Source organism: Thamnophis elegans, chromosome 3 (genome assembly GCF_009769535.1).
Source record: "Thamnophis elegans isolate rThaEle1 chromosome 3, rThaEle1.pri, whole genome shotgun sequence".
In the NCBI taxonomy this organism is placed as follows: domain Eukaryota; kingdom Metazoa; phylum Chordata; class Lepidosauria; order Squamata; family Colubridae; genus Thamnophis; species Thamnophis elegans.
This window is the reverse complement of record NC_045543.1, coordinates 119,357,286-119,501,464: the sequence shown is the minus strand read 5'-3', so window position 1 is coordinate 119,501,464 and position 144,179 is coordinate 119,357,286. Positions and strand designations below refer to the sequence as shown.

Genomic DNA, 144,179 nt, shown 5'->3' with positions numbered 1-144,179 from the left:
TAATTTTAACTACTTAATTAATTTGTATAAAGTCAGCACTGTTAGGTCTGGAGCTGGGCCTGCCATTTATTATTTACGTAATTCAGTAGGGACCCCACCAGATTGTGGAGAAGAAGGCTTACAATTATATCTAGTTAAATTGTTATAAATCTGTTTGTATAAAAGGCCAAACAAGGGTGTAACATCAAAGGCCTGAAACTCTATCAGGTTACACCTGTTCACATCGCACCTTGCATCTGTCCCTCGGGTTTTTTATTCGTAGGATACATAGATATTTATGTGGTTAATAAGGTTAACCTTTTAAAACTGGCTCGCTCTGTGTGTGTGTGTGTGTGTGTGTGTGTGTGTGTGTGTGTGTGTGATGTATGTTATGTGTACAAATTACTCCAGGAAAGGTACCATTCTCTGGATTTCTCTTGGGATGAGACAAGGAATTTTTCACAAAGCAATTTGATGCAGCAATTAAAAACAAGGGAATGAATTACACTAACAACTGTCAAGAAGAGAAAATTAATTCCCTTCTAACTACACTGCTACCATACTTAGAGTACCCTGGGTGATTATGAGTTGATTGCAACTGGAGTATTGCCAAACAAATGTAGGGGCTGAAGGTGCTATCTTCAGCCAGTTTTAGAAAAATAAGTTTCGCACATGCTTTAAACCTACCAAGAGCTCACATGCATTTTAATTTTTTTTTCCTTTATGGTTTCCCAAGATGGTATATCTGCATTCCAATACTTACTATGTGATTCTATATTTTTCATGCATTTCTTTATGTTATTTATACTACATTTCTCTTTTACTGGTTCTTTTGAAATTCCCATGGATCGCAGTGGACGTGTTTATGTACAACTTGCCTAGTAAATTGTTTATGCATTTTCAGTTGATATTGGAATGAGCATTTTATCCTCCATCATAGTACTTTGTTTGCTGATGTAAGATAGCCTTCCTCAATTTGGCACGCTTCAGATATGTTGGTATTGCAACTCCAAGAATGTGCAGTCAGCATATATTTAAAAAATGAGTAATTCCACCTAGGAACCATTCTCATATCTTAAAATACTATTTGATAAAACAAACTTATGAAAGGCAGAAAATTCTCTTATATTTTTCCCTATCGGTTTTTATTTACTTTGAAGTTGTTTATAAATAGTTTCAAAGGAAAGGAGAATTTTGCAGAAACACGGATGAAATATGGCGTTCTTGTCTTTGTTAAGTTACAAATGATGAAGAACTAATTGGGAGCCACTTGTCTTTCACTTTTACTTCCATCTCACCTGCATTGAATAGCCCATTGGCTTCTCACACCTCCATTGATTCCCAAAGAAAATATGTTAAGGGAACTCCACCCATTGGGCATTTTCAGCAGTGTTGGTACTACCATTGTTAGGTGAATAGTCTGCCTTTAAGAAATTCTTTTCCTTAGGAAAATTCAAAGAAATCATCCACCAATTATTTTTGCTACAGAAGAGTTGAAGAAGGAAATTTCACCATTCAGCTTTATTGGATGAATACAGACTTAGCACAGTCTTCATCAACATGAGGGTCTTCAGATATCTACATTTCAGTTTCCAAAATTCTTGGCTGATATGATCGTTGTTGAGCTTTCTGAAAGGCAAATAATTGGGGAGGTGGATCACAGTGTTATGAAAGATGGAGAACCTTCTTCTATCAGACTGGTTTACATCATGCTAAATATTCTACAGTATTTCCTCTAGCACTGTGATGACAAACCTATGGCATGCATGCCACAGGTGGCACACAGAGGCCTCTCTGCCGGCATGTGAGCCGTCACCCTAGCTGACCTCCACCGTGCACGCACGTGCGCCTCCCACCAGCCAGCTGATTTTGGGATCTCTGCAGCACGTGCTTTTTAATCAAAATGCAGTTAAAACACTATATAAGCCATTGAGAATACAACTGTATACATCCAACAGGAACAGGAAGTGCCTCACAGGAGCAGATAGAGGTAAATCCTAGAGAGGTAGGAAATGCACCATTGATCAATGGAGATGAATGCTAGAGAGGAATAAAGCTGCACTTGTAACTCTAAATATTGTAGAATTCTCACCAAGGTTGCTTCATAACACTTAGACATAAAATACTGAGATTAGTTACATAACATGCTTGACCCCTTTATCAAATTATCCAATTTTGGGTGCATAATACATAGAACCATTAACTTACAAAACAGTCCAGTATTCACACAATGTGCTAAATCACTCACATGTTTATTACTGGCCTAGTTAAGTATGTTGGTGATAATTATAGGAGTTCAAGAATTTACTCTCAGTTTACATTATTTCTTCTTTTGTACAGACTTCATTCACTGTCTCTCTTTTAGCAATTAATTAATTTTGCACCATTTTCTGTCCTCATTACATTTTTACTATAAAGAATTAATATATTTTACCATTTACTATTCTGGTGAAATCAGGAGAGAAACCGTGAGAATGAATATATTTTGTTCCACTTGTCCTCATTATAATTTTAAGGTATTCTCAAGAATGGATTAACTCAATGCCACTTTTCCCTTTTTATCATAAAAATGAAAGCTAAAATAGTTATGAAACTCCGCCAGGCATTTGTATGAAACTATTCTCAGCTCAAGATGAAGCTGCATCAAAAAAGGGATGAGGAGGGGATGAATATTTAAAATGTTATATATGGCTGTATAAATTTATATTAAAAGATTGGATGCCTTTGCAACACAGCTAAAAAAGGAAGACAGTGAAACATATGACCCAACATTCATGACTATCTCAGGATCATAATTTAGCACTTAGGTTCAGCACACAATTATGATTTTTGTTAAATAATTTGTTCCCCAACAGACCGTAAACAATTCCTTGTTGATAAATGGCTGGATACACTGACATTGATATAATACAGTAGCATTCCATTTTACCAAAAATATTTTAGGATGTCAGGTGCTAGATTCATTTGCAGAAAAAATGTAGTTCATAGGTAGTATTTTAAGAAGCAGCAATGGAGTTACATTCAATGATAGTTTGAATGGTAGTTTGAATGCCTTGAACTAATTGCAGAAGAAGCAGAGGAAGTGCAAATGACATTACATGTATAAGACCACAAAGTAAACTACATTTTTAAAAATTTAATAGATAGCTAAAATATAACAATTAGCAAAGTTTTTGAATGGAAATTTAATGGAAAGTAGATACTTTGCATGCCAAGGATCTGCAATTCAACTGTTCAGCCATCAATGTCATGGATCTGACACTGTAGAGAGTAGCTGCCACTTGGTATCAGCAATACTAAACTTCATACTGAATGATCTGATTCAATAAGTCAAATACTTTAGGGCTTCTTAAAGGAACAGCTTCCTGTGATAATTCTGGTGTTTCCTACTTATACTTTTCCAATGTAGGAGAACGTTTCTCAACTGTTGAGACAAAAAACACATCTTTTTGTTTGTATGTTCTGCATAATATGTGGAGTGATATACAATAAAAATAGCCAGGAAATCTATTAACATTTTTAAAAATAAAAATAAGAAATTGAGCTGCTAAAACCATACAATAAAATGTGAGAATAGCGTTAAAATTAGAAAACAAACTGTACAATAATAAAAGCATGTTGATATATAGCAGAATTTATCACTTGTCAAAATGAAAAAAAATAGCTGCAGTGGCACAGTGGTTAGAGTGCAGTACTGCAGGCTACTTCTGCTGTTCACTGGCTGCCAGCAGTTTGGCAGATCAAATCTCACCAGGCTCAAGGCTGACTCAGCCTTCCATCCTTCCGAGGTCAGTGAAAAGAGGAACCAGATTGTTGGGGACAATATGCTGACTCTATAAACTGCTTAGAGAGGGCTGGAAAGCACTGAGAAGTGCTATATAAGTTTAAGTGCTAGTGCTAGCACATCATTCTCAAGAAGATAATGCATACTACCAAATGCAACCAATTTAAATTATTCAAATATGAATAATTGATTATTCAATTATTATTATTCACTGATTATTCAAATATTCTTACTGGTCAGATATATACCAATTAATTATTATGTAGGGGTTTTGAGTATCCTGATCCCAAGAATTGGCAAGGTGAAAACTGGCACCATGAATTGTTTCAGGAAGTGTCAACCTGGTTCCACTCTCCTTTTCCTTTGCGTTTTCCCATAAGTGCAGGGTCTGTTTTTGGGATCAATGAATGCCACTTTAGAGTCCTGCCACGACAATATATATGACTGTGGAGCCATTAATTGCGACAGGAATTGACCAGATTATTGCAGGAGCCTGAATTTGGTTTGTCCATGTTCAATTTAGCATCACATTTATGGGAGGGTAGTTTATATATATCAACTTTATTGTCATTGTACGCATATACACAGTATACAGATACAATGAAATTCACATAACACCTAGAGACCAGGCCCAACACACATGACAATCCCCAAACACACACACACACACACCAAAAAGCTCCCCGCCCCCAAACCACCCAAGCATCCACACAACAGACTAAGTAGTGCTTTCCAACAGCTCACTGATGGTGGTTTCCAGCAGCACCAATGGATTTCATCACCAAACTTGTCCTATGACTGAGGTATGATAATTTATGAAGCATATGCTTCACAAGAGTCTAGCTATTATATATTTCTCTACCTGGATTTCCTGAATACTTTTCAAGAATATGTTTCAATCATACATTGTATTTTATGTGCAACAACATAAAATACAATACAATAAATACACAAAATACAATGCCTAGAATGCTCTACCTGACTCCATTGTTACATCCTCACAGCTTCAACCTTAAACTGTCTACCGTGGACCACATCCCATTCCTAAGAGGTTCATAAAGGGGGTGTGCATAAGCGCACCAGTGTGCCTACCATCCCTGCCCTACAATCCCCATTTATTTGTGTTCATTTCCTTCTTTCATGTCCATGTTCATATTTATACCTGCTATCTTGTGCATGTTTGACAAACTAATAAATACAAATAAATATAAATATGTATATTCTGAAAAAGGTGGACAACTTAAACATACTGGAAGCAAGTGTAGAATGGCAAACTGTGTAGTTCTTTGTAAATGGATCCTAATTATTCATAATTACATGTCAGTCAGTCACATTAGCAAGTTCAAACTGTATGCATGCAAATATAAGCATCTGAGTGTAGACTCAGTTTCTAAAATCAGAGGGGTTTTAATGAAATCAATTGTTTCTGACTTCAGCAAGGCTCAAGTAATTTAATCCAGATCCAGCCCAGTGTTTTATTCAACCTACTAGGAAACAACATGTATTTCATTGGCCACCAAAGGCAACTCTTCCTAACTTTATCCTCAGTCTAAAGTAATTTTGCTTAGCATAAAAGCATGAAACTTTACTAACAGGAATAGGGTTAGTTGTGTCTCTTGGAGAAGATCCATAACTCAGTAGCTGAATATTGCTACTGCAAACAGTCAAGTTCAAATTTATGTTACTGTATTCTAGTATTTCATTTCTAAATTTGGGCAGTAAACAAACGTTAAATTACAAATTGTTCTTCAATATCTGGAATTTTTTCTTCTCTTGCAAAGAACACTTTGGTTTTTCTCTCTCATTCTTGTAGCCTTTTAAATATTAAGCTGTCTCTTTATTTTTTTCTAGGCAGCATTGTTTCTGCTATGTGGCAGATGGTTCTATCCTTACTGTTACTTTCTATTTTACATCTCTCTTCATAATTCTAAAGTAAGGAGCTGGTGAGCATATTTATAACAATCAGAAATAAAAGTCCAGTTTACCAGAATGCTGCCACATTGGAAGGAAATGATTTAAAATTTAGATGGCACAGCTATTTGTGCTACAGCAAAGATCATTGAGAATTTGAGAATAGATAGAAGGCTAACTAGTCTCCTAAATCCCTTTAGAGTTGTCACCCCAAGAAGCCTTGTTAAAGAAGGGAAATGATAAAAATGGTTAACTTATGCTGATTTACTGTATTTCTCCCAAGGAGAATTTAATGTAAAAACAAGAGAAATAATTAAAAGGATAAAAAGAATTATGAATTTGAAAAGGGTAAAACTGAATTTGATATAGAGATCTGTAGAAATGATGATCATATTATTGTTAAGTAATTGCTAAGATGTATAAACTTTTATTGAAAACAGAAACAGGATGAACAAGTTAAAGATTGCAGGATAAAATGGGGGGAAATGGATATAATATATAGTTGGACAGAGTATGTGGGAAAATATGTGAAAGAAATGGTTGAGACTTACACTGAATTATAATCAATTTTTTTTATATAAAATGAGGTACCATTGGTACATGAAACTAGATAAATTGTCAAAAATGTCTAAGGGAATATCTATCTATCTATCTATCTATCTATCTATCTATATCTATCTATCATTTGGCTGGCTGTCTATCCTTCATATCTATCTATCTATCTATCTATCTATCTATCTATCTATCTATCTATCTATCTATCTATCTATCTATCCATCCATCCATCCATCCATCCATCCATCCATCCATCCATCATATATGCTTGATGATTGCATTAACTTTACAACCAAAATCAAGCCTTCAGTTTCTTTTTTAATGTTCCCAGTTGTAAGTCACTGCCAGATTTTACTTTTATCTACTTTTCCTTCGACCTTTTGTAGAAACTGACCGTGTAAAGCTTTTCCCTGTCAGCATTCTGTTCATATTTTCATTACTTTAGTTTAATATTCATGTTTTGTTTCTTATACATCCAATAAGTTCCCATTTTAAGTGAAATCAATACTTATTCTTGGCTGTTGTTTACATTATCAGCCAACAATGCTTATCTTTTTCAACAGTTTGTTTGATTTGAAATAAACGGGTACCTTCATTTCTGCAGGGCAAGTAATCTATCAATAACACTATGGGGATATAATGCATAGTGAATAATCATCAGTTTTTTTATAGCTCCTGATGGTTTGGCAATATGGCATTTCAATTCCATTACTATGTGTGATTTTACTCCAATTTATTGCTATTGTAGCACATTTCTCTAGGCCAAATGCAACTGGGCTGAAAATTCTTTCAGTGATTGTCGAATACTGGTCCTACTTCCACAGCCTTCCTAAATGCCTATGTTATTCTGACTTTTTTTTAAAAAAAATGAGGATATCATTACATATAAATATTAGAGAATAAAATAGAAGCTGTTTCAGAGATGAGAACTAAAGTGTTCAATGAAGCTTTGAGGGTTTGAGGATGTAACAACCGAGTCAGGTAGTGCATTCCAGGCATTGGCCACGCTGTTGCTGAAGCTGTATTTTCTGCAATCGAATTTGGAACGGTTTACCTTGAGTTTGTATCTATTGTTTGCCCGTGTATTATTGCGGTTGAAGCTAAAAGAAGTCATTGATAGGTAGGACATTGCAGCAGACAATTTTGTGTACTATGCTTAGATCAGACCCCAGGCAGCACAGTTCCAGATTGTCCAAGCCCAAAATTTCAAGCCTGGCGGCATAAGGAATTGTATTGTGAGTAGAGGAGAATGTGGCAAAGAGAATTGAAATCCATGCTTCTGATGTGTGAGGCTGTTTCTCTGGGGGATTATTTCTTCCCATCTTGATGCTTTGCCATCCCTTATCATCTCTTTCAGTCACAGGCATGCAGTCGTAGGGCAGTCCGCGTGCCATAACTAAATCAACAAAATCTTCCCCTCCCTCAAAGGATGTGCATTGCCCTGTGAAGTTAAGGAAATGACGGTGTATTCTTAGGGGGTTTTCTGCATATTTCACTCCTCTCAAAGGACTCCATCGCCCTGGAAGAATGGCTGGGTGATGTCTCCTCCACTTGAATTTTGTTACAGGCTCTGTAATTAGCAACTAATAGAATCCCTTCCTCCTCCCTGTAGGCCAGCAGCAGGTGCTCCTATTTTCAGATATATATGAAATATCTGCCAAATCATTTGGCAGATTTCAGGGAGAAATGTGCCAAATTACCTGTCATAGCAAAAACTGCCTTTTTAAAGGAAAGATAAATGGCCTTAGCGCTCTGCTTTTACTGAACAACAGTGCCCCCCAGTGGCGTCTCATCCTGCTCATAAATCTCTGGATGCTCTCAATTCCTTGAGGGGATCCAGATCATGCAAGAAACATATACCATCATTTGAGATAGCGCATTTATAATATCTGGCTGGAGAAAACAGTGTTACAGACAACTTCCATGGAAAGTTATGATATGCTGGTGTTTTGTCGTTTTGAAGGATGAGAAAAATTCAGTTCAGCTTATTTATACAGTTTTTACCTCGTTACTTCTCATCAGGCTTTCTTCTTGGAAAAGTGGTTTGCTTCAAATACACTTGTTTTATGCTCTCTATGTCTGATAAGTGGATATCTGTTTATTGGACCCAGAGCTAGAACTACTAGCTGAGATAGTTGAATTCAAATGAAAGCTAATGTCAGCACCTCTTCATTGGATAATCAGGAAAGAAAACCACAAGACTCCATTGATAGAAATCAAGTGTACTTTTACTAATTATAAATGAACAGAAGCGTAGCAAAGCGAAGTCTGATTATTTAGGCGCGAAAGCAAATGATATATTGTATAACCCATTCCCCACCCCTTGGCATCCCATGCACAGTCCAATCATAATTCTCCCAAGTGTCAGGTGCGAGATAACTTCGAAAGGCATCACCAAGATGGAATGTCGGTGCCGTTGGCCTTGGCGGGAAACCTCCTCCACATGCGCAGTAAGATGGGGAGTAGAAACTCCAGAATCTTCCTCCAGCACAACAATCAGTCCCCTCCCAAATACCATGCCCTCCCTCCCTGTTTCAATGGCAGCCGAAGCAGCAGCAAAGCAGAGGCTGACAGCTAAGAGTGTTCAGAGTTTAAACCAATGAAATTTTCTGGGTTGATAAGCAAAAAAACACATGAGACTGACCCAAAGGAGCTTTTTCAGGAGGCAACTGGACTTTCTTGTTTTTTCTTTGAAGATGTTTCACTTCCCATCCAAGAAGCTTCTTCAGCTCTTATAGGATAGTGGGGAATGGAAGGAATTATATTCCTTGCAGACAGTTGGTCATCTGCATCCCTTTAAAGGGTCATTGAAGCACTTGGAGATTTATCCAGGAGTGGGCTTCAAATATTTTAGCAAGGGGTTTTCTGCCCGGTTGCTGGGTAGGCATGGCTGTTGTGGGCATCACCTAGGCATCCTGCGCCATGGACGGCAGTGTTTTTGTCCTCCCCGGGCTCTGGAGGCTTTTCTTGTGCCTCCGGAAGGGCGAAAACGGCCTCCCCAGGCTCCGGAGGCCCTTTGCTCCCAAACTCCTGCAAACGCCCAGCAGCCCACCCCTGGATTTATCTGTGTCTTCAGGGTCACCTAAGTAGTGCTGCATTCCCCACTATCCTGTCAGAGCTGAAGAAGCTTCTTGGATGAGAAGAAAAATGTCTTCAAATTCAAAACCAGAAAGTCCAGTGGCCTCCTGAAAAAGCTCCTTTGGGACAGACATGGCCTGGATGACTGAAAATCTTTACAGACATGAGACTGAAATTTAACATCCTTATTTGCAACGATAGATGATCACAAGATCTAACATTTGCCTGGAATATCTTAACCTAAAAGCAACATAGGCTTGCAATAGTCATGTCAATGGGACTGTTGCTTGTGGTATCCAAATTCTAAAAGTTGGGTCTTCCAGCTTAGGAATCCAAACCAATAGTGGAATTCCGGCCTGGGTCGCAGAACTGACAGTGACCCAGGCCTGCCACGCCCCCAAATCGGTTCCCTCGTTGCGCTGGGCTGCCATCATTTTAGTTTTTAGTGACTGCGCGTGCACAGTTCATTGTAAATTGTTCTGCGCATGCGTAAAGAACAATTTACATTTAACAGTGCACATGCATGTAGCTCACATGTGGCACGCACACTAGCAAAGCAAGCACATGACTTGCGAACCAGTAGTAAAACCAGCAGCTACTCACCCCTGATTTATTTGCATCTCTTTATCACATTACAGCTCTTAGAAAAGCTGGTCTCAATTTGCACCAGGAGTGGCACAAACATTTCTGGCAAACTTTCTGTTCTGCTGTGTTCCCATGACAATGTGTTCATCTTGTTCCCAGCCTGTAAGTGAGATAGGGCCTGAGTTATTCTTAACATTATTAGTGTTAGAGTAGTATTTTCTTCCTTATTCGAAGGCGATCAAGGGTAGCCTCAAAGGATATAATATGGTAGGCTTTGTCATCACAGCCTTCGAGGGAGGTCAGGCGCCTGCAGCACTTCGAAACAGAGGCAATAAAAGCAGGATAAGGATTCCCAGTAAAGAAAATGTCAAGCCGGTATTTGTCTTCTGCTGACTCGAAGACTTCAGTTCAATAGCTCCATCTTCTTTCGGCTGTATCCAGTGTCAGCAGCAAATGTGTGGCGTTTGTCACCTGGGAGGGCAGTCAGGTGACTATTAGTGTCCAAGAACAGAGGCAATAAAGACAATATATGGGGATATGCAGTGGGGACAATAATTTTATGCAGGTCATAGTTTTCTATAATTCAAGGGTGAGTAGTGTTGTAACATGATAACGGGTAATGATCCTGAGAATAAGGGCATTCTAGGGGATATCATTGGGCCTTGTAATTACAAGGACTAATTTTGCATGGCTTATGCTCTTCTTGCACCTGAGAAGATTTTTAAAGTAAGAATGAGTAACTTGACTGATACTTGATATGGGGCAGGGATTGGTAAGCAGATAGAGGGATGCTATTTTAGGGTTTATGCTAGCAAGAATCTGCAGATGGTCCAATATTCCCTTAAGGACTGAGATTGGCACTTCCTAGGAAGAGTCCTGATCAGATTCTATTCGCTCCCCTGGGCCAATGACAACTGTGGGACAATAGACAAGAGCGGGCTTTACGTGCATAGAATTCAGAGAAAACTCTCCATACAATTGTTAAGACTACAAGAATCCTGGTCTCAGCAAAATTGCATTTCTGAATGAAATTAGCTTTCTTTGTTTAGCAAGAAAGAGACACGATTGGGACAGAATGTAATTAATATGGGTTGAGAGATGAAATTCTCTTTTTACTGTTTGAGATGTCATTCTTAGATTTTTCCTGGTTTGATTCCCCTTTTATCACTACTTCACTTTTTTTTCATCGGAGAGTTTTAATTAACTTGAAAAGTGTTCTTTCAGTATGAATAAATGATTGTGTTATTTATAACTGCTGTATTTGCAAAAATCTAGTTGGAATTCTGTTAATTCCAAAATGTTAATGATCTGGTTCTCTGCTGAAGGCAGAAAGACATGAGCTTGCATTCTCTGATTACTTCCCAGATCTTACTTTCAGTCCCGTAAAAGTCAAATTACAAAAGTAATAAGAAAATTCAGTGTTGCCTTCCCCTTTATCTTTAGTGGGAGAAAAGATACAGAGGAAGTATTGCTTCATGGAGAATTCTCAACATTTTGCAGTGCCACCATCCCATCAAATAATAAGAGCGTCCCCACCAAGGAATAAAACAAATGATTTCATTTGATTATATTTAGGAAGAAGTAAATAGATCACTGCTTTTAAAACTTCATATTATAAAGGTTTCTCAAAGTTTGCAATGCCATGTGTGGGTATTGGGATGAATCAAGGACAGAGCCTTGAACACATTTTGACCATCTCCCCATTCGGACTGTGCAAGCTGGTCAAATGATCTCATGACCTTCTGGGATCCCAATCTATCATTTTAGAACTCTTAGAGGAAGGAAGGGCAGAAGGATGGAAGGACAGGAGGAAAGGCATACTTCAGTGAATCTGGGCACACTTCAAATTTTTCAGGAAACAGTACAGTGAAGTACTGTCCATCACTGATGGACTGCTTCCTCCATCTCAGCTTATGTTTATGTTTTCTAAGGTTTCTAGGAAAAGCAAATCATGTCTTCTCAAAGAAAGATAATAAAAGAAGAAACTGGGGGGAAATATTCTATTTATTGCTTTCCTTTCAAGCAAACAATATATTCCAAATGGTGATGGGAAGCAGAAGAGTTGATAGAGTCTGAGGAACAACCTTTTAAGGCTTTAGGTGAGTTCCTTGAATTAGCAAAGGTGTAGTGAAGAATGGGTTTCATATACCTTGGATGGAATGGAAGACTTAGAAATAGAAGTAGGTATCTGTATGCTTCAGATTGTTCCTTCAGTGTCCACTGTCACCCTGCTGAATAGGCATTTATTCAGTCCTTTAGATATCCTTTATAGATCAAAAGTATATTGAAGAAAAGTTCCAACACAGGGCTTTCTGTGGAAAAGTGTCCATCTGCCAAAAAGAAAAGAGGAAAACAGGCTAGGATGGTAAGTAGCATTCTGGAAAGCTAGAGGACATATCTGAAAGCCATTTCATTAGTTCATTTTTAATTAATAGACTTTGTGAGAATGCCAACAGTGTCCTCTAAACACCTGAGCAATACCAGTCATTAGATACACAGCTGGAATAGTGAACTGGACTCAAACAGAATTAAAAGCAATGGATAGGAAGACCAGAAAAATAATGACAATGAACCATGCCCTTCATCCTCACAGCAACATTGACATAGTCTACCTACCAAAGCAAATAGGTGGGCATGGGATGGTGCAAGTACATCAGATAGTTGAAGAAGAGAAAAAGCCTTTGGAAGAATATCTGAAGGATAATGAAGAAGATGCACTGAAGTTAGTATGCCAGGAAGGCTTGCTGACTACTGGAGAGACCAAACTGGACTACAAGAAAGACCAAATGAAGAATAGAATGGAGACATGTGAAGATCAAGCACTACATAGCCAGTGCATTTAAAAAAATAGCACGGAAAGCAGATAATACAAGACTTGGCAATAACTAAGAGCAAGAAAGTTAAGAAGGAGACTGAGGGATTAATTCTGGCTGTACAAGATCAAGCTTTAAAGACAAATATATACAAAGCCAGAATTGAGAAGACAGCAACAGAGAGTAGGTGCTGCCTATACAAAGAAACTAAAGAAACAATGGACCACCTGGTAAGCTGCTGCAAGAAGATTGCATAAACTGACTACAAGCAGCATCATGACAAAGTAGCAACAATAGTGCATTGGAAGATCTGCAAGAAATACCATTTGCCTGTAAGCAAGAACTGGTATGACCGTAAAATAGAAAAAGCCATAAAAATGAAGAAGTTAAATTGATCTGAAACTTCAGATCCAGAGAGACAGGCAACTGCCACATAACACCCTGGATCTAACAATTGTTGATAAGAAAGACAGAAAAGTCTGGATAGTGGATGTGGCAGAGCCTGGAGACAGCAGAATAGAAGAGAAAGAACTGGAGAAGATAACAAAATAGAAAGACCTACAAATAGAAATAAAACGACTATGGCAAAGGTAAGCCAGGGTAGTACCAATAGTAATAGGCACCTTAGTTGCAGTCGCAAAACAACTGGAGCACCACATGAACACCATAGGTATTGACAAATTTGCCATCAGTCAATTGCAGAAGGCGGCTTTACGCGGAACTGCTTTCATCCTGAGACAATATCTGTAACACCATCAAACCAGTGGTGGGTTTCAATTTTTTTAGAACCTCTTCTGTAGGTGTGGCTTGCTTTGTGGGAGTGGCTTGCCAGCCATGTGACCGGTGGGAGTGACTTGCCAGCCATGTGACTGGGTGGGGGTGGCCAACTTGTAAAATGTGGTGAAATTCACTTAAAACGCTCTTGCTTAGCAATCAAAATGTTGGCTCAGAAATTCTGGCATTTGAAGCACGCAAGTCTTAAAGCTGTCAAGTTACAAGACCCTTGCATCCCTAACCCTTTAGGGGAAAAAAACCCCAGGAGTGTTCAAACTTGACAGCTTTAAGACTTGTGGACTTTGTCTCCCAGAATTCCTCCTCCAGTCATGTTGGCTCAGAAACTCTGGCATTTGAAGCACGCAAGTCTTAAAGCTGTCAAGTTACAAGACCCTTGCACCCCTAACCCTTTAGAAAAAACCCCAGAGGTGTTCAAACTTGACAGCTTTAAGACTTGTGGACTTCAACTCCCAGAATTCCTCCTCTCGCTCTTCATCCTGATGATGTGCGGATGGGCGGGAGGAGGGAGCTGGAACTGGTTCTAAACGGCACTGTAGATTTGTGGAACCTCTTCTATAGAAGAGGTTAGAACTGGCAGGAACCCACCCCTGCATCAAACATCCAGATTTGCCTAATGCAGGTCCTTGGTCCAAACCCAGTCTGAACATCTGGCTGATGGTGTGATGATTAATAATAATAATAATAATAATAATAATAATAATAATAATAACAACAACAACAACAACAACAACAACAACACAACCACAACCACAACAACAACAACCCCACCGTTGCCAGTCCCAAGCCCGGATGAGAAAGGAGGAGGGTTGGGGTCAGGTTGGCAACTGGCCCCATAAAAAAAAACCGCCAACCCATACAATATGGTGAAAGAAACGAATAAAATTTTTATACCGCATCGGTCATCGCGCGGGTTAACAAGGGCCGCGGCAGATGTTGGGGTCCCTGGACATCTGTCGACAAGTGGGCTACAAGTGGACCAGCCAACAAAACAACAAAAATATAGTGCAGATGAAAACCGTGCCATAATGGCCTGTTACTACAACTCAGAGCCAGAAAAAAGAGGTTATTTAAAGCGAATGTATGAATTATGGAAACAACAATATCCAGATTCAAATGTTAGTGAACAACAACTAGCAGATCAAAGGCGATTTATTATATGGAATAAAGTGTTTAGTGAAGTTGAACTTGAGGAAATTCAGGCAAATTGCAAAACCAAAGAAACAATATCACAAGCGGAAATAACTGATATTCAAGACACAACTAAAGACATTATACTAGAACTCCCAGAAAAAGCTCTCGGGGAGGAAATAACATCACCACCACTAGAACCAGTTATCACTGAACCAACTGATGAACTAACTCAAAAACAAAAAGAATTGAAGGATAAGATCATGGAGCATTTTCTGCTTAATGAGAAAAGGCAATGTTTACCATCACTAAAAACTGTGCCTAAGAAAATTTTGGCCCCTATCATGAAAATGGTTAATGCAGTGTTTTCAACAATTGAATCGAGATCCATCTTTGAAATGAAACAGTTAATGTACAGCGCAGCTGTAATAGTCACTAATGAACTAGGCATTAAAATCAAAGTACCTAGTCACACAACAGAAAAAGCATCAAAGCCAAAGTGGAAAATCCGATTAGAACAAAAAGTCAAAAAATTAAGGGCAGATGGTAGTAACTTAAAGTACATGCATGAGCAACGGCTTAAAAACAACAAAACCATAGATCGGCTAATCAGAAGATATAGATTGGATACAAGAAACATCAATGAAGCTGTAGAGATTGTAAAACAGCGGATAACAGCAACAGTTAGAAAAATTGAAAGATATGAGGCACGAATAATCCAATATAAACAAAATCAGCAATTTCGATCAGACCAACGGCGTTTTTATCAAAGTCTTAATGTGAATGGTGACACCAAAAGTGAAAAACCAGAAAAGCAGGCCACAGTTGAATTCTGGAAAGAATTGTGGGAAAATGCAAAGGACTACAATAAGGAAGCAAAGTGGATACATGACTTTGAGAAAAGCATTGGCAACAAACAAATGCAAGTATTAGAAATAACAACTGAGATGGTCAAAAATCGAGTAAAAAAGGTAAAGAATTGGACATCACCTGGAAAGGACCATTTACATGGTTTCTGGCTCAAATATCTGACCAGTTTACATGCAATATTGGCCAGGCAACTGAATGAAATTTTACAAAAGGGCCAAATTGATGAATGGTTGACAACTGGAAAAACATACTTGATTCAGAAAGATGCAACTAAAGGAACAACACCTGAAAACTACAGACCAATAACATGCTTGCCAACAACCTTCAAATTACTCACAGGCATTATTGCAGATAACATGATGGATTATTTGGAAACAAACAACATCTTGCCAGTAGAGCAAAAAGGCAACAAAAGAAGGAGCAGGGGCACAAAAGATCAGCTCCTAATTGATAAAATGATATTAGAAAATTGTAAGAACAGAAAAACGAACTTGAATATGGTCTGGATTGATTACAAAAAGGCATTTGACTCACTGCCACATAGTTGGATCATAAAATGCTTAGAAACAACTGGCATTAGCAAAAATATTACATCCTTTACTGAAAAGGCGATGAAACAATGGAGAACTGAGTTGGCAGTAGGGAATGAGATCTACGGAATGGTTAATATCAAGCGAGGAATTTTCCAGGGTGATTCACTTTCACCTCTTCTCTTCATCATCGCAATGATCCCACTATCAGTAATCTTAAAAAAAATGAAATTAGGCTAATTTCAAAGAAGCTGAAAAAATTTCGCATTTACTATATATGGATGATTTGAAACTCTATGGAAAGTCAGAAATAGAAATCCAATCATTGACAAATACAGTCCGAGTATTCAGCACCGATATTTCAATGTAGTTTGGCATGGAAAAATGCGCCACTGTATCCATAAAAAGAGGCAAAATCACTGCATGTGAGGGAATTGAAATGCCCAATGGCCAACTAATTAAATGCAACGAAAATGAAGCCTAGAAATACTTAGGCATTCTGCAGTTGGATAACATCAAGCATGGAGAAGTAAAAACTATTGTCAGGCGAGAGTACACCAACAGAGTTAGGAAAATTTTGAAATCTAAATTGAATGGTGGAAATACAATCAAGGGCATAAATACCTGGGCAATACCAGTTATAAGATACACAGCTGGTATAGTTAACTGGACACAAGCTGATTTGGACATTTTGGACCAAAAAACCAGGAAACTAATGACAATGCACTACAGTTTACATCCATGTGGTAATACTGATAGACTAAACCTGCCACGAAAATCAGGTGGCAGAGGATTATTACAAGTAAAGCAAACAGTTGAAGAAGAAAAACATGCACTGGCTGATTATGTAAAAGAAAGTCAAGAACATCTATTAATTGAAGTAAAGAACAAAAAACTACTGAAGGCCCAACAGACGAAACAAGAATACAGAAAAGATGTGATAAAATCAAGAATGGAGAGTTGGCAGAACAAAGCACTGCATGGCCAATTTCTGGAAAAAATAAAAGATAAAGTGGACAGTGAACAAACTTGGTTATGGTTAACAACAGGTACATTAAAGAAAGAAACAGAGTCATTAATCCTGGCTGCGCAAGAACAAGCTATCCGCACAAATGCCTTAAGGCCAAAATCGAAAAATCCTCTGATGATGCCAAATGCAGACTTTGCAAAGAAGCTGATGAAACTGTTGATCACATACTCAGCTGCTGTAAAAAAATCGCGCAGACTGATTATAAATTGCGGCACAATTCAGTAGCACAAATGATCCATTGGAATTTGTGCAAAAATTATAATATTAAAACAGCAACAAACTGGTGGGAACATCAGCCTGAAAAAGTCACCGAAAATCAGATGGTCAAGATCTTGTGGGATTTTCGCATACAAACAGACAAAATACTGGCGCATAATACACCAGACATCACACTGGTTGAGAAAAAAAAGGTCACAATCATAGACATCGCAATACCAGGTGATAGCAGAGTAGCTGAGAAGGAACATGAAAAAATCGCAAAATACCAGGACTTAAAAATCGAAATTCAACGACTATGGCACAAACCAGCAGTGGTAATTCCAGTGGTAATTGGCACACTGGGTGCTATTCCAAAAGCACTGGAATTACATTTAAAACAGTTAAAAATTGACAAAATCACCATCAGTCAAATGCAAAAAGCCGCACTGCTTGGATCTGCACGCATATTACGAAAATACGTTACGACGTCCTAGGCCCCTGGGTGGGGCCTGACTAGTAACCAATGCCAAATCCGGCGAAACAACTGGCCGCTGTGATACAATTGTATAATAATCTGCAAATAGAAGTAGAACAACTGTGGTAAAAGAAAGTAAAGATAGTACCAGTATTAATAAGTGATGTGGATACAGTCCCAAAATACCTGAAGAACCACTTGAACACCATCAATTGGCAAAATCACCATCAGTCAACTGCAAAAGGCAGCTTTACTTGAAATAGCTTACATCCTACAACTATATCTTTAACACCAATAACCAACAATATATGCCTATCCCAGGCCATTGGGAAGGAAGCAATAGATGGGGAAAATGCCACATCCACTCTCAACATATTGCTGACTATGTGACTAACCATGATAATACTAATGCTTTTCAGGACATAAGTATTAGAACATGTGAACTTTTATTGTAGGTATATCAGAAATAAATTAGACACAAAAATTAACCTTCTACCTTGCGATAGTATCTGTACACTTGAGCAGTGACATTTCAGCTTAGCTTTTAGCATGACGTTGTTTCTTTAGGTAGAGGCAATCATTGGAAGTAGCAAAATAATTTAAGACCACAGTTCCCCCCTCACTGTGATAAACCAAAGTAAGGGTGGGGGGAGAAATAGATATGGGAGGTGAAATTGCAGAATCAGTTGTAAAATTGTAGAACATCTAACTAGATGAAATATTGAAATGGATTTCTATTCTCTTCTGTTCTGATTCATTCTGTTCCATTCTATTATATTCTTTTTCATTGTGGATTTCAAAACAGTGGGAGATTGATATCTGCAAAAATGCACAATAAAAAGATGCATTTCCAGATAATAGTTAAATGCATGAATTTATGGAAACCTGGCATATTGCTGAGGAGGAGATCATTCTGCAAATAGATGTCATCACAATCAAGGCATCTTCTCATTGGTGCCGAGAAGCAATCAGGTAAACACCATGGACAGTGGCTGTTCCCCTGATAATCATATGCTAGTGTAACTTGAGAAAGACTTTAAAGTATCATCAACCCAAATTTAAGCTGTTGAATACCAATTCTTCAATCTCAGTTCAGTTTAAGCACACATGCCAGATACGAACAATAAGACAATCTAATCAATATTGTTACTGTTATAATTTTTATTCATTTTAGTTTCTAAAATAATACCAAGTTACATCAAGGTTATCAACCCATGCCCAAGCTTATGAGGCAAAAAACAAATTAAGAACATATCCTGTTCAATGCCTTGGGCTTAGTGAAATCTCCAGGTGCCCACTTAGTATGACCTCAAAATGAAGTCACCCTAGAAAATTGTACTGGGGATTCTCAACACAATTTCCAAGACCATTTCTACCAGTTCCATAAGGGAAGCTGTTGTTTATGTTGGCTGGGAATTTGGGGAGTTATAGTTCCTATATATCTGAAAAAATAGCAGTTTTGGAAAAACTGACAAGTACCATTCATTATACATATAAATAATTTTATTGTTTTATATCACCAATTCCATTTCTATATTGAACAGTGCGTTTTCTAAGTGTGGACACTATTATAATGATTATGATGATGTTTATATTTTAAATCTCTGACAATATAAACATCATCATAATCATTATAATGATGTACAAGTAGACATACCGGTATATGTGATAATATTTGCCACAAAGAAGGGGGAGTCAAACTATTTCCCAAAGCACCTGAGGGTAGAACAGGAAGCAATGGGTAGAAACTAATCAAGGAGAGAAGCAACTTAGAACTGAGGAGAAATTTCCTGACAGTTAGAACAATTAATCAGTGGAACAGCTTGCCTCCAGAAGTTGTGAATGCCCCAATACTGGAAGTCTTTAAGAAGATGTTGGATAGCCATTTGTCTGAAATGGTATAGGGTTTGCTGCCTAGGCAGGGGGTTGGACTAGAAGACCTCCAAGATCCCTTCCAACTCTGTTATTCTATTCTATTCTATTCTATTCTAATATCCATCATTATTGAAATACTATCTTCCATTATGATATCAATTATATAACTATCAAAATATTTACTAATCATTTTTTCTTTCTCATGTAGTTCCCTATTTCACATAAATCCACTCATCTAACCTCTGTATCAGTCAGCTAACCATTTTTGTAGAAAAGTTCCTATGTCACAAAAGCATATTTTCACTGGAGCTGCAGCAAGCACCTTAAACATTTTGTGGTTCACAATTGAAAAGCTTAAATCTAATCACATAATTTCCCAATTCAAATGGGCCCAGGTAATCCACAATGATGGGACAGTTTGGTGTAGTAGTTAAAGCATCAGTCTAGTAACTGAGAGACTATGAATCCTAGTCCTTCCTCAGATACAAAACCAGCTAGATAACTAGAGTCAGTCAAATTCTCTCAGGAAGGAGGGGCTGATAAACAACTTCTGAAAATCTTGCAAAGAAATCAAGGATAAGAAAGAATTTGCCTGAAGGCTGAATGAATGAATGAATGAATGAATGAATGAATGAATGAATGAATGAATGAATGACAATGAATACCCCACTCTGGAATTTTTAAAAAGGCCCTGGTTACTTTTGATCTTCAAAGCAGAAAAATACATGAAGTTTCTTAAATATGTCAATGAGTCTCTTTAAGCTAGTATAATATTTGTGTGGTGCACTGTTAATCCATTTTTCCTTCAAGAAGCGCCAGCTGGCATTTTAGGGTTGGGGACTGGTTCAACTTTGAAAATGCTTTCGAAAATGTCTATGAAATTCCATCATTTTTTAGATAGGTGTATTTTTCATCTAATTAATACAATACAACATACAATTTTCTACTAAAACCAAAGATGCACTTCAAGCAAACTGATTTTGCACTGTTAAAAAACACATAATAAAAGAATGTAAAATAACAATTTATACAATATGAAAAGTTTATGAACAGCAGCAGATAGCTGAGGTAAAACAACAGTCTTGGGATTTCAAAAGATCATTTAATATTATTGGGGCAGTTGTTCTCGGGAATAATTGTTTCAATCATATTCAGCTAGTGTAAGGCTTTTGAAATTAAATAATTTATAATGTATATTAAGTTAAATAATCTAGACCATCAACCCAATGCACTCCATTTGGAGGAAGGCATATATTAACCTCACGGGAATAACTGATTCTCCTACTTAACTATCTAGAGCTGCTCTAAATGCATTTAATGTGCATTATTGCTGTCGTAAATTGAAAAAGAAGATAAAAATTCTAACATTATTGCTGACCTTGACGGACTTGGGATAGGACTGTTTTGAACTGTAGGATATGCAATACTTAATTTCTTTAAAAAGAAAGTTCCAGATTATAGAGTCCAAAGCGGAAAGCATTTTCCTAAATCTAAATATACAGGGGGGGGGGGGATGGCAGTATTAGAACATGAATTTTCATAGATGGGAGTTAATGCAGAGAGATAGAACTTAGTGCCACTTCAAAAATGTACAGCCCGAAGCCAATATTTATACACACACATCCCATATTTATAGGTACCAGCATATATAGTTCAGTATTTATATAGAAAATGCTCTTGACACCTGTCTATCATCTAGAATGTTTTCAATCACATAAAGGGCCACGAAATCAGTGCTTCTCAACTTCAGTCCCTTTAAGAAGGGTCATTTTCAGTTCCCAGAATGGCTGGCTGCGGAATTGTGGGAGATGCAGCCCACTCACCTTAAAGGGACCAAGATAAACACTGCATTAGAAAAGTCTTCTGTTCTATAACCTACTCAGAGATCTGTAGATAACTTGTATCTTATGTTAAACCAACATTTCTGAAGGCAACACAGACTCTTTCAATTTAGTTCAATATTAATGAAATCAATCCAGTGCAATGCATTATCAGTAATGCAGTGTATTTAATACTTTCCACCTTTCTATCACATTCAAAGCTTTCTGTGGAAATCTTTCCAAGGGAATGTGTGTTTCACGCAGCCTACCTTGTTGCCTCAGCTTATGCAATTGTGCATAGGAAGTGCAAAAAAAAAAAAAGAATTCACCTAGAATACCTAGTATATAGATAAGCTATTTTTATAAGGCTATTTTTGAATCTATGAAAGTACTTGTAGTATCATGCGGATCTGGGGTGTCGAGCCTTGCCAACATTAAGATCAGAGGTGAGTTTCAAAAATTTGACTACCTATTTTGTAGGTGTGGCCTATTTTCTGGGCATGGCTTGGTGGTCATGTGACTGGGTGAGTGTGGCCAACTTGCTGTCACTCACCAGGAAATGTCATGGATTGGGTAAAATGTGGTGAAGCTCACTTAACAATGTTCTTGCTTAGCAACCAAAATTTTGGGCTCAATTGTAGTCATAAGTCAAGGACTATCTCTGTCTCCCTCTGCATGGCAGTCTTGTCCTAGTAAACTCCTCCTCCTTTCTGGCAATTTTCCTCTATGTTAGAGGCACCAAAATAATCCAGACAATGTAAGATTTCCTGCTGCAGCAGGGGTTTGGACTAGATGACCTCTGAGTAGCCTTCTAGCCCTAAATTGCTGTGCTCTTTCTTTCTTTCTTTCTTTCTTTCTTTCTTTCTTTCTTTCTTTCTTTCTTTCTTTCTCCCTTCCCTCTGTGGGAAGCAACCAACCCCACCCACCAAATAAAATGTTACTCATTCCACATGCCTGCCAGATAGATAATGAGATAATGAGCCTATAGAAAGTTTGGCTCCATTCACAAGCATGGAATGATCCAAACCCTTTTAGAAACACAAAGCCCATATTGCACAAACCCCCAAACTTCAAAAACATAGAACCATATAAGAATCCTACCTTTTATCCAGTTTGTTGTTCAGTTGACCCAGAAACAAGCTGCTAAATGTCACTTTGCAAACTTCCTTTTGAGCAGTTTTCAGTTTAAAACAGATTTCAATTTAAAGTTTTCAGCATTAAAACTTGTGGACTTGAACTCCCAGAATTCCACAACCAAGCATGCTCAGTTCCGATTTAAAGCAACAGCATTTGTTTTTCTCCTTTGCTGAATCCCGGCTAAAAAGTGAACTTCCTTATTTCTTTTTCTTTCTTTTTCTTTCTCCCTTCCCTTCCTTCCTCCCTCTCTCCCTCCCTCTCTTAGTTTTTAAAACTTCTTTTCCTTTGCCTGAACCGGCAGGGAAAAGGGGCGTTAAAAAAAAGCTTCTGATGAAGGTTCAGGGGCGTGGCCAAGCCACCATTACACCATTCCAGTCTGGTATGCCAGATTTTCACTACCTCTTGTGGCATACCATACCGTACTGGGAGGAACCCACCTTTGCTCCACAGTAATTATATTTATATTTCAAAATATTATATGCTTTTCAAAACAGTAAATAAGGCTTTTAGAAGTCATTGGCAGCATATCCAAGACTTTAATGTAATTAAGATTGCTTATATTATATAGGATATTACTTTGCACTTATAAAATGCTTCTGTTTAATGATTTTGCTCAACATGCCTCTATCTCTCTTTGTTCTCCTTCACCTGGCTAAATTACATGCTAGAATTATTAGAATTATTCTAGTTCCATGAGCTTTAGCTTAATGAACTGGCTAATGTCTCAAAAATAGTTTGTGTGTGTGAGTGTGTGTGTGTGTGTAATTTTTTTATGCATAATAACTTTTTAACAAAAAGACTTGTGCAGAAGAAAGCAAGCTAATTCTTGCCATTCCATTTGACCCCCTGGCATTTCTTGAAATAGCATTTTGAAGAGCATTTTACATGCAATTTCAGGGTCACGCATAATATGCTGCATGGAGTTGCATCATCTGCATAATAACACTATGGAGATTCAAGCACAAAATATCCAAGAACATTTTCTGTCTGAATTAAATAAGCAGTCTGGGCGTTGTCTTTCATAAGCAAGATCTAGTCCTATCTACAGCTACCCCAAATGGTTCTTTGATATTCAGAAAAACATTTTATACCTTTAAGCAAGACCTTATGTCAAAATGTCTCTTAAGAGCCATGGTGTCCCGGTGGTTAGAATGCAGTATTGCAGGTTAATTTACTGATTGCCAGCAGTTCGATTCTGAACCACTCAAGGTTGACTCAGCCTTCCATCCTTCTGAAGTTGGTAAAATGAGAACCCAGATTATTGGGGGCAATATGCTGACTTTGTAAACACTTAGAGAGGGCTGTAAAGCACTGTGAAGCAGTATATAAGTGTTATTGCTATTTACTCTTCATATCTTCTATTTTACTAGTTTTGTTTTGAGTGCAAATATCCACTTATTAATTATCAGTTGCTTCCAATTTTTTTAGAAAAAGACTTCTGGATTGTTTCCTCTCTTGCCCAGAAATGGGTTCCAATCAGTTTGGCTCTTATAGTCACTTCTTCAGCATTTCTGGCTTAGATGGGGATAGAGGGTTTCTGTGTGTTTCCATCAGTTTTATTCTTGATATTTCTAAAGAGGTAAAAACACTGAAAACCTTTGTTACAAGTTTAAATTAAACCTTAGCTTTGGCCAATAATACCTATTAAAGCTAAGGTAAAATTTCTGAGATGTTTTTCCAAGTCTTTCTTCCCTTACCAATTTTCTCTGAACATCCCAGAGGTGGTATTCTACCGGTTCGAACTGGATCGCCCAAACCGGTAGCAGAAATCGCAGATGGTTCTGCCTACCTGCACCCAGCTCTCTGGCATCCCTTTTAGGCCCTTTTTTTCACCAAAGCGCATGCGGTGAAGGATCTGTGCGCGCACTCACGTTTGCGAACTGGTAGGGAAGCTAAGTGTATTCCACCCCTGGAATATCCCAACGTATTCTTCAGCAAAATGTGTGCGTGTAAAGATTTCATTTCCTTTTCCAGAAAATTACAAAAGAATGGAAACTAAATATGTTGTGAAGGTCCCAAACAGTAACTCAGATGACAATACAGACAACAGAGACAAATAAAAATAAACAAACAACTTGGTTTGGATAGAAACCCCCACCTCTTTCCATTCCGTCGATGACTGAGAATTTTTCCATCCTCTGGAAAATAATGTTCTTTGATTAAAAGGTTGAATAATCTTGAGAGGGCTATTTGTGAAATCTGATAGCACTGATAAGATCTCTCTCATGTTTCTCAGTTTTAGATTTATGCTTTCACAAACCCTGGTCAGTTTTCATCTCCTTGATTAAAATGTGATCTCATTATAGTTTTACTTAAGCTTTTTAAATTATTAGATTGCCAAATTTCACATTTGAGTTTAAGAAAAGTATTGTTATCTATAACCAATCTTTTATCTTTTATCAGAATGCTGCTGAAAAGTTGCAGCTACATGGAAAAAAAATCTAAAATAATACATCTAAACAAAAAAAAAATCAAAATAAGATTATCGTATTCTGTACAAATTTAAAAATAACAGCACAAAAGAATAAATGTTGGAGATATATTTACCTTATGATGAAGCTAGTCTTCAAATTGATTTTTCTGACAAATCATAATTTTCTTTTCCTGGTTTTATTGTTAAGCCCTATAGCTCAAGTAATTAATTCCTTATTATCTATGTGTTGCTTTTTTATTCTCTCTTGTCTTTTAAAATGTTCAGAGCATTGTACAGAGTTCTCTCCTGTCATCCTAATAATCTTACATAGTAAACGAAAAGGAGGATTCTGACAGGGCTAAAATCAGCCAGTGTAGGAAATAAAACAAGAACTAATTCAGATTAGACTAAACCATTGCATAAATATGGAGCAATATTTTCACTATTGGAAAAAGATTGCTGTAAGTCCATTGGCTTGAAAGGTTTACATCTAAACTTTGTCAGTGTTGGTGGGATTGGCTTTTAAGCTAATAATAAGCAGACCAACTAAAGAACTACCAAGCCCATTCTCACCAACACTGACAGGGCAGACCATTAGAGTATAAAATGAGAGCAAACCTACTAGAACTGATGATGTTACCTAATTTTGATAATGAAACATTTGCAAGAAAACAATCAAGCTCAGAGAGCTTGAAGATATATTGGGAGTTAGAATTTTCCAGGGCAGGGATACCAGTTATATCAAGAGTTAACTGCTACCTAGTACCCAAAATAAGTGAATCAGTGTGTCTTTTCAGAAAAAGTAGCACCAGATTTAAAAATGTAGTGCATTTAAGTGGCTTGCATCCTCACGTTGGCAGAAGGCAATCAGCTGCTTTCAGTGGGTTTATCTTACTATGCAATATTCTTATTTAGATGCAACATCTAGAGTGTTGGGGTCCCTTCTGTTTGAACCACAAAACCTCACAATGACCATTTCCTCTGCAGCAAGAACAAAGTTGACAAACTGACCAAATAGATTAAAATTTTGAAGATAGCCAGAAGATCCAGGGCAGTGATCTCAGATTGAATGTACTTTGTGGGAGGAAGGGCCATATTGGATGGTTCAGAGGTACTGTATATATTCGAGTATAAGCCTAGTTTTTCAGCCCACTTTTGGGGCTGAAAAAAGCCGCCTCGGCTTATACTCGAGTCAGTGAAAAATTTGCCCGAAATGGAGGAGAAAAAGGGGCGGGGCCATGCCGCTGGGTGACACTCGTGAATGGCCCAGTGCCCCTGTGAGTTTCCCCTCCCTCTGTGTCAGTTTGCCGCGCAGCGCGCACCGCACCATCCCCCCTCCTCACGTTCTAATGTAATGCAGGGCTGTCTTACGATTCCCCTTCCTCCCCCTCCTGCCGCTCTGCAACGATGTCCCACCTCCTCCTTGTTATGGCAAGCAGCCACATAGCGATGTTCCACCTCCTCTGGTACAGTGATCCAATGATAGGAATCACTGTGCCGTGTGTCATAGGAGGCGGGACATCGCTCCCGCGGCTGCACGGGACATCATCATCACAGCGGGACATCAGCATCATGAGGTGAGTGAAGTATTTCATTGAATACACCGCTAGTTTACTGTTTTTCTTTGAAATAAATATTCAAAAACATTATTGGTATCTATTTTTATTTTTGAAATTTACCGGTAGCTGCTGCATTTCCCACCCTAGGCTTATACTCGAGTCAATAACTTTTCCAGTTTTTTGTGGTAAAATTAGGTGCCTCGGCTTATATTCGGGTCGGCCTATACTCGAGTATATACGGTAGTTAAATATTTTGGGTTTTGGTCAGTGGTGGTTTCTGGATCCCGTTGCAACTGGTACTGTGCAACGGGGCCGGGGGTGTACCACATGCATGCACACAGTACATGTGCAGAGTGCGCATGCGTACTTACCGCCCACGATGCTCTGCAACGGCTCCGTGACGCTCCAGCTACTCAACGGAGCGTTGCACAGGGGCCATGCGCATAAGCCCAGATCGGCTCAAATACAGGTAAGGAGGGCAGACAGGTGGGCCCTCCGGAGCACTCTACTGGAACGGTACCTGGTGCTTCCAGCAGGCACCAGTATGCCTGTACCATGGCGTACCACTTGTATCCCACCACTGGTTTTGGTGTTCTCCAGACTTGGTTCTTTTCTTGCAGATATTTCATTACCAGCCAAAGTAACCTCATCAATGTGAAGGAAAGGGATTTTTGCCTGCTATTAAGATTTCCCTCTAACCAGTGGTGGGATTCAGCTGGTTTCGGGCCAGTTCAGGTGAACCAGTTGTTAAATTGCTGGCTCACCCCGCCCCTTCCAGGAGTCTCCTGCGGCCCATTTTTGCTCCCAGGAGGCTGCAGGGAGATCTACTAGGCCCAAAATGGGGCACAGAATTGCCCCCCCCGCGTGGCTCATTTTTGCTCAGGGGGTGCAGGAAACAAGTGCTGCCTGTCATACCCCCTGGCCATGCCCACCATGGCCATGCCCACCAAGCTGGTCATTTGAACCCGTTGTTAAATTATTTGAACCGATTGTTAAATTATTTGAATCTCACCACTGCTTTTAACCTTATTGATGGTTTCTTGATTAGGGTATTATTTCTTTTCGGTTTGTTTATCAGATGCTGTTTTGTGCTTCTCAGGGTGTTGATTGCTGAAGAGAAAACTTGTTTTCTGCGTACGCTTTTGACTGTATTTTTTAAATGATAACTAATTTTTTAAAATCTCTATAGAAGTTGTATGATCTGAATGCGAGGCTTCCATGAATTTCCTAGAATTCTTGGACTTGGCTTGATCTACAATGTCAGCAGTTTCGTGCACTGTAAAGAGCTGGCAAATCCCTCTGCTTCCAAGTTGCTATCGTGGCCATGCAAAGAATAGGGTTTTTACGCAATAGCATTAAAATCACTAGCTTGAGACTCCTATGTTTAACAACCACCTGATCAGGATGGTAATTTTTATTCATAATTTGAACATTGGGAGAAGGCTTCCCCCCCCTTCTCCTGCAACTGATTGGAGGGGCTTATCTTACTTAGTATCAATTGATATTATTATACTATATTAGCACACAATAAGGTCATATTAATTTTTTATACATTGCTAAAAGCAGAACCTTTTTGAACTAATATCTCAATAAGACCATTTGCTCAGCTGCAGGTCAGGTCAGTGGTAATCTGAAATGTGTTAATATAATACAAGTCCAGTTAGTACTTCAGTGTTACAGCATTTCTACTGCTGGCTCATAGAAAATGTAATAGGTTTCCTGCACTTTTCAAGATGCACTTTTGACCTTGGTCTCTGAAGGGAATTCATAGAGGCCAGTCATCCATGGACAGAAAGAAATTAATATTTCTGCTCTGGGATGAACTGCTTTAGCTGGTATATATCTAGGGATTGTATGGGGGATGCAATATATTCTGAAAGCTAATGTAGTAATGGAAGATAGATTTGCATGGCATCCTTTGAAGGACTTGGGAAGGAAAGAATAATTGCAGGTTGCTGCCCGAAAGAGATGAAGCATGGAGAGATGTATGATACATTTTTCATCAGATAGCTATTCAGAGCAGCAGCTCTTGAACTTAATAAGAATATCTGCTATTCCAATTAATATTTTGCTATGGTTGTCGGTGGTGGTAAAGTATTTCTCTTGGATATGCTAGCTGGAAGAGATCACCTTCTTAGCCATGTTAGCAACATGGTTCACAGAATTATTAGTGAGACAAATCCTCTTACTTCAACATTTGCACATTCCAGCTGTTTATTCATACCGTGCCAAGATGAGTAGGATGGAGAGAACTCTCCTGCCTCAATATGGTCAATTTCAAGTACAATTTTAACAACATATCCTCTCAAAGAAATTAAATAAAATCTATTCCTTTCTTTTCAATCTGTGGTGTTAATTCCCAGACTCCAAAAAGTTATTTCTTTGCATAAATTTGGGCCACCTTCAAATTTTATACCAAGATGGAGAATGCAACAGTCTGAATAATCTCTATCTTCCCTTGATGTCACTCAAATGTTATCGGCATCCAAGTAGTCATTAATTCAATATTAATAGAATCCTGGATCATGTGGAAATCAGCACAATTCATTGCTCTGCATAGGTTTTCAAGTCTTCCATTCATTGTTTCTTCTAAAAAGTTAATAGACCAAATATGCAGGCTTATCTGCGAGATAGGGAGAGGCAGACTTCTGTGGCCCAGATAAAAATTGTTCTATGGTAATGCGAATTTAGGAGATCCAAAGTACTAATCAGGAAGCTTCATCCAACTTTGATATCATTGCATGGAACTAAATGATAGAGAACTTTCTAGCACAGGCAAAATGGGTCAAAGCCAAAGGACAGATAGGCATTTAACTATTATGGAGAAGAAGGGGGAAGTGAGAAGAAATGTCTTAGTTTACTGTAAATTTTAAAATTAATTTCAAACTCTTAGATATAAATTGCTCTTTGGTACAAATGCAAATGCTTCAGTCAAGTAGATTGTGCAAATAACAAGAAAATATAATTAAAATAGTTTGAGTATTTTAATATAATTAATTGTTCAGAGTTATGAAATCTGCTTTAGTAAGCTTGTTTTGAGGTGTATGTGAACAAACAAAGGAAAATTTGTATATGTTCAGAGCTTTATCACTTCAATGTTCATATTTAATCCTGTCAACAGGTAGATTATATATAGAGTACATTCACAGATAGTAGGATGTTGAGAAAGTCTCTTCACATATTGCTAAATGCTGACAATTTGGCATCCTAGCTTGAAGGAACCACAGGATTTTCACCAAGTTCTTAAAAGCTTAAAGAGAAGAAGATACTATTTCATAAAAGTATGGACAACTGGAAAAGAGATTTGGTGGCTCAGTGGCTTAAAGATACTGGAGAAGGTTTGTTCTCTGGCAGTTCGAATCCTAGCACAGTATGACAGGGTCAGTTCCCATCACTTGCCTTGGCTTCTACCAACCTCAAAAGAATGCAACATGCAAGTAGATAAATAGGTATTACTTCAGTGGAAAAAATATTGGTGCTTCATGCAGAAGTACAAACCTAACTGGTGCCCAAATGTGACACCCAAACGCAAGGCAACATTGATGGAGGGGAAAAGCCATGGATGACGCTGCAGGACATTGTATGCTATTTTGAGTGCAGAGCTAGTTTGTCCCCTGTAATGGACTTCTGGATAGCATGTGAGCATGAACCAAATGGAAAAGCAATGTTAGGCAGCCAAACATCTACTCTGTATTAACATTGTAGACTCCTGGCCAGTATACCATCATCATATGCTAAATCAATCAAATCAGTCAATAACTGGAAAGGCACACTTACCTGACCCCTAAAGATGACAGTCTGCATTCCACATCAGCTGCAGCTTCTGAATGCTCTTCAAAGGCAGCCCCATGTAAAGCACATTGCAGTAGTCCATTCCAAGACAGGTCACAGGTGGGGCATTAGGTGGAATTAAGCAAAAGCCATTACAGTTATCCACAATCCTTGAGTAGGAGCTATGTGTGTAAGACGACCCTCAAATTACACGCCATTTAATTTATGAGAAGTACTACCCTATATCCGAAATTGATGATGACATTTCAGTGGAACTGGCTGGCCTTCAAGCACACACCTGCTCCCTCTTGCCAGGATTGAGTATCATCCTAGTATTCACTAGATTCAGACATCTTCCAAGCATCTGAACTCAACAGCATCATTTATTAGTTTAGTTTACTTTGTTGTCATTGCACCTCATATAATGAAATTAAATGCCATCTTCAGTGTACATTATAACTATAAAAATAAAACATCTACACACATCCTTCACATTCTATACAATCTATATTCACATTCTATATTCTGTCAGAAGAACTGACGAAGTCTAACCCTATGCCACTAAATGATCTTACTCAACAGCTTTATGTAGACGTTCAATAAAAGTGGGGAGAATGTGAACTCTGAGGCGCTCCTGATTTTACAGGTCTAGTGTGTCTATCCTATTGTTACTATTGACTGGAGTCATCATTCCAGGAAGGAGCAGAACCAACATTGCATTAATCCCTACTCCTAATTGGTGGAGAAGGTTCAGAAGGATACTATCATAACTGGTATCAAAATATACTTAGGTCAAACAGAACTAGAAGGGCCATATCCTAGTTTCATCAGAGATCATCAATAATGATGATCGATGCCATCTCCATGCTGAACTTAGACATGAAATAAGACTGAAATGGGTCCAGACAATCAATTTCTTTTAGGGGCATCTGCAGTTGTAGGGCAATCTTTACAATATTTCCCTGAAAGGGAGATTGGAAAGAGGCCAATAAATGTTGAATGGTGGCATCTTGTAGAGACTCATGCCAACAATTCTTTCAAAGAAGTAGGCAACTATCCTTCTCTCATGGATGTATTTATCACCACTCTGACCCAGCTGTCCGTCATCTCCCTGGAAGATTTCTCCAAACAAAAAGAGAAGGTCCAGTTGATTGAGTTTATACTGCAGAGACTGTGTCTACTTTAAATGCCCCAGGGTAGAGGTCTTCAAACTTGGCAACTTTAAGACTTGTGGACTTCAACTCCCAGAGTTCTCCAGTCAACAGAGCTGGCTGGAGAATTCTGGGAGTTGAAGTCCACAAGTCTTAAAGTTGTCAAGTTTGGGGACCCCTGCCCCAGGGCAAACACCTAATCTATTTGTAAATACTTTTTATAAGGGGTTTTACAATACTAAAAGACAATGAAACTGAAATCAGAAAAAAGAAGAACGAAAAATAATATAAAGTGGGGAAAAAGACTTCCTCCTCCATCATCAGCATTATCATTATCCTTCTTCTGTAATAGAAGTGATAGCAGGCAGTACACGCAGCATGGGAACAATGTGGAGAAAAACCACAGGAAGAGATAAAATTGCTTGTAGCTCCAAGTCACTGGAAGGAAGAGAGATTGTGTTTTCGTCTGTTGAAAAATGAAATGCAGATCAAGTTACATGTGTTTCACTAAGTAGACTGTCCTCTACTTGAACATCTGTCAAAGTACTATTTGAAGGTGTCCTAAGTCTGAAGGGCTCTCTACTATAGTCTGGTTTAAAAGAATTCTAATAAGGGACAACAATGCATCAGCAGTAGACTGAAGCAGAACTTAAGTCCAATGTGCCCTAAAGTAGATGTACAAGTGATATGCAAATCTATGTTCTCATCTTTTGTCTCCTGTTCAATTATGCATTTCTGGTTTCTTGGAAATATACAAGAGGATCTGGCAAGTGAACAGTGATATTCTAAAGAAGCTGGAAAAATTGAGGAGGATTAGAACTCCAGGGAATAGCTAGTAAAAAGTGAAGCTGGAGTATTTATTTCTTTTATTTTAAAATGTAATATACAGTACATTTTTTTCTTCCATGGAGAAAGTCCAGGTAGCTAAAGAAATGTACATTAACAGACACACAGGGGGGAGGGGAGAGAGAGAGAGAGAGAGAGGGAGAGGGAGAGGGAGAGTGGGGGGAGGGAGAGGGATAATACATATAAAATGGCAGGAAAAGCAGCAAACAGCAATAAGCTATTGTTAGCATTGCATAAATTAAAAATAACAAATAAAATAATCCTGACCATATATTTAGCCATTCATGTAGCCCAAAGGCAAAGCAACCTGTGTTTTTTTTTTAAAGCCCATTTAATTATCTGCCAGTGTGGAATTATATAGTTTCTTTAAGGGAGATTACGCTGACATATCAGGTAGCTAACCCTGGTTCTAATAGGCATTGGCCCTTCCCTTGAAATGTTTGGAAGAGGTGGCTTTCAGCTGAATGATTAAGAATAAGGTAGGAGGAGAATAAACAGACAAATAAACAAATCAGGAATAGGATAAGAAATAAATAAGACCAAGTTAAATTTCTAGCCTTTTTGTATGGTGCAATAATTATATGTTTGCCCCAAGCACACTGCATAAGGAATATCATCTAAGCAGAATTTCAGATTACAGCAATTCTCAGTTTCTCCATACTTAGAAATTTATTATCATCAATCCAGGTTGGTCTAGATGCCCCTGCAAATTATCTTGCTGCAAGTTCCTCACCAACATACACAGCTATCACCCCTGGGCACATCTAAGAATATGAAGTCTTCTGCCATTTTAATACTCTAGAGCAGGGGTGTTAAACTTGTGTCATCATAGTGTTGTCATGTGTTGTATCATGACTTTTTCCCCCTTCGCTAAACAGGACATGGACATGACCAGCGTGTGACACATCTGATCTGGAGGTTGTGAGTGTCACACCCCTGCTCTAGAGCAATATTTTTCAACCTTGGCAACTTTAACATATATGTACTTCAACTCCCAGAATTCCCTAGCCAGTTTATACTAGCTGGAGAATTCTGGGAGTTGGTCTAGACATCTTAAAGTTGCTGAATTTGGGGAAACACTGGCCTATGCCAAAGAGCTGGCAGGTGCTGAAAAATTGGTGTTACTACCAATCCCTTGGTATATGTATGAAGTGTGTTTCTAAATGTATGCTTGTCAGATGAACTCATTATATTTTAGATAAATGCACAAGATTACGAAGATTGATTGATTTGACTTATGTCCATCTTCCTGCTCTGGCATGCACAGAAAGCAGCTAAGAAAATTTAAAGCATTAAGTGTGAAATAGTTCTGTCTGTTGTTGACATCACACACAAAGGAGTAAGAAAAATCCTTGCCACAGCTTGGGTATTGTCTGTTCTCCTTCTCTATTCTACCACTTCTCATTTCCAAATCATGTCTATCTCCTAAGAAGATCACAGTAAGAAGCCTATTATGGATTCCAAATACTTTATAAAAATTATCTTCCCAAACCAATGTCCCTGTTGCAAAAGAATAATCTCTCATAATATAGTGAACAATTAAAAAATCCCTTTGTATAGCACCATACTAAATGTACTTTATCCGGAAAGAATGCAAATGCTTCAAGTTTGTAGTGTTCTTCTTTGGCCAACTCCCAGCAAGTAGCTATTTAGCTTTAATTGTTTTTAACTGTGTAGGTGACCTCCGCAGAGCAAGGAGTATTTGTTAATCTGTAAAAGATGTACTGGACAGTTATTTGGCTTGTGGTTTTTGGCCACTTGGGAAAGCTTAGAAGAATGGCAGGAATCTCTGAGAACATTAGCCAGCCATCAGTGATAAGTAAGATAAATAAACAAAGATAAGGTAAAAGAAGTAGATTTAACAAACACAGATTTGTTTCAGGAAAGATTTAGGTGCTGTTGAATACAAATTTGCAGTTATAAACACAGAACAAGCTGTTCTTCTATGGGAGAACCCATAGCTAATGTTATGGCTGGTTTGGAGTACCTCCAAATCCCACCCCTGGCTGGCCACTCCCACCCCACCTCACCCCTCCCAGGAGTCTCCACACAGTCTGTTTTGGATGTGAGATAAGTGCAGGGCCTGTGCAGAGGCTCAAGGGGGGGGGCGGGAACGGGCCTTTTGGAAGTTCCAGAAGGCCGGAAATGGGCCCGTTTCTGGCCTCTGGAAGGCCTCTGGAGCCCGGGGGAGGCAGGTTTCACCTTCCCAGAAGCTTGAGGAAAGCCTCCGGAGTCTAGGGAAGGAGAAAACACACACACACACACACCGGTGGTTCAGGATGCTGACATGGCCACGCCTACCATGGCCATGCCCACCCAGCAACCAGGCAGAGAAACCATTGCTGAGATTTTTGAAGCCGACCCCTGAAGCTTTCCTAATAAAAATGCAGTAGCCAGGTAATGAGAAAAGTAGGGCAACAAGGCCTGACATTTTTCACTCTATTTAAAGAATAACCTAACCCAGGGGTCAGCAATCCGCGGCTCTGGAGCCTCATGCGGCTCTTTCAACCCTCTGCTGCGGCTCCCTGTTGCTCAAAATATGCATCACAACCGCCAATGTGCGACCCCCACTGGTACATGATTTATTGAGCTTTTCAATCCCCGCTAAGCCAAACATGGTTAAATCCAAGAAAAGTTTCAGGAGAAAACAGAATGTTTAATTCAACTACATATGATAGTTTCATGTCCGCTCAGGAAATAATCAGGCATGGGTAGGGTTTTGTGGCTCCTGGTGTTTTCTGTAGGAAACAGATCCAAATGGCTCTTTGAGTGTTTAAGTTTGCCATCCCTTACCTAACCCATCTACTCTCAATGTGCAAGACATGTGATCTGCTGCTGAGCTACAGTCACATCATACAAGCTACCACCTTTCTTATTTCATAGAGCCAAATCCAGGGGCAATAAGACTCATGATAAATTCAAATCAGATTTCTCTGTTGAGATCATAAGTGGGTTGGTCCTGGTTTGGCCTAGATTGGGCGAACTGGTAGTGGTGGCGGCAAGAGTTTTTGCCCACCTGCCCGGACGTCATGCACATGTGTGAATGTGTGCGCACAAGCACGAGCAAACCGGTAGCCCCGGGACTTGCAACCCACCTCTGATTGAGATGCAGTTAAGACATGTTTTTCATATGGACAACACCACAGACAAATGCCCTGTATTTAACTATAAAACAGATGTGTCAGAGCCACACCTCATAAATGAAAACAAGAACATTACCATGCCAAGTTACCCTTTCTGAGATGATCTCTTCCCCAAACATTGTGCTAAATGTACTGTTTAATGGCCATTAAGGAAAGAGGCATCAATGAACTTTAACATAGTGTTTTGGGTTTTTTTTAAATGGGATTGCTAAAAAAGTTAAGTAGCTACTGCCATGGTAGTCAGCTTTTTGATGCATGATGTAATCCTACAATATTGTAACATGAAAAATCTAGAGTAGTTTTGTTTTCAGGACTTTCTGCTCCTGCAGTGAGCCTGAAACTGCAAGGCCATCAACAGAGAAATTCCTGTTGAAAGGAGCTATTTTTATTAGCAGTTAATTATCAGAGATGAACTGGCTGCTTTCTATTTGGGAGTACACAAAGAAACTGTGATCTTAAATTTGTCTATATGGAAATGTTTCAGGTGTAAGAATGTGTTGTAGGGATGTACATACTGCTGATGAACTATGCAAGTAGTTTTGCACAATTATGTAAATTAGCTTTTAAAGTATTTTTGGTATTTGGAATACCTGGAACATTTGACCTGCTTTAGAGAAAAATCAGCTGAGTTGGTGAAGGGAGTGCTAAAACTGTGCCTATTAGAAAGCCTGAGAAATGCAGCAAATGTACTAGACATATTTGCTAGACAGATTTAGTAGATACCCACATACAACTGAATGGTTGCTTCAGCACAATTTAACAGATTATTTTCTTTAAAAATAATTGACACTCTGTCAGATTTAATGCAACAAGGAAACTTTATCAGTGGTGGGTTTCCAATTTTTTAAACTACCGCTTTGCTCATGCACGTACGTGATGCTTCTGCGCATGTGCAGAAGTGTCCAGGGCAGAGTCTCCCACTGCTGCCACTACCGGTTCACCTGATCTGGGCCAACCCCTCTCTGAGGTCTATCCTTGAGAAGAGAGAGACACAGTGGATAGAAAGAGGATATTGAGCACCACAGCAGGACAGGAAGTTCTTAGGCATTAGTGAGCTTTTGTTATCAGGAATGGAGAGAAGTGCTTGTACAATTTTATGTATTTTGCACCAAAATATTTATCTAGGTTGTTACTAGGTGCCAGTGGTCTCAAACTCTGAGTACCATATGCGGGTTGGTTCATTAGTTCCAAGATTGCAACACTGACGCTTTTTCATTGTATTGATATGAGTCGCTAATGCAGACATGTACAATATGCCACATAGAGCAAATACCATTGGTATTTTTTATTAAGTTCAGCACTGCAAACATTGCCACCACCAGGAAAGATATGCTGCCACCATCACTCCAAAATGTGTTGTTGATCAGCCGAATCATTTACTGTCAGTTCCATCATTGCTGTTGCAATTGATCGCTCCACCAACTATTTCTGCAATTATTTTTAAATTATCAATATGGCCCTTTCCCCTTTATGAGTTGTGCAAGACTGCGCTAATAGCTCAGAATTGGTAAATAGAATAGAATAGAATAGAATAGAATAGAATAGAATTCTTTATTGGCCAAGTGTGATTGGACACGAGGAATTTGTCTTTTGGTGCATATGATCTCAGTGTAAATAAAAAGACAAGATAGATTCATCAAGAATCATAAGGTACAATACTTAATGATAGCCATAGGGTACAAATAAGCAATCAGGAAACAATGTCAATATAAATCGTAAGGTTACAAGCAACAAAGTTACAGTCCTGCAGTCATAAGTGGGAGGAGATGGGTGATAGGAACGATGAGAAGACTAATAGTAATGGTAATGCAGCCTTAGTGGATAGTTTGACAGTGGTGAGGGAATTGTGTAGCAGAGTGGTGGCGTTCGGGAAAAAAATGTTCTTGTGTCTAGTTGTCTTGGTGTACAGTGCTCTATAGCGTCGTTTTGAAGGTAGGAGTTGAAACAATTTATGTCCAGGATGTGGGGTCTGTAAATATTTTCACGGCCCTCTTTTTGACTCGTGCCGTGTACAGGTCCTCAATGGAAGGCAGGTTGCCAGTAATTGTTTTTTCTGCAGTTCTGATTATCCTCTGAAGTCTGTTTCTGTCTTGTTGGGTTGCAGAACCAAATGTTCTGCAACCTAATGTCACATTATAGCAAAATATACATTTATTAAGGAAAAGTCCCTAATCCTCCTCTAAATTCATCACATATCCTGTATTTGCAATTCAGATTTGAACTAGTTAGGATTATTCCTTCATTTCACTTTTAGACAAATTATAATACATACACACACACACACACACACACACACAACAGGACATTTGTTTACACTGTAAATGTATTTAGATGTACTAAAGCATGCACATTTTCTGTGTGGATATAGAAAGAAATGTGAGATTAGGGAAGTTAGATTCCTATACGAACTATGATGAGATTTTGGTATAACCATCTGTATTATCGTTTTGATTTTTCACTACTCTACTTTTTATCAATTTTAAGCCACTTTGGTTGGAAAATGTGTATTTTTATTTCAAGGGATTGTCTTTTTGACCTGGGGATGAAAATAAATCCCATTCTCAAATAGGTTGTTTTTTTTTTTTTTTGCCATGCATATTAATCAACAGAAGAATTTATATCTTTTCCCTGAAAAATAACTAATTCTTTGAAAATGCTATCAATGGAAAGCTGAAGGGACAAAGAAGAGACCATATTCTGGGGAACAAAAGTGTCCTTTCTGAATCTCACTGCAGGACTACATTTCCCAGGGTGCCATTAGGATGGAAGAACATGTAGAAACAAATGGGATTTGCTTAGACTTTTGTTCACTTTGCTGAGTAGCTCCTTTGTGCTGTGACACACTGATTTAGTCCCTGACACTGAAGGAGTAGGAACAACAACAAAAAATGACAATCAAATGTATTTGGTGCTTAAGAATATGAAAGACCAAAGTCTTCCTCATGAAGGGGGCAACCAAATAGTTCTATATATGTATTGCATATGAGTTTAAGAGTGTCCTTGGGAGGCGGACCAGATATAACTTCCGCTGCTATTTCTTGCATGACAAAATGTAAGAACCACTTTGCAAGAATTGGACCAAACTGATATTTGTTATATTTATGCTGATAAATAAATAAAGGGAGACTAGTATAGATCTATTTCAAGCTATTTAGCTCTCATCAGCTAGCCAAACCCATGTTGGGAATCGAACCTGTGCTCTATTATGCCCAAATATGGGAGGAAATATGACTTTAAGTATATATATATACATATATATATATATATATATATATATATATATATATATATATATATATATATATATATATATATATATATATGTTTGTGTGTGTGTGTGTGTGTGTGTGTGTGTGTTAAAAACATGTGTGACACATGCAGCAAGTTTGCTGGCAGCCCCAACTGAAGTGCGATCTGCTCATGCATGCCAGCCTTCCAAACGATATCTCTGCTTTGCTTGTGCTATCCTACTATGAAACATTTCTTTCCACATGCTTTGGACAGCCTTTCTGCTAATTCTGTAAGCTGCTGAGCATGATAGCACATCAGTGAGTGCCAGCACGGTTAGTGGTGAGAAATGATGAGCGTATGAGTTGACTAACATTTGGAGCACTGCATGCTGTCCATTCTTATTTCAGGCAATTTCATTTCCCATTGCAAGTACAGATGGGCAAGAGAAGTCATCTCATATTTGCATTACAATCCTGATAAAAGTCAACCATCTACCAAACCTATTAGGTTGTTTATTTTTCAGGTAATGTCTACATAGATCTCAGTAGCAGAGGTGCTTGGAAAATGTTTAAGCTAATAGCATTTTAGGTGGGGCATAACTGACAGTAGGAGCTCCAATATTATAATGTCCTTGGGTGAAAGTTCTACCCGAAACCACCTAGTTTCAGAGAATGTGAATTAGGTTAGCAGGAGTGGTATTATTGCTCTTTTTTAATAACCCAAGGAGAAGCTTTTGATTATATACTATAGTACTGTAGCCTACTTCTGTGAGGTACAAAGAAATGGAGACCAGGAGGCACGATTCTTTTGGTTGCTATTTCAGTTTCACAGAACTATCTTCTCTTGGAATAAAGTTTGGCTGACCCCTTGTGACCATCATCATCACCATCTAGGAAACTAATTCATGGAAGTATCCAGTGTTAGTAAAATAGCCCAGTCTTGAAGTGTTCTAATATTTAAAATAAAACAATTGGTCAAAATTCAGTCTGGGCATCATTCTAATATTTTTTTTGTTTTATATTTCATAGATACGTTTATATCTATCCATCCATCCATCCATCCATCCATCCATCCATCTATTCTTGCAAAGAAAGTGGCATGGATTTCCTCCCATAACTCACATGAAAGTATTGACTTTTTTATTTTGTGATTCTGAGCACAGTGCTAAGGAATTCAATCTTTTCTAGTCTATATTTTATTGTTGAGTTTGTATCATTCTTGTATCCTATTCTTGAACACTTTGAATGAGCCCCTCGTCATCCTGATGCTAATCACATAATGTCAGTCTTTTTGCTAGGAGCTTTTGGACTTTGAAGATTCAAATACCAATGTGTCATTCTGACTATACATTCTTTGTGCATACATGCACAAATGTTAAGTGGTTAAGTTTACAAATAAGTAGAGTATAATTTTTAGCCAATTGCATCCTACTAGGCTAAATCTACCATGGTATTAACCAGAGGCATATGTGGCTGCAGGGCTAAAGAAAAAGTCAAGCTAGCAGCCACATCCATGCTATTGAAACCCTGACTAGGGTGGCAGATATAAAAATAGGAAAAGGCTTCAGCTTCATGCTCATGGCTGCCATTTTGTCTTTTTTTACTTGCCTGTGGATGTCCTTGACCTTAATCCATCTCCAGTATCAGTGTCCAAGATTTCAAGCACATTCAAGATTTGGGGTTGAGTTTCATATGGGGAGAATATATGCACAGAAAGCTCTTTTCTGCAAGATAATCCTAATGTTCTAGCTGTCTTTTCATCACTGTATTATGCTTATGAATATTTTCCACCATATTAATTTTTCAATGTAACAATGAACAATTAATTTACAAATTAATGTTAAGAAGTAAGAACATCTTAAAGCTATATATAGGACTCGTATTTAATAACTACTGTATAATATTTCTCTGACATCTCTTATTCCCCACAAGGATTAGCTTTAAAAGCCACAGCATAACTACTGAAAACAGTCAGCCTTACACTGGCATATCCTCTAACCTTTGAAGAGATCAGCCTGACCTTAAAAGATGGAAATTATGTCTGACTGCCATTAAACAGACTTCTACAGAATGGATTGTCTGATAAGGGCAAATTGCAAGGAAATATTTGGTTCTGTAAGCACAAAAACAACGTTAAAATGTGGAGGGAGCATTACAAAATCAAATAATGTAATTCCGTGGTATTGTAAGAAGACAAGGATAGGAAGGAGAGATAGAATACTCCAGTTTGTAATCAATCATCCAGAGGAGATGGGGGAAGGGACAGGATTAAGGAAATGTTTAGAGCCTCTTTGTGGCGAGCATAGGAAAGGTGGGGGAAGACATTCCCCAGAATTCTGGGAGGATCTTATTCTCAGATTTCAGAGCCAGGTGGTGGCTTAGTGGTTAAGACACTAGGTTGGAAAGCCAGCAGCCCAGGTTCAATACCTGAATGCCACACAATCTAGCTCCAGGGATGGGCTTCAAAAATGTTAGCAAGGAAGGTCAACCAGAAGTTCTCCAGCTGAACAGACATGGGGGTGGGGATGAGCTCTCAAGACCCTCACATGAACCCTGTCTGACAAACCTATTCCCGAGATCCTTTTTGGATCAGAACCCCCATGGAGGAGGGGCAAAGAAGGGACAGCATCTCATCAGACCCAGGGGGAGGCAACAGGTCCCTCGCAGGTTGAAGATTTGCCCTCTGAATTGGAGCTGGAGCAGCAGCATGGCAACATGGCTGCACAAGAAGCTGGCTTCCAGCCAAAGCAACTGAACAGGAGCATGAGGTCGAGATGAAAGACCAGTAAGAAGATTCATTTAACCCACACTAGCCCCCCACAAAAAAGCCATCTGTTTGAAACAATTCAGACAGAAAGGGAGAAAGCAGAGAAGTGATAAACCCCCTCAAATACAAACACTAAATTTGGTTTCGGATTTGAAATAGAAACCAAACATTTCCAATTGATTTACTTCGTCTGAATTTCTTCCAACTAATATATCTTAAGCAACTCCAATTAATGAGAGTTGGAATGCAACAAGGGAGAAAAATCAAGAAAAAAGCACTATTTTCTCACTGATAGCTGATAACCTAATCTTGCCTGTGTGGGAAGTTTTAATTAACCAATTGCCATAAATCAGAACTTGAAAGCAGTAGTTGAAGAGAAAAATACCCAAGTTTAGCTGTATGCAAGTTTGTTTCAATTAATATATTTTGAGCAACTATAACCAAGAGAGGTGGAAGGTAGCAAAGAAAAAATAACAACAAAATCAAGAACTGGGAAAACACAAAGTTTTTTTTTCTTTTCTGCAAAAGATCAAGATGGCTCCATCTTCTCTTCCGTTTTCACACTAGTTGAATTAGCTAAATTTAAGGTAGCTTGAAATAGATCTATACTAGTCTCCCTTTATTTATTTATCAGCACAAATAAAACACACACACACACACATATACATATACATATACATATACATATACATATACATATACATATACATATACATATACATATACATATACATATACATATACATATACATATACATATACATATACATATATATATATATATATATATATATATATATATATATATATATATATTTAAAGTCACATCCCCTGGTATGCCCAAATATGGGAGGAAGGTCACACTTCCACTCTCTGTCTTCGGCTCATCACAAGAGACCATCCAGACAGAAACCCAATATTTTTTACTGTTGCCTTTTTGTTACATTTGTTATATTTATGCTGATAAATAAATAAAGGGAGACTAGTATAGATCTATTTCAAGCTATTTAGCTCTCATCAGCTAGCCAAACCCATGTTGGGAATCGAACCTGTGCTCTATTATGCCCAAATATGGGAGGAAATATGGGTTTCTGTCTGGATGGTCTTTTGTGACGAGCCGAAGACAGAGAGTGGAAGTGTGACCTTCCTCCCATATTTGGGCATACCAGGGGTTGTGACTTTAAATATATACCTCTCACCCTGGCTGGCTGATAAGGAGTCGAGCTCTGTAGCTCAATAGTTAACACATCTGCCTAAGAGGCAATAGAGCACAGGTTCGATTCCCAACATGGGTATGGCTAGCTGATGAGAGCTAAATAGCTTGAAAGAGATCTATACTAGTCTCCCTTTATTTATTTATCAGCATAAATATAACAAAATGTAACAAAAAAGGCAACAGTAAAAAATAGTGGGTTTCTGTCTGGATGGTATCTTGTGACGAGCCTAATGACAGAGAGTGGAAGTGTGACCTTCCTCCCATACTTGGGCATACCAGGGGTTGTGACTTTAAGTATATACCTCCCACCCTGGCTGGCTGATAAGGAGTCGTTCTCTGTAGCTCAAATGGTTAACTCCCTGCCTGGGAGGCAATGGAGCACAGATTCGATTCCCAAACTTGGGTATGGCTAGCTGATGAGAGCTAAATAGCTTGAAATAGATCTATACTAGTCTCCCTTTATTTATTTATCAGCATAAATATAACAAAATGTAACAAAAAAGGCAACAGTAAAAAATAGTGGGTTTCTGTCTGGATGGTCTCTTGTGACGAGCCTAATGACAGAGAGTGGAAGTGTGACCTTCCTCCCATACTTGGGCATACCAGGGGTTGTGACTTTAAGTATATACCTCCCACCCTGGCTGGCTGATAAGGAGTCGTTCTCTGTAGCTCAAATGGTTAACTCCCTGCCTGGGAGGCAATGGAGCACAGGTTCGATTCCCAAACTTGGGTATGGCTAGCTGATGAGAGCTAAATAGCTTGAAATAGATCTATACTAGTCTCCCTTTATTTATTTATCAGCATAAATATAACATACATACATACATACATACATACATACATACATATATATATATATATATAATTACAATCAAGCCTATATATATCATTACAATCAAGCCTAAATAGAATTCTGAATTCAGAGAAGCAGGTATTTAAAGAAGGGAAGGAAGAAGGGGAGAGGGATGATGAAGGGGTAGAAACAATGGAAAATAAAAAGCAGACAAAAACTTCTATTGGGTTTGGCAGTGGTATAGGGAAAATTGAAAAGGGGACGATGTGTCCCAACAAAAGGAAATAAAAAGCAGACAAAAGATGTTTCGGAGGATGACAGTGGCATAAGGAAAACTAAAGAAGGAAGTTACGCCCCAACAAAGGGAAATATAAAAGATTTTTTTGACAGTGGTTTGGGGAAATTGAAGAGAGTGGACATGTCAAAATAAAGAAAAGGGAGAAGACAGGAATAGAGAAGTGGGACAAAAGACTTACTAGGAAAAAATCAGACAACTAGAAATTGTTATATGGGAATATATAAAGTTGATATAAGGGGTTTACTCCTAAATATGACAATAAAATTGAGTTGCTAACTGAATATGATAATGGAAAGATAATTAAATAAAGGTTAAATATATGGATAATGGACAAATATGAAACTGATATGGGGAGATTGTAAAGCAGAGGTTTGTGATTCACTTTTATACATGATAATTAAACTGAGTTGCTAATTGATTGAATATGAAAATAGGATAATTAAGCGAAACATGAACATATACGAAACATGAACATATATAGAAACTAAGATGATGAACAAAGTGAGATGTGTACTGCTTGTTATTCTATATAGTAGATTAAGGGCATTGTAATGAACATTGAACAGTAAGGATTGCTATTTATAGACAATTAAGGGTAACCTAAACCAAGATATGGAAAAATGGAGAGGGAACATGAAATATACTTACAATGGGAAACTATTGAGATTTAAAGACAGAATCACAAAGTGGGGGCGTGTAAGGATGCATAATTAAATATATTGATGAGAATAGCTGGGAATTGTAACTAGGTCTACATCTCAGCCAAAATTAGGCAGGGGTGGGTGAGTTAAAAGCACAATGACTATATATGTATACAATTTTTTTCTCTTTATTTAAAAAAAGGAGGAAGATATATGTTAAAATTAAATATGTACAATATATTGAAAAGGAATTATAAATACCATCAACATAAAATGGAGCTCGCTCAGAAGCTGAAATACACCAAATAAATGAGATGAAGAGTGTGAAGTGGAGGAGAGAGGTAAGGGAAGAAGAGAGGGATAGGAGAGAGGACAGGGGGGTAAGGGGAGGAGAGAAAGAAGCAGTGGGAATGGGAGAGAGAAGGAGAGGAAAGGGAAGTAGAGAAGAGAGGGAAGAAAGGAGGTAGGGAGTGGGAGGAGAGAGGGAGAAGAAAGTGATGGATAAGGTGCAATTATGGTGTATGGAGAGCAGAAGAGCCAATAATTGTCTTTGGGAGATGTTGGTAAGATAAATTGATGTAAACATTTAATAATAAATACGACCTTGACTATGTAATAGTATACATGTAGTTATATGTTATGAAAATGAAAAAATAAAAAACTTTATACATACATACATACAAAAAACTTTATACATACATCCATACATACATACATGGGGTTCTCTGCCTGGTTGCTGGGTGGGTGTGGTTATGGTGGGCGTGGCCTAGTTGGCCTTCTGCACCATGGCAGGGGGAGGTTGCCCTCCCCGGGCTCCGGAGGCATTCCTCGAGCCACTAAGAAGGTGAAAACGGCCTCACCAGGCTCCATTCATGCCCTTGCACTTACCTGAATTCAAAATGGGCCTAGGAGGGGTGGGACAGGGCAGGAGTGGCCAGGTAGGAGTGGGTTTTGTGGGGTTCTCTGAACTGCACAGAATTTTAGCTAGAGTTCTCCTGAACCTCCATCAGCCCACCCCTGCATATCTTCACCTGGCAGTTCAAAAGCATGCAAATGTGAGTAGGTAAAAGAGGTGTCACTTCAGTGGCAAGGTAATAGCACTCCATGGAGTCATACTGGCTACAGGACTGTGGAAACGTATTTGGAAAATTGCTGGTTCAATTGCCTTGAAGTGGAAATTCTCAGATTTCAGATGCTTGTAATCAAAATTATTGATAAATAAATAATTGATAAATAATTTCTATTTTTTAATACATGCTGGTTGCCAGTGTAATGGTACTCTAAATTGAACAACCAACTTATCAGCACAACTGAGAAGTATGTTACGGTATTGGAGAATAATTTTCAAGGAAACTTGGATAAGGTATTAGCTGATGGCACATACTCTATACAAAGGTTATTGAACAAGTGAGAGGGGTTGGAAAAGATGAAATTATGGACCAATCATTTATCATATCTTTTGGGAATGCCCCAATATAGCAATAGCACTTAGACTTATATAGGGCTTCACAGTGCTTTATAGCTCTCTCTAAGTGGTTTACAGAGTCAGTATCTTGCACCCAACAATCTGGGTCCTCATTTTCTCTCAAATTTATTTTATTCATTTTCATTTTCAATTTAGTACATTCACTTATATACTGGATATTTGCAATAATAATAATATAATAGTAAGAAAAGAAAAAAAACACCCCCCAACCTAAACACAACTCATACACCCCTTCTTCTCCCCTCCAACTTTCCTTTCTCCCTCCAACAATCACCCCTCCTACTTCCCTTTCCCCTCCTATTTTCCTTTCTCACCTCCTACCCCTCTCATCCTCCTTACATTCCCCTCTTCCTCCCTCCTTACTTCTCCCTCTTCCTTCCCTCTATTTCTCACTATGGTGCGTTTCTCTCTTCCTTGATCTATTCGATTACACTAAAATGAAAAAAAAAAGAAAGGAAAAAAGAAAAAAGAAACAAGAAAAATAAAAAGAAAATATAAGAATCAACAGTATACAAGTGTATTCTTCTTATTCTATATATTGAAATCTTCACCCACCCACCCACCCCCAATGAACCCCCCTCCCTAACCCCCTTCGACTTCCCAGGTCCCACACCCGGCACAGTTCAATACTCTTCCCCTTCAAAATATCTTATTAACAATAATGATAAAAATAAAATAAAAAGAACACTCCGAAAAAGAAAAAAAAGAAAAAAGAAAAAAAAAACCCGAAAAAGTAAATAAATAAAAAAAAAATTTTTTTTTATTTTTTTTTATAAAAATCTTTTGCATTATGCTCAGCCTCTCATCATTCTTAAAATTTAATCAGTGTGAATCATTCCATTTTTATTTTGTCCTCGTCCCTTACTTCTTTGATATTTACCCCCATCTTCCTGTAGATTCTCCAAAAAAACCTTTCTTAACCTTATATTCAAATATGCGTTTATACGAAAATCAATTTATCTTCAAATACAGAGCAATCTAGTCATACTTTCGCTACTCATCTTCCTACCCTTCATTTCACGTCTCCATTCCACCCAGGCCGAAATTGCATAAGATTAGGATCTCGCTCTTCACTTTAAAATCCTGAGCTTTTTATGTTATACTTCAAGCATGTAAATCCGTAAAATGTGCACCCAAAATCCATACCAGTTCATTCAATCCCAAGATCCCTTCATCAATATCCCGTTCCACCCTTTCTGCCACACTCTTCCCCCCTCCGTTCCTCCCAAGCCACAATTCATGCGCAGTTTGGATTAAGATTAAAGTAAATCTTATAAAAGTCCCGTATAATGTCTGTCTGGAATAAGCAATAAGCGATTCCTCATCAGTGCACAGCTTTACCATTTACCAAACAGAAATAATCAGTCCAAAAGCTTAGAAAGTATTTTAAAAACATCGCTGGGTCTATATTCTTTACTCTTCTGCCCTTCGGAAAGAGAAGGCTACCCTCTCCCTTGTAACCACATGTCCCACTGCTTTAAAAATATGACTGAATCCTCAGTTTCCGCTCTTCTGTCTCTCCAATAGGGGGAGAACAACTCCCTCCTTCTTGTAACCAAGTAACTTGCTGCTTGTCTTTCCTTCGCCTTGTCCTTCCGCGTTTCCGGATGAGTCAGGAAGCCCCACCTTCAGAGTTTTATAATAAAAATCCCAGGCTTCCGAAACAGAATTGATACGAAATCTTTGATTTTCAAATGTAACTGTGATTCCAACTGGAGCCTCCCACCTATACTTTATTTGACGATTTCTGAGTTCTTGGGTTAAAAAAGTATAGCCTTTCCTTGCTTGCAGCATCCGGAGCGGAATTTCTTTAAAAACAAACAAATCATGGCCGTCGATTCGGAGCCTGCTATTGTAAAACTTTTGTGAGATCGCATCTCTGGATTCTTTTGTGAAAAAGTATATAATTATGTCTCTTGGAAGCTGTCGTTGCACTGCTGTATGCGAATTTTGGCGATAGATTTTTCGAATATTCCAATCAAAATTGAGTCCCGGACCTCCCACCTCTTGGGTGAGAGCTTCTACAAAAGTCTGTTTCAGGTTTTCTCCTTTCTTTTCAGGCAGTCCTCTGACTCTTATTGCAGACGCCTTTCTGTTATAATTTATCATTGTAATTTGTGTTTGAGTGTCAATAATCTCTTGTTTTAAGGCTTGAATATTAGAAGTCAATTTAAAATTAGCCCCCTCCAAAGTTTCCAATTTAGTCTCCATTTCTTCAATATAATCTGTCAAAGTAGACATGGGTTCAAACATATCCGCATTTATTTGGGCAATTTTGGTCTGTATTTTATCGCATAAATCCAGCACAAATTCTTTGATTTCTTTTTTAAAGTCATTAATTATTTGAAAGAAAAGCTCCTGTGTCAAAGAATCTCCAGTAGGTGGCGTAGGAGACAAAGGCAGCGATTTACTAACAAATTCTTTGAGCACAATCGGGGAGGATTTTTTTGCCTGTTTAGACCTGGGAGGCATTATAGATAAAATCTGAGAATAAACAGATAAACAGTGTCTTCAGCTGGTCAGTTCTCAATAAATTATTTGTAGATTTTGCTTGTTAATGAGTAGCAGTCTCCGGGGAAATAAAGCCAGTTAATTACGTCATCAATCACCAACACAGTAAAAACGCCATTTTGTGTCCCAATTGCGCAGAGAAGTTTAAAGGAAAAACAAGGCTGGTGTTTAGATAGTTATATAAAAAACATCACAGGAGTAAGACCCGCTCGTATTATCTTAAAAACAATTTATCATTGTCCTGAGTGCGGGAGTCGGCTGTCTAGGGCTGCAAAAAGGCAGCTGCGAAGAACTGGCTGGAGATAAGAGCTCAGTTACGCTAGATCTCTTCTTCGTTCACAGCCCAAAAAAAAGAAAAAAGGGTTGTAAACTACGAATAAATCCTAACACCTGAGCTTCTGCCTGTCCCTTTCTGCCAGAAAGGGATGATATCTATTGATCTTAATTAGATATACAGACCAGAACTCTAAGAGGGGCTCGGTTGAGCTCCTCGGCGACAGGCTCCTCCCACAGGAAGTCCCCGATCTGGGTCCTCATTTTACCAACCTCAGAAAGATGGAAGGCTGAATCAATCTTGAATCAAACTCCTGGCAGCGGGCAGAGAATTAGCCTGCCATGCTGCCTTCTAACCACTGCATCACCATAAACCATTTAGATTAAATAGAAACATTATCATAGATTTAATTTACACTACTGGAATCTGTGTCTGTAGTCCTCAAATTTTTATTTCTAATGAAAGAAACTATTGTTCTTTTGTCTGTTGATTTAGATGATCTTAGAACATCTTTTGATAGTGTTTTTCAATTTGTTTAATTCTGTGGCATCATGTAAAATGCCTGCAGATACATTCACAGTTAGAAACGTATCCATTTCTTTGCAACTGATTTGTTGCTCATGCTTTCCGGTATAAAAGAATGTCAGAAAACTTTATTATTTATTTTATTTATGTATCACATTTTGAGATTGCACATCTCACCTAAGCGACTCTTCTTTTAATGGGAATTATGTCTTTCATGGGATTTCATTAAATTATGGAACATCTGGGAAAAGGTAAACTGCTGAAGAGAGGATGATATAATGAAAGAAAGGACATTCACACGTAAGGCTTGACCATTTCATTAATAATATAAAGTTCCATATCTCACTCATGAGTGCTTCATTAAAATATTATTCTCTTTTAGAATATAACAAACAAAAATCAAAATTAATGGACAAAACGCAGAATAAATTCAGCTTGCCACTGGAAATAACAAGTAATGAACAACTGTCAATGCTTTTTTGTTAAACATCCAGAGCATTGTTTGAGAATTATGCACTTGAAAAGGATGGCAATAGCTATAAATGGAGAGAACAAAATCCCCCTTTTGGGAAATTATTGGTTAGTGTAGCAAACTAGATGTGATGCAATTCATGCACTTACCAGCTTTTTAAAAGTAAGCTGTAGCCATTGAGGGATGGAAATATGTGGATAGGAGAAGAGTGGCCCCAAAACATTTTTTTTATTAGAAAACTTTTATTTATGTATAGTTTGCCTTTACATTCCAGGGAGTGTTCAAGGTGGCCAACAAAAATATAAAAATTGAAATTACTAAGACCCAAGATTGAAATCAACATTAAAATAATTCTGTTTTATTGTTGACTCCTAATGAATTGCCAATTTGTATATTTTTAAAAAGAACAGTCTATTTTATTTGAATTATAATATTTTGCCCTCCAAGGATTTGACAACAACCCTATGATGTAGGCTAGACTGGATCATATGTCTTGCTTTTGGAAATCCAATACTATTCATAAATAAACAGAGGTTTGCATTTCTGTTTAATCCTTATATTTGTATTCTCTTTATAAATATGATGATTAAACAGAAACAGTGTATTCTTTATGTTGGCATTTTATTCTCAGCTCATATTCACTCTGTAGTAGCCCTTTACAGCTGTAGTTTGAAAATAAATTCAGCAGATTCCCTGAGCAGCAAAAGGAAGCAAAACAAATGTTACAGAATTACTGACGATATCAGTAATGCTTGTGCAACGATTGGCTTCATAAAAGACAAAAGTAGCATTAAAACCTTGTTCCGAAAAGAAGGTATTTTGAAATAGGCTCCTAATCCTTTCTTATCAATAGCAATAGCAGTTAGTATTATATACTGCTTCATTGTGCTTTAAGTGGTTTACAGAGCCAGCATATTGTCCCCAACAATCTGCATCCTCATCTACTGACCTTGGACGGAAGGCTGAGTCAACCTTGAGCCAGTTAGGATCAAATCCTGGCTGTGTGCAGATTCAGCCTGCAATACTGCATTCTAACCTCCATGGCTGCTGCCTAACGATTTAGTGTGGTAAATTGTCTTGTTCACTTTCTGTTTTTCAAAACTTAGACCCTAAACAACCTTGCATAGTTTTTGTGTTATTGTTCTTCAATAACACTCTTCTGAAATGAGATTTCCCAGTTTTCATACCCAACATCACTCTCATACTATTCTGTCTAAGAAGTAAATGCAAAGCCATCATCTTGACACTTTTTACCTTAAAGTCCACTCTCACCATGGTTTCCTATCCTATTTACCGGAACGGCTCTATTACACTGAATAATATGTTGAAGTTTTGCTTCAGATTATTGTTTTTAATAGTTTAAAGTCATATCTCTCCTATTTTTGCTACTTTGGGTGCTTTTCCATTAGCTGTTGCATTCAAACAACATAAAGTTAGTTATTCCATTACTAGAATGGTTATTCAGTAGTTCAAGGCACACTCCAAAGAATTGCTCTAGACCAGTGGTTCTCAACCTGTGGGTTGGGACCCCTTTGGGGATCGAGTGGCTCTTTCACAGGGGTCACTAAGACCATCGGAAAACACGTATTTTAAAAAAAATATGGAAAACATAAAATAATTTTATGGTTGGGGGTCACCACAACATGAGGAACTGTATTAAAGGGTCACGGCATTAGGAAGGTTGAGACCCACTTCTCTAGACCAAGAAACAGCCTGAAGAGAGAAAACACAAATTTTTGTTCAATTAATTTTTATCTAAACATTCCTCCCAGAATCTGATGGTTAACTGTTTTTTTCTCTTTTTAATTATTTACTTAATAAATAGATTTTATGTCCTTCAATATACATGTATCCAATTTATTTATTTACAAAAGTGAGAAAAACCTGTTACTTCTAAGTATAACATTAAATAGCCCAATGGTTACTAACAGTATCTTGGACTACAAGAAGGACAAATCAACCAATCTAAAATAAAAAAAGGCTGGCGGCTCCTTTGAGATGACGAACATATGGTGGACTAGGAAAAAAATGATTATGCTTGTCAAGATTGAGGGAGGTAGAAAAAGAATACAACAATGCATAAAAGGGATGGATGGAGTCCAAGAGATGAACTAGGGAGAACTACACGTTGTTACAGGAGTTAAAATGTTTGTACGTGGTCACTTTGAATCAAACTGGACTTAATGGTCCCTAATTAACTAATTGTCGGAGCTGGAAGCCATCTTTTACCTTTTGGACTTCAGGCCTGTCACATTTTCTACTATAGGAAAATGGGAAGGGGGGTTATACAGAGTGTGGGTGATACATAGCCATAACAACATTCTTTCTCGGAAAGTCAAGGTCATCTGGCCCTGCAGCTGCGATGAGGTGACTAGGAGGCATCTCCTGTTTTGGATGGTACCTGATTGGATCACGTGGGTGCTGGGCAGGGACCTGAACTTTATTTTGGATTGGGAAAACCTCGAAACTTTCAGATTCGGGTTTTCCCAGATGTGCCAAAATGACATCTCTAATAAAATGGAACTTTGAGGAAACTCAAGCCTCAAAGTCTTCTTTTGCTAGGGGCTTTACTTGGAACTCCAACATTAATCTTATTTTACCCCCAAGAGTTCAAGGCCACATACAGGCAGTCTTTGACTAATGACTCTAATGGAGGCTGCCAATTATGAACCTAGAATATGACAGTCATAAAGTAAACACTGATTTTACTTTTTTGTTATAGTGGTCATTAAGCAAAAGCCAAGGTCATAAAGTCAACCTTTTGCTTTTTATGGAAGATATTTGCTAAAAAAAAACATTTTAATTTGCAGTCATGTGACTGTGAGATACTGAAGACAGCCATAAATGCAGGTCAATTGCTGAGCACCAAAATGTAGTCATGTGACCATGTGGAGAGGGCAGCCATTGACACTTCAGAACCAGGCCGTAAGTATTTTGGGGGGGGGGAGGTTCTGTTGTAACCTGGAATGTTGACTGTGACCAGTCATAAGTCAAGGACTATCTCTACAATGCTCTCTCTGCCTCTACAGCTCTTTGAATAGTTGGGCCAAAAAAAAAAAATGGCCAAAATTGGGTGGGGGGAATCAATTCAAAACTATTTTACATGGGGTAGAAAAATCTTTCCTAACTACGAGAGGTCTCTATTAAAACAGCATATTATACCTTGTCCATTTTACAGGAGCAGTGAGTAAAAATCTATTTCTTTTTCCCCACATGAGTATAAATCCACTTAAAGCCAACAAATTTACCGAGAAGTAAGCAAGATATAGTACTGTGAACGGTTTAAAGTGACAACTTAAAGAACTGGTAGTTAGACAGTAGCTCTGGTGCTAATTCTCAAACTGTCAACACTTTTTAAAACTTTTATTTTAAAAGGAAAGATTATTTTTTCCCCCATGTGAACCATTAAATTTCATAATCAAGAGAAAGCTGCCATGGCGGCTACACATCCATCCGTGGTGACTGAGTACCTGCCGCTTCTCACCAGTGGGAATAATTAGAGTGAAATGAAACTGCAAACATCAATAACAAGGGAGGGAGGGAGAAATGTGAGGAATTTCAGTTAGACATCCTGAGATTTGTTCTTGCTTCTTATGTGAAATATAGATTTTAATGCTCTGAAGATTTTAAACCACAGTCTCCATTCTGAAGGTCTAAAGTACAAAGGCTTTCAATCACAAGAAAGGAGATAAAATCTAGACTATGCAATGGCTTTATTACGCCTTCTGTTCTTTGGCAAGAAGTATAGATAGAGGAAAGGCACCCCCAAAGAATTACAAAGACTAGAGCAGTGATGGCTAACCTTTTCCAGACCGAGTGCCCAAAGCGCACACTAACCCCTAAAAGGCAATGCACATGTGCGCACGGCCTCCCTGTGTGTGCATGCGCTCCCTGCATGCTCCCATCCCCATGCATGTGTGCATGCTCCCACACCCTCCATGTGTGCGCACGCACCACCGCATGTGGCTGGTAATAGGATAGTGAATTGGGAGATCTTTATCTCGGAATTAAGGACAGTGGTTAGAACTAGGTATTGCAGGCTAATTCTGCCAACTGCCAGTAGTTTGATCCTGACCAGGTCAAGGTTGACTCAGCCTTCCATCCATCCAAGGTCCAGAAGATAAGGACCTAGATTGTTGGGGGCAATGTGCTGATTCGGTAAACCACTTAGAGAGGGTTGTAAGGCACTATGAAACTGTATGTAAGTCTAAGTGCTATTGCTATTTTGCTTATTCTAAAATAAAAGAACAAATGGAGCAGTGTCTTAATATATCTGCTTATTTACTGTATATTCAGAGCAAAGGTGGGTTGCTACCAGTTCACACCGGTTTGGGCAAATGGATAATGGAAATTGGAACTGGGTTGCCAGCAGCAGCAACCCACGCCAGCAGCAACCCACCCTTGATTCAGAGGAATTGAGGAAAACATCCTAAGCATTGAGATAACTGGCAATTTAATAAATGAGGGTGTTTAAATTCAAGGTGGGATTAGCAACTTTAAAGGGGTTAAATGCCTGACTAGGTGGCTCAGTGGCTAAAACACTGAGCTTGTCAATCAGAAAGTTCAGCAGTTCAGCGGTTTGAATCCCTAGTTCCTGCGTGAGCAGGGGGTTGAACTAGATGACCTCCAAGGTCCCTTACAACTCTGTTACTGTTACTAGTGAACTCTAGATTGCTGTTCCCCTTCTTTGAAACATTTCTCCTGAAAATTTGAGTTGCCCCAATATTATGGAAATTTAAGAAAGCAACCAAAATCTGCTTATTATAACAGATTTCTGAGGGGGAGATAAATTGAGAGACAATTTCTTCGTATATGAATTTGTTGTATATTCCTGAACCTGAAATCCGTGGGTGGTATGTTTGTTATTTATTTGGTTTTATTTCTTATTTCTGTTTAAATCTTGTTTATGCATGATTGATTTGTAAGCCCTTCAGAATTGGTTAAGAACTGGAGGATGTCTGGGAAGAAATTGTGATCTGAAGATAGCTCCATGAAAAATGGGGTCAACAATCATGGTGGAATGAAGAGGCAGTGAGTAGACTAGGTTTTTTGTAATTTCTCGCCAGAGAAGGAGAGGATTTCAGATCATCAACAACAGTAGTGTGTTCTGGATCCCATTGCAATCAGTACAGTGCAAAAGGGCCTGGCGTCCACCACATGAATGCACGCAGCATGCATGCACACGCACGCAGCGCGCGCATACGTCCTTACCTCCTGTGACACTCTGCAACACCTCCGCAACGCTCCAGCTGCTTGGTTGAGTGTCACATAGGTGCCGTGTGCGGAAGTGCCGAAGAGCTCAAATACAGGTAAGGAGCGTGGGCTGGTGGGCAGGCCCTCCGGAGCACCATACTGGAATGGTACCCGGTGCTCCTGGCAGGCACCGGTATGCTGGTACCGGGGCATACTGGTCATAACCCACCACTGATCCACAAGTACTCTAGGTAGTTGCTCCTTATAAGGACATTGCAAGATGGCGACCTCTGGAAGTTTTAGAGCCATTTGAAAGACAAGGGAATAGCCAATTTGCTCAAACTGTGGTTAACATCTTTGAAAAGAAAATGGACATCCTTATTTCCTTTTCTAATCACTTTTGGAAATTGTTTGCTAATTGCTTTTCAGCTATTAGGAAACATGGTTTACAACACCAAATGAGTTTCCTTCACTCCTTAGTGAAAGAAGTTTTAACTGAAAATTTAAGGACTTAAAATATTTTTGAATAAATAGCAAAAGGATGATAAAAACTTTGATTTTAGAAAGTTATTAGTGGACTAAGGGTCCAGATAAATTTGAAATAAGATTTTGGAATTATTTATAAGAATCCTTCCTGTGGAAAAATGCTCTTGTTTGTAATTCTTTTTCTTTTTTAAAAATAGTAAGCCAAGACCTGATTCTATTATCAAGCCTGGGACTCCTGGTGAGCTGGAAGCATGCTTAGATGGCTTCATTGTTCAGCTGGCTATTTTTATTTCCTCTTTGCCTAAGGTTTATACCTCTGTTTTATAATATTTACTATTAATGTGATTTTTATATATTTTTTGTACCTGTGATTTTTTTTAAATATGTGGTTTTGTTTGTTGTGCGCCACTCAGAGTCACCTTGGGTGAGATGGGCAACTATATAAATGTGATCACTAAATAAATAAATAGATAGATAGATAAATAAATAAGAAGTTAGGAATTACTGTATCAATTGATATCATTAAATTCTCTGTAGTCCTGTAGTTTTCCTGAAGTTACACTTTATGTAGTCATATCCTTACTAGAAAAATGGTGCTTCTGTTAAAGTACTATTACCAGAAGTGCTATATTTCTAGTTAATTATAAATGTGATAAAATTGCTATTTCTAGCATCTTTTAAAAAAAAGAGCAATGAAGGAATACTGGTATGGCAATATTTTTCTTAATAAAGTAAATTAAAATCAGAGGGTCTTAATTGAGCTAGACCATTGTTTACCATTAAGCTCCCTCTTCTAGACTAATGATGAGAAGCTACGGGAATCACCAATTTCTTTATTATAAATTAGCTAGTGTACACACACACACACACACACACACACACGATGAATGGAACAAAGAATTCTATGCAGGTTGACTTTCACTATTTGGTTATTCCAGGGACTGTTCACTGCCTGATATTTGAGTTTATTTATTTATTTAACATCTGGAATAATTGCTGCAATCTTATGTCTGCTTCTTTGAGAGAAAGTTAATTGTACACAGTGGAACATATTTTTGAATGAACTCACACAGGACAGCAGCACTAAGAGAAGTGAAATAAAATGCTATTATATTTAATTAAACTCCAAAGCCTAAATAATTTAAAACTGCTGGAAGAACAGCACTGATCTCCAAAATCAAGAACTGTGCATGTTTGCAATCCTTCAAAGGAGAATAAAATAATGAGATAATAAATGCAAAAGTAACACAATTGTCCAAGTTATATAACTTTGGCAGAATAACAACAATGCTGGTCTAGTGATATTTAAAGGAGGAAGAAAAGGGTCAGAAGATTTAAAGAAGGGACAAAAAAAAATTGAGAAAAATAAGCTAAGTAGATAATTCAGTTGATCTGTCTGGATTACTTGAAGGAAAGTCTTCTTCAGTCTGATTCTTCATTCACCTCCAGCACTGCTGCTTGCTGAGGTACGCATAATACTGAGCAAAATGCACAGGAACAGTATATGTGGTACCTTGCCAGTGGTGGGTTCTGGTGGGTTCCTGGCATCGCCCTCATGGACATGCACAGCACATGTGCACACGCGCACATGTGTCATACCTTCCAGCGATGCCTCCGCAAGCCTCCGCACCGCTCCAGCTGCTTGGCGGTGCGTCGCCCAGCTGCTGTACGCACTATGCCCGTGTGCATAAGCACCGAAGGCTTTAAAGGACAGATAAGGAGCTCAGGCAGATGGGTGGGCCCTCCGGAGCACCATACCGGAACAGTACCCGATGCTCTGGGCAGGCTCCAGTACATCCATACCCGGGCGTACCGTCTGTAACCCACCCCGGTACCTTACTCAATAGCAATAGCAATAGCAGTTAGACTTATATACCACTTCATAGGGCTTTCAGCCCTCTCTAAGCAGTTTACAGAGTCAGCATATTGCCCCCAACAACAATCTGGGTTCTCATTCTACCCACCTCAGAAGGATGGAAGGCTGAGTCAACCCCGAGCCGGTGAGATTTGAACAGCCGAACTGCAGTCAGCTGAAGTAGCCTGCAGTGCTGCATTTAACCACTGTGCCACCTCGGCTCTATAAGTAGTATAGTAGTAACTGTGAGAGGGATCTTGGGGTCCTAGTGGACAATCACTTAAATATGAGCCAGCAGTGTGCAGCAGCTGCCAAAAAAGCCAACACAGTTCTAGGCTGCATAAACAGAGGGATAGAATCAAGATCACGTGAAGTGTTAATACCACTTTATAATGCCTTGGTGAGGCCACACTTGGAATACTGCATTCAGTTTTGGTCACCACGATGTAGAAAAGATGCTGAGACTCTAGAAAGAGTGCAGAGAAGAGCAACAAAGATTAGGAGACTAGAGGCTGAAACATATAAAGAACGTTTTCTGGAACTGGGTATGTCTAGTCTGATGAAAAGAAGGACTAGGGGAGACATGATAGCAGTGTTTCAATATCTCAGGGGCTGCTACAAAGAAGAGGGAGTCAAGCTATTCTCCAAAGCACCTGAGGTCAGGACAAGAAGCAATGGGTGGAAATTATTCAAGGAGAGAAGCAACAGTTAGAACAATTAATCAGTGGAACAACTTGCCTCCAGAAGTTGTAAATGCTGCAAAACTAGAAGTTTTTAAGAAGAGATTGAATAACCATTTGTCTGATGTGGTATAGGGTATCCTGCCTAAGCAGGGGGTTGGACTAGAAGACCTCCAAGGTCCCTTCCAACTCTGTTATTTTAAACTTCTAATGATGATTTAGGAGCTGTTCTGGGTTTCAGGCATGGATATCTTCAAGTACAGTTGTGGATATCATCTTGACTTTTTAACCATGCCCTGCAGACATTCTGGTTTCTGGCTGTCCTTCCCTTTATACTGTGTCACCTTTTATGAAGTCTCTAAAATAAGATCTATTTGTGAAAAGCAAATTTGATTATAGAACTCTGAGAAACTTCAGTAGTTAGTATCGAAAACATTTAATAAGCATATTAATAATGTATTAAACTAATAAATAATAGATGGAAAATAAAATGGCATTTCACATTTTACAAAATTCTCCCAGAGTATGTTCTGTTACCACTGGGGGTGGGGGTGGGGGGCTTCGAATGTCATCTTGGTGTATCACCTAATTAAAATATTGTTCTAAAGCTAGAGCCTTTTTTCTCTGCAGTCATTCATAAAAATGTTACTCCAAGTGGGACCAAACACTGCCCTTCAATATTCATTCATTCATTCTGTCTGTCTGTCCATCCACCCATCTACTTTTATCTTGGCTTCTTGAAAGCAGACATATTTTGCCTTTTTTCTCATAAAAATTTAAGATTAATGAAGAAAATTATGAAGATTTTCTGCTCAGAAAAGTACTTGGTACTATAAAAAAAATAATAAGAACTGCCTTTCTCCCCTAAGTAATGCCTTCTTTTCAGTGCTGATTTAAACCTGCAAGCATTTACTTTCTGATACTCAAAACGGGAATGGACCAAAACATTTTATTTTTCGGAATTGTAATAATCATTTTTTTCTGTGAAAGGAGTTACAGCGCCATCACCTGGACACATGGGAAATTATCGCCAGTAGACGCTTATCTTTGTCTCCAGTTCTTGTTAGGGATGGGTCTGTCTTTCAAAGGTGAAGGGTGTGTCTGAGCTAGGCAAGAACCAAGCCCAGCAACACCTTGCAGATTAAGAAAAGAGTGAAGGAAGTAGGAGATTCACTTGAAAGAAAGAGGGATGACTCAGGCATTTAGTCCAGTTGATAGTACTATGTGTAAAAGAGATATCTTTGTGACTGGCTTTCTACAAAGTAACATTTGCATTTCCTACCTTTGTCTCTGCCTGTTTGTTGTTGTTTGACTACTTGAGGGTTAGAGTTAGGTCAGAAGAAAGAGCAAGCATTTCATGAATGGTTCTTTACTGTTGTTGGATAAATAAGAACATTTTGAAAGCTTACCAGAATGACCTCCTGCAGAATAGAATAGAATTCTTTATTGGCCAAGTGTGTTTAGATACACAAAAAATGTTTCTTGTGCTGATGCTCTCGTTGTACATACAAACAACAAAGTAATATAATCATAATAATGTTACCAATAAGAGAAAGTGGGACGAAATGATGAGATAGATAATACAGGCATACTACATGGGTAAATATTGATAGACATTAGACAGTACTGTGATGGCATTCTTTTGAATTTATTTCTCATATCTTCTTCACCAGGACTGGATTGTTTTTGATTTTTTTAATGTTTTCTATCCTTCACTAAAGTTATCTAAATATGAGAGGATTGCGTTGCTAGTTCAGAATGCCATTCTGGGAGAAATCTCCATCCATCTACTGTCTATCTTCTATCTACCTACTTGTTGGGTGACTCTGTTACTGGAAATTGGACAGTTGCTCTTTGGATTGATTTTTATTTGATTGTATCTAGGGAAAGGATTACATTTCTTTCAATTCCATAGAAAAACCAGCACCTGCACAATCTCTGCAGATCATGGCATCTGAATATATTTTCTGAGATCTTCATTGCTACTCTATCAAATTCTAGAGTGTTGGTTCTTTACTATCGATAGTTGATCTTTAAAGGCAGAAACTATCCACTACTACAATAATTAATTCTAAAGACTTATATTAAGTATTAATTCTAATATTTAATTCTAAAGGTTTCTGTACTTGCTGTCATTAATTTGTTTTTTTAAAATGTTTTATCTCATTTTATACTTTTCTCCATAACTTTAATTACTTGAGCTTCAGATCATTTCCACTATTAGAGAAGTATCATCAACACACTGCAGGTTACTGATGTTTCTTTCTCCAGTTTACGTTCATCTTCTTTTAATCCAACTTTCCTAGATCTATATCCAGTTTTAGATTTGTAGGAGGGTTTTTTGTTTCTGTCAATCAAGCTATCCCTAGACTCAGTGAAGCCCTGTCAAGTACCTGGCACAGTAAGAGGGGTTTTTTTGTTTACTAAAAGAAAGACATGTTATACACAATGTGTATTACACAGAATTACAAAGGAGCAACAAAATTTCAGACAAATTACAAACAATAATTTGATTTGTGTAGAAAGTAAGGAAGATGACCTTGATAGAAATATGTATTGTTGCCAAGGCAACAAGGACTGAAACATTTTTAAAGTTCAGAACATCAAGATAGTGTTCACAAGTGACTCAGCCAGACTCCTCTGAACTATAGGTAGAAAAATGTACAGCAGAATTAGACTGCAAGTTTCTGTTGTTATAGCTAACCTCATAAAAGTTGATTTAGCTTTCTTAAATTGATTTGTCTGGTCTACTTAATGGGGGTAACAATTTGTATCTAACCCAATGTCCTATATTTTTATATTATATGTGAAATAATACTATAGTCTTAATCTATTATATTATTTAGTACTATATTATGCCACTTTATACTCTGCTACTAATATTCTATTCCTGCTCTACTTCCTTTCTACCTCCGATCTTCCCCCACCCCAACCTTCTCCTGGAATCTGCTTCATCATCTGTTAGTGGTCTTGCCTTGTTGAATTTTATTAAACTATCATCCCAATAGAGAGTGGTAGATGGAGCTCCTGAGTCATTTTTTTATAATCCTCAGCCGTCTTCTGGTTCCTCACACAGGAATGGTCTTGAATCTTCCCGCTTACTTCCTTTTGTTTTTGGAAAAGATTTACCTTTGAGAGGAAAGCATGGTGGGAAGCCATGTTTTCCTCTCAAAGGAACAAGAAACAAAGAAACAACACAAAACACACTTCCCCAGGCTTCCTGCAGAAAGTCCTCAGGACTTTTACTTAGCAGAGATTTCAATTTGTGCAACTTCCTTTAATCTCATTCTGATTAAAAGTAAAAGTTACCCTCACATATATGTGCTAATTGTTCCCGACTCTAGGGGCAGTGCTCATCTCTGTTTCAATGCTGAAGAGCCAGCGCTGTTAGCTGTCTCCGTGGTCATGTGGCTGACATGACTAAACACCAAAGGCGCACAGAACGCTGTTACCTTCCCATCAAAGGTGGTCCCTATTTTTCTACTTGCATTTTTTATATGCTTTCGAACAACTAGGTTGGCAGATGCTGGGATAAGTAACGGGAGCTCACTCCATTATGCGGCACTAGGGATTCGAATCACCAAACCGCCAACCTTTCTAATCAACAAACTCAGCATCTTAGCCACTGATGATGATGATGATGATGATGATGATGATGATTATACAATTGTATCACAGTGGCCAGTTGTTTCGCCGGATTTGGCATTGGTTACTAGTCGGGCCCCACCCAGGGGCCTAGGACGTCGTAACATATTTTCGTAATATGCGTGCAGATCCAAGCAGTGCGGCTTTTTGATTGCTGTTTGATTGCTGAATGAAAGTTGTGTTTTATTATTTTTTCTTTGTGCACATATTGTTTGTTTCTGACCTTGCACCCCTCTCCCCTGTGGTTGTAAGCCGCCCTGAGTCCCCTTAGGGAAAAGGGCGGCATATAAATCCCAATAAACCTTAAACCTTAAACCTTTTTGCATTTGACTGATAGTGATTTTGTCAATTTTTAACTGTTTTAAATGTAATTCCAGTGCTTTTGGAATAGCACCCAGTGTGCCAATTACCACTGGAATTACCACTGCTGGTTTGTGCCATAGTCATTGAATTTCGATTTTTAAGTTCAGGTATTTTGCTATTTTTTCATGTTCCTTCTCAGCGACCCTGCTATCACCTGATAATGCGATGTCTATGATTGTGACCTTATTTTTCTCAACCAGTGTGATGTCTGGTGTATTATGCGCCAGTATTTTGTCTGTTTTGTATGCGAAAATCCCACAAGATCTTGATGATGATGATGATGATTATTATTATTATTATTATTATTATTATTATTATTATTATTCACCACACAGTATTTTTCTCTGAAGAAGTCAGCTTTATTTTTGGTAGGTTGTTTTCTTTTGATTCCTGAATTCTCAACTCAAAATACTAATACACACACATCATCCTTCTCCAACTTCCGTCACAGCCAGTCTGTGAAAAAGAAGCTGGGAAAAGACTTAAAGGAAACTGAGGGAAGTAGTATGTGAGTTTGCCAATATTCAGATGGCTTTATGCAAGATTGATTGGTTGATTGATTGATTGATTGAATAAATGAAACAAAGCCGTCTTGTTATTTGCCAGTCTGGAGCTAGTCTATTTTGTCATGTTTAGTCCTGGCTGTGTCTTTCTGATCTGCCTACAGGTTTTGCATGAATACAATGAGTTGTTCTGGGATGCTCATTTTTCTAAGCATATTCCACAATTCAACTTTACCAAATGCCTTTCTATGGTTAAATTCTTTGGCCTTCTCAATTATCTATTGACTATGAGAAAAGTTTCTTGTTACTCAGCCGTTTCTAAAACCAGTTTCTATATCTAGTATTTTTTCCATGCAAAGTTCTAATTCTGTGATAGTCCTAAGCATTATTTCCCCAGCAGGTGAAATGAAGGTTATTGTGCAAGTTTCCACACTCTGTTGAGTCTTTTTTCTTTGATTTTAATACATAGGCTCTTCAATCTGATGGCCACAATGTCCTTTTGTTTCCCATTTACCATTAATTAGAGCATAGAATGGAGTTAACATTATATTGAATTGCTCACCTTGGAATCAAATTGATAGTCTATCATTTCTGGGTGATATTTAACAAAGATTTTGACATCCCTTTGTTAGTAAGGACAGCAATTCCATTTTGCCATTATTTTCTGATTCTCAGATCTGATGCTCCTTTGATATTAGGTGATTCACCGTAGTCCATGATTCCCACGATTTTCTCAATGTTCAATATATATTTTTTGGTTCACACAGCATCACGTCTTGATTCCGATACTCCATGTATCATGGTGTACTTTGCAGTAACTTTCCTTCTGATTCTGGGCACATCAGTAGCTGGACATCCTTAATTCAGCCATCTAATAAGCACCAGTGCTACTAAGATTTGCACTTGGCTCTTTTCCAGTAGCTCATTCTGACTGGGGGGAGGGGGGACTCATCTTCCAATAACATGTTCTGACTGTCTATTTAGCTTTCTTGGAAGGAATAAGGGAGTGAAGCACTATTTTTTTCCTCCAGTGGGTTTTATTTATTTATTTATTTATTTTATTTAATTCCTTTTCTCTGTCCTGCCTGTCATGGGTGACCCTTCTGGAACTGTACATTCTCAACATGATAGCTTATAATATACAATTCCTTTATCACCTCAAGATAATGAGCCGTGGTGGCGCAGTGGTTAGAATGCAGTATTGCAGGCTAATTCTGCTGACTGCCGATTGCCAGCAGTTCATTCCTGACTGGCTCAAGGTTGACTCAGCCTTCCATCCTTCTGAGGTCTATAAAATGAGGACTCAGATTGTTGGGGGCATTATATGACTCTGTAAACCACTTAGAGAGGGCTGTAAAGCACCGTGAAGTGGTACATAAGTCTAAATGCTATTGCTAATGGATTACACAATATCAGAAGGATAAATCCATACCGTGACCCGACAAAAGGGTGAACGACAAAACCGTGCCGACTAAACCGCATCGCTAAAACTGTGACGTCATCAATGCACCGACAACGTGGCGACAACAGCGCGGAGACAGAAGGGCGATTTCAGTTGTCAGAGAGGCGATTTAAGTTAAGGTAAGGGTTAGGTTTAGCGTTAGGTTTAGGGTAAGGTTTAGGGTTAGGTTTAGCATTACTTTTAGGGTTAGGTTTAGGGTTAGGTTTAGCATTAGGTTTAGCGTTACATTTAGGGTTAGGTTTAGGGTTAGGTTTAGGGTTAGCGTTAGCGTTACGTTTAGGGTTAGGTTTAGGTTTAGGTTTAGGGTTAGATTTAGTTTTACAGCGCACTTCTGTCGCCGCACTGTTATTGGCGCGATTCAGTGCTCATTCGTCGGAGCGCTTTAGAACACACGGTTTTGTCCCCGCGGTTTAGTCGGGCGCGGTTTTGTCGTTCGCCCTTTTGTCGGTGAAGCAATCCATACAGGGTATAACAGTGGATTCTTTTAAGTATTTTTGTCAACATTTAAGTGAATTCTTCCTAATCTTTTTAGAAGATGCATGGAAGAAGTCTTTTTTGAGCAACATGGTAAAAGTTTTTTGAGTTCTTATGCTTATGATTCTTTTCCAAGCTCCTCCTGTTTTTTTCAAAATGAATCACACTGTATATGATTTTTACATGAATAAAAACTTCTCAATTTTTAATAATCAGTATTATCTAGATGTTGTTTCTGCTTCTGGAGGTATTATTTACTACATTAATGCATATACCATCTAATGAAGATTTGGGGTGGTTTACAATACTAAAAATATAATAAAATACCAAGCAGAAAACCATCAGGTAATATCATCCTTTTCTAAAATATACACTAAAAACAGTTCTCTCCAAACCCATCCCTCCTGTAAACCCATAAATCAAAATGAAAACACAGAACAGCAGCCAACATTATTATTAACATTTAAAACCCCATCTAACGACATTGTTTTAATAGCTTTCTGGTAGTCGGATGTGCAGGAAAACAGAAAAAAGGTATTCAAGAAAACATATTCAATAAAAGAGACAAACATTTCAGTCAAGCAAATTAATCTCCCCTTGAATTGCATATTAATTATTATTATTATTATTATCGTTGTTGTTGTTGTACAATTGTATCACAGCGGCCAGTTGTTTCGCCGGATTTGGCATTGGTTACTAGTCGGGCCCCACCCAGGGGCCTAGGACGTCGTAACGTATTTTCGTAATATGCATGCAGATCCAAGCAGTGCGGCTTTTTGAATTTGACTGATGGTGATTTTGTCAATTTTTAACTGTTTTAAATGTAATTCCAGTGCTTTTGGTATAGCACCCAGTGTGCCAATTACCACTGGAATTATCACTGCTGGTTTGTGCCATAGTAGTTGAATTTCGATTTTTAAGTCCTGGTATCTTGCGATTTTTTCATGCTCCTTCTCGGCGACCCTGCTATCACCTGGTATTGCGATGTCTATGATTGTGACCTTATTTTTCTCAACCAGTGTGATGTCTGGTGTATTATGCGCTAGTATTTTGTCGGTTTGTATACGGAAATCCCACAAGAACTTGACTATCTGATTTTCGGTGATTTTTTCAGGCTGATGTTCCCACCAGTTTGTTGCTGTTTTAATATTATAATTTTTGCACAAATTCCAATGGATCATTTGTGCTACTGAATTGTGCCGCAATTTATAATCATTCTGCGCGATTTTTTTACAGCAGCTGAGTATGTGATCAACAGTTTCATCAGCTTCTTTGCAAAGTCTGCATTTGGCATCATCAGAGGATTTTTCGATTTTGGCCTTAATGGCATTTGTGCGGATAGCTTGTTCTTGCGCAGCCAGGATTAGTGACTCTGTTTCTTTCTTTAATGTACCTGTTGTTAACCATAACCAAGTTTGTTCACTGTCCACTTTATCTTTTATTTTTTCCAGAAATTGGCCATGCAGTGCTTTGTTCTGCCAACTCTCCATTCTTGATTTTATCACATCTTTTCTGTATTCTTGTTTCGTCTGTTGGGCCTTCAGTAGATTTTTGTTCTTTACTTCGATTAATAGATGTTCTTGACTTTCTTTTAAATAATCAGCCAGTGCATGTTTTTCTTCTTCAACTGTTTGCTTCACTTGTAATAATCCTCTGCCACCTGATTTTCGGGGCAGATATAGTCTATCAGTATCACCACGTGGATGTAAACTGTAGTGCATTGTCATTAGTTTCCTGGTTTTTCGGTCCAAAAGGTCCAAATCAGCTTGTGTCCAGTTAACTATACCAGCTGTGTATCTTATAACTGGTATTGCCCAGGTATTAATGGCCTTGATTGTATTTCCACCATTCAATTTAGATTTCAAAATTTTCCTAACTCTGTTGGTGTACTCTCGCCTGACAATAGTTTTTACTTCTCCATGCTTGATGTTATCCAACTGCAGAATGCCTAAGTATTTGTAGGCTTCATTTTCTTTGCATTTAATTAATTGGCCAATTATTATTATTATTAAGAACTATTTTATAGGATGTGCAAATGATAGTGGAGTTAATACAACTACAAGGAGCTACAGATTTGTGTTTGAAACAAAAGTTAAATTAGCAGTGATACTGGGAAAAGAGAACAAAGATACCCCATACTGCCATCTAGTGTAACAACTGATATGCACATTTATTAAATCAAACATTAAAGCTAATGTCATATATAAAAACCTTTTGCAACGAAGTCCAGTTCCTATTTGTTAAACTGCTCCATTCTTATTTTTAAAATCCACAGATGACTACAGTGGAAAAATGAAGGCAGTGCCAGCAACTGGTATAAGCAGCTAAATAGTGATACAATAGCAATAAAGCTGGAGATTCACTAAGGTATTTAATAGCTATTGACAAGGGGTTTATTTTGGGGAAACAGAGAAACCCAAATAATTTTATCTATTTGTAATTGCTAGGTAAGATTTCACAGACAATATCCATATACTCACAAAGTTTGTACCAACTCTTTAAACAGAAGTCCATGGGACTGATTTATAAATCAGTTAAAACAAGAAAATCTTTGCCCACTCCCAGCTTGTAATACTCCTGAAAAATGGGCGTTGGTTCCTACCTGATACACCCTTTCTCAGGATGGTGGAGACATCATCCAGGCATGGGTATGACTCCGTCAGGATCCAATACGACTGGGTCTACAAGTATTAAAGACACGCCCACTAGGCTCCCCCCCCAGAAATAGATGAAGGAGTGACTTGTAGGCCGCTGTGCAAACGATCTGAAATGATAGATATTATTTCTCCCCAAGGAAAACAGTGGAGAAGAAAAACCAGGAGAAAGTCAAAGTAACAGGGTGGGGCTGGATGATGTCTCCACCGTCCTGAGAAAGGACATATCAAGTAGGAACCAACACCCATTCTCCAAGTAGGTGGAGACATCATCCAGGCATGGGACAATACAAAGCCCAATAGTCCCATTGGGAGGGAATGGAATAAGATAAGAAATTTTAAGGAGAAACCACATGCTGCAACACGCGCCGTCCGAATGAAGCGTCTGCTGAGACGTATCTATCAAGCTTGTAGTGTCGGATGAACGGAGAAATTCAGGTCCATATGGCCGCTTGGCATATTTCCTCCAGCGAAGCTTGAGATGATCAGGCTGCAGAGGTGGCCGTGCTGCGTGAGGAGTGCGCCGTGGTATGAGATGGAACTGGCAAAGAGTAGAATACGCCCTAGAAATAACTGCCCGTACCCAACGACCAATGTCCAAAGAGGAGGCCTTGGAGCCTCTCTTACCTCCAGACTGGAACTTGAGAAAAAGAGCCTCAGACCACCTGAAAGTAGGTTCGTTTAATATAAATACGTAAAGCACATCGTACATCAAGGTAGTGCCACTTACTTTTTTTAGCTTGTGTGATGGCTGAGGACAGACGTTGGGGAGCACCAATTCCTGGGTTCTATGGAATACAGAATTTACCTTAGGTACAAAGGCCGGGTCAAGCCAAAGGACTACCTTATCCGGATGAAAGATGCATAAATCTTGTCTGATGGACAAGGCCGCCAACGTGGAAACTCGTCTCGCTGAGGTAATGGCTACAAGAAAAACCACTTTTAATGTTAAATCATGCAAAGACACACAATGGAAAGGCTCAAATGGAGACCGAGTTAAGGATTTGGAGACATCCCAGGTCGGGAACCTGTGTATTATAGGTGGCTTGATGTTTGTGGCACCCCTCAAGAAATGATGAATAAGAGGTTCACGAGAGAGGGGCTGAGCAGAAGTCAGAGAGAGGACTGAGGACAGAGTTGCGACCTGGCGGCGAAGAGTATTTGGCGAAAGTCCCAGATCCAGCCCCTGTTGCAGAAACTGGAGAATATGAGGAATAGAAGCCTGTAGAGGAACAATGTCCTTTGTATAACATCAGACAGAGAATTGAGTCCAAGCGGCATCGTAAATGTGGTTAGTAGAAGAGCGCCTGGAGGCTTGAATTGTGTGAATGACCTCAGCGGATAGGTTCGCAGTCCTTAGAGCTTCCTGCTCAACCTCCAAGCGGTGAGACGTAACCAAGGTAGGTCAGGATGTTGGAACAATACTTGGAGGAGCAGTGAGGGGAATTGAGGCAGTTGCCATGGTGGAGCTACCTAGAGGTTCATGAGATCGGCAAACCAGGGCCTGCGGGGCCACCGGGGCACAATTAAGATTAGTTCTGCCTTTCCACCAGCAGTTTTGGCATCACTCACTGAATGAGAGGGATAGGAGGAAAGGCATGCAGAAGGCCCAGAGGCCACTCGCTCCTCAGAGCATCCATGCCCTCCGCCCCTGGAGTCGCATAGCATGCAAAGTACCTTGGTAGCTGAGTGTTGTCCTGGGAGGCAAAGAGGTCGAGAACCAGAAGTCCAAACCTGACCGTCAGTTATTGGAAGATGCGATGATGTAAACTCCATTCTGCTGGATCGATGTGCATGTGCCTGAGGTCATCTGCCTGAGTGTTTTGGGCCCCTGATATGTGCTCGGCCCGGAGAGACAACAGGTGGGTCTCCACCCAAGATATCAGTTGGAAAGACAGAGTCATTAGATGCCGGGATTTTGCCCCACCCTGCCAGCTTATGTGTGCCTTGATGGTGGTATTTTCCGTAAGGATGAGCACCTGCACATTGGCCATGAGAGATACGAACTGAAGCAGAGTGAGAAACACAGCTCTTAGCTCCAACCTGCTGATACTGTTCCTCTGGTTGGAGTGTGACCAAAGGCCTTGGGCCGTGTGTGATAGAATATGAGCTCCCCAGCCTTGCAGACTTGCGTTCATCGTTAGAATGATGCATTGGGAGGGGGTTGCGAAATAGAGATCCCTGTTCCACAGCAGGGGAGAGCCACCAGTGCAGGGAGCGCCTTACCTCGGGGGGTCAAGCGAATTCTGTGTGTTGAGCAACTGCAGCCCACTCTCTGATACAGGAGCAGCAGCCATTGTAGCTGGCGACTTGGAATCTGGCCCACGGAATGATGTGGAAAGTGGACACCATCTTTCCCAGAAGTTGAGACAGTTGAATGAGAGGAACCACCTGTTGGCTGCGGATGGATGATACCAGGTTGTGAATGCTCACCTGCCTTTCTGGAGATAAGAATACCTGAGAAGTGTCTATCACTGCCCCCAGGTATGTGAGATGAGTCATGGGCTGCAGATGACTCTTCTTCAAGTTGACCAGAAAGCCGTGGTCCTCTAGGGCCTGAAGGGTGAGCTGGACGTCCCGGTGGGCCTGATGTGACGACCTGGATAGTAACAAAATATCATCAAGATAACAGAGAATTCTAACCGGCAGAGATCTGAGATGGGCAGCCAGAGCAGCAAGGATCTTAGTAAAAACCCTCGGGGCCGAGAATAAGCCGAATGGGAGCACTCAGTATTGGAAATGATTCCCTTCATAAGAAAATGGAGAAATTTCCTGTGATCTGGAAGAATAGGGATATGGAGATATGCCTCTGTGAGGTCAATGGAGGAGAGGTCATTGGGCCGAATGCTCTCCAGAATGGACAGCAGAGAATGCATTTTAAACCTCCGGTAGACTATAAATTTGTTTACAAATTTGAGGTAGAGAATTGCTCTCCAACCCCCTGAAGATTAGGCACTATGAAGAGACGGGAATAAAAACCCCGCCCCTGTTGCTCAAGGGGCACTTCCTCGATGGCCTGAATTTGGAGGAGATGACCGATAGCTAGTTCAACCAGATGTTTTTTGGAACTATCTCTGGAGACAGCAAATGGTACGAAAGAATGTGGGGGACTGGAGAGAAATTTCAGGGCCAGGCCAAAATGGACAGTACACCTGATCCAGGAGTCGCTGGTGATGTCATCCCAGTAATCAGCAAAGGCTGACAGGTGGCCCCCCAATAGGGAGGTTTTCAGAGATTTCACTTCTGCTTTCGAAAGGTACGGTTTGAGCCACCCTTGAAGGGCTTTCAATAGGAGAAATGCTGGGAGTTCCCGTTGGACCTGTCCTGAAACTGATGGCCCTGTCGCGGGGGAGCCTGGTGCTGAGGACCGGGGTAGGCAAATCCCCTGTCTGTCCCACGAAAAGATGACCTGCGGAAGAAAGAAGGAGGTTTAGGGTCAGTCTTGCGGTTTGCAGAAGGAATCACCTTGCGCTTGGCCTTGGACTCTACCAAGAGAGGTTCCAAAGGCGAACCAAAGAGCAGGCTGAGTGAGAAAGGGAAAGACGCCAAACGCCACTTTGCTCTGGCCTCTGCATGCCACTGCTTCCACCAAAGAAGACGCCTCATGGTGATTGTAGAAGCCATCGACCTGGAGGAGAAACGAGCTGCATCCAGAGAGGCATCCGCCGCGTACTCCATCGCCGCTTTGAGCTTGTTGATGTCCTGGTGAGCACGGGAATCGCCAGGAGGGATCCTGTCCTGCATCTGCTTCAGCCAACGAAGAGCCGCCTGTTGAAAAAGGAAGCCCATGCGGCGGACTGATAGCCCTTTACCAGTGATTGCTCAAAGCGTTTGTCCTCAGGATGGAGAGCGTCTTCTGGAGCATTGGTGGCCATGTTGGAAGATGACAGAGAAACCACAGGAAGATCAATAGAAAGAACCTCCAAAAGTTTAGAGAGCTCTGGGCTGACATTGTACAATTGTTTGTCCAGAGTCAAAGGGAGGGATCCTGACCCTGGAGAAACCCACTGATTTTGAATTACTTCCAGGAATAGTTTTGGGAAAGGAACTATATCCTTTTCGATGGGTGGACGTGGAAAGAGGGGATCTGTGGTATCAGATTTGTTGACCTCTGCAGAGGAGGATGGTTTTGAGGCCGGAATACCAGAGACCTTTTTGGCCTTAAACAAGAGGGAGCAAAACAAGGCAGGCTTGAACAGGCCCAATAAGGCAGAAGGAGCAGGAGTCAAGTCCTCATCTTCTGACAGGTCAGAATCATGAGTGACCTGTTCCTCGGGGTCCCCAGCAGAAGGCTGAGAAGCGCTTGCAGAAGTGGCCCATTGAGCCTGGTTAGAATGCCCCCTCTTTGATTTGTTAGAAGTGGAGCAATGAGGAGTGGTAGCAGCAGGAGGCTGCTGTTGAAGGCCTGCAGCAATTCCCTGCTCAATGGCAGCTGCTATGATGTCAGCCATATCATTAGAGTTAATGGAGATGCTCTGGGGGCAGGAGAACCCACACCTATGTCCGGGGTAACGCTACCATCCCCTTCAGAGTCAGAATCACCTTGACATCCAATTCCATCCTCTGGGTTTAAAGGAGAAGCTGGGAGGGGGGGATATCCCCATTGGTATCAGTGGAGAGATCCTCCATGGGATTGAAATTTGATGGAGGAAAAACCCTAGGAGTAGAACAATGATTGGATTTAGAAGTGGCCTTTCGTGGAGCCGGGTCAGAGGCCTTATCAGGAACTGCACTAGGAGTAGTCACATTTTGGGCCTCTTGAGGAGGAGTAGGCCTAGGGGCCTTAGCAGGCTTGGCAGCAGAAGGCTTGGAGCTATAATCTCTCTTTTTGCTTCTAGTGTCAGAGGGGACCAGAATAGAAGGGACAACTGGAATTGGTGAATCTTCCCCCTGGGAAACCGTGGTCTCGTTGGTCACCATTGCTCATGGTTACCGAAGCGTCCCACAGCATCGTTGTAGGCTTCCCGCCTAAACAAAATGGCCACCACAGACAGATTTTGCACCAAAATCCAACTGCCGCCCAGGAATACAGGGCCCTGAGGAATTGCTGAGGTAGTGAGCCGACAAGGCGGCTTATCGCCAAACAATTTGCTGCCCGCCAAACGTCTGGAGCAGAATTGAAGCCGTATGAAGGACACTGTGGGGGTGGCAAGGAGAGGCGGCATGGTGTGAAACGCTTCTTGTGGCTGCCACGATTAGAAGCGGCTTTTCTGGCAGCGTGGCTGCAGCGATCGTCTCGTCGGGTGGCGCGGTTGAGAGATTGGCCTTTCGGGCAGCATGGAAGCAGCGAGAGACAATGAAAGGAGCCTGAGGGAAAACCTCGTAGGCTGAGGCAGCGAGTCAGAGAGAAGCAAAAGCCTCCTAGAGGCTACAACGCCTTAAAGGAGAGAAGAAGTAAGGCCAATCGAAACACAAATTTGAGAGAAAGCCAATTAGAGAATTTTGGAAAGATTTTAGAAATTAAGGGATTAAGTAGCAAGGAGAGATACGGAGACACAGCTAATCGAAGGATCAACTGAGTCTATTTCTGGGGAGGAGCCTAGTGGGCATGTCTTTAATACTTGTAGACCCAGTCGTATTGGATCCTGACAGAGTCATACCCATGCCTGGATGATAACTCCACCTACTTGGAGAAGAAAAAATTACCGAGAAGAACCACCAATGTGCTGTGATACTATGTTCCTGAATTGGCCAAAATGTGGCTTGATGCTATTAGCAGTCTGTAAACACAAACTACTCTTTTGCCATTCAACTTATAACAGGAAAAACAATTGCTGAGTTTAAACTAATGAGGGATGAAGTTACACAATTTAGAAGAACCAATTTCAGGTTATAGCATAGTAACAAAATAGTGACATTGACAGACACTTCTTTCTCTAGCTTTGAATGAATTGACATCTCAGAGTATAGCCAGAGGGTGACAACACTCTTGAAGTTGTCTAGATGAGAGATCTAAAGGAAACTTTCTACAAAAGAAAAATACTGCATACAATTATACTTACTTCTAAATAAAGAAATAAACATAAACTGTAATATCACCTTGTCCAAGCACAAATCAAGCCCTGTGATGCCACTCACGGACTTTAGTAGACTGCTGGAATATAAGCTTCTCAATTTTAATGCTCTTAATTCACATTGAAGATCTGAGTCATCAACGTACTTCTAAATTCCAGAAAGGGCAACGGTGAAATATATTGGAGTTAAGCTGTAAACTTCCTCATTATGCTCCAAAGAGCTTTTCAAATTGCTGAAGTCAGTGATAATGGAGTTATGATAATCACACACTGCCACGGTTAATAAGGAAGAAATTATTTTTGACAATATTATACATCTGGTTATTATCAAAATACTCATATGCAGAACAGAATCCTCAAAATTTCAAAACAATCATAATATTCCTTGGGCCAAGTTATTTTGAACAGAAATCTCTACTACATAGCTGCCAACTTGTAATTTGACATTTTTCTATAGTCTCCAATGCAACTGTAGCTGACAGATGCAATTGTTTATAGTATCTTAATGCAACATATTCAAGTTTGCCAAAAACGAACCTTTCCAAGGGCTTGTCAGTTGCCATAAAAAATAACTGTAGTCACAATCATACCCAAGTCTACAGCTGCAGACCAATTTTTGAGATGTTTCCTGGATAGGATAATAGTCTGTATGTGCTGCCTAGGAAAGTTTGATTATGTTAAAAGTCACAAAGAACAATTGAGGAAACACATGAAAAATGGAAGCGATGTTAAAGTGACTGTAACTTGTAGTTTTTCTACTAAAAGTGTGTACATATGGTGGTGTTAAGTTTCAACATGTTCAAATATCAGTAATCAGAAAGAGATTATGCTATGATTGTTGCAAAGCACAGTATGCCACCTTAATCCTAGCCAGCTATTCTGTGATATCCATCCATCCATTCATTCAAATAACAAATGACACTGGGCAGAATTGAAAATCCAATACAAAAACAAAAACAATAGGCTATGATGTCGAAGTACAGTGTATGATATATAACAATAATAAAATTCCATCAACAATAGTGTTTGTCCAACCTCCTACATTTGGAAAGAGCCAATCCAATCCAACCCAATCTTTAGGGTGAAATCTTGCCAAGAAAACTGCAGGGATACCTGTAATCAAAAACCTGACTTGAAGGTACACACATTTACACACACAAAACCCGTGCCAGGGACAGAATCTTTATCTCTTTGGAATTGGAGGCTTATGCACACATAGTTTCTGGTCTATAGATAAATCTACTATTCCTTTTTTTACCATAAAAGCCAGCTGGGTGGCCTTGGGCCAGTTCTTCTCAGCTCATCTCATGCTACCTCGCTAGGTTGTTGTTGTGACAATGGGAGGAGGAAGGTGTGTTGCATATGTTCATTTCCTTAAGTTGTAAAAATAATAAGGGGGGGTTTAATACAAACAACAAATAAATGTATATAATTGCTACAGTCAGATTTCGAAGTGAGATGAAAGCATTACTTTATTTTCAATGTATGTTTACAATTTTCAACTCACTGAAGGAAAAGAGCAATCTATGAATACTAGCTTTAGTAGCGTACATCTACTAAAACTGTACTTAAAAATCCTTGACTTATTGGGTCATTGTTTCAGAAATATTTCTTTTCTAAACAGAAACAAAATGACCAAGAGCAAAAAAAAAAACCCCAAAATCTAGTGAAAGTGGGAATGACTTCCAATTTCTTGGTGGCTTTACTACAGCTGACTGCTCTCCAGCAGCCAATAGAGGGACCAGTCTAACTGACTTCAGGAAAGCTAGGGCAGGACTGGTCTACTGATACTCTGGGCAGTGGCTTGGCAGCATGGCAGCACTAAAACAACCACAAATTAGAGACCATAGTAAATAAAAAGTTATATTAAACAAAAGCTGAGGCTAGTAGCATACAATATTGAGTTAAGAGCCTAAGAGAGATTCAATACTTTTCATTTATTGAGGGAAAGAAATCTAGAATACTTTATTGAGAGAAGTGCAACTGGACACACAAGGAATTTGTCTTCAGTGCATAAGCTCTCAGTATACATAAAATCTGTAAATGATAAATCATGATCATAGTCATCATAAAATAATTCATCATAAATCATAAGATACAACACTTAGTGATAGTCAGAGAATATTAAATAAGCAATCAATATAAATCAGACTAGGAAACTAAATAAAACAATACAAATTGTAAAGATAAAAGCAACAAAGTTATAGCCAGGGGTGGGTCCCAGCTGCCGCTACTGCTATTTCGCTCAGGGATGTGCTGCACATATGCATGCACAGAAGGCAAAATAAGATGGCAGCAGCTAGCACCGCCAAGAGAACCGGTTTGGGGGTGTGGTAGGCCTCGGTCGCTGCCGGTTCCAGTGACCCAGGTCGCCAAGTTACTACTGGTTTGATTGAACTGGTCCAAACTGGTAAGTACCCACCTCTGGTTATAGCCATATAACCTAGCCATATAACCATAGAAAAGGAGATAGGTAATAGAAAAGATGAGAATAATAGTAATACAACCTTATTAAATAGTTTTGACAGTGTTGTGGGAATTAGTTGTTTAGCAGAGTGATGGCATGGGGGGTCCTTGTGTCTAGTTCTTCTGGTGTGCAACACCCTATACATCGTTTTGAGGATAGGAGTTGAAACACTTTATGTCTAGTATGTGAGGGGTCTGTAGATATTTTCATTGCCCTCTTTTTGACTCGTGCAGTGTACAGGTCCTCAATGGAAGGCAGGTTGGTAGCTATTGTTTTTTCTGCAGTTCTAATTATCTGTTGAAATCTGTGTCTGTCTTGTTTGGTTGCAGAGCCAAACCAGATAGTTATAGAGGTACAGATGACAGACTCAATAATTCCTCTGCAGAACTGAATCAGCAGTTCCTTCGGCAGTCTGAGCTTTCTGAGTTGGAGTAGAAAGAACATTATTTGTTGTGCTTTTTTGATGACATTTTTGATGTTAGGTGTCCATTTTAGGTCTTGAGATATGATAGAACCTAGAAATTTGAAGGTCTCTACTGTTGATACTGTGTTGCCTAGTATTGTAAGTTGTTGTAATATAGGAGTGTTTCTCCTATAATCTAGCATCATTTCTATAGTTTTTGAGTGTGTTTAGTTCAAGTTTGTTCCGGTCCCACCATAAGCCTAGTTTTTCAACCTCCTGTCTGTATGCAGATTCATCATTCTCTTGAATGAGACCAATCACTGTTGTATCATCTGCAAACTTCAGTACTTTAACAGAGGGGTCTTTTGAAATGCAGTCGTTGGTATATAGAGAGAAGAGAAGTGGTGAGTTTAAATAAAGATGGGAAGCAGAAGATTTTAGGACACAATTTACTTTAATGCAAATATATGGAGAATTCAGCCACTGACAGGAAAAGCAAAAAATAAATAAATGTCATGTTAAAACTGCTTGCCACAGCAAAGATAAGATATTCTTAAAATGTAGCATTCACACATAAAAATGCTAAAATGGAGGCACAGGAGGTTGAGAATAAAGGCTGCTTTCTACATGAAAAAGGCAAGAATGACTTTTGGTTAATGAGAGAAAGAAACAGAAAAAGAATCATGTTCTGTACAGTGCTTTGGGTCATTTTTGCTGGCTAATATAGTGGAAAATGGCTTAGTTTCTTTCCATTAAAGAAAACAGAATAGAACGAGAGAAAAACATTGCTCAACTGAGTAGGAATTCTGATTCTTCACTTTTGACCAGCTGGATAATTGAAGGTCATTTTTACACATTCTCTAGGAAATGTGCAAATATTTTTTTTTTTCACTATAGGATTTAAACTATCAGTAAAGGATCAGACAGAAGAAAGATTTTCCCCACTCTCCCTTCTTATTCTGAGGGAAAAGAGAAAAGGGATTTTTTTAAAAAAAAATGATTAGTGATAGATAGGATATTAGCAATAATTATTCTAACAAAAAGTATGACAGTATTAATTTAGCAACCTCAGCATGAGAAAAATTGGAATTAACATTTGATATTTGAGTTGTCATTCAGGATATATGTGTATGCAAATAAAAATGCATGTACATATGTGAATAAAACAAGCCTTTTCTTTTAACTTGAACAGGAAAGTTCAAACCAGCATAACCCTTGCTTGATAAGTACTTAGATTCTTATATTCAGATAAGATATACAATTTTATAAATCTTAATCACAGGATGGAAAACAGTCACTATGAACTGGGAATTTTTGCACAAGCTGACATATAGGTCTTGGTGGTATCTTGCTTCAATGTTAAAGGTTTGTCTTGTGGTTTTGACACAATGAAATAGAAACACTCTTTCAATTGCAGGCTATCTTTACCCAACCTGGGTTACCTAATAATTCCCTTCTCTGCTGAGGTATCCTGTGGTAATATCCAGTGGGTCAATACTCTCCCACTTATTACATTTTGTTTAATTTCATTAAATAAAGTTTATTTATAAACTTTATTTATAAACTTTTATTATTTTTTCAAATAACTCAAGGCAGCAATCTTCCTCCTCTTATTTTTCCCACAACAACCTCCCTGTGAAATAATTTGGGCTGAGAAAGAGTGACTGGCTCAACAATGATCAAAGATTAACATAATGGATGAATGCAACAGGATGCTTTTCTCCACCCAAAAAGATAATCTGTTTCTACCTTGGCTAAAATATGATTAATGCTTGAACAAGAAGATCAACTTCTAACAGTGCTTTAATTTCTAATTCTTTAAGATGTCAAGATTTGAAAGAAGAGAAATGAAATTATATCCTAGTGCTTGAAAACAATTTTAAGTATTATGGAAGATGCAAGAATTCAGTTGTCTAGTTTGACTTTTTGTTAGATTTGTATCAGTGATTCCCAACCTGTTTTTGGCCATGTCCCACCTAAGTATCTCTAAAATCCTGCTACCCCCCCTCTTCCCCGTGACATATAATTCTTACTTTACACAAAAAGTGAACCCTACTCATGTGGAGGAAGCTTAAAAGGCCATTAACTTGGCTTAAACAAGGTTCAAATTTCCCCCATTAAAAATCAAATTGCCCCCCCTGTGGGGCATGGGCCCCATGTTGCGAGCCACTGATTTATATCCTGTCTTTCTTTCAAATAGGAACAAAGGAACATGGATGTGCTAGAGAATGTGGATATCTGCTTACTTCCTAAATTGTCAAAAGGACCTTCTAGACATACTGAATGCAATTTTTCTTCAGCTGAGGCTGCTTTTAACTTGCTAATATTCAACAATCATTCCCCTCAAATAGGAAGGCTGAGAGGTTTGAACAATTTAGATCATGTCCTCTTTGGAAAGATCTTTGCTAGTCCTATTTAATATTTTATTAATGGCTTGGTCAGAGACAAACACTGAGCCAAATCGGAAGATACATTAGAAGGATGGATTAGCCAAACATTTCCACAAAGAATCAGTGTTTCACAAATGTGACTAAATGCATTTTAGATGATAGATGCTGTTTTTAAAAACTTTAAAAGTAACTTTAAATCATGGTCCAGTGCAAATAATAGCTACAAAAACCAGTGATTTAAAGCAATCACAAAACTGATACTTTACTTTGAGAAATTGCTTTATGAAGCAGTCCCACTCTCAAGTTCATTTTCCTACTTGTTTGACTAGGAATACAAAATTATTTTTAATCATCAGACAGAAGAAATATTTAGACTACCATATGTGTCCTGTGTGTTGAGATTATGACTTCCTGAATTGTCAGCCAGCATATAGATAGATTCATTGGGCCTAACTTTAGTATCAACAGAGTTTAAGAACAACAAGTTGGAGAAAGCTGCTGGTTGATTTTAATACTAATATCATTAAATTATTAATTTGAATAAATTAAATATAGTATTGGGCTTCAAGTTAAAGTACATAGAATATTTTCTCAGCTTGTTTTTAAAAACTTGTTTCATTAACGAAGATGGTAATGAAGATATTTATTTCTTTGAAAAAGTAATCAAAACATTTGCTGATATTAGCAAAGCTTTTGGAGCCGCACACATGAATCATTTAGAACCCTGTTGTCTTTTAACAAGAAATCAAATTAGAACTTTCAGATACATTGATAAAAGAAATGTGGAGAAATATGAAGGCTGCTTGGAAAGATGGTTTATTTGTGGACAGGACCACATGGCTTGAGTCCTGAACCGAAAAGATGATCACATGCTTCAATGTTGGTGGAGAAAAGAGAAGGAAGGACTGAGATGCTGAGTCCCTGGTTTTATGCCCTCTCTGGCCTTTGATCTTGATCTTGTATTCTGATTGGTTGTCAGACTCCCATGGGACATGCAGGGGCAACTCTCTAGGTTGTGTTTTGAATCCAGGTTTGGTTGAGTTCTCAGATGCCATGTGGTGAGTTGGGTAAAGTGCCAATATTATCATGCCTTAATCCCATCCCCTGGAGCTGAAGTGGAGAACTCTTTATTATGTAAAGGGACTAGCTTGGCCTTCTTAATGGCCCATTGACAAAATGGGGATGGGCAGGAAGCTACAGGCAGCTATTCTGTCTTTTAAAACATGTTTCTTTCTTTTCACATCCAGAGAAATATTCTACCTTTTCAATATTTCCTAGGATATTTCATTTTTCTGGGAGAGGGCTGGGTAATAACTTTCTACAACATAAAGGCCATTGTATATTTCTAAAAGCAAGAGAATAATTAACATAGCAAACTTTGTATGGCTACAGTTAACTGAAAAAGCAGAAATAGTAATTATGAAAATACAGTAATACTTATTAATAATTGAGATTACTAAATACATATTGCTGGAAATTATTTTATATTAAGTTAGGATTTCCCTCCTTATATTTTGTACTAAAATACCACTCCTCAATTTATTTATTTCCTTCATAAGCTACAGCAATAATACATTTACAGGAAGCTATGAAAAATAAAACATTCACCATATCAAAGTACACATATAATAAAGAGACTCCAGTGAGCAAGGGATTCTGTGGGGGTGGGGAAGTGATCTGCAAGTTTTAAAGGCATAAGGGTTAGAAAGTTTGCTTTGTGTTTCCAAACCTAGTATAATGGAGCCAATCACTTCCTCACATTCTGCACATTCCAGACAATCTGCAAGAGGAATGGATCTACTGTATTTATCCAACCCCTACAAAAAGATAAGCTCTTTTAAGTATTCTGCAATATAAGAAATGACTGGAAAAAAGAGGAGGTTCTCACTCTATGCTCAGCCATATGGAGAGGGACCAAATCTTTTAAAGAATATGGACTGCCATCTTGGAACTTCTTGATAGTTTAAGACTTATAATTTTGTCACAAATCACTTTTAACCTAATCACTTCTATCTGACCAGATAGTTAAGACTTATGGCACAAATACGTTGATTACAACTCCATATTCCACCCATAGTTAGATAACGATCTGTCAGATGCCAAGGAAATCCGGAAATCCAGGAGATTCAAAGAAATATAAAGGTTTATTGCAAGCTTAAGTTCTCTACAAGAATCTGAACTACTAAGAGTCAAAGTAAATTGGCAGTAGATAAGTCAATGGAATTCAAGGTAGGCTGGACTTAGATCTCTTATAGGCATGAAGGGATTCAAGACTGATGAAACATTTGACCCCTCCCTCAAGCTCAGCCTGGTCAACTTCTACACTATCCCCACCAATGTGAAAGACAAGGACCTTCTATATTCTGATCTGGCCATATCCAATTCCAGATAGCTTATCCTACATTGACAGTACCATGGTCACCAATTTCCTGAAGGAAGAAAATTTCCTTGAAGGAAGACCAAGAAAGGCAGCAATTAGTTGCACTCCTCCTTCCCAACTCCTCTGTGGGAAGGATCTAGAAGGAAGACAAAGGAAAACTATTCCAAAAGCTTGCATAACTGTATTCCCTCCTGTTCAGGATGCTCCTACCCCTAGCTTTGTCAAAGACCTGTGACATTTCTCTGATGGAGGGAGGAGGCAGACTAGAGGGAAGAGGAATGTGGGTGTGGGGTGTGGAGAGATTGTCTACAGAGAAAGGAGTCACTTATGTCATGTGAGTTAGCCAATTGTATAAATTTGTTATATATATGCAGATACGTATATGTGTTTTGGAAAGAATAAAAATCTTTACAAATTGAAATACTATGCACTTGTTCTCTCTTGGTAGAAATAGTCAAACACTGCATATATAGTATGTTGCAGTGATGAATACATATCAAAGGTAAATGTGATTTATTACCCTTCAAACTCCTAAATCCATGATTTTTAGAGATCCATTTTTTATTTCTAAAAATAATTGTGGAATTTTATATGGCTGTATCATAAAGAGATTTGTAATATTGCCAAGATGGAAAAATGTTAGCACTTATATCAAAATTCTTTTCAGAAGGGATTGTAGGGGGAAAAAAATTATGTATGAAAAGTAAAAGAAAAATGTATTTTTTCCCGAGGAACAATAATAAATATTTAGTCATATATCTATCTATGTAGATATAGCTGTTATTTTATTTGCACTACTTTGTGGGCTTGTTCCCTATTATTCCTATTCATCCATGTTGTTATTAATGAAATGTATATACACAGTTGGGAGTGGCTTTCATATGGTGAAAGAAATATTTAAAGGCACTTCAGCAGCAGTGAGAAGAATGCAAGGGAACTCGGCATGGCTGTGATAAGATTGATAATAATGCAGGCTGTTACTGAAAAGTTCTCTACCATAAGATTTTGCTATTCTCATATGTATAAGCTACATATATGATACAGAGTCTTAAGTATAAAAATGGGTTAGCAGATATGCATTATGATATTTTGCATAATTAACAGTTCTTCTATTTTAATAAGTTTAAATTGTTTAGGTAGGAACAGGCACCAAGTTATTTGTTTTGCTATGAAAACAGCAATAGCACTTAGACTTATATACTGCTTACAGTGCTTTACAACAATAGCTGCTGAATAGGAAAAACTGAAGCAGAATGATGAGAATTTATATATGTGAAAGAAGATATCAACAGTGTTGAGAACTAGTACTATACAAGATTTTATCCCTCCATCCCTAAAATAAAAACTCTATTTAGGACCCTGAAAACATACAGACATATCTATCTGTATGTATATATGCATGCATATATGTATGTACGTATGTACGTACACGCACACACACACAGAGTATATTTTAATAAGTCCTTCTTGATGTGTCTGAAGTGTTTGCAGTAGGGTTTTTTTTCTTTGTTCCCTAGGAAAGAAACATCTGCCTATGATTAAATTCTCAACTTTCCCAGTAGGAGGTGAGCATCTTCATCACTAGGCTATCATGCCTATCCCTCTCTCTTAAATTAAACATTGTTAATATCTGCTTATAGGTTTTCCTTCTTTTAAAAAAAAATCCAGTTTATCTGAGTAAAGCACTCTAAAAGCAAATTGGATAAGATACATGTAGGCATACTACCTAATTATAAACAATATCCTGTAGTTGGTTTGAACCGAAATTGTTCTAATAATCTTTCACTTAAATTAACAATACATGTATCATTTCCCCTTTGAAGGAGATATACAAGCACACTAAGAACCTCCCTGATCCATCCTTTTGAAGAATTTGTTAAGAAGCATAGAATAGTATAGCTTTATTGTCACTTTGAATGTACACTAATTGGCATACATTAAAATGAAATTTTGTTGCTTAAAGTTCTTAATCTCCAATATACACTACAAACATGACAATATACACTACAAATATGACAAAATAAATACAAAATTATATGTATACCCACATATATTATATGGAACATAGAAATATTACTCTCATGGCCAGAATACTCATCCTTAAAAGAAAGTGAGGTAGTGACCTCTAAAAAGCCTTTGAATTTTAGATCTTTTCTCCCACTACCACTATATTTATTAAACAATATTTAATAAACATTTATTGCCAGATGTTAACAGGATCCCCCCCCCCCAATAAACCAACATTTATTTGAAAATGCTCATTTTGAAAGGGGATTTTAAAGGAAAATCCATGTAGACGGCAGTACCTAAATAACCTTGATTAAATTTGGAAAGTTAAATAGAGTTGGATCTGGTTAGCATTTGGATGAAAGACTACTAGGAAATACCATAGCTAATATAATATTGAGGACAATGGTAATCCACTTCCATAGTATTACTGAAAAAATATGAGGTCGTGATTATGAAATTGAGAGATCCCCCCCCCCCCCAATAAGATTGGGAATAAGCTACAGTATGTTTACATAGTATTATAATTATTTTATACATTATATAATATTATAGAATTTGAATAAACCTTATGTGGAGTCTATTTCCTTTAACTATTCTGGAACATCACCCAATTATTCTTAATTTATATTTAGTGTGCCAACCAAAATTACTGTCCAGTTTTCTTGATATATAGATTGCAATGTTTCATTATTTCTGTTTAAGTTGGTCATAAGAAGATAAGCCCAAGTGCTGAAAGTCTTTCCCTTTTTTAGAAAGCTTCTTCCAATAAGTTAAAAACAAGAAAATGTCAAGGAAACAATTGGTTGGGAAAAAGTGCAAGAAGGTGACAAGCAACAGGGAGAAAGCAGAATTACTTAACTCATTTTTTACATCTGTCTTTACACAAATGGGAAAAAACAGTCCAACCTATCAAAAATAATACTTAACAAAAAACAGATTAGGTATACAAGTTAAAATAGGGAAGAAAATGGTAAGTGAACACCTGTGTCGACTGGCGACTACCCGGAGGAGAGCCTTCTCTGTGGCTGCTCCGACCCTCTGGAACGAACTCCCCGTGGAGATTCGTAACCTCACCACCCTCCAGGCCTTCCGCAAAGCCCTTAAAACCTGGCTGTTCCGACAGGCCTGGGGCTAAAGACTCGCTGCCCCGCTACGAATGGTATGATTGTTGTGCTTTTAACTATGTATGGTTTTTATGTTTTTGTTACTCTGTCTGTATTCCCCTTCCCTTTTTGAGTTGTGAGCTGCCCTGAGTCCCTTCAGGGAAAAGGGCGGCATACAAATAAATTAAACCTAAACCTAAACCTGTCTACCCTGGACAAGTTCAAATCACCAGGACCAGATGGATTACACCCCAGGGTTCTGAAGGAACTTGCAGATGTGATCTCAGAACCACTGAACTATATCTTTCAAAGATTCCGGAGCAACAGAAAACTGCCAGAGGACTGGAAAAGAGCTGATGTAGTTCTCATATTCAAAAAAAGAAAAAGAAAAAAAAATAGATCCAAGAAACTACACACCCATTAGTCTGACCTCAATACCAGGGAAGATTCTGGAAAAGATAATCAAGCAATGAATCAACAAACACCTAGAAGCAAACAAAGTAATAATCAAAAGCCAACATGGGGTTGTCAAAAACAGATCATGCCAGACTAATCTTATTGCATTTTTTGACAGTGACAAAATTAGTTGACGAGAGGAATGCTGTCCATATAATTTACTTGGACTTCAGTAAGGCATTTGATAAAGTAGTCCATAATCTTCTACTTGATAAAATAGAAAAATGTGGGTTAGACAGCATCACCACCAGATGGATTTGTAACTGGCTGACCAACTGCTCTCAATGTGTAGTCCTCAATGGAACTGCATCTACATGAAGGAAGGTATGCAGTGGGTTACCCCAGGACTCTGTTTTAAGCCCAGTACTCTTCAACATCTTCATCAATGATTTGGATGAGAGGATAGATGGGGAACCCATCAAATCTGCAGATGACACCAAGCTACCAGAAATAGCCAACACTCCGGAAGATAGGCTTAAGATACAGAAGGATCTTGACAGACTTCAGCATTGGGTGCTATCTAACAAAATAAAATTCAATGGTGAAAAAAGTAAGGTTCAACAAGTATAGTAGTAAGGTTCTTAGACAAGAAAAAAAAAATGCACAGGTACAGTATATGTAGTACCTTGCTCAAATGATTACTGTGAGAGGGATCTTGGAGTCTTAGTGGACAATCACTTAAATATGAGCCAGCAGTGTGCAGCAGCTGCCAAAAAAGTCAACACAGTTCTAGGCTGCCTAAACAGAGGGGTAGAATCAAGATCATGTGAAGTGTTTAATACCACTTTATAATGCCTTGGTAAGGCCACACTTGGAATACTGCATCCAGTTTTGGTCGCCACGATGTAAAAAAGATGTGGAGACTCTAGAAAGGAAAGAGCAACAAAGATGATTAGGAGAGTGGAGACTAAAACATATGAAGAACGGTTGCAGGGGTTGGACTAGAAGATCTCCAAGATCCCTTCCAACTCTGTTATTCTAAGTATTCTTATTCTAAGAATGGTTTGAAACATCCTTAAAAAGGAGGTGATGTTACAAATCAACATTGTTGAGGCAATACAAAGCCTGACTCCCTAATTATACCAGCACAATGGTTGGATGGTGCAGTAAAATTGCTGTGTAGCTCATTGATTAAAGATTGTCATCCATGTGAACCAGGAAGTATGCCTTCTCTGCTGTAGTGCCTTATAACACATTATTCCACCTGAGATTAGTTTAACCAGAATCCTGCTGCCCTTTCAGTAAGCTCTTAAGACTTGGCTGTCCTCAAGCATCAGGGTCAGGAGGTCATTGAGCCTGTGAGGTGCTGTTCACTTACTGCTGACAGTTAATCATCAGTTGCCACTGTTTGCTTCTGTGTTTTTAAATTGTTGTTTGTTCTTATATTGATGTTTTGATTCTGCTTGCTGGCCAGAGTTGCTGAGATAAGAGGGGCTATATAAATAGAATAAAATAAATAAATCACCACTGAAGAAATGAGTATTAACTGTGCATTCAGTTGCAACATATTTTGAATTTCAGCCCTCAAAACTTTTTAAATTTACTTGCTTTTTCCCTATTCCATTTTATGCTGTTTTGCCTGATTTTGAACTCAAAAATATGCTTAATTATAATATATAACTAAATCGTTTTCATGTTTGGTTGCTACAATCCAGCTATGCACTTTCAACTGTGATACATATATTCAATTACTATGTTATACTATGTTGTGAATATAATAAGCAACTTTTTTAAAGTCCCAGAACTGGAATGTATACAGTATTAGGCTTAAATTCCAAAATTAAGGTTCCACAACACCACAGATTAAAATAATTCTTCTAGGCTTTTGCAAAACCTAAACAGCATATTAAGGGAGGGGGAGGTTTAATCAATCCACCTATTTCCTTTCTGAGAAAGAGCCACATTCATTAGGAATTTGTCCTAATGTTGCCATTTTCATTTGTGGGCACCCTTACAGGAAGCCAAAGTGATGAAGTGAATACACATTCCTGGATGTTGTGATGCATACCCTGACAATTCCCCCATAGATTTTTTTTTATTTAAAAAAAAACAATTTTAACGAAAAAGGGGAAAAAAACCTACAAACATTTCAGTTTTCCATACAAAGCCTAGGGCTAACTCAATACACCAACTATATTCTTCTGATGGCTAGAGGCAATAAAAATGACTTGAGAAAATGTGAGGGATCAGACATAACAAGCACACAGTTTAAAAGTTGTAACAGCAGTTATAGAAGCGGTTCTAGATCAGGTTCAACCCAGAACTAGCCTCAAAACAAACTGATGTAACTACTGGGAAGGTAACAGGCTTATGCTATTAAGAGGGCAGGTAGGGTGAGGTTGCAGCATCTTAAATATAGTAGATAGATTCAACTTGATACAGGACCCTTTGGAGGAATGACAAGTAAGTCTAAGTTAGAGTTGGGGTGACAATGCCTCAATGAAGAGGCTTCTTTTTCATTCAAGGCATCAAAATCCCACACGAGGTAACAACGGACAGAACGAGAACTGAACCCGCCTTCCGATCGGGCTTCTGCCCGTCCGGCTCCCCTCACTCTCGCGGCCTCCTCTGCAAAACTGGGAGAAATACAGTAACCTCAACTCCGCCACCCGGGAGTCCGCTCGAAGGACCAAGGCCCCAAATGCACCTGGTCGAATAGACTCCCTCGTAAACCTCAGCACGCTGCCGCCGAGGAAGCGAAGCCGGGGGCTGGAGTTCAGGAGGCGGAGAGCAGAGCCCGTCCCCCTCCCGCTCAGCGCGGCGGCGCCGTAGCCACCACAGAAAGCGCCGCCGAGGAAGCGCCTGGAAGCCGGCGGGCGGACGGCGGCGGCCTCCGCGGCGCCCCACGCCAAACTCTGAAAGCCCGCCGCCCGCCTCTGCTCCTCCCACTCCTTCAACCGATCCTGCCGTGACGCCTCCATTGTGTGCGCAGCGGCAGCGGCTCCCGGCGACTGTTGTATCCGGCCGGCGCCTTTTTCTCCTCCTCCTCCTTCCTTCCCCCTCCCCTTTTCCCGTAGAAACTGCTGTGGCCGCCGCCGCCGCCTCTCCCGCTTCTCCTTTTTCTTCAGCCGGGCGTCCCCCGCTTCGCCGCCTCATCTTCGGTGTCTCCCCCTCCCTTTCACTCGATGACGCGATGGCAACGGCCAACTTCGGCAAGATCCAGATAGGGATCTACGTGGAGATCAAGCGCAGCGATGGTGAGCCGGGGAAGGGGGAGGGGAGGCAGAGGACGGCAGCAAACCGATGAATGGGTGGAAGCGATGCCGCGGGGGAGCTTGAGTGGAGGGGCCCGCCCTCCTCAACCGGGGCCGAAGGTGGGCGCGGGCCCCGAGAAGGAGCGGCGTCGGCGCTGGGGCCTGTGGCGTCGGCCCGCGGTCGTTAAGGAGATTTTTATGTCGCCTCTTGCGGCGCGGATGGGGCGGTGAGGCACCCGGAGTGGCAGACCTGCGCGGTCGCGCCGCTGAAGGCGGCAGAGAAAGAGGGAGGTTGCTGCAGTGCCGTGGGGAAGGGAGGGCGCGGAGCCGCGGGGAGGGTTTTGGGGGTGCGGAGTTGTAGGGGAAGCCGCCCCGGGGATGGGGAGGCTCGGGAAGGGCGTGGCCCGCGAGGCCGAGGCCGGCCGGTTGGAAAAGCTGCGCGCGGAAACTTGGGGGTAGCAACAGGAGTATTTTCGTCGGGCGATGGGGAAGCATGTGCGGGAGACCCAAGGAGAATGCAGGCAGGTCTCACGTGCGGCTTCTCCGAGGTGCAAACCTGTATTCTGAAGCCCGAGTGCGGTCAGCTTTCCTTCTAATTCAAAAGCAAAAGCAAGTGGAGTGACATTCCACTATTCGGAACAATGTCATATATAGCGTGCAGCATTTAACTTAAATAAAATGGGATTGCTAATTCTCTCGTTCTGATAGCCGCATACTTGCATACTACTCCCCCGGGAAGGTGAAGTTCTTGGGTCGATCCCGGGTTTTTTCCCTCTTCCTTTTTTTTTCTTTCTTTTCCCATTTCTGCCCTGTGTCTCGTGGCAACAGTGTGTGAAAAGCTTTCTTAACGTTGCTGATGAAGTTTGTAGGCGTGGGAAGCTTTGGTGAGATTACACTTGCCTGGTGTGGATAACAGTGTGCGGAGGGTTGCATGCAAAATGAATCTCTTTGCTCAGCCATGATGAATGTGAGATGCCATTGGATGCTCCTAGTTATTTTTGATGACGCTGGGATGAGGTCAGATTTAAATTCCTTCTGGAAGGGTACCTATCCGACGCTGCTTAATATTTGTGAAATTCAGGAGCTCCTCACCTGTCTAGAAATTGGAGATTTTCATAATAGGACTAAGAAATAAACACTTTTGATAATTGTGCTTTCTCTTTCAGCATTTTGATTTGCACTCCCTACACTTTTTATTCTGCAGTTCTAACTGCAGGTACTCATATTGTTAGAGTTTATCAGAGGAACCTATACCGATAGTTAAGCAGTCTTAAATGAATTGAGTTAAAATTCTTGATTTTATTATATTTTCAAAGCAATTCAAGGAATTTGTTCATTCTTTACCACAGAAGATAAAAATGAGTATATGTCTGTAACAAATTGTTTCTGTCTGGGGATCATTGTAACTTTTAAAAAGATACTTGTATCATACTAATTATAAGAAATAGAATTATAGAGTTGCTTACCACTACCAATAAAAAGTGATGGGATGAATGAAAATTCCTAAGTATCTTTGTTTGGATATAGGTTCCTGATGGGCTTTAAATAGTTTAATATCTATACCAGTGATGGCAAACCTTTTTTGGCTCACGTGCCATAAGCGGGGAAGCTTCCCTGAAGCCTCCGGAGCGCAAAAAACCGGCCCTACGGGCAAACCGGAAATTCAGGAATGGACTTCCGGTTTGCTCATAGGGGTGGTTTAAGCCCTCCAGAACCTTCAGGGGCCTTCCAGAGGCTTCCCTGAAGGTTCTGGAGAATGAAAAACGACCCAATGGACAAACCAGAAGTCGCCCGTAGGGCTGTTTTTTGGTGCTCCGGAGGTTTCAGGGAAGCTCCTGAAGCCTCTGGAGGGCCTGGGGCGGGGGGAGGCTGTTTTCGCCTTCCCCAGCCTCCTATAAATCCTCTGGAGCCTGGGGAGAGTGAAAAATGGCTTTAAAAAAGGCTGAACTCAACTGCGCGCTGGCCAGCTGACAGGGCAACGCCTCGCGTGCCCTGACAAATGGCTCATGCCATTTGTGGCACACGTGCCATAGGTTCTCCATCCCGGATCTACACTATCAAATAGTTTCAAATAAATTGTTTTATTTTTGTAAGGAATCTTAGATTTCGATGTTGGTGTTGTGGAGGGCCATTGTCATCCATCTCTAACCAATTTTTTGAAGTTTTTTTTCAAAGTAGTTGACTTGTTGCCTGCTGTTTGGAAAAAAGTGTAAATGTTAGCTTACAAATATAACTTTTGGTAGATTTTATTTCTTCTAATTCTGTAATGAAGCAGGAATTGGAAGAAATAATATTTAACTTTAATCGGGAAAGTTGAAAAAGCATTCTGAAAGAATGTAGAAGCAAACCACTTCCTTCCTATTGCAAAGAAAACATAGATGAACCAACTATCAGCCAAGCAGTGGATGCATTGCTAATATAACTATGACTCACTATGACTTAAGTCATTTAGGGGATTAAGAAACAACAGAATATATATGCTGGTGAGATTCCGAACTTTGATATAATTTTATAATAAGAAACAGCATACACGTGTTATTTAAAAAAAAATCACTAACATAATGACAGATTACTGGTAGTCCTCACTTGCTGTCTACTTATTCAGGGATTATTTGAAGGTAATATACATTGCCACTGAAAAACAAGCCTGATGTTTGAAGTTGTGGCTGTCTCATCCCTGTGCTCACATGACTGTGATTTGGGCCCTTGGCAGCTAGTTCACATTTATGACAGTCACAGTATCCCATGGCTACATGATTTCCGTTGTGACATTCTCAGCTGATGTTTGGCAAGCAAAATCAACGGGAAGTTTAAAGGAAGGTGCTCCTTACAGTTGTAATGTTACACTTAGCAACTTGCAATGATTCATTTAATGACCACACCTGGAACTGACCCCTTGAATTGACTTCACATGGTATCAGTCTTAACTACCATACCATTTGGCACCTGAATTGCCATTTTGTCTTGTGGTTGATAAGTGAGGACTACCTGTATAAATGTTGATTAAAGATTGGTAAAGAATTGAATAATAGTTTTTATTGTTTAAGCTTGTTTAACTTATTGCATTGAGTTAAGATACTTCCAGATATAAATTGGCTAAAGTTTGTAATGCAGCAAAATACAATACAATACAATACAATACAATACAATACAATACAATAGCAGAGTTGGAAGGGACCTTGGAGGTCTTCTAGTTCAACCCCCTGCCTAGGCAGGAAATCCTATATCGTTTCAGACAAATGCCTATCCAACATCATCTTAAAGACTTCCAGTGTTGGTCATTCACAACTTCTGGAGGCAAGCTGTTCCACTGATTAATTGTTCTAACTGTCAGGAAATTTCTCCTCAGTTCTAAGTTGCTTCTCTCCTTGATTAGTTTCCACCCATTGCTTCTTGTTCTACCCTCAGGTACCTTGAAAAATAGTTTGAAGGTACAGAGTTACAATTTATATAAGAAATTTATGTTTAAACCATTTTTGGAACATGTCTGAAGGTCTAAATAATTAAAAAGATACTTGCCAATAAGATATTAAGTTTTGGTACTACACACTTGATAGTTCAGTGCCACATGAAAGTGCCACCCATCAAATATAAAAGAATGATGAGATTCTGAGAAAGCAACTAGATATTTATAATACTTGGAAGGCATGATAAACTATAACTCATTTCATGTACTCATGGATCTAACCAGTCTGTCAATGGTTTGCATTTCCATAGATCAGGGGTTGGCAACCTTAAACACGCAAAGCACCACAAAGGTTCTAACTCTAACTGGAAGCACCCCATTCAATTCTGGAGCTGACTGTCCTTTTTCTGCTAATTGTCATAATCGAAAGCTCTATCAATTGTGGAGCAGAAGGATGAAAGAGCCACATGTGGCTCCAGAGCCATATGTAGCTCCAGAGCCATTGGTTGCCGACCCTGCCATAGACTCTGCCATAGTACAAGAATGTTATTGGTCTTTCTCCTGAAATGTAATCAACCTCACTGTCTACTTGAGTATTCCATGTGTACTATTGCTTCCATTTAGAATTCAGGTAATTTAAGGTTATTTATAGCAAAGACATGACAGGCAGAGAAAAGATTAAATACTCATTTCCCTTCCTAATTCTCTGACTTTGATCCTTTTCTTGAAGTAGTTTTTCCTGTTTAAAAAGGAATTATGGTAACAGTTCATCTACAATATGAGGAGGATAGGGGAGAAAGCCACTATCGTAAAATATCTAAATCTTTTTGCACAGAATATCTGATTGGATAGGCTTTTGGTCTAATCTTTTTTCCATTTTTAAAATATTCTAGTTACTGGGACCACATTCAGTGCTACTGTTATTCTACTGAATACTGTATCCTTGGCCCTCTACTGAAGAGCCAATGCAGATACATGAGCTCAGGACCAGAATTATAGCTTTTCTTCCCTAGTGACATTTGGGTTTAAGCTCTGTTAATTTCAGTAGAAGTTCTAGATGTAAATAGATTCAAAATTATGCTGAAACTCAACCTATTAAAGCTATTAAGATTGAATGCATTTCTATATAAAATTGTAAGTAATAAGGCTGCTAAGATCATTCTAAGGAGTGCTTTGTAGCAACAATTTTACTGAATTTTAGCAAAGCTATGTGTTTGCTGATTCATTGCAGTACCAAACCCAATTGATTGCTTTCTGTGCATGTACATGTGAACTGGGAAGGCCCTCAAAGCAGTTGGCTCTTATGACTCAGTTACACTTCATTTGCACAGCCTTACCTGAGTCGAAGAAACATATTTATACCCTCAAAATGTTTCAAATATATTCATATATTTTCCACCCAAGTTTTGAATGTAAAAATAGAAGAAATATGCATTCTAAAGAATAATGGTATTTCATTACACATTTTAGTAAGAAGTGAAAATTAGATTAACAAAGATGTGAACCAAATAAGGATTCTCACCTTAATGGATAGAAACCTCTTCAAGCATTGTATTTCTACTGGTAAATACAAACTACTTTCTTTGCATGTTTTTCTTTCTAGAGTGCAGGTTTCTCATTTTTTCATCCAGTTCCCTTCAGAAAAATTAATCTTTGATATTTAGTAAATTATTTAGTCTATGGTTGTATCTCTGAGGTGAAATGTAATGTACAAGTAATCCCTTGATTTACAACAGTTCATTTAGTGGCCATTCAAAGTTACAATGGCAGTGAAAAAAGTAACTTGACCATTTTTCACATGACTATTGCAGCATCCCCATGGTCACGTGATCAAAATTCAGATGCTTGGCAATCAACTCATATTTATTATGGCTGCATTGTCCGGTGGTCATGTGATCAACTTTTGTGAACTTCTGACAAGCAAAGTCAATAGGGAAGCCAGTCTCAGTTAGCAATTGTGTTACTAACTTATCAACTGCAGTGATTCACTTAACAATTGTAGCAAGAAAGGTAATAAAATGGGTCAAAATTCACTTAACAAATGTTTCACTTAGCAGCAGAAATGTTGGACTCAATTGTAGTCAAGGACTACCTGTACCTGTCAATACAAAATGGCAGAAAAGTTTATTAAGCTATCAAGGTCATGTAGGCCAGTCAGCTGCTGATTGCTAGAATGTGTGTGTGTGTGTGTGTGTGTGTGTGTGTGTGCGTGCACAGACAGACAGACAGACAGATAAAACTTACTCTCAGAATCTGTGGTCCTTAACCTCAATTGATTGCCCTGCCTTCTGGAATGAGACAAAATAGGTCTTGATTTTCTTTGTGGCATGATTTGGGGTATTTAAAAACTGATTTTGGGGGGGGGGGGAGGCTAAACATACAAAGATCATTCTATTTCTCATAGGTCTTATTTCCAGTTTCCTTATTCAACATTATTCTTGCTCTTCTCTAATAGTGTCTGAATCATTAAAACATAGTGTCCATAATTGGATAGATGGTCCTAGAATCCTAATACCCGGAATTTATAAGTGTTTCTACTTCTCTTACCAGTATTTGTATGATGGCTTCCAGCTCCCATTCATTGCCCTAGGACAGGGGTCCTCAAATTTTTTAAATAGGGGGACAATTCACAATCCCTCAGATTGTTTTGGGGGCTAGGCTGGCTCTGTGGGGATGGCTAGGTGATCATGTGACTGGGTGGGCATGGCTAGGTGATCATGTGACTGGGTGGGTGTGGCAAATTTAGCTGTCCATTTTGCCCATTTTTGCCTCGGGGTGGATGGGCATAGGAAGCCCGAGCTAAGAAGTGGAGGCGAGGGGTGCCATTTTCTCTGTCTGGAGTATCTTCGCATTGCGTTTTGGCCTCCCTTGTCCCCAGAAGCATTCTGGTGGGCAAAAATGGGATGCTCCGAGGCCTCCGCGCATCCCATTTTTGGCCTCCCTGGCTCCCAGAAGCACTCTGCCGGGCAAAAATGGGATGCATGGAGGCCTCTGCACCTCCTGTTTTTGGCCTCTCTGGCCCCCAGAACCACTCTACCAGGCAAAAACAGCCTTACCTTCCAGCTCCAGCCCGCAGGGTTCGCTAAGGTGAGAACTGCGCTCAGCTGAAGGGTGGCGGCTGATGAGTGGGCAGGGCAATATGGGCGGGGCAGCCTCATCCCGCACAGGCCGGATTAATGGCTTCAGCAGGCCGCAGTTTGTGGACTCCTTCCCTAGGAGAAAATATGTTTATGAGATTCTTTTAATAGTTACTTCCATTTGCTGGATTGTTCAGTTACAGTTATAGGAAAATCAAAAATAATTAAACCTGATTTTCTTGTTTAGGTGCCTTAACTTAATAATTGCTAAAATAACAGCCTATGGAATGATGTAACCAGATGTAGGAGTAGGTATAATTGATGGCCGATCACATTTTCATCCATTAAGATGAAAATTGATTAGAAAATGTTGTAAACTAGAATATATTACTGAGAGAAAAGGTTGAAGTAAGATAAGCCAGGCACACGTTAGTATTGTTATTCAAATTACTGGCAGATTTTCACCATAATTTATTTCCTCAAAATTTAGGTTGCTTTCCACAGGTTCCTCTTTGCCAGATTCTGGTGATTCCTGTACTCCATTGCTTGCTATGGATTTTCATTTGGGATTGGATTAGCTGTCTTTGGACCATCAGGTATAGTTCAAAACAGCCCCTTTATTATCTGACAGTGACATTTTGGAGAACAGAAGCAATTCGTTACATCATTTTCTACTATGATTTGTGGACTCTCCAGATCCCTAGCATTTTCTCTATTCCTTCATTCCCACAGAGCATGTATTAAAAGTTTTCGGCATAGGAAGTAAAAAGTTCAGGAATAATAAACCCTCTCAGCAAATGCAGTATGAAATTGCAAAACCTGAGTGTAATATATGGTATTATTTTTGTAACATTCCAACTATGGCATTTTTGGAAATTGTCATGCCCTAGAATCATTTCAATATTTAGCTTAGAAACAGTGGTGAGCATTCTGTTTAAACATTAATGCCTATAGATAGTTTGATCTTTAAGCCTTTTCATAGGCACTATTGCAACAGCTTCAGCATTCATTTTTGAAAAAGTTCTTTGGGGAATATTTCATTCATTATTACTACAAAAGGCTTAGGCTTGCCAAAAGGAAAAAAAATGCCATATTTCTTATAAAGATGTGACTAGAATAACAAGAAGTCCAGGCTTGGAGTTAAATGTAGAATTGACCATATTGTAAGAGATATTCCTTAGATAAAAGCTTTTGAATGTGTGAAAGTCATTAGAAACCCCATTATTGGAAGAAAACTCAAATAGGCTTGCTAGATGTTCAAGACTCATATTTTTTCAGAAATGATTTAGTGACTAGCATACTTACTTAATCAACACCATATATACAGCTCTCTGTGACCTGTAAATTGTTGTTCATATACAAACACACTAACTAGAATCTTATAAGATCTTTTCCAATTCACATGGTATAAGTCATCAGCCAAATCACTCTCCACAAAGAGTTATCCAGCCTTCAACTGAAAATTTCCAGTGAAGGTTAGTCAATTAAGCTTTCTGAGCTGATTGTTGCACTATTTAACAGCTATTGCCATTAAGAAATTCCTCCCTAGTATTTAGCCTGAATTCTTTATTTTAATTTCAATTTCTTAGTTCTAGTCCTACACTCACCTTCAATAGACAGCTGAGTCTTCACCCTGTTTTTTGTGACAGCCTTTTAGATATTTGTAGACAGCTACTGTACTGTTCCCTAGTCTTCTCTCGACAGGTTAGGCATGTAGCCACCCAGCACCTCTCTTACAAACATTTCTAGCTTTTCCATGTCCATTTATATATTTAAAATTTTGCATAAACCCTGTTTTAAAAAAGGTCTCAAAGTAATTTAAAATATTCGGTCAAAATACTTTTTAGTATGTACTATTTTAGTCAACACTTTTTGATGTCTTATTTGCTCAATTCTTCAAACATAAAGCATACTAGCTGTAAAATTCTGGGAGTTGAAATCTTACATCTTAATGTTGCTAAGGTAGGTCTAACCTGTACAAAGTATAGTGGTATTTATTACTTCCTTTGATCTTGGTGCAGTGATTTGCTTAATATGCAACATGCTTATATTGGCAACCCGTTGATGGTCCACTAATACATCAGGGCTTTCTTTTATACATTGTCAACAAGCCATAACTTCCAAATTTAATGCTGCAAAAGTAATCAACTTTTCATTCCTCTAGGTCAGGGGTATCAAACATTGTCACATGACATATCGTGACTTTTTTCCCTTCGCTAAACGGGGTGGCTGTGGGCAGCACGTGATTAATCTAACCGACAGGCCACGAGTTTCACACCCTTGCTCATTTATAAGAATATGGTATAGCACTGGCAGTGGTGGGTTTCCTACTTGCTATTTCCTCCCAGGAATTGATGTAGTTCATTTATGAAGAAAGTATGGATGCCATTGTTTAAGTAGTTGTACACTTACTGAAATACAATACTGCTGTTTATAATTTGAAATCCATTTTCTTAATTTTTATTTTCTGTTTTTGCATGACATAAAAGAACTAAGCTGCTCTATCTTTAATGCATGAACCTATTGAGGCACTACACACCTGCTGTTCTTTCTGTCTCATAAGAGAAAAAAGTTGTGTTTTTTCTGTAACATTTTTTTCTAGGGTTTTCTCATCATTTTTGACCCTTGTAGAACAACTGAATTTTTTTTAACCTCATGACTATGTTGAGTGATATATGTCTAATAAAAGATGGTGAAGAAGATATTTATCAGAAGATGTTAATCCATTTGAAACCATATTTATATAAAGTATTAGTATAAATTATTGCTGTTTTTATTATTTCATGTAATAATATATTAATGGTATCTTTAACAGAAACAAGGATTGGTTGGTCTTGGCTTAATTTTTTTATGGTGCATGAATGTAAGTCTCATTTTAGGACTTTTTTGCTGCTGAATATTTTTGATCACAATTCAGTTGTGAGCAGTAACTGGATAGAGAATTGAGGTTACAAGATGTATGATTGTGTATTCATGGAAAAATATTTGTGTCTTGGGCTCTAAAAGTTGTTTTATCAATGTATAATGAATTAGAAGCATGAACAGAAAAGATCATCACAGTTTGTTTTTCAAAAGTTGAATCTTAATATGAAATTGTATAAATTTATATCTATTTAATAGGTTGTATTTTTCTCTTTTGAAAAAAAATATGCATTTAAGAGAAAGAATATAGGCTAGGGTTTTATGAGATCTTAGTGTTGGATAGTTGGTTTTCTTATTTTATTTTCTGTGGGGGTACTCCCCCCTCCACTGTACACACACACACACACACACACACACACACACACACACATCCCAGTATATCTGTTCCAGTTTCTTTCTTGCTGAAGTTTTGAGTTGTCAAACTTGTGGTTACTTTTTTCCCAGACTTAAGGGTTGGAGGCATCTGTTCAGTGTTTCCATAATTATTCTGACTGGCCTGAAAATTGGTTGCACTCTTGCCAACTTCATCCTTTACAGGGATTATAAAGAAATCCATGGAGTAGATTGTGAAGACGGAAAAAAACCTGATCCTATAAAGAAGGTAGTGGCACTTCCGTATTGATGCTAAGAGATCTAAATGGGTCTATCCATGTTGTTATCAGGAATCAAGATCAGGAGTTTTTTCCTTTTATCACATAGACATCACATATCACAGAGATAGTCTCAATGAAAAGTTACTTCCTAGTTTGATAATTTCTTAAAAATTCTTCTGTCTACTTGCTTCAGTTATCTTAAATATCATGTTTATGAGATTCATTTCCATATAGAAATATTAATGTCTGCATTTGTGATAAATTCCATTGAATTGCTCTGTATAAACAATAAATGTACCCCCCAAAAAGTGATGGAATCTCTTTCAGTTCTATATACTGTGTAGATTGTTGTGGGCCAAAAATATTGGTGTTCCTCTCTCATCTAATGTCTCCATTTTTTAAACTGATAATTTTAAACTCAAAAAACATTGTCAATATTGGGAGAGGAGATTCCTAATGTATGATATAGGCTGTTGCCATAAACCATCCTGACAGAAAATCATTATTTTTTAATTTAGTGTCTTTTATGACCAGTTATTTTCTTAATATGTATAATATTGTATTACAGTAGAGTTCCCCAACCTTTTTGGCTTTGTGCTCACCTTGATCTTTGCACAAGTGGGGATGCGCACACACTCTCCCACTACTTTCGTGGCCCGGTTCCATATGGCTCAATGCCTAGAGGTGGGCTGTGGCTCAGGAGTTGAGGATCATCGAGATCAGATAGGTAGCTTTCCTGACAACAGAATATACTTTTTAATTCTTATGGAGAAAATGCCAGTTATTCTAAAATAGCAATAGCACTTAGACATATTGCTTTATAGTGCTTTACAGTCCACTCTAAGCAGTTTTACAAAGTCAACATATTGCCCCAACAATCTGGTTCCTCATTTTTTTTATAAAGTTTTTTTTATTTTTTATTTTCAAAACAAACACAACACATAAAATCTTCCTTTTTTACATACCATAGAAAGTGTCATCAAGCATAATTCATATTAACTCAAGTATTTTAACTCAGATATTTATACATGTTACCGTCGTCATACCTCCATTTTCATTTGACTATAGTTGTTTAAACATCTTTCATCAAAAAATATACCAAGATTTAATACATAACCACATACTGGCATTTCATTTACTATTTCTAAAATCCTCCAATGATACTAAATTCTTATGTACTATTCTAGCTAAACATCCATAATATTTAATAACAAAGTTTTCTATCCTTCTTTCCAAATCACTGTTTACAATTTACATCTCATTTCCTTATATTGTACCCATACGTACATACATACATACATATGTTATTATCATTATCCCTCCTTTATTTAACTATGTCATACATCATATCATTTCCCCCCTAGTAATCAAGACTTAACTGAATCTAACTTAATTCTTTTTTATTGTTGTTATTAATCTTTATATATAATCCAAAAGGGTCCAGCAGCAGAGCTTTCTTTGGCTTTATGTATACATTATTATCATTATCAATTATTTATTTAACTATATCTATTATCACTAAATTTCGCTAAGTTTAGCTAGTTTTAAATTATACTCTTCCATCTTATCAACATATATCCTTCCAATAACAAAACAGGGTCATATCTTCTGCCATTTGTGGCGTCAATCCTCTAATCATCTCCTTAATCAGCTTTGTATGGATTCCTCTTAGCAACTCTTTGCTTATAAGATCTCTTATGTAATTTCGATGCCCTTCTTCTGTTTCCTTAATCAGCTTATCTTTGATTGTCGGTGGTATTATCAAAACTATTGCTAATAAGATTTCTCTCTTTAAATCTATAAATTCTTTTATTTTTTCTTCTTCTGTATCTTCCCATCTGGGGTAGGTTTCCCCTCCATTTAATTCCTCTTTTGTATTCCACTCTTTCCGTTTTCAGGAACAAACCAATCACCATAAATATCAGCAATTTTAATTTCTTTATATTCATTTTCCTCTTCGATTTTTTGGATTTTAACCGCCACTTTTTCCATTTGATGAACATCTTCAACTTCTCCGTCATATTTTACCGTTAGATGTACTAAGTAATCCAACTTCTTCTCTCTCCTCTCACTTGTATTTGATAATTTCTGTATTTCTGAGAATATCTTTTGCAGATTTAAAACTTCTTTCTGGTGTTGAAATTGCGCCATGATTTCCAGCTAACAAATACTGCTACTCTAGCTTAGAAGGTTTTAGCAGAATTAAGCATCACAATAACATTTCACCTTTCTCTGGTTAAAAATCTACTTCAAAGGAACATCTATGTGCTTTTCTTCTTCTTATCACTCTCTGTAAACAAGCTGTGAGTCCTTGAAGTGCCAAGCCAGGGTAATCAGTGAAAAAAGTATTTCGTTTCCAATACATAAATCTCTAGCTTCCGAGTAGCAGCATTACGTTACAATGTTACCATTTCTTTGTTTCTTTTTGTATCTTTTTGTATTTCAAGTTTAAAAAAAAGTCCGATTCTTAAATGAGTTAGAAAAACACCTACAGTAATGAAAGAGGATAGTTTTAGCCCATAGATTACAGAGAATAGTCAAAGAAAAAAAATAGAATAATGAAACTTAATCCGTTCATTTTAAAAGGCTTGCATAAATTCCATCCGTAAATATAGCATTTAAAAATTAAGATAACCCACTGTTCAAAACCAGTCCAAATTTAATTCCGCCACTTATTTCTTCGGTTCTCCAATTTAAATTAATTTTAAGGTTTTTTTTATAGGCAGTCACTTTTAAAACAGTAAAAATTCCTCACCAGCTGAAAACACTTTCTCTTTCCATATCCTTCTATTTTGGAGCCGCCTCGAGCTCATCAGCCATTTGGCTGGATTTTTTGTCACCGGCTTGAAGAACTTCTCTTGGATCAAACAGACTTTGCGATGTCCCTGTGATCAGCAAGATGTATTCTTCCTGTTCACCGTGTCTACGGGACGGTTTAGGTCCGTTTGGACCACCCAGAGGCAAAAGTGTCGACTGCGATCTCAGAGCATTGAGATCGCACGTCGTGTCATCATGATTTCGGCTCCTCCCCTCCCAGTCTGGGTCCTCATTTTATCCACCTTGGAAGGCTGAGTCAACCTTAAGCCTGGTGAGATTTGAACTGCCAAATTGCAGGCAGCTGGCAGTCAGCAGAAGTGGCCTGCAGCACTGCATTCTAATCACTGTGCCATCAAGGCTCATATAACAATAATTATGATTTTATTAATATTTTTCTTTTCTTATAGATATGCTTTGAATCTCAGAGTAGGTCACTTCACCCAGTTTTAACATAGTCTTCTTGCTTCTGTAGTTATGTTATTGGCAGGAGATAACTTAAATCTCTGGCTAGACTTTATCTAGCAACTGAATTAAGTTCATTCACTAAGAAGAAAAATATGTTTTGTCTTCAGCAGTTATTTTGAATGAGTTTGTTATCAGAGAAACAAAGAAATGGATTCAAACAAGGAAATGAGCCTGACTTCCTTACACTTCTCCAGATGAATCTGTAAACATGTACAAAGGAGAAAAAATTCCCAAAAGAAAAACAGCTGTTTATCTGATAAATGAGAAAGCAGCAGAACTTGCTTTGGCTTTACGTATTGTGTCATTTAGAAAATGATTAGGTATGATTTATTGTTATCTGAAATGAAAGAAAATACGAACACTAGAGAGGGTTTTTTTTCTTGAGGAATCATGGTTCTTAATAGTGTTTTCTTTTGGTGAGTGTAAATCCTATAGAGCAGGGGTGTTAAACCCGTGGCTGGATGCATCACTGGCTGGCAACGCTGACCCCCAGTTTAACGAAGGGAGGAAAAGTAGTGATACATCATGTAAGAACAATGTGACGCTGCGAGTTTGATACCCCTGCTATAGAGGTAAATATTGAGTGCTTCTTGTTAGCGATTCCATGGGCTAAAATAATGTAATTATGTTCATGAAAAAAAAATCTGCAGTTGGTAAAATCATTGGAGAACCAATTTTACTGTTTGACCAAATGTTCCAAATATGGTATGTGTATATATACCGTATTTGGAACATTTCATGACATTTCTACTTTTTTAGTAGTTTTTAAAGAAAAATACTTTTATTTTTAAATATCAGATTCTTTTATGTACTTTAATAGATCTGTAAATGTTCATTATTAATTACTCATGGCAAGCAATCCTTGTCTTTCAAGAAGCAGGCAAGCAAGTTTTTGTAAATTGAATGGTGGTAGAAATTGTAATTTTCCCATATTTTTTCCAAGTGTTAGTATTAGGATTGTTTGAAAATAATTCAGAAGTGTTTCTGAATGTCTGTACATAGCATCTCTTTAAGACAGCAGCAATTTTAAAGCATTCATGTGACTCAGAAAAAAGATCTGTCTGCTAATCAGTTGACTCCCAAAGCTGCTATTTCTGAAAATAAAATTTTGGATGCTTTAAAAGAGGTGTTGTGCTCATTTTTCCATTCATTCTGAAGTACCTTTTTTGAATTTTTTGAAGCATGTTCAACCTTATTCTCTCTTATACTTAGCGCAATATATGAAGAATAGTTTATAAGCTTTATTCGGTGATTTGCAAAGATATTCTTATAGATTGTAACCACAAAAAATAATGTAAGGACAAGGAAATGATATACTTAGCCAATGTTTAGTTTGTGACTTCAAAAATGCCCGTTCCTGAAGATAGCTGCAATTTGTGTTAATTATGAAAAACCTCAAGCTATGATTCCTTGACAATTAAACAGTATTATTCTCTTTTCATTTATATTATTGACAGGCACTTGATGTTCACGTATGAAGGCTAATTATCTAATATCATGGCTTAGCCATTAACAAATGCCAGTGCACCATATATAGCCTCAAGGAATAACTGAAACAATGTGAACTGAAACCATGACCCCAAACGCACAAAAATGCTGATAACCACCAGCAACCAAATACATCTTCATTATATACCTCACCCATTTTTATAAACTATCTAAATCTGTAACTCACTTTATTAATCAACAGAAATCCAATAAAAGTTATCAAAAATACCTAACATAAATATATAGTCCCATTTTCTGTTTAACATCAAATCCAAATACCTCTCTTTAATAATGAAAATCTGATCTTAATTAAGAATTAAACGTTATAGAAATTCAAAACCATTAAGCATTATCAAAGATAAGTTCTTATTTATATATCAGGAGCAGAGGTAGTATTCAGCAGGTTCTGACCAGTTCTGGAGAATCAGTAGCGGAAATTTTGAGTAGTTCAGAGAACCGGTAAATACCACTGACTGGCCGTGCCCCCATCTATTCTCTGCCTCCCGAGTCTCTGCTGATCTGGAGGGAATGAAGATGTTACACTATCCTTCCCCTGGAGTGGAGTGGGAATGGAGATTTTACATTATTATTTAACTATAATCAAACAAACCAATTTTGCTTCCCCCCCTTTTCCTCCCAGAAGTCTTTAAAATGTTAAATCTCTCATATTCTGATTTAAAATAAGTACTCTACATTGCTCTTTTGTTACCTTATTTGTATGTGTATCTCTCTTGATTGTTAAATAGTACACAAGCTGTATTTGTAAATCCAATAATTTCCTTCTTTTAGGTTATAATTTTGGAATCTTCCATGATATCCTTTTCAATTTGATTAAAAGAAACTTGATTCTCTTCAGTAGTTTTGTTTGCAATATTGGGTTAAGTAGATCACACAGTTCTTGAGTCTAGAACAGGGGTAGTCAACCTTTTTATACCTACCACCCACTTTTGTATCTCTGTTAGTAGTAAAATTTTCTAACTGCCCACCAGTTCCACAGTAATGGTGATTTATAAAGTAGGGAAGTAACTTTACTTTATAAAATTTATAAAGCAGAGTTACAGCAAACCCCTACTGCCCACCATGAAAGCTGGAACGCCCACTAGTGGGCGGTAGGGACCAGGTTGACTACCACTGGTCTAGAAGACCTTGAGCCTAAAAGGTCTTAACATAGTCATCATCCAGTGATCAACCTTCAAAGCCTTCTTATCAGTAGTTTATAAACACAAATTCTTTTCTATAGGAGAGGATAGTTTTTCTTAATTTCCATGTCTTTAAATAAATTTCATCCAAATTCTTAATGTTTTAAGAACTTTCCAGAAACAACACTATAGTCATCCTTTTACTGTATAATACAAGAAATAAAAGCTTACCAAGCTGGAGACACATATTTTTCTTTCTTTTTAAGCGGATTAAAGAGGGACTCACTCAGCAAATGCATAACTAGCAATTTTGAAGGCTTTTAAATCTTGAAGAAGTCATAAAATAAAACCCAAGGTGATTATAAAGATGGGACTTCGTTGAATTTTAAAATGGCCACATTAATGGCTCAGTATGATAAAACCCACGACTCCCAAGTGATCACAAGTGACTGCAAAAATATCAGTTTCTGCTATTGAGTTCACAAAAAACTCCCAATTGATCGGAATACACAAGGGTGATCTCAAAATCACCCTTTAATTCAGAGATAATTATTTGGATTCTACATCCAGCTGCCTTTGACTGCAATGTTTTCCACAAAATGTGGGGTGTCAGTTCATCTGCTCACTGGAAGTGTTCTCCCTAGTAGAGCTCATTGATGAACATCAACTAGTAGTCATAAGACATGATGAAAATTCTTTAATCTCACACCCTGTGGATAGACATACATAATTTCAACGAGGAAACGGTGAACACCCTAGACAAATCAGCTACCCATAGACAGATAAAGAGAAACACATTTATACACTATTCAATGAGGACTATAAAAAGCTAAAAAGAAAAACAGAAAGTCCAGAACATATGGTTTCTAGCAGCCTACAGCCTGAAAAGCATACAAACTATTCAAACAGAAAACTACCCTAGTCAAGGAACTACCAAGGAGAAAACTATACCCACCATCATTGGCAGGGCAAGCAACTGTATGTAAAAAAGGTGCAAACCCCACATTCATTAACACTGAAGATGTTACGGTAGTAATGAAATGTCTGCCTGCGAACAGCCAAACTCAGAAAGCACCAAGGATTCAAAAGAAAATATTTTCAGATAAAATATATAGAAGGAGAAGGACTTAGGAGAATGGTTTTTATGCTGTATAATGATACGTTAGTTTCTACTATCAGCTTAGGGAGAAAAAGTCTCCTAGATAGAGCATAATGGCAAATAGAGGGCAGCTTGGTTTTTTCAGTTGGTTAAAGAAGGAATAGGTATATGAAACTTTCCCAACCGTTTATCGTTTGTAAATACCCTGGGTATTAAGAGCCAACATGTTGCAATACGTTGTGACTCTTTTTAAGGATCTTTTGATCACATTTTAAAGCTTAATATCCTTCCCTTCCAGGTCGAATACATGAAGCTATGGTAACATCTCTAAATGAGGATAATGAAAGTGTTACTGTAGAATGGATTGAAAATGGTGATACTAAAGGAAAAGAGGTATGGCTTTTTTAACCATCTAAATGTTATGAAAAATGAAATTCTTCAAAGACAAATAGAGTATCAATTTGTAGAAATATTAAATATGAATTGCATTCAATAAAAACTGTAAGAATGTGGTTCAATGGTATTTTGTATGTTTTTTTAAAAATCAGTCTTAATGGAAGAAATAATTAAAATTTCATCGCCAGTTGAATTTGCAAGAAATAGCGTGACCCTATACAAGTAGTCAGTCCTGTATTTCTGTTGCTAAGTAACTTGGCTTTTACTTTGTCAGAAAGTTGCAAAAGATGATCACATGACCCTAGGACATTGCAACAATCATAAATATGAGTCAGTTGCCAAATGCCTGAATTTTGATCATGTGACCATGGAAATGTTGCAATGGTCATAGGTTTTAAAAACGGTCATAAGTCAGTCTTTTCAATGCCATTGTAACTTTGAATGGTCACTGTACATCAAGGACCACTTACCACTTATTAGCATGCTTCCTTGTATCTTTTTAATTATCTGAAATGTAGTTTCCTTTATTCAAGGAAAAGGACCTGGAACACAGTTGGAAAGAAATATTGTCCCCTGTATTATCAAGATAAATAGTCACTTGTATGAGTAGAAAGGCAATATATCAACTAAATCAAAAGGAAATAGAGGAGTTAGACTTATATCAAACAGTGATATATCTCTGATGAGACTCTGCTGATCAGGAATGTGGCAGAAGTCAGCTGTAATCCCTAAAATTTCAGAATTGAATTTTGCTCAGAATTGAGCAAAAGAAGCACTTCCTTTTCTATGTCAGTAGAAAATGTCAGTAATTCATTTTGGCCTAATTTATTAGGTTCTGCTGTTTTTAGAAAAAAAGAAGACCTTTATGCTTCGTGATTGAACCTTTAATTTTGGTGGCAATATTATATAATTTGTTGAGAAAAGGCAAATAAATACTTCAATGTATTTATTTTAAACTATTTTCTCTTTTAAAAGATTGACTTGGAGAGTATATTTTCACTTAACCCAGACCTAGCTCCTGAAGAAGATGATCCTAGCCCAGAGACTCCTCCACCTCCCACACCTTTAGCAAAAGTAAACAAAATTGTCAAGGTTGGTAATGTATATAATGTCTATTTAGTTGAAATCACTGTATTTCATTGTACCTCTTGGTTTAAAATTAACTTTATTTTAGAATTGAAAATTTAACAATGTTCTGATTTTTAAAAAAATAAATGTTAAAGAGAATGAAATAAGATTTCTTTAACTTTGTTCTCTGTTCAGCAAATGTTCCTTTTTCCTAGATGCATAGATTAAAGACAGCTTGTGTGTGTTTATGTGTGGATGAAGTGTAGAGTAAAATAATGCAAATTTTAAGTTAAACAAGAAAAACAGAAAAGTTAATAGAAAAGTGAAAATGAAATAAGGAAAAAAAATAAAAAGGAAATAGAAAACAAAATAATAAAGGAGTGGATTCCAATCTCCTTAACACCAGTTATAAATATTTTACACTTTATTTTCTCTAACGTTACATCAAAGTATTTTTATTTTCATATATCTACCCTTTCTAATAGTCAAATACATAGTCTGTTTGTTAAAGTTTCTTTTCTTTCCTTTATTCCAATAAAAGTAGTTGATCTTTGTCTAAACAAACAAGCTACTTTTGCTGCCACTGCTTGTTCCATCATTTTCACTAATCATCCCTCTGATATTTCAGAATTTTTCCATTTTTGTGCATATACTTCTCTCACAATAGTGGTTATATATAAAATAATCTTCCATGACTTTTTTTTCTAGTTTCATGCTTGTGAATCCCAATAAAAAAGTTGTAGTTTCACTTTAAACTTTAAAAATGTTTGTTTCAGTATATGTATTTGAATCCAAATTTTTTATGTCCACCATGCATGATAAAAATGTCTCTTCATGCTAGTCATATTACCAACATAAATTTGAAGTACCTTTTTGTATTTCAGATAATTTTTCTGAAAGTCATATAGCAATAGTATATAATTTTATCAAAATTTTCTTTTAGATTATAATATAATGTGACTTTCAGCCTTTGTAGTGGTGTTGTCCGTGAGGACTAGGACATGGGTGTTGCGCACCATGTTTTGGAACCGCCGAAGGGTTAGATGGATGGCCCCGAGTTCCAGCCAATTGATGGTGTTGGCACAATCGGCTTGTGACCACAGTCCCTGAGTCATCCCTGACAGAAGGTGGGCCCCCCACCCCATCAGGCTCACATCTGTGGTGAGAGTTAGACGAACCAGCTCTCGAAAGAGAGTCCCTTGAGTCAATGCCGATGACAGCCATCACCCCAGGGACTTTTTCATGTGTGTGTGTGTGGGTGCAAACCTATTGCAGGGAGCAGCTGAGGTTCTTCTGGTACAGTAACAGGTACCACTGCAGGCAACGGCTGTGGAGGCGTGCCCATGGCACAATGGAAAAGCAGGACATCATTTTCCCCAAGAGATGAGACAACTTGGAGAAGTTGGGCTCTGTGATGTCGCCGGATTGTCTTGGTCAGCTCCTGCAGGCTGTTCCATCAATCTGCTGAGAGGAACACTTTTCCCTGCACAGTGGGCCCTAGTGTCTCTATTTGGAATCCTGCTCTGAAGTTGTTTTAGCCAAAGGAGAGCAGATCCGCTAAAAAATGAGGAAGGAGTGGAAGCCTTAATAGCCCAGGCAGAGGCCTGGTGACCCTTGACAAGCATTTATTCCAAACGTTTGTCTTCAGGCTTAAGAGAATCCTCTGGAGCAGTGGCAGGAGAAGCCAGAGCCACCACAGGAAGGTCTATGGCTGGAAGGTCGAGAGCCTTAACTAAGGCAGGGCCTATATTATACAGGCGCTTATCTAGAGAATTAGGAAGAGGACCGGTGCCAGGAGAGGCCCATTGCCTTTGCACCACGTTCATAAAAATTCTAGGAGAAGGAACCACCTCCTTCTCAAAGGTGGGTTCTAGGAAAAGAGGATCCTCAAATCCCCTGTTTCTGAGGCCGCAGGCTTAGGAGCCGGGGTAGGCTTAAAGCCAGCAATCTTCTTTGCCTTAAACAACAAGGATTGGAAAAGAGCAGGTTTAAAAAACCCCACAAAGGCTGGTTGGTCGGGGCCCGGATCCTCGTCCTCAGAGAGGTCAGAGTCACTGGGAGGCTACTCATCCTAATCCCCTGCCATGGAAGACCGAGAAGCAGAATGTTCAGCAGTATCCTTATCAGAAGAGTTTCTTTTTACTCTGGATTTAGATCCCTCAGATCTAGATTTAGAACTGTGGCTAGAGGATCTCTTATGTTTGAGGCTCGTAGCTATACCTTTTTCAATTGCTGAAGAGATAATGGCAGCTACATCAGGGGTAATAGCAGAGGTTGGTTCAAACCCCAAGAACCCCGGGGAAGAGGAGGCCTGATCTGCCACAGGAGAAGGGCCGGCATCCTCTAAGGAGTCATCCTCACTTTGAGGGGGATCAAAAATCCCTGTACCATCTCGTATCTGAGAAGGAGAACCAGGTTCAGAAAGAGAAACCTCGGAATCAGAAGAAAGACCCACAGGAGGAGAGCTATCATGAGTGACAGGGATCACCTGGAATGGATGAGGGCTCTATCTGCCACCTTGCTTGTCAGAAGAAGTTCTGTGAGCTGCAGGTATAGAACAGGACTGACCCACTTTTTGGCTGGCTTATGAGTCTTTGCTGGAGGCTGCTTCGGTGGTTACTGCCCTTCTTTTGGAAGATTTAGCAGAGGAAGGACCAGCCACAGGGCTATCTGGTGGCCTGCATTAGAAGCCATAATCAAGGCAAAGGAAACAGCTACCCTCAAGGTTAACGCTGACAGGGGCCCCTGTTACTGACCGTTGGCTTCAAAATGGTGCCCGCTGCTGTTTGTGCCAAAATAAACTGCCACACTTTTTTTTCTCTTGCCTCAAAATGGCATCCGTCGTCTTCTAGCTACTTCTGGCTGCTCCCAGCCGGTCTGAGGACTTCGGAAACGCGGCAAGAGAAAAAAAGTGTGGGAGTTTATTTTGGCGCGAACAGCAGACAGAGGCCGCAGGATTACCACCCTTGGGCATGCCAACAGGGTACTCACAAGCCACCCGGAATCCTCAGGGAACGTCTGCACCACTCCACTGCTGATTTGGAGCATCCGGAGCTTGTTACGAGAGAAAAAAAAGCCTCCAACATTTGGAACAGAGGTGGGTTCCAACCAGTTCACACCTATTCAGTAGAACCAGTTCGTCAAATCTACCGAACCAGTTAGAAGAGGTTCCACCAGTGGACCCGGAAATCAGGCCACACTTACAGAAGAGGTTCCAAAAACTTTTGAAACCCACCACTGGTTTAGAAAGGCTTTTTTAGCAGCCGCGCGGTTGTCCTGCGGTGTGGGGCAAAGCGCCAGACGATTTAAATCGCTCCCCTCTGCCTAGAAGGTCTTAAGGATGGCAGAGGGTAAAGTTTAAATTTAACTTAAAAAGTCCGATTAATAAAGACGAATTTTTGAAGAGAGAGAAGTCACCTACATGCCCAAAACTGGCTAAGTCTAAAGTTGGGGAAGAGCAGCAAGGAGGATGGCTTTTATTCTTGTAGACTCAGCCCTGTTGGTTACTGGATGGACGTGACTGCTGTCTCCACCAATTGTGGAGAATGTTTTCTTTGTCCAGCTGTTTTCAAAGACCTCTTTTCTACTGTAAATCAAGGCGTTGGTAGAACTTAATGTCCTTTAAAATGCTACACATTGTGTGTGCAAGTGCAATGTGTGTGTGTGTGTGTGCTATTTCCCCCCCCCCAGCCATTCTACCCATGAGAAGACCATTAGACTTCCATTCTTCAATTTGACAAATTGCAATTCAGTACGCAGGTGGATCGATCTCCCAGTCAGAAAAAAAACTTCCTTAGCCATGGCTGCTGTTCATTTTCACAGTGCTGTCTTTGCTACTTCTAGTCTACCATAGAACCTCATGTGAAAGCCCAACAGCTATGCTTTATAACAAATTACTAAGTGGAAGGGTGTGATCAAGCTGTCAGGGATATTTTACATCAAGAGTTCTTCATCTATACTGAAACCATTCCAGTCTTACAGAAGATAGTAACAGTACCCTTTATGTAAAAAAGTTGAACAACAGGAAGTCACTTCGATATGGATTATAGTGTCAATGTGTTCATAACAAAATTGTAAGGCTAAACTAAATATTCTATTAAATAAAAATAACCTTATCAGCTAAAGAATTAATTGGTATGGAGAGTAGACTTTTCATCTTCTCTTTGGTAAGAAGGAGAGAGAAAGATTTCCCTGGTCAAGTGCAGGACAAGAATTAAACACTCTATTTATTTATTTATTTATTTATTTATTTATTTATTTATTCATTCATTCATTCATTCATTCATTCATTCATTCATTCATTCATTTATTTTTATTTGCCACCCATTTGCAATGAAACAACTCTGGGCAGCTTTCAGCATTAAAACATTAAAAACCTAACAAATAAATATCTCTAAAACAATAGTCATATAATATTGAACTCCTTTGTAACTGCTATTTACAGTTCTAAAATGATTGATAGTCATTAATATCTTGTCCTATTTGCATTTTGAGCTTTCATATTAATTCCATATTGGCTTCTTGTATTGTACCAGTATTCCAAATACAGCTGCAATAATACTTACATGCATGGACCCAAGATAATTTGCAAGATACATATTTTATCTTTTAATTTTTAATAACTTTTACATGGAATTTCACTTCTTTTGCAGTCTTCATTATTGTGTTGATAATTTAGTTGTGTCCCCAATTAGTTATATGATACATAACATTTGGTGCAGATGGGAGTGGTAGTTAGTTTATTTAGTTTTCACATTCCTAAACTTCCCATTTCCCTCAAAAGAGATTATAGTTAATTAGAAAATACTTACCTCATTTTTGTGTTTACTGTACTGACATTCAGTCCCAGCAATTCTGTTTTGCATTTGTCAGAAGGGTAAAGCTTCTTTTGTAGACAGTTTTGAGAATAATTTAGGGACTTCCCAAATTTATAAGTTTTGCTGAGTTGCTGTTCCTTTTAGCTGCTGAAAGGCTTCAAATCTCCCAACAAATTTGTTTCGATGTGGATAACAAATTATAGAATGTCTGTCCTTTCTCTAGAATCGAAGAACTGTGGCTCCTTCTAAAATTGAAACTCCTGCTAGAGACAACAGAGGTAAGTTAGTTTGCATACTTTTTATTTAATTCCAGTTTAATTGTCCAGCTATTTAAAAAAAATGTCTGCCTTACTCTTTTGTAAAACTCTGCATGGCAATTTTATTTTCCATTCCAAGTAATAACAATGTAATACATTCCAAGTAATACAGATCCCAATATAATTATAGTTAGTTAGCTGGTTCTGGGTACTTTTCTGGACAGTTTCTGAAGTCATGGGCTGGTAGGCGCTGTATTGCAGTGATGATCTGGTTCCAATTGGTGTAAAGGAAAGAAGTTGAGCTGAGACCTCTGGCTAATGGTATTTCACAGGCTTGATGCTTTTCCAGCTTCTACTTAACACGCACACAAGGATGTTTGGGATTGATATGTGGATATGGGATCAGTTATCAATATGCTAATATAACCCAATTTTATATTTCTATAAATATAGTTATATATTTACCCCCAATCAAACAGATGATGCAGTCTTGTTCTGATAGCCAGAGGTTTATAGGATCTGGATTAGTGGTAAAATTCAATTTTTTTTAACTACCGGTTCTGTGGATGTTGCTTGGTGGGCATGGCAGGGGAAGGATCCTGCAAAATCTCCATTCCCACCCCATTCCTGGGGGAAGAATACTGCAAAATCCCAATTCCCTTCACACTCCTGGGGGAAGTATATTGCAAAATCTCTACTCCCACCCCACTCTTGGGCCAGTCAGAGGTGGTATTTGCCAGTTCTCCGAACTACTCAAAATTTCTACTACCAGTTCTCCAGAACCTACCAGACCTGCTGAACTTCACCCCTGATCTGGATACACAGAATAAATCTAGACATGATCCCAAGTAGAATGGTTTTGGGTTAGGGTTAGGGTTCCTATACAATTTAGGAAACCACCTGACTCCATAGGGATTCCTTCTTAAGTTTTGGACATTTTCTGAAGTAGGAGGCACTATTTAGTTACTCATGTTTGGACATGTTTGCCCACTCCTTGTTTGGACTGCTACAATCTATACTACCTGAGGCTGCATTTGAAGACCACTTGGAAACTACAAGTAGTCCTCAACTTACAACCATTTATTTAAAAAAAGTTCAAAGTTACGATAGCCTTGGGAAAGGTGCTTTATGGCTCGTAAAGCCCTTTTAACTGTCGTAAAACATCATGGCCTCCCCTGAAATCATGTGAATGCGATTTGGGAGCTTGACAACCTGTTTGCCCTTGCAACTGGTTGCCAAGTGCTCTGTGATTGCCAGTTGTAATTTTCTCTTCAGTCTTCCCCAGAATATCAATGGAGAAGCCAACAGGGAAGATTGCAAGCTACTACCACCTGCTGAGAGGACTCCCTCTCATTTTGTGGAAGAAAGAACTGCTGGCTAAGGGGAACTGAACTCCTCTGGCGTGGTGCAGAAACATAGCTCAGATCCTGAAAATCTGAGCTTCCTTCTGTAGTCACATGATGCCTTGCTTAACAACACTTTGTCCAACTATTGGGATTCCTGACTCAATTGTAGGCCTAAGTTGAGCACTACCTGTATAGCTAGTTTAGAATGCAGTAATTTGTGTGTTTGTCATAATTTCCCCATATAACACCTCTATTTTAATAGCCCTAGTTTGCTTCTAGATGTAATTCAAGGTGCTAGACAACATCTTTGAAACCTGTGTAGCTTGAGGACTGTCACCTTTTTAGTTATTTCTGCCTGTCAGATAAGATAAGATGATCCCCTACCATCCAGCCTCCCCAGTCTTACTGGGCTGCAAAACATTATTCAAACTTGGCTTTTCTAGCAAGTCTTGGGAACAATTGGTCCCTCTTAGGATATTCTCTTTGAATGTGTTCATTTCCCTTATATACAATTGTGAGTTGTTTATTACTTGCTGATTTTTATACTTTTTTATTTTTTTAAAAAAATCCTTATTTTGTAGACTAAGATAAATAAACTGGACAAAATCAATTATAATTGGAATAGAATACAAGTCCGGCAATGAATATTTATTTATTTTTAGAAATCTCTTGAACAGTTTCAGAAGCACAAGTAGTTTTAGTGAGGGATGATCTGCAGGTCTAGAATGAAAACTTTGATGTAGTACATTTCTACTCATGACTCTTGCATTTTTCCTCATCCCTACCAGAGGATTAATACTCCTCTGCTTCATTGTTTTTCTGATCACCTCCCATTACTGGTATGAATATTTTTTATTGGAATAAGGTGTGGGTCTTCTTTCCTTGGGGATGTTACTTGGAACCGTGACACTCCCATAATCTGTAATGCATGAGCTAATATGTAGACAATGGGGCCTAACAAGTTTTTGTGGAACATATGAGTAACCAACTACCATTACATCTTATCTATAACTTTTTAAAGTTATAATTGTGTAATTTGTTTTGGTTGATTGTATTGCCACAAGGGAAGATCCATCAGAATAGGTCTACTGGCCTTGAAACTTGTGTACTTATACCGTTCTGCCAGAGTGACGTGTGAAGTTTAGTTCTTGCATAAAGATTGACAATCATTTGTGAAAGATTAATTCAACTACTGATTTGTTATGTAACCTATTCTTATGTTTTGATTTGTCTCCAAGAAATATGCTGATTTTTCCCAACTATAATTTGCTTCATTAAACAGTATCAGATTTAATAAAGAGTATAATTATCATTAACAAGTCACTGAATTGTGAAACAACTATACTTATTTCTTTTCCACTTTGCCTCATTTTTTTATTAAATCTTTTCAGTAAACTCTTGATTTTTATCTTTTCAGTGATTGGTTCTGCACGTGCACGACCTACTCAGCTTCCTGAGCAGTCATCATCTACACAACAGAATGGTAGTGTTTCAGATATATCTCCAGTTCAAGCTGCAAAAAAGGAATTTGGACCCCCTTGTATGTAAACCATGTATCAAGGATTTATTTTAGGCATTACATGTAGACTCTCTTGGATGATTACATAATGCTTAAATAGAGATTTAATGATACCTTTATTATATCTTGTTGTAATACATCATTGTGATGATTTTTTCAATAGTCCTATAAGAATAGACCAAGAATTCTGTTCTACTAACAAGCTGAGTTTAAAATTGGCCAGATCTTATATTAGGACAAACCAAGAGAGTAACATGTATTAGTCAGTGGCTGTTTCTGTGTTGTCACTTCATTTTTTGCCATATCCTGCTGGCCTAGATAAGACAGGTAGACACACTATCTTCAAGCTGAACTAGCCTTTTAGGTGAGACCTCTAAGTCAATTAGTCTTAATAGAAGAGAATTCAAATAGTCTTCCTTGTAGAAAGTGGGGGACTCCTTGTTAAGTAGTCATGCTATCCTCTTTTGTACTCCAGGGCCAGCAAGAATGATTATGACATAAACAGTATAAAATAAATATTGAAAACATTTCCTTGAAGAGTCCCCTGTTACTTAGCTAGGCCAACAGATTTGCAAATTAAAAATACATGCTGTATTGTTAACTGTTATGTAACACGCCCATGATAAGATAATTGCTTAACATTACAAAATAAGGGAAGGAGGAGGGTGGGATGATGAAAAAAGCACCGGTTGAAGGATTATTTTCAGCCTTAGTTAAGAATTTTTCTCTCTCTCTGGCCTATATTAAAATTCTGTCCCTGGGAGAGCAGCCAGCAGAATTTGTTAGTTTGCAGGTGGTGTACAAACTATAGTGCAGTTAAGTAGCAACCAGATTATATTACAGGCTGGCTATGTGAACAATACATTATCAAGCTCTCTGGCAATTTCTTCACACTGTCTCCCACAGCTCAAAATTGTTATTCAGAAGATGGTTATATATTAGGAATTTTTAAACCCATTTATATTGAATTAAATTAACACGAACAGTTCTCAATCTTACTAATTAAAAAACTGAAAACTTGAAATACATTGTATAACAAAAGTTGTCTTTCTTCTTTAAGCACGTAGAAAATCAAATTGTGTGAAAGAAGTTGAAAAATTGCAAGAAAAGCGTGAAAAACGAAGATTACAGCAACAGGAAATTAGAGAGAAACGAGCACAGGTTTTTAATTTTTTCATTCATAGTGCTTCTGTGTACAGTTCATATTTTTCTAGCCATTTAAAATAATGCATTGAATTGAATCTTCAAAATCTTTTTATACTGTTCTAAGCAGCTTCCATATCCTCTTTTTCACATCATTTTCCATTCCCCCTATTGGGAGGTTAATCTTTTTTACAATGCATCTTAATGCACTTTAACTTCTTGAAGTAATTTTATTTTCATAGTAATTTCTAACTTTTTTCCCTTCTATGACCATGTTTTATTAGATCAGTTTTGACTACCATAAAACAGTCTGTCTCACTTTCACTCTTATAAGCTTATTAATTTCTCAGTCTTTATCAGTAATTATGATAGTAATCATGTCATTCTTAAATTATTTAATGGTCCTCTTTTATGTTATCTCCCTTAGTAGAATAATATGGATCATTCAGATTATTAGACATTTTTTCCTCAAATTAGAGTATAACATGCAATTATCACCAACCTAAGGATTCCTAGTTTAATATGCATCCATACCATCCTAGATTACATCAATTCATAGTGATAGGTACCAGTCCTTAATTCTTCCATAATTATCAGGCACAAGGAATCAGAACCACTCATAAATAATCTCAAGCAGAAGTTTCATTATTAGTCAGCCATGATATGAGAATCTCACCAGACTGAAGGCATTCCTTTGGGATTGGTCAAATAAGGCTTCAGGGATTGTGGGGGAGGTCAGGCTTGTTAACTTCCTGCAGTGCAAGGATTCTAAGACAGCCCCCCCCCCCAACACCTTCCTCCAGTGTACCGTAGCTGGAGGTTCCACCACAATAATTAAATCTACACTTTCCATCATATATTCATCAGCTCAAAATCAGGCTACCTTCAGTTTTCCCCTTTCTGTTAATTGTACAAAATCAACACGGTTGTTTTCTTGCTCTCGTTTTACTGTTAATTCATGGTTTAAAACATTTGCTTCTCTCATTCTTCCCATTTACTACACTGTGTATGGGTTAATAGATAGTGAAGATAATAATTCCTGTTGTTCATCATGGCTTTCTTATAAAGTTTTTTATCAATATAAATAAAGAATATTAGGTTATTATTAGGTTTAGTCCAACCCAAGCCACATGCACTATTTTCTCTGACAATAATGACAACACTGTTGCTCGGTCTAACAAAAAAATGCTAATAATCCCGCAACTGCAGCCAAAATCAGCTTTAGCGTGTTCATGTCTTTCAGCGGAAGCCAGAATCTAAAGATATTCTAATAAACAGGTTATTTGCAGACCAAATATGTTTTATCGTTGCCCATATGCCCTCATGCAATGAAGTGATTGATTCTCTGTTGAATTCAAAACTTCCTTGCCTGGTTTTTGAAAAGTCTCTATGATATAAATTCAAGAGTTTTAATGTTGATGACTGTATTTTAATATGTTATGTTTCAATTGTCACTGTATAATTAAGTTATTATCATTATTATTATTCGCAACAACAGAATTGTATCACAGCGGCCAGTTGTTTCGCCGGATTTGGTATTGATTACTAGTCGGGCCCCACCCAGGGGCCTAGGATGTTGTAACGTATTTTCGTAATATGCGTTCAGATCCAAGCAGTGCGGCTTTTTGCATTTGACTGATGGTGATTTTGTCAATTTTTAACTGTTTTAAATGTAATTCCAGTGCTTTTGGAATAGCACCCAGTGTGCCGATCACCACTGGAATTACCACTGCTGGTTTGTGCCATAATAGTTGAATTCCAATTTTTAAGTCCTGGTATTTTGCGATTTTTTCATATTCCTTCTCCAACCCTGCTATCACCTGGCCTTATTTTTCTCAATCAGTGTGATGTCTGGTGTATTATGCGATTATATATATATAAACTGTTTAGAGTGATGCTTCTCAAATATTTTGCTTCATTACCCAAACCACTTATTAGAAATTCATTTTTACCCAATTTAGGTAAAACACTTTAAATCAATTTAAATATCCCTAGTGTATTTGGGTTATATGTTTATGTGTTATTACTAAAGAAAAGCAACTTATACCGAATTTTAGATAATTTACCCCGGTTTAGGAAGCACTGGTTTAGAGGCTTTAGAAGTGTATAGTGTAATAAATTTGGTTATAAAACAAATAACAACAATATTTCAGATTTTTGGTTTGATCTGAAGATCCATAATCATTCCTTCATTTCACTACTTTGAAAGTGTGCAACCCAAATGACTAAGTGTGAGTGGTGAAATGCTACATAACCATCAGATTCATGAAGTCAAAGCTTTTTGGCCACTAGCATTTTTTTATGGAAAGCATTTCTCGCTCCCCCAGTATTGTCAATACCTAATTTGGCATTGTTGGTATTTAATAAAGCCATTGTAATTTGCTTTTTTCAGAAAATTTTTGGGATCTGAGTTGAGTAGTGATCCCCCCCACCAAAAAAATGATAGCTACATTTTGGGGGGGTATGATTGTTCCTTGGTGTGAGTTGAAATGTATGATATGAGATACGTATTGTTACGTTGTGCTATATGGTCCTATATTCTAACCAATTTACTGCATTGGAATGTATGCTGCTTAGGATAGGTTTGTAACAAATTGTCAGAGTCACTTAAGTGGGATGGGATCATCATCATCATTCTAGCCATTGTCTATCCACTGCAGGATGAAGGCTCCTTCTGCATGTTTCCAATCAATAATCAAATAATTGAGCTTTCCTTTGCCAGCTGGGCCCACAATACTTGCTAATCTTGATCCATCTTGTTTTAGGTCCCTTTTTTTTGTGGACGCTTTTTATCAAGAATCCATTCTATGACTGCCTTAGTCCACCTACCATCTGTTCTCCTTGCTATGTGACCAGTCCATTTCCATTTTAATTCTTTTACTTTTTTGATGGCATAATATATTTTTGATTGTTCTCTAATCCACGTGCAGGTCTTTCTATTTTGTCTTGTGATGCTGAGCATGTATCTTTCCATTACTCTTTGCAGCAATTGTAGCTTTTGTATCGATTCTGAGATTAGTGTCCATGTTTCACTGGCATATGTTAGAACAGGTAGCACACATGAAGTGCGATAGGTGTTGTAAAAATTTGATGACAATGAATACATAAAAATAAAACCTGAGTAATAAATCTTATTACAAAAAGGAAAAACACATTTTCCTTTTTACTCTCTTTCCAGAGTAATAATAGACAACCATGTGCTTGACATGGAACACTTGCATCATTACCCCACCTACTGCCAAAAATGTTGATTGCAACAGCCATCAAAAGTCACTTTTGGGTCTACTTTATCATACATGAATTTTAGAAGAAAAATGGATATTTGCAAACCTATTATCTCCATTCACGATTCTCTTGTAATATTTTTGTTAATTATGTTTTACAGTGGCATGAGCAATATGCTTTTAGTAATGATTTTTTTTTCTCTTAGGATGTAGAGGCCACAAATCCAAATTATGAAATCATGTGTATGATCAAAGATTTCAGAGGAAGTTTGGATTATAGACCACTAACAACTGCAGATCCTGTAAGTTTTGTTAATATGCAATCATTAAAAGAAGTTTTACTGACATTTTGAATGATAACATATGGTCAGCAGGGAATAAGTTGTGAAATTGGAGTAGTTGTATTTAAACAAATGTTCACTTTTAGTGATTTCTTTTCTAGCGAATCTATTTGAGAACTGAATCTTAAATAATAATCTTTAACACTTCATTTTAAAGAAACCGTCCATATTTTTTTTTTACTATTTGACAGTTTTCTTGAATTGATTTATTTAAGAAATATTTGCAGTAATGTGTTGCCCTTAACTTTACATTGTAAGTGTAATTAACCTTACACAGGTTATTAGAAGGTTTTGCATTCATTCAATTCAAATCTAAGTTTAGGAACCAGTTCAAATATAACTTTTGTGTAATTGATGTTACCTGCTATGAGGGGGAAATTGGCAAATCTCAGCCATGAGAACTTGTGCTTATAAAAGAGTTTAAATGTACATTTGATATTAGAATAATTAAATGGAGATTATAAAATGATGTCTCTTTTAAGAAATATTTTTATATTAGAGTAACTTACCACATCTTGGTTTTGGAGCTGCAGTTTTTACAGCAATATGAATAATAAAATATATCACTCATCCACTATTGTTGATGAGGTATTCAAGTTGGCCAAAAGAATTAGCCTAAAGCACATGGAGTGGTTTATCTTGAAAGCCTATAGGAAGGAACCTGTAACTAATTGAAACATTTTTCAATGTGAAATGTTGAACTACAAGTATACATAACAATGAATTTTAGATCATTGGTATTTTTAAAAATAGACAGTTTAAGGTTATAATACAACTGCTTGAATACCTTTGAGTTTTAATTTCAAGTACAATTTTGACTTATGCATTACATTTCCATTTTGTTTCTTTTTTTGTAAAAGATTGATGAGCACAGGATATGTGTATGTGTTCGAAAACGACCACTCAATAAAAAAGGTATGGCTCATTTTAACATAAAGATTTTAAGTGGGATCAAAGATAGTTTTCAAATGGGTATAGTCTTGATACCATATACATAGCTGAACTTGATTTTAGAATGTGTAGATAAGTTTCAAGATGTTACATATTAAATTTCTTCTTTCAATCCAGCCTTTTTGAGGTATAAACAGTTAAAGTTAGTTTAAAGATGAGGTAATCAAAATTTTATAGAATCAGAATGTAATAACTATAGCCATAAAAATTCATTTTTAAGTTAATGAAAATATACATTTGAAATCTGAGACTGGTAACTGAACTTTTTTTTTTAATTTGCCCACCATACTAGAAAGAGGGAGGACATATCTTTGATCTGAGATAAGTGATGGAATAGGTCAAACTGTAATCGGTAGAATAGCTGAATACAAAATTATAGCATTAAAAATGGAAGTTATTTTGGAATTGCTTATATTGTGAAGTTAAAAAATCATCTTAAAGTGGGGAGGAGAAATTTGAAGCTGGGAGGGAAAATACATTTGTTAATAGCCTTGTAAGAAAACATGTTTTTATTAACTCTTTAAAAATTGTAATCAAAATAGATAACAAACTGAAATTGTATTCACTGTACCTGAAACTTGAATTTAAGCTACTAATAGCAGAGAATACTTTGTGTTTGTTTATCAGTTCTTGAATGGGTATGTATGTGCTTTTGAAGGTTTTTGGACTGGGTTTAGCAAACTTTTATTGGGTAAATATAGAAATGCTTATTCTGTAACAAGTTGTATTGAGTTCAGTGGCTATTTTCACGAGGAAATATACTTTAGATTTTTGGTCTGTCCATTGGGCAGCAATAATATAGGAGGATGCTAGAGGTAAATGATCAATGTCAATATGTTAGTGACAATAACAAGAGCCATCATTTCATACCATGTGGAAGAAAGCATTGGTAAAACCACACTTACATTTTACCCAGTAAAATATACGTTGCTTTTGAGCACTCTAGCTGAGCTCCCAAGCCAAGACAGGAATCGCCCCAGTATATGCTGCTTACCATAGCTAATGGTCCTTAGCCTGCTTGATAGCTCTCTTGCCTGCCTGCTAATTATTGTCAATCTCCAAAGGTTGCCTCCTGCTTCCCTGTCTGCTTGCTATTTTTAAAATCTCTTTTGTTCTACACGCCCACACACACTGTCTTTTGTAAGCTTAAGGGCCTGGATGGAGTGAGGCTGCCTCTGGAAGTTGGCACATCCTTGAAAATGGTGTAGCTCATTTAGCCAGGCAGCTGGAACACCAGCACAGATGCTTGTAAGTAAACTTGTAAATGAATGAATGAATTAATGTATGAGCCCATCTCTCAGTTTTTGGAACTGTAAATTTTTACAGATCTTTGGGCAAAAGCATGAGCTGTGCTTGACCCTTAGAGAAGTAGGTTAGGAACTGTTTTTGCCTGGCTGCAGCTGCTTTTTCTCAGTAGCAGACAACAATCCCAGATTCACTTCCTCAAACTATCAACGAGTAAAGAGTAAAAGAACTAGTACTGGAGGGCAATGCAGCATTAAATTCTTGGGAAAGATACTTCTATGCCATAATCTGACTGCACCAACAAGATCGGAATTGTACAAGTGATGTTTTTCCCTGTGACACACTGTGAAAGTGAATGTTAGACTTTGAAGAAATAGTATACAAAAAGTATTGATACTTTTGAATGTGTATGTTGGAGAAGTCTTCAAGAATACCATTGGATAGCCAAACAGACGTAGCTAATTTTGAGAAATGTGGAAGGAAAAAAAGGAGGAGGGCAGCCAGGAACAAGGTGGATGGCCTTGATTACAGCAATGATGGCTACACAGTTGGGAGACTGGGAAAGCTGTTCTGGGGACAGACCATCCAGGAGAAAATCTATCAATGTGGCTTTTAAGAGTCAACACTGACTTGATGACACAATTTTCTTGTGTTTATGCTATGAAGTCAATTGCTTAAGTCTTCTGCTTACTTGAGATTACATCAATTTCCCACTCATCCATTTTCTATATTTGCATGTGATACATATGATGGATTGTGATTTGTCTCTGAAAAAAATGGTGTGTGTATTGGTAGATGGTAAAACATTTTTTTTTACTATGATTTTAATTAGTAGTCATTAGTTCAGCAAATTTTATCTTAGTTTTTGTCCTGCCATTGCCTATTTTTGGACTCTGGCCCTGTGGAGAGACAGACTGCCTGAGCAGGTGATAAGCATCTGTGCTGCTTCTTCCCCTTCCCTCATTTCTTGGCACTCCCCCAGGATGACCCAGTTGCCAATCAAACTGCAATGCTGGGCAGGAGGCAAGAAGAAAGGAAGACAAAATGGCTGCCTGAGAGGAAAACGCTCAATAAACTGAGCCAAAGCCCAGGAGACTAATAAAGAGACAAATTGAAAGATAGATGCCCTAATAAGAAAAGACAACAGTGAAAGCAGCAACTAGAGACCGAGAGGTGTTTATTTTTGTCACTCGAAACGGGTATGAGCTAAAAATTGTTCAAGCCATGGAGTAAATGTTTGGAACAAAATTAGAGTTCAGAAGCCCAGTGAGGAACAAACAAAATGAAAAGATAAAGACTTTGACAGAATAAAAAGGCAGTACTAGCTCCCAATGGGGCTCTGGGTTCAATTTAAGGTGTTTATTATTATTTATGAAACTCTACACGTTACAGGCCCAGGTTATTTGTAAGACCATCCACTTCCAATCATCATCAGATTTTTCTTGAGTGGAAAATGTTTAAAAATGTGAAATAAAATGACAGTGTTAATTGGGTGGCTATATAAATTGCTTAATAAATGATTCTTTCAGCAAGTAAGTATTAAAAAATGCTTTAAATGTTTGTCATGCAACATTTAATGAATTTATTCTAAAGTGCTGTTCTAGATAAATTTGTTATAAACCATTAGGAAAAGCTGTAGATTTTATAACAATGTTATTTAAAATTGTATAAAGCAAGGTTTTCCTTAAGAACCATACCTTTAGTTATTTTCTTCTGTGATATTCCTGTGTACTTAATTTGCAATTATTGACCAGTAGAATAAGTTTTATTCTTTAGCAACAGTGATGAAAAACTGAACACATATACATAATTTGAAACTAAACTTCAGTTGCTTCAATTCCATATAATATTAAAAGAGCATAGTTGGAATATTTATTATAAAATAATGCATTTTGTATGAATGAGCCTTCAGTGTGTTTAGTTTTATGCCTAGAGGAATATCTTCCCACAGAAGATATATATTTGACGGTACAACGCTTCTTTTGTTTGTGTCTCCTTTGGTACACTGGGCTTTTTCCATGTTTTTGCTGAGACAGACATTTCACACAGTTAACAGTATTAAGAATTGTATAGCACTAGATTTTGATAAAATCATGCGGAGGGATAGTTTTCATTTTCTGAAATATGTTTCTGATTCATACATAGTTAAACAGATTAAATTGAATTATGACTGATAATGTTTTAAAGATTACACTGCTCAAAAGAGATAAAGGCCAGTTTGATGTAATGGTTAAGACATTGAGTTACAAACCATGGGGGGGAGTCTCAGTTCTAGCACACAGAGCTAGCTGGGTGTCGTTGGGCACTCATTCTCTTTCGGCCCCAGGAAAAAGGCCGTGGCAAGCCAGTTATGGAATTTTACTAAGGAAACTGCAGACCATTCCAGGTAGTCACCTGGAATTAACGAAGACACACACATGTGCATGGCACACATAGGCATACAGTATTAAAATATACATGAATTTGAGGGTGAAAGGTGAAGGTTCAGTCTCTGAGCTTGAGGGTTGGTTTCCAAACATTTTGTTACCATGCTAGGTAACGTCTTTACAGAGTTTAGGGGGTGTCAGCATTCTTCTGTTTATAAGGGCTTTGTGTGGTCAGTAGGTCTTGTGATAGTGAGGTCACATCAGGTAAGTTCCATCAGGTCAGGGTCTTGTGATGGGTCAGGTGTGGGTGTGCCAAGTGAGGATCTTGTGATGAGTCAGAGGTGAGTCACCAGTGAGAGTCTTGTGATGGGGTGTTATGTCAGGTGAGGGTCACTTGGAGGTGGCGTGCTGGTTAGAGGGGGGCTTGAATCGGTTGGTTGAGGGTTGGTGCTGGCTCTGGTTGGCTGTATGGCTAATTTGGATCTGAGGGGTTTGTAGGCTGGTTGTAAGTCAATGTGTCTTTTGAGATATTTGCTGCTATTGCAATACATGAATTTTACCAATGAAAAATAATAAATGTAATTTACCAGAAAGCAGGTTTACAAATCATTAAGAATAGGGACCAAAGCATTTGATAATGAATCCCACCATACCATTAGTGTGCAGTTTTAAAGTAGAGAAGATGGCTATTTTAGACAGGGATATATTCATCCTGATGTAGTAGATATGCAGCTTGGAATGATCTTTAGACATGTGTATTGCGTGGCATGAGTGCAGGAAGGCCAGGGAAGGAGTGTGCTGGTAGTTTGTACAAGTACAAGGAGGTAAGGGAAAGGGGATGTGATATGAGTGCAGGGAGGGCCACGAAGGAGAGCAGTGGTGGCTCCATAAATGTATGTGAGTGCAGGACAACTTGGGAAAAAGGACATGGGGTGCATGGCCCAAAGGAGGCTTGGGAAGAAGGGCATTGGTGGATACATACATATGGGATAAACTATAGTAACACAACTGCAGGTTCCCAGGAAGGAGGAGGCTCATTCCAAGGAGGGGAGCAAGGCAAAAAACAGCAGAGTCCAGAGCCCTGTATTCTGAGAAAGGGAAGAGATTTAGAATATCTACTCCCTAGAATCTCCCAGGCTATATCCATTATAACCAGGGTAGTATACATTTAGCCAGGCAAGATTCAGTCTATATGGTATGAGCAGATTAAAAAACTGAACCATATTGCATCAATCTTGGGCTAGGCCTGACAGCCTGTGAACAAACTGTGAGTATGTGTGGGTAAAGAAAGTCGGGAGGGGTTGGAGAGACTTATCCAATCAACTCGAAACCTTCCCTGCCAGCTTCCCCATTGACTTTGCTAGTGGGAAGCCAGCAAGGAAAGTTTCACATAGTGACCATGTGATCGCAGGAGGCTGCAGTGAGTCATAAATACAAGCTGATTGCTAAATGCTTGAATTTTGTTCACATGACCATGGAGGTGCTGCAGTGGTCATAACCTGGAGATCTGGTTGTAAGCCCCTTTGTTCAGTGCCATCATAACTTCGAATGGCTGCTGAACAAATGGTCATACCTTGAGGACTATAAGTATGAAACTCATTCTCAGTGATTTGTGCTTAGTGCTATGAGCCACGGTAGCGCAGTGGTTAGAGTGCAGTACTGCAGGCTACTTCCACCGGCTGCCAGCAGTTTGGCAAATTGAATCTCACCAGGCTTAAGGCTGACTCAGCCTTCCATCCTTCCGATGTCGGTAAAGTGAGGACCCAGATTCTGGGGGGAAATATGCTGACTCTAAACCGCTGTAAAAGCACTATGAAGCGGTATATAAGTCTAAGTGCTGTTGCTATTGCTATTCGTTTTTAAACTTAATTCAAGGTACTGATTTGACTTTGTTTCAATCAGAGACCACTGAACAAGGTTGTAAACTTTTTCCTTAAAGGATCAGATCCAATTTGCCTCTGCATGCAATGCCATTGGATGGTGCTGGCCTGCTATCACAAAGGCTGCTACCACTATCCAGAAAAGTCTGCCCCTTGCCCTAGGAAGTTGATTGAGGATCATCCCTGGCAATCTGCTGTCTGCCTGGACATTTACCGATTTGATCTTGGGGCCATAGTTTGCTGACCTCTGGATTAGAATGTAGAAATATTAAGCAGATTAAGAGTTGATACCTAGGAGGTGACTACTTTAAGTTTGGAAAGAAGCCAGGCATATTTTAAGTTCAATTTTGTAAATTTCTTATGATTTGTGTTTTCATTCAAATCTTGTAGTTTTTAATTATTTATATTTGTGAACAGTATGTTCATTGAATATAATAAATTATAATTTGTAGATGTCTGCATAAAAGTGAAACACATGGCAAAATGGCAGCATGGTATAAATTGTACAAATTTTCTGCATAGTTTAATTTCTAAAGTACTTCTTATTTGGAATGAGGACCAGCAAACATACTTAATTTTTATTAAAAATTCACAGAACGAACTTTGTATAAAAAGATACTGTAGCCTACTTCCATATGGGATACAGTATCTTTTTACATGTCAAATTATTTAATCACAGATTAATTTCACTGTCTTGTCATGAATGTTTCAGTTGTTAAACTCAAGTATTCTGAAAATTAATGTAGTGTTTCATTTCCTCTCTAGAAACTGTAATGAAAGACCTTGATGTCATAACAATTCCAAGCAAAGATGTTGTGATGGTACATGAACCTAAGCAAAAAGTAGATTTAACAAGGTACTTAGAAAACCAAACGTTCCGATTTGATTATGCCTTTGATGACAGCGCCCCTAATGAAATGGTCTACAGGTATGTATTGTTTGTGTGCAATGTAAAACCCGATGCTTTCATTTTTTGCAAGTTCATGTAACTCCAATTTGGATATCTGAGTCAATGTATTCTCATTGATATTGATACGCCTTTTCAATATTATCTGTTCAGCTATCATAAACTAACAGAGCATTTGTTTGCGAGTCTGCAGGAAAGTATGCTATATGATAAGCTAGCAAAAAACTCCAGACATGTCACAATGCATTTTTTTTTAAATTTCACAATAGTTGTTGTATTTCATGTAAGCTTCCTTGAGTTCTGAATCTGCAGCTGATAAAAAGAAAGCTAAAAATGTAAGCAAACTTCAATAGTATTGATTCCAAACTAGCAAGGAAAGTTTTAGCTAGATATATAGTGATACCTCAGTACTCGACTGCTTTGAAAGTCGTCGAATTTTGTGATGAAAATTTTGTCCTGGTGCTCATGTTTGTTTGGTACTCGAAGCACAAGCTCAAACTTGTCATTATCGGCTGCCTCGTGACTCACTGCAGAGATGTGAATTTATTCAGTGACCAAACAATTTCACACTTTCGATGACTTCTGAAAAGACAAGCAGTTCTCATTGGATTCGTTTTTAGTGAAGATGACAAAGAGTGTGTCAGAGCCTGTGGTGCAAGTTGAAAAAAGGCAGAAAAGAGAAAGAGCATCTGAAGTGCAAGTGCCTGATGTTCTATTAGAGGTGGATTCTCCTTCCAAACCACATTCCATGTAACCTCTTCTCCTCAGCAGTCTCCTCCCCCCATCCCTGTAATGACTTCCCCAGACATCGGCTCAAAGAGGAAGAGCCGACTCTGGGAACTTCAGAGAAGGACAAGGGAGCATCAGGAAGATGTCAAGTTCTCCATTCACTCCGAGCAAGGAGTGAATGGGTGACAGGAAGAGAAGAGGCCAGGAACCTTGGAGGGAATGACCAGATAAGTGACTGGCTGGAGAGGAGAGGGGAAAGATGCAGCTGCAGCAGGATCGCTTGGAGACCCAGTCAGAAGTTCAGGGTGGAGAAGGATCACAGCTGCAGCTGGTCAGCAAGGATGAGGAGGAACTCTGCCTTTTCCACTGATCCTAGGGTGCATAGGGTTGAATGGGAGGGGAGGCACAACAGAGGGCATTGCGGCTACTTGCGAGGAGGTAATGAGCTACACCAGGGCGAGGCTATTTAGACAACATATGGAGCAACGTGATGTTGGAAATAACTGCTCATTTTCTCTGTTGTGCATGTGCTCCAACTCTGTGCTTTGTGTAATTGGGTGTTTGGACTTTAAACCTGCTTCTCAGATTTTGGACTTGTACCTTGACTTGGATTTATCATGTGTGGATTGTGCCTCGATTTTGGATTGTGCATGTGTGGACTTGCGTCTTTGCCTACAGACTTTATAATCCTGCACCTAGGTTGAATAGGCTTGGATTCGGGAACATTGCAGTGGGTGCGAGTGGGATCTGTCTTAACAAGCCTTAATGAGGTACCACTGTATTTGCATATCTGTTAAACAAAAAGAATAGTATATGTTTGGAATTAAGAATTCCATGGAAAAATTCTCTTCCTTAAAATAGAAAACTCAGGCGTATTTAATTTTTACTGTCCCATTTCCACTAATTTAACTATTTTTGTTTATATGTGTGATATACGTTGTCTTGAGACACTTATTTTATCTGTGTTGTATACAAGCTTTTCATTTAGTTCAGTTTGCTACCTTAAATCATTTATGTCACTTTTCTGCCCTGAATATCAAACCCTCTAATATATACATACCCTAACAAATGCTTTTTTTGTATTTTAAGCTAATTTAAAAGGTATGTATAGAGGGCAGAATAGGAGCTTGTTGTATTCAGTGGTTCTTCAGTTTTTCTGATCATAGTGATTCTCTTAAACTCAGCTGTTGAAATCTTGGATAAGAATGGAACAAGAATTGTAGCAAAGTCTAGACTGATGTATTGTTGTATGGAACTTCACTAGTTTTGAGTTAAATACTAAATACAGTTGAATGTTATTTTCTTTTTTTGCTGAAGGTTTACTGCCAGACCACTAGTGGAAACCATATTTGAAAGAGGAATGGCTACATGTTTTGCATATGGACAAACAGGCAGTGGAAAAACTCATGTATGTTTTCCTGTTAATTTCAACATTCTTTGGGTGACCCTTATAGTATCTGCCAGTAGGTTCCCCAGCTGTGAATAATACCTTCTGTAGAGTGATCAGATGCTTGGAACCCTCCTGTATTTTCAGGGAGTTCCATTCATATTATAATTCCTCTCTATGATTGTTGACCAGAATCCTGATATGGAGAGTACTGCTTTTGAGCTTTAAATTTTCTTGTTTTCCTTGGGGCCTCAATGGGAAATTGTCTGTGGATCAAATAACTCACCCCACAACTCTTGTGTTTGGGATTGAGTTTGAGTGATGCAAGCAGGAATTGCCTTCAAGAGCAACTTCAGGTTTGGTAGGTCTTGCACTAAGGTCACACCAGTGTGGTAGAGATCCTTTCAGACAGAGAGGTCTACCCAGACCCTTAAGCATTCAGAGATGGGTTGCTATTAAATTAAAAACATCCATAGTTACCTCAAGTTTTATTTAATTGGGGGGGGGGTACTTTATTGGCACTATAAAGGAAACTTTAGCGTCCTGAGAGAACAAATTCTCTTATTTTACATGGGTCTGCTCAGTATAAATGATAATTTGGTCTTGCTTCTTTATAAATAAGGCTGTAAATTTACATAATTTCCCCTCTAATATTGCTCTTTTTATTTTTGCCTTAGACTATGGGTGGTGACTTTTCAGGAAAGAACCAAGACTGTTCAAAAGGAATTTATGCACTTGCTGGTAAGAAATTTTAATACTACTGTGATTATAATAAATCTGTGATTATAGTTGAAATTTCTGAAAACGTATCATCAGAGTTGAAAACAAACACTAGTTGTGTAATATGGATCACTTTTGGATGGACCTTGAAAAATGTAATGAAATGAACATTTGGAAAAAGCCTATAGAGATTCTCAGTCATCCAGGTCATGGTTATCCCAAAGGTGCTTTTTGAGGAGGCAACTGGACTTTCTTGTTTTTTCGTTAAAGACGGTTTGCTTCTCACCCAAGAAGCTTCTTCAGGTCTGACAGGATAATGGGGAATGGGGATTTATATTCCTTGCAGACAGCTGGATTAGAAGCAAAATGTCTTCAAAGAAAAAACAAGAAAGTCCAGTTGCCTCCTCAAAAAGCACCTTTGAGATAAATGAACATTTGTAGCAGGAGGTTTTTGTGTTTTCTCCCCCCAAAATAAAACTTTCCTTCTTCCTTGAAAGTTACTGAATCATCAGCAAAATGTCTCAGCCATTCCACAGCCACAGCAATCTCTAAGGTGGTGTCTGAGAGACTGCTGAGACTTTTTATTAAGAGAGAGGGATTGATATCCCAAAGCAGTGTACATAGTACTAACTCCTCCGTTTTTTGCCACAATGACACTAAGTATGGATTAATCCCTCAGTAAATTTTCATTACTCAGAGTAAATACAACCATGTATTTCCTCAACATGTTGCCCATTACTACATTTCATTTTATTATGATTACTTGATTCTAATATATACGTTTTTCAAAATATGACCATTTGTGACTTATGGATTACCTGTCAATTTAAATGATTCACTAAGTCACATGTTGATCTTGAATTTTAATCCTGAAAAGCTCAGCATATGTGGATCTGGTTAATACTCAGATGGAAGACCACCATGTTTTATCAGAGCTACATAGACTAAACTAGAAAGTTAAAAAAAACAGATAAAACAAAATCATTTTTATGTTGTTTATCATGAAAGCTATATGGATTGCAATGTTCATCTTTTTCTTTCTCTTTCCCCATATCTCTATTTCATCCTCTGCCCTGCCCTTTAAAAATGCTTTATTATACCCCCCCCCCCATTTTTCCCTATTTCCCCAACTATTGGGGAAAAAAATAAAAGATTACACACAGTTCTCATGTATTGACCACAACATGAGATAGGTAGTCCTCATGTAGAGACTACAACTGCAACTTGGTCATTAAGTGAAAGTAACCAAGTGAAATCATAATCTGTTTATGATTTAAATTCAGCTTTCCTTTGCTTTACAGATCTGCAAAGGCCATAAATACAAGGACTGGTCATAAAATTGCTTTATGTAAATTCAAAACTCTGGTTTCCAAACCAGAATAATTGATTCATAAAACATTGCTAAGCCAAATATCAACAAATCACATTATGCCCTAAAGTGAGGTGTGAATGCAATCTATTATATAAAGTATGTACACCTCTTAAACTGCCCTACAGTACACTTAGAAGAGCCATTTAACTTAAAAATGGAAAATAAAAGTCTCTTCATTCAAGTGGGCCTAGGAGAGAGGTTTTAGTTACCTCTCTACTTGCAAAGTCACATTTTCTCATTCTCTACCGTGTTTCCCCGAAAATACGACATGCCCTGAAACTAAGGCCTTGCCACATTTTTCTGGTGGGCAAAAATATAGGCCCTCCCCCACAAATAAGCCCCCTGGACAACCGTCCACCTCTGGCCATGCAGAGAACCACTCACCAACCTAGCGGTATCCCGAAGGTGCCAAGCTGCGAGAACCGGAGGGTGGGGGCAAAGGTGATTACGTTGCTTAATGCCTTTGGGATACCCTAGGTTGGTGAGCAGCGTTGTGCCCAGCTGAAGAGGGGGGGGGGTGTTGCCGGGCGGTTGCTCTCTTGCGAGCAGGCTCCCAAAGAGCCAGGCACAGCCTCGGGCGAACGGCTGTGTTGCGCTGTCACAGCAGCCATGAAGCAACCCCGCTCACGAGCAGCCACCCGGCAAAACCCCTTTCCAGCCGGGCACAGTGCCATTCACTGACCTAGAGGTATCTCCAAGCCACATGAGCGCCTGTTCGCCGCCGCCCGGCTCTCGCAGCTTGGTGCCTTCGAAATGCCAGTGGAAGGCGCTCTGCATGGCTGGAGAGGGGGGATTATGCAAGCGGCTGTTCAGCTCCTGCTCATGCGCCTCCCAGCCTCACGATGCCCTGGCCCAGCTCTCCCCGCAGAGCTAGAGCACCTTCACAGCTGCAGCCGCCGCCATCCCAGCATGGCTTCTTCAGCAGTTTCCAAACCGAGTTTTCCTGCAGTGGCCATTCTGGGCATACGATCTATGATTGTACACTCTGGGAGTATGCTCTGCCAGCAGCTGACTCACAACCATAGAGTGTACGCCAGAGCGGTCACTTCCGGAAGACTCCGTTTGGAAGCCGACAAAAAAGCCATGCTGGGATGGTGGCGGTAGTGGAGGTTCTCTGGCTCTGAGGGAGAGCTGGGCCAGGGCATTGGGAGTGAGCGGGAGCGGACCAGCTGCTTGCGCAACCCCCCCTCCATCTGTGCAGAGCGTCTTTCACTGGCATTTCGAAGGCGCCAAGTGATACCCCTAGGTAAGTGAATGATGCTGTGCCTGGCTGTAAAGGGGGTTTGCCGGGTGGCTGTTCTTGAGTGTTTGCCGGTTGCTTCATGGCTGCTGTGTTGCGCTGCTATGACAGCGCAACACAGCCGTTCGCCCCTGAGTCTATGCCCGGTTCTTTGAGAGCCCACTCGCCGGGCATCTTCAAGAGAAGATGCCCGGCAACCACAAAACAATAAGCCCTCCCCTGATAATAGGGCCCAAGCCATATTTTGTATGTAAAAAGAAAATAAGACCCTGTCTTATTTTCGGGGAAACACAGTAGTATTTTCATTGTTTTACTAGGGATTGAAAAATGTTTCAGTGTCTCAAGGTGCTAATTCATCTAGAAATGTTGGTTTTCTAGATGAATTAGTGTCTATAGTAATACCATAAACACTCAATTGCATAAATTTTGATTCAGTGGATATCAGATGTAGCAGATTTCACACAATAATTGATCTTTCTTGGTGAATCAATCCAGGCAATAATCATACATAACATTTTACATTCATTACATACAGGATTTACTACAGCTATGTCTTTGTAGACAGAAAGAGAGAGAGAGAGAAGGTTTTTTTGTCCTCCCCCAATTCTGAAAATTGCTTTTGGATAGAGTTAAAGAGGTGGGAATATGTATTTTTGGCAAATTTTTGTTAGCTCATAATCCTTAGGGTAAAACATTGCTACTTGTTTTAAATTGTAATTTGAAAGTTTATTCCAAAATAAATGCTAATTGCAACATCCTTAATTTGGTTTTAGAATCCATGCACAGGTGGGAGGGGGGCAAATGGGATGTATGAATATGTACAGAATCCATGTTTCTTTTATGCTGTATGTTGTGAAAAGTTATCTCTTTCATGTTATTCTTCTGGAAGGGAAATAACCAATATCTGGTTCATCTGATTCCCTAGCTTATGATATGTGAATCAAGAAAATTAAACTCTAGTTTAATAGCTCAGCAATTCAGAACTTGTATTTGGACTTTTTAAAACAACTAAGTTATGATTCCTGGTTTAAATTATAATTTCAGATACACATACAATGCAAGTTGGGAATTGGGTCGGATGTCATTGATGTTACAGGCCTTCTTCAAGCAATTCTGAAGGAAGAGGGATGGGAGTTGGAATAGCGCAAGCCTGTTATTTATGTTCCATTCTGTTTGTGCCTTTAGCATCAAAATACAGTTCCATACTACATGTGAACTCTGTATTTGTAGAAAAAGCATAATGAACACAGAAAGTGTTATAAATTCCAGCATTTTTTTAGCTGATCACTCAGTATAGTTAATAAATATATCAGTATGTGAACTGTTGTGCATTTCTGAAGTTTTTCCATTTCCCATTTCCTGTAATTGTAATCTATTTGCAGCTAGAGATGTCTTTTTAATGTTGAAGAAGCCAAATTATAAAAAACTGGAACTTCAAGTATATGCAACGTTTTTCGAGATTTATAGTGGAAAGGTATGTGATTTATTCCTAAAATATATAACTACTGAATTTTTATCTTCTGTGTATATAACCAATTGTTTCAACAGAGCTAAATTAATACTCCAGAAATTCCCTAGCTAACACATTCTCTTCTCCCTCCCTCCCATTCCCCACATAAGGTTTTCGACTTACTGAACAGGAAGACCAAATTAAGAGTTTTAGAAGATGGTAAACAGCAAGTCCAGGTGGTGGGATTACATGAGCGAGAGGTTAAATGTGTTGAAGATGTTCTAAAACTTATTGAGATAGGCAACAGTTGCAGGTATTCTTTCCCCCCCTCTTTCACATTATGAAATTATAGTAGATAATATTTAAAAAATTAAACAGTTTGATATTATATATATATATATATATATATATATATATATATATATATATATATATATATATATATTTATTTATTTATTTATTTATTTTCTTGGAGTACAACATAAATAAAGTTTCAGAATTGAGAAAAGTTTTTGTTCCATACAAATTATAAATAGATTTTTTCATCTTTTTATAGGAAGCAGTTTTAATATAATCAAATTACTGTTTTTAAATGTATTAACAATCATTTTAAGCATTGTCTCATTTTATGTTCACATGTAAATATATTTTAAACATTTTTATGGAATTTAGAGATAGTGTAGAATTTGTGATATAAATGGAAAACATACCAATAATGGGTCTCAATTAAAATTGTAACTGAAGTGGACAGCATAATTGTAATATACACCTTTCAATTATTTCTTACTTTGACTATTAATAGAATATGCCTTAATTTTTAACAGAAATTATAGTCTTATCAATGTTGAATGCACTAATCTTATTACTAACATACAGTGACATTTCATTCTTTCTTTCCCACCCCATCTCTTTGTTAAAGAACATCTGGCCAAACATCAGCAAATGCACACTCATCTCGAAGTCATGCAGTGTTTCAGATCATCCTCCGGAGGAAAGGGAAGCTACATGGTAAATTTTCCCTAATTGACTTGGCTGGAAATGAAAGAGGAGCTGATACTTCCAGTGCAGATAGGCAAACCCGACTAGAAGGTGCTGAAATTAACAAGAGCCTTTTAGCACTCAAGGTAAAAGAAATACTTGTCACTGAATTCAAGCTAAGGTTGTTGGCTTTCTACATTATATCAAATGCAAAACTTTTCAAAAACATTTGTTTACTACATTAATGGTTTATTATAGATGATGGTCATTCCATTTTAAATGTTTACTAGCCACTATATGGTACATGTCAAGGTAAGTACAAAATGATAAGTAATGTGAATTGATTATATTTATGTCATTTCAAATTGTTTACTGCTAAGAATAGATATAAAGTTGATGCTGGAACATCTTAAACAGGTTTGATTAGTTATGAAACTAATTTGGTTCCTTAGTTTATAAGGATCATTGAAAAAAATAGAACTTATACATTGCTTGAAAAAAGACTTAGAGCAAGAAAATGATCAACTACTAACTACTTGAGCTTTATACCAGTTGCCAGCTGCTTAAACCTGAATGTTTAGTCCCTATAGGATTTTATTTTTTGCCTGTTTTTCTCAATAAAGTATTCTTGATAAAAAAAATATTTAATTAAATTGGTACACTTGTTTTTTTTATAGTTATGCTTATATCTTTCTTTGACAGGTTTAAATATATTTAATATACTAAAAGAACTGCTGAAAGTTTTATGATCTGCATAATATGTTTAACAATGTCATAAAATAACTTTCTCAAGTGTCACACGAGAGTATTTTAATATCTTTGCTAGCTCATTCATATAGATTCTTGATTTAGCATTTAGCAACAGTAGTTTGAGATGGTGATATTACCTATTACCAATGGTAAAATGTTTGCATACATTGAATATCTTTAAATTTAACTATTGTTTTAAGTACTTTTATTATATTGTAAAGACTTTTTATTTATTTCCTGATAAAAGGAATAGCCAGCTATTTCAAATAAATATTGTAATTGATTAGAATCAAGGATGAGCAAGCCCATCTTCTTTTCTATTGACATTGAAGTTGGCTCAGATTTGTCTGTCAGATTTAATTCATATTTTATTTATGAGATTTTATATGAGGTTGTTGGCATTCTTGCAAAGCTAGAAAAGCTTGGTGGATGGGATAAGGTCTCTCTGTGGATGGATAGATAGAAAGAGAAGGAAGGAAGGAAGGAAAGATAAAAAGTGGTAGATATTTCCTTAACTTCTAATTTTATTTGGTAAACATTTTATATAGCAAGAGATTAATCTTGAAGAAGTGTCAGTTTTGTTTAAAACTTTTAACGGTGCAACAGCAAATGATAATGTTAAGTCTTCTTCAGTTTTTGGTTCAAATTATTTTAATACTGCAAGGAGGAATACTCTATTGGTCACAAGGTGCACTAGCAATTAAAAGTATATGCCCATGTCTAAATGTTGGACCATGCAAAAGGCATTTCAGTCTTATCATTTGAATGTGAACTGTACACAATCTCAATTCTATCTTTAATGTATAATATTTTCTTAATTGAAATTGTACTGCAATGTTTAAAGAAGAACATGGGGGAGTGCAGCTTGTCATCCATTATTTGCTGTTCAAATTTGCGGTTGTTTTAAAATAAATTTTGCATTGGTTCTAAGGAATAAACACAAACATCTTTATTCTTCCAGGAGTGCATCAGAGCCTTAGGCCGAAACAAACCTCATACTCCGTTTAGAGCAAGTAAACTTACTCAGGTCTTAAGAGATTCATTCATTGGAGAAAACTCTCGCACCTGTATGGTAAGTTAGGCATGTTGCAGAGTGTTTTCACTGCATGAAAGATAACTCTTGGGGATTGTATACAAATAAATTATATATACCTGTTGGAACTCAGTAAGTTCCTGAAGGGAAGGATTTCTGCTCCTTAAACTAAAACATTGTTATTGTATGATTTATGAAGATGTTATTAGAATACCTTTATCCTGGCAATTTTTCTGGTGTCCTATACCAGTGGTATGTTAATTTATAACAAAGAGTCACTTAAGTTGCAAGATAATAAAACTTTCTCATTAACGTTTTTAGAAAATGTAACTTTCAGTCTTTTTAACCACCTCTCCCATTGCTTCCTCTGTATGTTATAACAAAATCCTTAGCCTGTTTTATCATGCATTCTTTAACTTTTTCTTCTGTTTCAAATTTTAGTAAAGCATATACTATATGTTTTAGATATCACATGTTCCTCAAAACCAAGTATTCCTTTTTTTAAAAAGAAAAATATTAATTCCAATCAGTTGAAGTGTATACTTTTGTTATCATTCAAGAAAATAATTCTGGCATTTTTCCCCATCTTAGATTGCTACTATTTCTCCAGGGATGGCATCTTGTGAAAACACTCTAAATACATTAAGATATGCAAATAGGTAAGATGAGTATTTGTTTAAATTATTTACATAAAATCTTAATTTTGGTGCTTTGCTTGCAGTATTATATTGTTAGACATATATACATCTATGTAGTTAGAAAATTCAAATTTAACATGGAAGTTAAAAAAATTAAAGTAAAGGTAAACTATGAAAATGTTTGTTTTCATTTAACAATGTTTTCAAAAGAGAAATGTAAGAGTCAATTATTTTGCATACCTTACTAAGGTGCTCAGTGTATACTGGACTCTTCGCCTCTTTAAATTGAGGTTTGACTGTCTATTAATGTTCTTAGGTTCTTTAGATGGCAACTTTTCAGAGCTCAGAAACGAAGCAGGGACTATTTAATTGGAAAAGAACTGCCAGGAATATTAGTCCTATGGACAGATTAGAAGGTTCAGGAAGGTGATACAAAACTACTACTGAATTACTCCCAGGAAAACTACATGGACTATGAGGTCACCAGGACTGAAGTCTGACTGGAAAGAGACGACTTATGTTTAATATATAAATTCTAGTTTTCAATAAAACACGTTCCAAGAATATATAGTTAGATAATAATGGTGGACATGTATAAATTGCATTGAATTCATTCTTTGTAATGTGTCATTAAGTCCATGTTACTTCAGAAATATAGGCCATTAAACCTGATATTTTTCTTTCGGTTGATGAAGTTATACAAATGACTATGTTCAGAAGTGTGCTTCATAGGCCATTAGTGGGGAGGTACGATCTATATTCAGTTCCAGCCATTGACCTTTTAGATGTTCAAGCTTCCATCCATTGACTTCAATTTCCTATTAAATTTTTCTCTCTCCAAGAGGTTTATCAGAGAGTTAGGTTTAGATAGATTGTGAAGAGTTTTGTGCAGTTGCAAACATGATTTTCATTGTTTTTACAAGAACACTTTCTTTTAATTTCTCTGCTGTATCTTGCTGCTGCAGAGTAAAGGAATTTGGAATTAGTCCTTCGGACATTCCCTTCTCACAGAGTAGTGGCAGTCGCTCTGATCTCTCTCCTTCCTATGAGTATGACGACTTTTCTCCTTCAATCACCAGGTCTACTTCATTCTTTACATGGAATGTTAATTTTAGTGGTTTATTTTTCTATTCTGATGTGTAATTTAACAGTCATACTTCCACTTTTCTCCCAATCATTTTTTTTTTTTTTTGGTTTTCATTCAGTTTGATGATAAAACTGCATGGCCTGCAAATCATCTTCCGAATTAGCCTTTACTAGTTCCAAACATTTCATACCAAAGTTTTTTGTTTACCTCAATGTGTAAGAGGTGGTGATGTCAACTTTTTTTACTAGTTGCTCTACATCTGAGTAATAGATATACAATATTGATTCATTTTATATGTGGATATTCTGTGTGTATAGGTGTGTGGGGGAGAGGATATAATTCAATGTTGTGGTTGATTGCAATTTTATAATTAATATAGTGTGAGTGACTCCTACTATTATAGACATACATACTCATGAAGTTGACATCACCACCACTTATGTAAATTGTCTGTGAATTCATGAAATGATTTTCTCCCTGCTTAAATTCAGATTATATTAATTTTAAAATGAACATCTATCTTAAAAATGTAGAGTCAAGGAACTAACAGTTGATCCCAGTGCTCCTGGTGACATCCGTCCCATCATGCATCACACTCCAAATCAGATTGATGACTTGGATGCACAGTGGGGTGTTGGGAGCTCACCTCAGAGAGATGATCTTAAACTACTTTGTGAACAAAATGTGAGTAACTCAGATATCACTGTCTGGAAATGCAAATTCTAGTCAATTAGTTTTGATCAAATTATTTAAACATTAAATTATCATCTTATTTTGTATACATTCTTCCTAATCAAGCTTAAATATCACTTTTTAACCATATAGATCAATTATACATTTATAAACGAATTAGGCTGTACATAAGATTTAATTAAGTAATGGATAAATATGTATCTACAAATATATTCTAGAATGTTCTAGAAAGAAGGTTTCCCTTTTCCCCATTGCTTCAAACTTTCTGGGACTTAAATTTCAAATCTTGCTTCAGAAAGCCACCATTTAAGTTTATAGCATTTGATTGACACTGGGAATATTAAAGGCAGTGCAAAATTGCTGCATTTGCTCCTTGATGTTTATTCTACATGCTGGTTATCTGTACCACCAAGCAATAGTTGACAAATTATTACAGGGTAGGTTTATTGTTGTATAACTTCAGGTTGATAAAAGGGTAGTATGCTTCAAAATATACTCAGCCATTTCTTCAAAATGTTCTTTCCTTTGCTTTCCATTTTGTAACTTATTATAGTGAGGTTTATTGTTTCTTAAAGGAGGAAGAAGTTTCACCACAGTTATTCACTTTTCATGAAGCAGTGTCACAGATGGTGGAAATGGAAGAACAAGTAGTAGAAGACCACAGAGCTGTCTTCCAGGTAAATGTTCTATGGGAGATTGCACAATATAAAATAAGGATCTTACACACTAACTTTGTGCAAATCTGAAAAGTATGATAGTGAAACTGAATTGCCTTATGGTTGGTGTAGAGTGCAGTTTGGTGAGAAGGAAGAGATTGGAATGGGATGTATGTCTGCTCTGGGACACTGTCTTAGGTACCATACTTTTCAGAGTATAAGATGCACTGGAGTATAAGACGCACCAAGATTTTGAAGAGGCAATTTTTTTAAAAAAAAAATTTGCACTCTGCAGACCTCCCAAAAACAGGCCTCAAAAAAGGGCATGCATAGCCTTTAGGAGGCTTATAGAGTGCTTCTGGGGCTGGGGGGGGGGGGGGCAAAAAAGAGCAAAAATTTGCACTCTGCAGACCTCCCAAAAATGGCCCAAAGTGAGAATTGTTTGATTGGCCAGTTCTTGTTTAAATAACTGTGAAACTTATTGCAAATTTTTAAACTGGCAAACTAGTTTCAGTATTTGGTAATTACAAAGAAAGTTGGCAGTAGGATTATTTCTTTATAGATACTTGATTTAGCTTTTTCAAACATTTATAAAGTTTTTGCGACATAAGGGGAAGCGTGGAATTATAAGGGGTTATAAATTAAACAATTACTATATAATTTTTTTTGTTTTAATTCGAGATATATGAACCGAATAAACTACAGGTAGTCTTCAACTTACAACAGTTTATTTAGTGACTGTTTGAAGTTATAACAGCACTGAAAAATGTTGTCAACACCATTCAAACTTGTGACCACATGCTGTTTCGGAGTTGCCACACACACAAAAGGGGAGGGGGATGCATGGGGACACAGATGGGTGATGCGATTCACACTGGGAAAGGAGCAAGGAAGGCAAGCCAACTGTGGTCGGTTCAGAAGCCACCCAGGCCTGAAGAATACTTGCTGAAGTTGGCCAGGGAGCAACTGGGCTAAAAGAGTACTTTCTGGTGCCGGGCCCAAAAAGTACTTGCTGGAGCCAGCTGTGAGGGCAGGGCGTACTGAGTCCATAAAGCCTGCTGTCTAGCAGAAGCCAGTAAAGCTGGCTAAAAGCCCTCTTACTTGTATTGGCCACCATGTGCCAAACCGAAACTCCAGTAAAGAGACTCACATTGTGTCCTCTTCTTTTGTTGGGTTGGTTTGGAATTGTGATAGGTAACCAGCATGACTGACTTATGACAGGTTTTCACACTTATGACTGTTGCAGCATCCTCATGTCACATGATCAAAATTCAGGTGTTTGGCAACTGACACCTATTTATGACCGGTGTAATGTACTGGGATGATGTCATCCTCTTTGCAACCTTCTGACAAGCAAAATCAATGGGGTGGTCAGATTCACTTAACAACCATGCCATTAGCTTAACGACTGTAGTGATTCACTTAACAACTATGGCAAGAAAAGCTGTAAAATGTGGCAAAACTCACTTCTCCAATGTCTGCTTAGCTACAGAAATTTTTGGCTCTATTGTGGTCGTAAGTAGAGGATTATCTGTAGATGGAATTACACCATGTTTTTCCTTATTGCTTTTTATGAGCTTAATATCACAAAGCTAATACTTTTTGCCATTTTTATTTTTAAAAAGAAGACTAGAACTTTAAAAATCATTTTTGAGATGATTAGTTTGATATTATCATTTAAACCACTTTAAAATTCTGAGAATTTTAATTACCTTCTTCAAAACAATGTGGTAATTTAAGAGAGGTGGTAATCCACTTCAGATTATCTGATAATTCTTTTCCTTGATCCAATTATTGTGTTTCTCTCTCTTTGATGCTTTTAGGAATCAATTAGATGGTTAGAAGATGAAAAAGCGCTCCTGGAAATGACAGAAGAAGTAGACTATGATGTAGATTCATATGCTACACAACTTGAAGCAATTCTAGAACAAAAAATTTACATTTTGACAGAACTTCGAGGTAGAGCTTTTATCTTTTTTGGAATGCTTTTTGTGTATATGAGAATATTACTAGATTAAGAGCTACATTGTTTTAGAATTTAGATAGTAATTGTGAAACAACTCCTTCCTCTTTCTCAGCACAATTAAAAATTAGGAAAATCTTAAGATCAATAGATCAATAAACATATGTGTAAATGGAATTCTAGATGGTACACAAGGATTTTCAGTTGAAATCATATTGTGGTATATCTTATTTTGGTTATTATGGAAGATTAGAGGATAACATACAGACACGTACCATGTGGTGGCACATAGTAACTATTTTTTCTCGGTCTCAATATAAGCCAAATTTATTATTACAATTTCAATGAATACATATTTGTTCCTGGTTTACCTTTTTATTCAAACAGTACAACTATTGAAAGTAATGCAAACTTTCTCATGAAATTCTTCAAGGAAATGTAAAATACCTGTCAAGCTACAGACACTTGAATGATACTATTCTGAAAAAATCTTCTGCAAATTTTTGTACTTGGCAGGCATACAGTGAGAAATAGGCGAGTTAGGGGTAAAGCCAACATTATGAGCTTAGAAATAATCAGAATGTTACCTGACCTTGTAGCAGAGTGACTGAGCTTGAAAGATAGAAGGTTGGCAGTCTCACATCACCTCTCTCAGAAGTCCTCGGGATGGGAGGGGGGGTGACTTGTCTTCAAGAGGCACTTCACCTAGCATCCTCAGCCCTAGTTTTTAGAGGTCCCTCACAAACTTTCTGACAATTAAAAGTTTAAAAATATTTTCTATCATGTAATTTCCTGACTGTCTAGCTTAGAAGTGTATGATTAAAGGTTTCAGCCCTTCCTCCCCAGGTCAATCTTTACTAGAGATAAGCAAAAGCAAACTTTATTTAAAAATAAAGCGGGGAAAGGCAGACTGCAGAAGGACACTGGTCTGTTAGAAACAAACCTGGCCCACTTTAAAACATTGGCGTTATGCTTTGTAATTCAAGATTCTGCTGAAATGGTATAACTTCATGAATACACTTCTCTAATTTGTTCAGAGGAAAAAAAAATAGGAGACTTGTGCAGTGCAACCATACAAAGATTAACATTGCCAAACATTCCTTGTTAAATGTTTTTACCTACTTTTCTGTGGATAGCAATTTTCCTGATTCCTGGACTTTAAGCTTCCTGGATATTATAATAGGTTAATTCTGAAGTTGCTGGGGAGATTCAAAGAACCCCAGTACTCATCCCAGCCTCAGTGTTCAGCTTCTCTCTCTTACTCCTCCAGTTCTATCACCCTTTTGTTTTAAGACAGACTCAAACTTGCTTTCTCAAAAGGGGAGAAGTTGGGATATCTGTCTGTAACTTGTAGCCTGTCACATGTGTAGACAACATATGACATCTAGCAGTTGTGGAAGTGTGATCCACTATAATTTATAGCAAGCCATAGATTCCTACAGTTCTCCTTCATCTTGTGTTTAATGCAGAAGACTTTGCTTCCATTTACATTACTTCAAACTATAATATATGAAGGTATGTTATTAGCGGTGGTCAGGTACCCTTTAGGAATGGCATGTAAGCTATGGTTTGATTTATTTAGAATGGAAGCAGAAGCTTCCCGTTTTCTCTTTGTGGCCATTCTGATGGAGGAATAGAGAGGAGGTGGTGAGTCCAGGGGTCCCAGCAGCCTTCAGGTTCTCCTTTAAGCTACAGTTTAAAGATTATATCCAAATAAAGCAGTTGCTTTGTGAATTGGGCATTGGAAGCCCACTGAAATTATTTGTCAGAGCTTTCCCCTTTTTTGTTACTTTTTAGATAAAGTGAAGTCCTTTCGCACAGCATTACAAGAAGAAGAACAGGCTAGTAAACAAATCAATCCGAAGAGACCACGTGCCCTTTGAGGCGAACCTCTGCTGCTAAAAGATGCCTGAATCTTCATTGCTATACCATGCAGCTGGTTGGAAATGAAGTAGTAAGAAGTCTCATCTACTTGAAAGATCTAAAACTTTTGAAGTGTCTGTAGAAATGTTCCATTTCTTCCTCTCCCAGCCAACATTTCAGTTGTGTGGAACGCTCCTGAATGTCTGGAAAATGCATCTAGACCAGATAGCACAACCAGGCAGGTTTGGGAGCTGGGAAGCACTTTTGTTTCAAATGTTTTAACGTACCCAAAATTGTGAATCCTTTATGTTTTGGAAATCTTTGCCAATTTTTTTAAAAAAATAATGAAGTACAATGGTGGACTTGTAAAAACTTCACAGAATTTTGTTTCATTTAGTCAAGTTGTTGCAAAGAACAGCTGTGCAGTTTTGTATTTGTATGCATGCCCACCTCATCAGTGATTGTATATACCTCTTCTTCTAAACAGCTGTGCTTACCTCTACGTGTTTTGTGCCTTGATCAAGGCAACCTGATCTTAAATGTCCTTTCTAAAGCACAGCCTTAATAAATGCCACTCTTTATTTGTCAATGTAAATTACTTTTGCTTTTTGTACATTTTAATGTGTGTTGTTTTCTTTTTCTTTTTGTGACTAGTTCTTCATTTCATAGTTATGTGCCATATCATTGATCTGGAATTAAAAACTGTCACTGTGGATTGACAGTGAGCCATTTCATTTTTTTCTCTGTATAAATCGGGAATCATGGTTTCTTTCAATGCCATAGAGTGAATCTAACATCTTTGTAAAGAACAAAGCTATAAATTAGTGAATATGTAATAAAATGGTTCTGGATTATGAAGGAGAGTTATATCTAGAGTAGTGCAGATTTACAATATGTGTCCTAGAGGGTTGTCCAAATAAAAATGCAACCTGATCTCTACATAAGAATAGAAGAGATATCCCAAAAATAGGATATCAAAATAACCCTTTCTCTTCCTATTAAAATTGGCTTTTTGATGCATGACAGTTTACATGTGCATTAATTGTAGTTTGCAAGTAGTTAGTACTGTTGCTTTAAAAGAAAGTAGCTAATATGTATCTTCCAGTTGTACAGTGCCATCACTTGAAAAGTGGAGTGAATTAGTATCATTTGAGGATTGGCACAATATATACTCCACATGCTGAAAAATAATCCATGAAGCCCAAAGTCTTCATAAATGGCACTGTGTGTCCAGCACTTTTAAGGTGGTGGCACTTTAATAATTTTTTCAAATTGCTGTCCAAAAGAATTACCCTTTTATGTCTTTCCTTTAAATTCAGATTTATTCAGGACTCTCTAGGAGTTAACTCTGTTCCCAATATATATTCCAGGCACTCACTTCAGCAACAAACATTACTTGAAACTGTTTCATGTTTTGTTTCTGGAACATAATCCATCTGTGCTGTGGCTGAGGGAAATACAGGGAGAGCAATGACAAGAGAGTGTAAATAAGCCAATGTTTTCAATATTTAACATAATTCCCATAAGGTAGGCTGTGGAAATCCCTTGCCATTATCTTGATGACAAAGCACCTGTAAACATGAAACTGAAATAGCAATGTAGATTTTACACAATTGTGTTTAATAAATTTAATTATGAAATATAAATTAGAAATGAGAATTTTGCTTCTATAAAGAACTGTAAGTCTCAGTCTGGGAATTGGTACACTTTTTTCTAATAAGAATTGGTCTTTGTTTGCTGAGTAAATAATTACATGTTTTCTT

General features: G+C 38.1%; 1 protein-coding gene and 1 long non-coding RNA gene across 4 annotated transcripts; one reads left to right on the top strand and one right to left on the bottom strand.

Moving 5' to 3' along the window:
* Positions 1 to 85,032: 85,032 nt before the first annotated feature.
* On the bottom strand, positions 85,033 to 86,942 carry LOC116506043. Its single transcript, XR_004255002.1, has 3 exons — positions 86,845 to 86,942; positions 85,516 to 85,631; positions 85,033 to 85,062 (listed from the first exon to the last, which is right to left on the bottom strand). It is a non-coding gene; the product is annotated as an uncharacterized LOC116506043 (long non-coding RNA).
* A 140-nt stretch (positions 86,943 to 87,082) lies between these two features.
* On the top strand, positions 87,083 to 143,132 carry KIF2A (kinesin family member 2A). 3 transcript variants are annotated; one of them, XM_032213613.1, is made up of 21 exons: positions 87,083 to 87,394; positions 104,696 to 104,790; positions 105,769 to 105,885; positions 110,902 to 110,956; positions 113,699 to 113,821; positions 114,861 to 114,961; positions 118,374 to 118,469; positions 119,369 to 119,423; positions 125,716 to 125,878; positions 127,904 to 127,994; positions 128,651 to 128,714; positions 132,688 to 132,779; positions 132,926 to 133,068; positions 133,675 to 133,879; positions 135,445 to 135,555; positions 136,108 to 136,175; positions 137,120 to 137,233; positions 137,775 to 137,925; positions 138,510 to 138,611; positions 140,414 to 140,549; positions 142,351 to 143,132. In XM_032213613.1, the coding sequence occupies exons 1-21, from the start codon at positions 87,331 to 87,333 to the stop codon at positions 142,434 to 142,436; spliced, it is 2,232 nt and encodes a 743-aa protein (XP_032069504.1). In that variant the 5' UTR covers positions 87,083 to 87,330; the 3' UTR covers positions 142,437 to 143,132. The 3 variants fall into 3 exon arrangements, with proteins under 3 accessions (XP_032069504.1, XP_032069502.1, XP_032069503.1); XM_032213611.1 differs by lacking the exon at positions 137,120 to 137,233 and having other exon boundaries at positions 87,088 to 87,394; XM_032213612.1 differs by lacking the exon at positions 137,120 to 137,233 and having other exon boundaries at positions 87,089 to 87,394; positions 113,699 to 113,764.
* The last annotated feature ends 1,047 nt before the right edge of the window (positions 143,133 to 144,179 follow it).

Bases quoted from the DNA above. Each gene is read 5' to 3' on its own strand.
- KIF2A (XM_032213613.1), top strand. From the start codon at position 87,331: ATGGCAACGGCCAACTTCGGCAAGATCCAGATAGGGATCTACGTGGAG. The intron at 133,069-133,674 runs GTATTCTTTCCC...TCTTTGTTAAAG, and splicing joins GAGATAGGCAACAGTTGCAG to AACATCTGGCCAAACATCAG. The intron at 136,176-137,119 runs GTAAGATGAGTA...TTGCTGCTGCAG, and splicing joins ACATTAAGATATGCAAATAG to AGTAAAGGAATTTGGAATTA.